This window comes from Bufo gargarizans, chromosome 3, assembly GCF_014858855.1.
Source record: "Bufo gargarizans isolate SCDJY-AF-19 chromosome 3, ASM1485885v1, whole genome shotgun sequence".
Classification (NCBI taxonomy): domain Eukaryota; kingdom Metazoa; phylum Chordata; class Amphibia; order Anura; family Bufonidae; genus Bufo; species Bufo gargarizans.
The window spans coordinates 370,308,503-370,452,681 of NC_058082.1; the positions used below are offsets into that span (position 1 = coordinate 370,308,503).

The 144,179-nt window shown below is 44.1% G+C and overlaps 1 protein-coding gene across 6 annotated transcripts; it reads right to left on the minus strand.

The window, feature by feature from the left end:
• Window positions 1-9,906: 9,906 nt before the first annotated feature.
• AHCYL1 (adenosylhomocysteinase like 1) lies at window positions 9,907-107,118 on the minus strand. Of its 6 annotated transcripts, none has more exons than XM_044288088.1 (17): window positions 106,892-107,115; window positions 60,628-60,736; window positions 56,568-56,696; window positions 56,348-56,448; window positions 52,637-52,739; window positions 47,088-47,182; window positions 46,860-46,966; window positions 42,550-42,666; window positions 37,305-37,368; window positions 31,821-31,909; window positions 29,672-29,742; window positions 29,409-29,503; window positions 24,161-24,259; window positions 21,941-22,009; window positions 12,966-13,044; window positions 12,678-12,798; window positions 9,907-10,871 (listed from the first exon to the last, which is right to left on the minus strand). In XM_044288088.1, exons 1-17 carry the CDS (start codon window positions 106,979-106,981, stop codon window positions 10,865-10,867), a joined length of 1,545 nt encoding a protein of 514 aa, XP_044144023.1. In that variant the 5' UTR covers window positions 106,982-107,115; the 3' UTR covers window positions 9,907-10,864. The 6 variants fall into 6 exon arrangements, with proteins under 6 accessions (XP_044144023.1, XP_044144022.1, XP_044144020.1 ...); XM_044288087.1 differs by having other exon boundaries at window positions 60,628-60,739; XM_044288085.1 differs by having other exon boundaries at window positions 56,568-56,711; window positions 106,892-107,114.
• Between the last annotated feature and the right edge of the window lie 37,061 nt (window positions 107,119-144,179).

Below are 144,179 nucleotides of genomic sequence, written 5' to 3' on the forward strand. Positions count from 1 at the left end.
GTTGTACCGCCTGCCCGTACATGGTCAAAAGTGATAAGTTTGTAGACTCTTGCAGGTGTAGCGAATATAAATTTGTGCATCATATTTCCTTTAAAACGGAAGCGGTCATATACTATGCAGAGTGCCCATGTGACCTTATCTATGTAGGGATGACCACTAGGGCGTTCAAAACTAGAGTGCTTGAAAACATTTGAGACATTAGAGCAGCAGACAAGATTATCAAACAAGAAAAACTTAAGTTGAAACCAATTGCAAAACATTTTCGGGAAGCCCACAAAAGCAACCCTAACGGGATCTCCTTTAGAAGGATAGATCGGGTGAGGTTAGGGGAAGAGACATTAAACAATGCCTCCTCTAAAAAGAGACAAAGTGGATGGTATTGCTCAATACGGTGACCCCTAATGGGCTTAATGAGGCCCTCGGCTTCAAATCCTTTTTATAGGTGTTTTTATTATGTATTGTAGCTTTATTTATGTTTATATATATTTTTTTGTAGCCGTAATCGCCCTTTGAATATTGGAACAATAACTATTCTATGAACAGAATTTATGTGACGATAAGGACGTGCTGAATAGATTGTGAAGTCAGAGCAGAGTTCATTGTTTGGTTATGAGGAAAATTACTACATGAATTTTCAATAAGTATTATTATTTGTGGGATATGGAAATGTGATACTTTTTTTAATTTTTATATTTTATGTGGTGTTATATGAATTTTGGCACTTATTTTAATGTAGTTATTCATATTATTTTGTGATCACCATCATGTTTTTTGGTTGCACTGTCACTATATTGTTAATCACATGTTGTAAATTGTATAACTCATCTTGCACATTTATTAATATTATGTATTTTAATTGATTTACATTATTATTTTTGTGTTTATTGTGAGTACATGTATTTTTATGTACATCATCATGTACACTGAACTAAACTATAAAAGTAACACTTTTGGTTTTGCTCCCATTTTGCATCAGCTGAACTCAAAGATCTGAAACATTTTCTACATACACAAAAGACCCATTACTCTCAAAAATTGTTCACAAATCTGTCTAAATCTGTGTTAGTGAGCATTTCTCCTTTGCAGAGATAATCCATCCCGCCTCACAGGTGTGGAATATCAAGGTGCTGATTAGACAGCATGAATATTGCACAGTTGTGCCTTATACTGCCCACAATAAAAGTCCACTCTGAAACGTGCAATTTAATTACACAGCACAATGCCACATATGTCGCAACGTTTGAGGGAGTGTGCATTTGGCATGCTGACTGCAGGAATGTTTACCAGAGCGGTTTCCCGTACAATGAATGTTCATTTCTCTACCATAATCCGTCTCCAAAGGCGTTTCAGAGAATTTGGCAGTACATCCAACCGGCCTCACAGCCGCAGACCACGTGTAACCAGGACCTCCACATCCAGCATGTTCGCCTCCATGATCGTCTGAGACCAGCCACCCCGTCAGCTGCAGCAATAATCGGTTTGCATAACCAAAGAATTTCTGCACAAACTGTCAGAAACTGTCTCAGGGAAGCTCATCTGCATGCTCGTTATCCTCATCGGGGTCTGGACCTGACTGCAGTTCGTCATAGTAACCGACAGTTTGCGGACGTCAACATTGTGGATCGATTGGCCCATGGTGGCGTCAGTTATGGACAACGAACACAGGTACATTTTATTGATGGCATTTTGAATGTACAGAGATAACGTGATGAGATCCTCAGGCCCCATTGTTGTGCCATTCATCCACGACCATCACCTTATGTTGCAGCATGATAATGCACGACCCCATATTGCAAGGATCTGTACACAATTCCTGGAAGCTGAAAACATCCCAGTTCTTGCATGGTCAGCATACTCACTGGACATGTCACCTATTGAGCATGTTTGGGATGCTCTGGATAGGTGTATACGACAGCATGTTCCTGTTCCTGCCAATATTCTGCAACTTCGCACAGCTATTGAAGAGGAGTGGACCAACATTCCACAGGCCACAATCAATAACCTGATCAACTGTATGCCATGGAGATGTGTTGCAATGCGTGAGGCAAATTGCGCCTCCCAAGTAAGGCAAAACTGTGCACATTTTAGAGTGGTCTTTTATTGTGGGCAGTCTAAGGCACACCTGTGCAATATTCATGCTGTCTAATCAGCACCTTGATATGCCACACCTGTGAGGTGGGATGGATTATCTTGGCAAAGGAGAAGTGCTCACTAACACAGATTTATACAGATTTGTGAACAATATTTGAGAGTAATGGGTCTTTTGTGTATGTAGAAAATGTTTCAGATCTTTGAGTTCAGCTCAGAATGGGAGCAAAACCGAAAGTGTTGCGTTTATATTTTTGTTCAGTGTATTTTATTATAATCATGTATTTATTGCACTTTAGCAGTATTTATGTTTTAGCACCATATCACTTTGAGTGGTGACTAGTGATGGACGAACATCTGCCGGGACGGGTACCATTCATTTTAATGGCAGGCGAACCTGAAAAACCTTCATCCAAGAAATAATTACTAGAAGTGCACAAATAGTCCCACAACATGGACAGTGACATACCAGATGTATTATTCGAATTTGTGATCTCAATTCATTATTTTTTTCAATGTGAAATATCGGCGATATAATTTTTGCGTACACGCATTCGCACACCAGTTGTAATTATTTTTTCCAATACCGTTTGTCACTGTGTGTAGCAGAGGGAACGCAGCAAAACAGCAAACAAATGCTGCAGTACCCAAATGCACTATATAGAAAGTATATTATTGGTATATAACACCTCTGCTTCTATTAGTTTTTTTGGGGGGGTGACTGCTGGTATATCACACCAGTTATAATTATTTTTTCTAATTGCGTTTTTCACTCTGTGTAGCTGCAGTATTGCTGCAGAACCGCTCACCATTGCTGCACAATACAAATCCACTATAATATGCTTTCTATGTTAGAAAGTATATTATAAGTGTATTACACCCCTCTGTACTGCACACCTATCAATAGCACACCTATACCAGTCCTTAAAAGGACTTTTGTGGACCTATTTGATAGCGTTTTTGTCCCTAACAGTCTGTCCCTGCTCTACACAGCAACCTTTTCCTACACTGACAAAAGACTGAATGTAAAATGGAGGCCAGATCAGGTTTATTTATGAGGTAGGGGGTATGTTCATGTGCTGAAACTTTTCAATTGGCTGTCCTGTACCACCTGATGGATGTGTCATGGGTCAAAGTTCTTCACAATGTAAAAGAAAATGGTGGGTGCGAATATCGCCATATGTTCGGCGAATCGCGAACGAGCAAAGTTCCCTGCGAACCGGCCGCCGGGCGAACCGCAAGGCCATCACTAGTGGAGACATACAGTCAGGCCCATAAATATTGGGACAACTACACAATTCAAACATTTTTGGCTCTATACACCACCACAATGGATTATTTGAAATGTGCTTTAACTGCAGACTGTCAGCTTTAATTTGAGGGTATTTACATGCAAATCAGATGAACGGTGCAGGAATTACAACAGTTTGCATATGTGCCTCCCACTTGTTAAGGCACCAAAAGTAAGGGACAGAATAATAATCATAAATCAAACTTTCACTTTTTAATACTTGGTTGCAAATCCTTTGCAGTCAATTACAGCCTGAAGTCTGGAACGCATAGACATCACCAGACACTGGGTTTCATCCCTGGTGATGCTCTGCCAGGCCTCTACTGCAACTGTCTTCAGTTCCTGCTTGTTCTTGGGGCATTTTCCCTTCAGTTTTGTCTTCAGCAAGTGAAATTTCATGCTCAATCAGATTTAGGTCAGGTGATTGACTTGGCCATTGCATAACATTCTACTTCTTTCCCTTAAAAAAACTTTTTGGTTGCTTTTGCAGTATGCTTTGGGTCATTGTCCATTTGCACTGTGAAGCGCCGTCCAATGAGTTCTGAAGCATTTGGCTGAATATGAGCAGATAATATTGCCCGAAACACTTCAGAATTCATCCTGCTGCTTTTGTCAGCAGTCACATCATCAATAAATACAAGAGAACCATTTCCATTGGCAGCCATACATGCCCAAGCCATAACACTACCACCACCATGCTTCACTGATGAGGTGGTATGCTTAGGATCATGAGCAATGTTCCTTTCCTTCTCCATACTCTTCTCTTCCCATCACTCTTCTCCATACTCTTCTCTTCCCATCACTCTGGTACAAGTTGATCTTGGTCTCATCTGTCCATAGGATGTTGTTCCAGAACTGTGAAGGCTTTTTTAGATGTTGTTTGGCAAACTCTGATCTGGCCTTCCTGTTTTTGAGGCTCACCAATGGTTTACATCTTGTGGTGAACCCTCTGTATTCACTCTGGTGAAGTCTTCTCTTTATTGTTGACTTTGACACACATACACCTACCTCCTGGAGAGTGTTCTTGATCTGGCCAACTGTTGTGAAGGGTGTTTTCTTCACCAGGAAAAGAATTCTTCGGTCATCCACCACAGTTGTTTTCCATGGTCTTCCGGGTCTTTTGGTGTTGCTGAGCTCACCGATGCGTTCCTTCTTTTTAAGAATGTTCCAAAAAGTGGTTTTGGCCACGCCTAATGTTTTTGCTATCTCTCTGATGTTTTTTTTTTTTTTTTTTTTTTCAGCCTAATGATGGCTTGCTTCACTGATAGTGACAACTTTGTGGATCTCATCTTGAGAGTTGACTGCAACAGATTCCAAATGCAAATAGCACACTTGAAATGAACTCTGGAACTTTTATCTGCTCGCAATTGGGATAATGATGGAATAACATACACCTGGCCATGGAACAGCTGAGAAGCCAATTGTCCCATTACTTTTGGTCCCTAAGCAAGTGGGAGGCACATATGCAAACTGTTGTAATTCCTACACCGGTCACCTGATTTGGATGTAAATACCCTCAAATGAAAGCTGACAATCTGCAGTTAAAGCACATCTTGTTTGTTTCATTTCAAATCCATTGTGGTGGTGTATAGAGCCAACAATGTTAGAAATGTGTTGATGTCCCAATATTTATGGACCTGGCTGTACATATATATATATATCACTGTGGGTATACTGTATTTTTTTATGTTTGTGTAGCGCTAATACCGTGCAAGATTATATCCCATATTATTCATTTTGTTCCTCTCCTTTTATTTGGTCACCTTCTTTTCTCATATTCTTGTTATCTAATTTCTTGCCTTCTTGGTCTGGTCTTGTAGTGACAGGGAATGGGCGGCGAGTTGTCCGTTTACAAGGTTGCTTGGTTACCTGTCAGCTGTTGAAACGCATTGCCGTGGTGCGCTGCACACCGGGTCACGTGAAGACGGATGGCGTGCGTTCCACCCCTCCTCCTAATGACCCTGGCGTCTCCATAGGTTAGCTGCAGCGCACATCACCAGGTGGGGATGTGCTCTGTAGGATACAACAGCTGATGTAAGTTATTCATTATTACTTGGTGCCCTTTTTGGAATTTAAAAAGGGGCTTTGGGCTACATATCTACCTCCTGATGAACACGCATCGAGGTATTTTTGCTGACTTGTGCTGCTCTGTATACCCCCAATCATGTCCTGTGGTATGTATCGCACATAATATTGTGGCAATTTGTGGCAAATTTTGGTCACATTGTTATTGGCTTCCCTGACCAGGTGGTGGCCTTGGGGGGTTTCTATTCTTCCTTTTACTTTTCTTTTTTATTCTGTTTTCTATGTTTTCTTTCCCCCCCCCCCATTTTCTCTGTCCCATTGCTTATTCCTGGGCTCATGCTATACCATTGTTTTGAGCAATAGTTATTAAGGAGTGTTATTATACACTTCCTAAATGTGAACTTGATATAGGTATCTACCCATACTGGGGGATATACCCATGTATGTAGTAACAGGTATGCCCCCCCCCCCCCTCCAACACCGGATGTTTTCATCAGTGTGCAGGGAGAAGCAGCAACGGCAGTGTGGGGACCAGGAGCGGCACCGAGAGCGGGGTAAGTATATAACTTGTGCGGGGCCCGGCACATGGGGGGGATATTTTAGAAATTGGATAAGCCCTTTTATGAAAAAATAATAAAAAAGTATACTCACCTTACTGATCCTCCACGGCGCCAATTCTCATGCTTCCTGGCCCCTTTCGACACACAAAAAAATGCTCAGCCAATCAGTACCTGCAGCAGTAACCTGTGTCAGCCAATGGTTGAGAGCGGCCAGAGAGCAGTGGGGGACCCGGGCAGTATCAGAGCAGGAGTGTCAGGGAATATGAATATGATATTTTTTTTCTTTAGCCCAGAGTGAGCTGGTTCAAAAGTAATTTGTCCTCTGGACAAATGCGTTAAAGGGGTTGTTTCATGAAACATTCTACATTTTTCAAACCAGCTCCTGGAACTAAATATTTTTGTAATTCCATTTAATTAAAAGTTTAGTACAGCCGATGAGCTATTCAATAAAATGTATTCATAATCATTGCAGCCCAGACCTGGAAAAGTCACAACGGCCTGAGAAGTCATGGTTATTCATGAGCTCCTGCTCCCCCTGCCCACATGCTGATGATTGACCGTTCTGTCCTAGGGAGAAAACTAAGGAGAAGACTGTCAATCATCAGCACGAGCTCATGAATAACCATGACTCTTCTCAGGCAGGTCTGGGCTGCAATGATTATGCTGCTTATTCTCCACAGCCGCTCACTTTTAGTTCATAAATCAGTTTGTCACTACTTTATGCTACATGCACCGTATGCATTTTGTAGTTCACAAACTGCGGATCCTGCTGTGTGCATGCTGCAAGCTCTTTGTAGAAATACCTATTCTTGTCCACAAAATCGGACAAGAATAGGAAATATTCTATATTTTATAATTGGGTCGCATTGGTGCGGACAGCACACGGATGACTTTTTTTTTTGCGGCCCTATAGAAATGAATGGGTCTGCCTGTGATCATAACAAATCCGTAATGTAGGAGGACAGCATAAAGCTGATTGTCTGATCACCTTTAATTAAGGGAAATGAACTAAACATGGAATAACGTTTCTAAACAGCTATTCAACTTCTGTACTTTTCAAAGCATAGCACCTTTATGCTTCATTTTATTACCATAACACTAAAAAACCATATCAATGAAATATAAATAAAATATTCCGATAGAGCCACATTCAATTGCTGTGCTGTGTTAGACAGTGCAGATGCAGATAATGATCAATAACACACACACACACACAAGATGAATCTTAATTTGGGTTTATTTTATATTGCTTACCTGCATGGATCATTGTAGTATTGCATTCATTAGAAATCATTCACATATACATATAAATAAAATAAATCTCTGTGAAGCAGATCAATCTAACATGCCGATAAAAGAATCAATAGATGGCTGTAGGAGTCACACAACTGGAAGGGTTGTGTCAGATTTCAGCCCTTTTAGCAAGTAACAATCACGTACAGCAAAGCAGTATTTGTGAGCTGCTATTCTCGGAGACAGTGTATAGGAGCACCCCGGCTGAGGTCCAAGAAGGCAGTTATCACATGCATAGCATGAGACTTCTTGAGCACCATAAAGCCAAATTGTGCATTCACATTTTAGGAATATGGCATTTGCTGGAGATATCATTAGAAGTTATTGTGTGGAAAAGCAGGCCAAATCCTAGCAAAGAATCACATTCTTCTAAATCTAAAATACGGATCTAAAAGCTCCGCCTGTGGAGGAATAATGGAGCACAAGCCTGAGATATTTTGATTCAAGGATAAAAGCAAAGCTTATGGTGTCCACACTCTGAGCTCACAGTGTTATACACAGTTGTGCGTACAGTGCAAGGGTTATCTAGGAAAACTATTTTCGTCAGAAAGGCAGGTGACCTCCAGTGAGACCTGCAAGGAAATGCCATGTTTCCACTGTACAGTACATTACCAACTTGAAGACACTGATGTGTGTCAACAACAGCAATGACATACAGAGTAGTCACACTGGAGAAAAATGCACATCCTTTTTTGCCTCTTGTATACATTTTTTTTAAACATTTTCCTACAGCTCCCATAAATGTTCCCCTGTATTTTTCATATTTTGTCATGTGTGAAGTCTCTTGACAGCTTCAATGATTGTATACATATACCGTAGAACAAGCAGCTGATCCTTACCCTGGGCTGAAGAACGGCTGTCACTAGGTTTGGAGCCACTAAATTAACCTCATGTGGTTATGCAGCCCAGGTTCTGATGGGTGGCAGACTCATCTCTGGTTAATACATAACTTCTTGTATTCATTTAAAATGTATCTCACCCAATAGATATCTCTGCTATATCACTTTCCCCAAGTACCACAATTTATTAAAACTGCCTTATTCTAAAGTTATTAGCTGACCACTGAACCCTGTGGCGAATCGGTTTTGATATTCAGTTGCTGTAGGTTACGTCCTGCATTGGAGCCTTGTAATGTGGGACGTACAAGCGTAATTGATAAGAACAAGGGTCGTGGTTAGTGTCACATGTCCTGCTGATGTCAGGACACATCTTACTGGCCATGGGCATGATGGGACACACAACAAAGAAGTAGGATTCAAGCATGGGGGATAAGAGCAAACTGCAAATGAGGTAAATTGGAAAAAATAAAATAAATCAAGGAGGAATTGGAGCTAGAGTAATTCATGAAAATACACTTTAGGGCTCATGCCCAAGAACATATTTTTTGTCTACATCTGATCTGCATTTATTGCGGGTTGGATGCGGACCCATTCACTTTAATGAGGCCACAAAAAAATGCGGCCAGCATCCGTATGTCTGTTCCGCGGCCACACAAAAATATAGAACATGTCCTATTCTTGTTCGCTTTAGTGACTAGGATAGGACTATTTAATTATGACCTGGATGCTCTGTTCCGCAAAATGCAAAACAGGCAACGGTTGTGTGCATAAGCCCTTAGAGTGAGAAGTAGTTTATGGCACAACATCTTTAAACAATGCAGAAACGGTTTTCATATGGACAGGTCTGGAATGTTAAACCCAAATCAAACAAACATACTGGTGGTTTAGAAGGCTCGGCTCCCTTTAAAACCAAGGTGATGAAAGAAGAGCATCACTAACCTGGGCAAAACACTTGCTATTTAGCTTTAGAACATTTGGTGGCCAATATTCCTTAAAGGCTATGTACATCTTAGAGGCAATTTGTACTAATTTTGAGGTAAAAATAATTTTTTACATTGGCCTTTATTAAAAATACGGCGTCCTTTTTTCTGTAGAGCTGAGATGCTCTAGTAACACCCTTTGGATTTTCTCTCTTTTCCGTCAGACCAGTAGCAGACGGACTCCTTATCTCTGCTCTTTGATATTATAAGCACTCATAGCTCAGTTCTTATCTTACTAATAAGAATGTGGCTTAAATAAGTGTTTATGAACTCTCAGTAATTTAGGCTACTTTCACACCTGCGTTCGGTGCGGATCCGTCTTGTATCCGCACAGACGGATCCGCACCGATAATGCAAACACTTGTATCTGTTCAGAACGGATCCGTTTGTATTATTCTTTAAAAAAAAGTCCAAGTCAAAACAGATCCGTCCTGACTTACATTGAAAGTCAATGGGGGACGGATCCGTTTTCAATTGCACCATATTGTGTCAGTGAAAACGGATCCGTCCCCATTGACTTACATTGTAAGTCAGGAAGGATCCGTTTGGCTCTGCATCATCAGGTGGACACCAAAACGCTGCAAGCTGCGTTTTGATGTCCTCCTCCAGAGCGGAATGGAGGCGGAACAGAGCCAAACTGATGCATTCTGGACGGATCCTTATCCATTCAGAATGCATTGGGGCAGAACTGATCTGTTTTAGGCCGCTTGTGAGAGCCCTGAAACGGAACTCACAAACGGACCCAGAAACGCCAGTGTGAAAGTAGCCTTAGAGATAAGGTTTTAAAGGGAAAGTACCAGTCACACAACTAGAAAACAGTTAACCCTTTGGGACAGAACAGCACAATATTTTTAATAAAGGCAAATTGAAAAAAAAGTTTTTTTTTTGCTAAAAATGAGTAACATGCAAGAATAAAAAAAATGCCTCCGAAGGAGTACATAGCCTTTAAGTACTCTCAATTCCTTCATGTCCAGCTCTGCTCATACACAAACATAACACTAAATAATGAAAAATAAAAGCGGTACCATAGTGAATTAAGGCAACAAATTTAAGCTCATAGGAAGTATTCTTTGTACTTAAAAAAAAAAAAAAAAGCTTGAAGGTGAAGGATAACGTAGATCTGCTTTGGCCTATCACATATGCAGGCTGGAAATGCATACCACCAAAGCAGCCTCAGGGAACAGTATTATACTTTATAATTATACACTAATTATATTTTGTTCAGAATCATGAAAAGATTATTATATTTTTAAGAGAACTCACCTTTTCGAGGCAAAGTAACAAGAGTAAAAGGAAACCATTCTCTTACTATTTTTGGTGATTTCAATTTCGACAATGGTTCCTTTATAAACCCTAATTTTCCACTTTCAAGGTTGCTGGCAAACTACTGAAGACTAGGCACCAGGGAAGTATATAAAGTGGTGTGATCTGACAGTGAAACGACATTTAATGTGATAGGAGCAGGCAGCTGCATGCATAGTGGAGTCTACCATAATTCTGCAGATTTTCTTTTAAAATAACAACTGTGTTACTGGTTTAATATATTGTAAGATTCAGGTGATGCGTCCCCGTTAAGCTTAAATACTGTCATTGGAATATAAGGATTACATTCCTGGAGTTCTGTATTGTGAATTAATCATGTTTCTTCCCATATACTGTATGGAAGTGGAAACATGTATCCAGGAAACTAACAAGATAGAAATATAGGAACACACAGACAAATGGGGCTGGTGGTTTTCTTCTAAAGCTGTCTTGGGATTTCACAGGCAAGTTGTCCAATTTCAAGTATTAGTATCTACAACAAAATGATACACACAGAAAGTTAAAAGACAGCAATATAAATACACATATCTAGTAAACACCATAAAGCTGGAAGAGACATTTAAGATGCATTCACACGACCGTAGTGTTTCGCGGATACCAGCCGCTTGTGTTCCGCAATTTGTGTCTGCACAAGGCTGCAACTATAATAGAAACTGCATATTCTTGCCCGCAATAGTGGTCAAGAATAGGACATGTTCTATCTTTTTTGCGGAGCCGCGGAACCTGCACCACGGATGCGGACAGCACGTGGTGTGCTGTCCGCATCTTTTGCGGCCCCATTTAAATTAATAGGTCCGCAGATGTGGACTCATTCATACGGCTGTCTTATAGAGATTTTAGCCGGACACTGAATTCACACTACACACACAGCAAGTCTGTTCTATTAAGGCCTCATGCACACGGCTGCGGACCCATTCACTTGAATAGGTCTGAAATCTGGAAGATGCGGTGCGGAACGGAAGCACAGATCGGAACCCCATGGAAGCACTACAGAGTGCTTCCGTGGTGTTTCTCTCCATGCCTCCGCACCGCAAAAAAATAGAACATGTTCTATTTTTTTCGGTGCGGACAGATCACGGACCCATTCAAGTTAAATGGGCCTCGATCCATCCCGGCCGCCGCACAGATGTTGTCCGTGTATTGTGCATGAGGCCTTAATGTTGGGAATCAAAGAATCTCAAGTGAATTTTACCTTGTGGGACTAATAAATACAGTAAAATAACTTTAACTGTAAAAAAAAAGGACAAAAATTACATATTTTACCATAAAAATGTCCACCTCCATAAGCACCCAAACCGCAGGTATCACGTTTTTTAACCCGCAAAGTGAAGGCAGTATAAAAAAACCTCAATGCCAATTCTGCCTCCAAAAAATGGAATACAAAGTGGTCAAAAAGTGGTTTGCAGTTGTTTTTTGTTAAAAAACATTCTACTATGCCAATGTAGTAATCCATAAGAAAACTATGGGTCACAGGAGTTCAGCCATACCTCCCTCCTCTTTCTCACTGACTATGTGTGTCTGTAAGACAAGTGGACAGGCACAACCCCAATTTGTCCTATCTGTAGAAGCGCAAATCCCCTTTTCTAAGCCTCAACCCTAGATGAAGATGACATAACAGGAGATTTAGGCTACTTTCACACTTGCGTTGTTGTTTTCCTGATATTGAGATCCGGCTGTCAATACCGGAAAAAACATTTCTGTTTAGTCCTCATGCTTTCTGAATGGAAAGAGATCTGTTCAGGATGTCTTCCTTACTGGCAGCATACCGTTTTGTGACTGGACACAAAAACGGGGAAAAAAAGGATCCAGCACTAAAAACAATGTAAGTCAACGGTGACTGATTGTTTTTTTTCTTTTGAACCTAAAAACCTGACCCATCATCCACTGACTTTCAACGTATTTTGTGACGGATGCGTTTTTTTCTGTTTTGATTTCACATAACCGCATCTTAATGGAACAGGTGCCCCCTCATGTGCAAAATCAATCCGGATCAGTTTAATTCCAGCATTGAGATCCTCTGCCGGATCTCAATACCGGAATTAACAACGCAAGTGTGAAAGTAGCCTAACCCATTTGTTCTCGGCAGTATGTCTACAAGAATATTGGTGTCAGCATCATGCAGAAATTATTGTAGACTGTCAAACAGTGAGGGCAGCTATACTTAGTATTTAGTGTTCCTTTAAGATATAAGAATACCATATATCAGCAGTAGAGTCTGTATTGTATTATTATAGTCAGATTTAGATTATCTAGGCTATCTTTCATTATAAGATTTTACCTGTAGTAGTTCGGTTTAAATGGTCCATTCTTGTTGAGTCCAAGATATTTGGCTTGGTCATCAGTTAACTCAGTTAAATGAGCATCAAAGGAAGGCAGATGCAAGCTGGCGACATACTCATCTTGAGAAAGGAATATTGAGATGGTTATTAAGTGCTCTTCAGCATTCAAGGTACTTTGGAGGTATTTGTACAATGTGAGAATGTTGGACAGTTTATTGGTAATCCTGTGAATAAACAAGCGCTAAGCTCTCCAGTGTATAAAATGTATCTACTAATATACAGCTTACCCATTTTCTTAGGTAGCAGGTACACATCCTGCTTGTATCTGCCTTCAGGGGCGTTGTACAGTTCAATTAATGCTAATGCCTATGGAGAAGAAAGATATTTTAAAGAGGTTTTCTGGGACTACAATATTAATAGTAGAGGTCCAACTCCCGGCACCCCTGCCGATTAACGCTTTTAAAGGGGGTGCCCCCCTTATTACCCTATGTACCCTTATTTTCACCCAGGCAGCCCCCCCTGAGGCTAGCATCGGAGCATCTCATGCTCTGATGCGCAGGGCACGGGATCTTTTGTTTATCATAACACACTGTGGAAACTGTGGCAGTGCTAAATCCCGCCCATCGGTGCCGGTGATGTCACTGGGCTTCCTGGCAGCCCCATGGAGAGCCCTGGTACGTCACCGGATCTAAAAAAAATGCCTTTGCCCTTCGATTTAGCGCAGGGCAAAAGAGAGCATCGGAGCATGAACTGCTCCGATGCTCAAGTAAGGGGGGCTGCCGGGGTGAAAATTGAGGTATGTCCGGCTTCAGCTATGAACCCAGACAACCTCTTTAAGAGGCTGTAGCCTCCTCACAGCATACCAAGCACAGCGCCGTGCAGTGTATAGTGGCTGCACTTGGTATTTGCACACAGGCCATGTGACCGATGAACATGATGTCACTGGCCTAGGAAGAGGCTGCAGCAGCCTCTACAAATAACTGATCGTCAGGGGGAGTCGGTCCCTCACTGATCTGATATTGATTACTTGTCCTGAGGATAGGTCATCATATGGCACTACCAGAAAAGCGCTTTAACAACACATACAGCATATTGGATTTGGAAGAAATGAAATATGTTTTTTTCAGGACAATTTAATAGGATGTTCCAAATACACCATTTAATCACTATCAGGTTAGTCATAAGATAAGTATCTCCATCCCCTACTATTATCACACTCAATTGAGAACAGCCATGCCCATGCATCTAACAAGGTAGTGAATTGTGGCAGCCCTCCGGCAGAGCAGTATTAAGATATGCAAATGTATACATAAGGCAACATTCATCCCACTCATCTAAAACAGTATCTTTTTGGCCTCTGAGCAGGTACCTTTGTATCCTGTATAGTGATTTGTGATCCTGCCTGAAGAAGGAGCCTTCTGCTCTGAAAGCTTGCAATATGATTTTTGCTGGTTAGCCGAAGGCCAAAGGTACTCAACATCAGTTTTTTTCTGGCTAAAACGGTATTAGGCAATTTTGCTACACATTTTTTCTTACTGTATAGGAACGTGCAGCGTACTGTACTTCCCTATGCAATGGGCCAACGCAATAAAGTATACCACACAATATCTTTTTTTTTTTTTTTAACAGTGTAGCCAATGGATGACATATGACATTGTATATGTGTAGTAGTAGTATAAAATATTTGAATGCTGTGTATGCAGATCCTTATACAAAAGAAGAGAATACCCTGCCCGTGAGCGCTAGTAATCATATACCCTGTAACATGCACCCCATTATTTTTTCTTCAAGTCACTGAAACCTTGCTTTAACAAACTGTGGGGAAAAGTCACTAAGACTGCCATTTTGTAACCTGCAGCTCCTGAACCATCATGACAAAACCTCCAACCTGTACTCAATCTCACTGCACACTAATCTAATACAAACCACCAACCACATCAAACTTTACATTTATGTTGTATATGTATGGTATGAAAATGTATATATACTCCTTGAACGTTTCCAAATTTTTTCACGTTACACCCACAAACCTAAATGTATTTTATTGGGATTTTATGTGATAGACCAAACAAAAAGTAGAAAGTATGTGTGAAGTGAAAATAAAATGATACATTGTTTTCCAAATTTTTAAGAAATAAAACTCTGAAAAGTGTGGGGTGCATTTGTATTCAGCCCCCTGTACTCTGATAGCCCTAAATAAAATCCACTGAGACCAATTGCCTTCAGAAGTAAATAAAGTCCACTTGTGTAATTTATTCTCAGTATATCCCCACTGGGAAACATGATGTGCTATGGGGAAACTTCAGCAGTGACAGGGAAGCTGGTCAGAGTTGATGGAGCTAAATACAGGGCAATCCTGGAGCAAACCAGGTAGGAGCTGCAAAATACTTGGGACTGGGGCAGAGGTTCACCTTCCAGCAGGAGAATGACCCTAAACATACAGCCAGAGCTACAATGGAATGGTTTAGATCAAAGCATATTCATTGTGTTAGAATGGCCCAGTAAAATTCCAGACCTAAATCCCGTTGAGAATCTGTGGTAAGACTTGAAAATAGCTGTTTACAGACCCTTTCCATGCAATCTGACTGAGTTTGAGCTATTTTGAGAAAAAGAATGGGCAAAAAGGTCAGCCTCTAGATGTGCAAAGCTGGTAGAGAGATACCCCAAAAGACTTGCAGCTGTAATTGCAGTGAAAGGTGGTCCTACAAAGCATTGACTCTGAATACAAATGCATGCCACACTTTCCAGATTTTTATTTATTACATTTTGAAAACCATGTATCATTTTCTTTCCACTATACACATGCTTTCTACTTTGAGTTGGTCTATTACATAAAATCCCGATAAAATACATTCAACCACTTCCCGACAGCAGGGCACCCCAGAGAGAAGGCAGGGACCGTTCCTGTGTGTCCCTGCCTTCTAGATCACTGTATACACAGCACTGAAGTAGCACTGTGTATACCGAAAAGAAGCAATGTGCTGTTTCCTGCCCGGCCCGGTGGTCATGTGACTGCCGGGGGAGTGCAGGAGCAGTCGGGTCTTCCATAGAGTCTGTACAGCTCAGTATTAGGCCGAATGCACACGACCTATACGAGTGTATTACTGTAGTGCAGCGGCGTCATAGCAACCAATGACGCCGTGTGCTCCTGCTGTCAGCAGGAATCCAGGCCGGCATACCACGGACTGCTCACGGCCGCGGAACACGGCCGTGTGCATTTGGCCTTATGCTGTACAGGCTCTCTGGGGGGTATAATTCCCCTTTAACTGGGGCGACTGTGTCAGCCCCAGTTACAGGAGAAATCAATAGTGAATTTATTTTTTAAATAAATGAAGTTAACCCTTAGGATACCAGAGGTTTTTTTGTTTTCATTATTTTTCCCTATTTTCCGTGAACCATAACTTTTTTATATTTCCGGTCACATAGCTCTATGAGGGCTTATTTTTTGTGGGACAGTTGAACTTTCTAATGCCACCATTAATTATGGTATAAAATGTAGTTGAAAGCAGTAAAGAATTTCCAAATGGGGTGGAATTGGAAAAAAACCACACCGTTTTACGTGTTTCGTTCCCACAGTGTTTTGTTTACTGCAAAACTGACCCATGCTTTTCATTCTCTGGGTCCCTACGATTACAACGATACCCCATATGTTCAAATATAGGAAAACGTGTGGTGGCTCACCTGTTGTGTCAAATAGTTTAGGTGCTCTGCTAAAAAGGTTTTCCCTGAGAACCCTGTAAAGTCAGAAAATGTGAATGGTTTTGTATAGCAGGCACTCTACCATCCAGAACTGTACTGATATAGTGCACAAAGAGAGGTATAATGAAAGGATGTATATCACAGTAACCAATTAATTAGGTGTATTAACCACTGGAGTAGATAAAACAATGTATAAAATCATAGAAAAAGTTTCATACCGGAAATTTCTAAAAATAATTTATTACAGTAAATAAAATTAAATAAAATACCCAAAGTATAAAATATTCTGGATCAGTTAATCAATAGTTATGATTCAATATGTCCATTTACAGAAATAATAGTTCAGTGACTGTGAAAAAAAATAAAAAAATAAACTAGGGCCAATGTTTGAGAAAAATGAGTGAATAACTAAAGTCCAGTGACTGTGGAAAAATGTATTAAGATAACTCAAAATTGGTAGGAAGAATTATAGAAACATGACTTGAGTCTATAAGTGTAAGGCTACATGCACACGACCGTATGCGTTTTGCGGTACGCAAATTGCGGACTCGCAAAAAAATAAAAAAATAATGGATGCCATCCGTACGCCATTCATGCGGATCCATTGTAACAATGCCTAAAACGTACAAGAATAGGACATGTTCTATTATTTTTTTTTGCAGGGCTACGAAACAGACATACTGACATACTTTTTTGCGGACCCATTAAAATGAATGCCGCATTTCAGGGCTTACATGTACCCTTCCTCAGTGGTACATGAATGCAATCTCTTGTGCTGTCTTTAAATAATAGTTCCTTTCTGGCGGGAATCATCCCGGTGGGGACATTTAGAAAATCCAGAATGGATTAGCTTAAAGGGATTCTGTCACCAAGTTTTGGGCTATAGAAATGCGGACATGCACGGCTAGATCGCCGCTAGCATGTCCGCAATATACCTGTGCTTTTATCTTTAAAAAAAGATTTTAGAGATATGTAAATTAGTCTTGTAGGTACCCAAGGGTCTGTACGAATCTTCCTGGTGCCCAGCCATGCCCGCCTGTGAGGGAGCCCAGCACCGCCTATGTCCTCCGAATCTCCTCCTTTCATCACCGATAGATTGCCGTGATCTCGCAATGCGAGAGCTCGTGCATGCGCAGTGCCGGTATAGTGTTCCTTCCCTGTGCTGGCATCAGCCTCAGGGAAAGAACTGCGCATGCGCAAGCTCGCGCATCGCGAGATTACGGCAGTCTGTCGTTGATGAAAGGAGGAGATTCGGAGGACACAGGAGGTACTGGGCTCCTTCACAGGCGGGCGTGGCTGGGCACCAGGAAGGTTCGTATAGCCCCTTGGGCACCTACAAGACTAATTTACATATCTCTAAAATCCTTTTTTAAAGAAAATAAAAGCACACAGCCCTATAGGACAGGTACATCGCGGACATGCTGGTGGCGATCTAGCCGTGCATGTCCGCATCTCTATTGCCCAAAACTTGGTGACAGAATCCCTTTAATCTCAGATACATAGCGCATGTAATACATGATATATCAAAAATATATATATATATATATATATATATATATATATATACATACACACACACACAAATATAAATATATATATATATATATATATATATATATATAAATATATATATATATATATATATATATATATGAAATAAAAGTTCTTTGGTGGTAGTATATATGTAACAATCTGCATGATACATTTTAACATTCTTTTTAAATATATTATACGTTGTATTGGCTATAAGGCTGATTGGTGACTTTTTGGGATAAGAGAAGCAATGAAAAAATGGCAAATTGTCCATTTTGACCCTTTTTTCCGTTACGCCATTCGCTGTATTGGAAATGTTTTTAAAAATTTTAATAGTATGGGCATTTCGGTCGTGATGATACCCATGATTTTTATATTTATTGTTATTTAGGTATTTATTTTTGAATTATACGGAAAGGGGGGCGATTTAAACGTTAATATTTTTGTTAATTTTTTGTGATCATTTTGAAGCTCATATATGAGCCTATAAATAATGTTTTCTTATCTTTTATTTTGTTCTATCAGGGACTTTTACATTGACATTTAAACCTTAATATGCTTATTTCTTATCCTGGCCTGCCATCTGGTGGCAATAATAAGAATTGCAGCATGAATACTATCAGCCTCATCAGCTAGGCTGAAAGTATTCAGAGCAACTACCGATGCCAAATGGGGCATCGGTAGCAAGCTCGCCCTTCTGGGTTTTTGCGCATTTAGATGTCGTGATCTCACTTTATCACGACATCTAAAGACTTTAATTTCCGCGATCGGCATTATTGCCGGTCACGGTAATTAGCCACAGGTCTATTAGCCGCAGGTCTGTGAAACAGCAGAGGTATGCCAGCCATGGCGTGCGCTGCATGTGCGAGAGGGCGCCATGTTTACACATTGCTCCAGTGCCGTACATGTACGGCGCTGGTAGCGAAGGGGTTAAATGTCCCCCAGAGGTCTTGTATGACCTAATGGGGGACATAAAGTGTTAAATAAATAAAAAATTGTGTTTAAAAAAAATATAACATTTTACATGTAAAAAATATTTTTCCCCAATGAAGCCATTAAAAAAATTGAAAAAGATAAATAAAATAGACATATTTGGTATTGCCGCCTCCATGACGACCGGCTCTATAAGAATATCACATCATCTACCCCATTAGGTAAACTCCGTAAAAATAAATAAATAAACCTTACACCATAATTTTTTTTTAAGTTATCTCACCTCCCAAAAAACAATGTTAAATCAATCAAAAAGTTGTATGTACCCCAAAATGGTAGCAATAAAAACGTCACCTTATCCCACAAAAAAGCCCCCACATAAGACCATAGTCAGAAATATTTTAAAAATATTGTTCTAAGAAAATTGCAACACAAAAACATGTTTTTTTTTCTAAAAATGCTGTATTGTGTAAAACGTAAAAAAGAAAAGACATTTGGTATTGCTACGTCCGTAACAACTGGCTCTAAAAAATATCACATGATCTACCCCATCCAGTGAATGGCGTAAAAAAAAATAAAAGAGTTGTATGTACCACAAAATTGTAGCAATAAAATAGTCACTTCGTCCTGCAAAAAAACAAAATATGGCTCTAAGAAAATGGCAACAGAAAAACATGATTTTTTTTCTAAAAATGTTCTTATTATGTAAAACGTAAAAAAAAAAATACAAAATTGACATATTTGGTACAGAAATATCACATGATCTATCCCATCAAGTGAACGGCGTAAAACAAAAAATTTGAAAAAAAGACACCAAAACTGCTTTTTTTTGTGACTTCACCTCACAAAAAATGACATAAAAAGTGACCAAAAAGCCAAATGTACTAAAAAATGATGCCAATAAAAACAACAGCTTGTCCCGCACAAAATAAGCCCTCACACATCTCAGTCAACAAAAAAAATAAAAAGTTATCGCTCTTAAAAACCATGACAGAAAATTCCATGTTAGAAAATCCAGGTGCCGCTCCTTCCCTTCTCAGGCGTATTGCCAAATAACAGTTTACGACCACAATTGGGGTGTTACTGTATTCAGGAGAAAATGGATAGCAAATTGTGGGGGGATATTCTCTGGTTATCTTTTGTGAAAAAGAATGTTTGGGGCTAAAGCACCATTTTCTTCTAAAAAAGAAATAAATTATTTATTTCATTTTCACAGCCAAGTATTATAAATTCTATGAAACGCCTGTTGGGCCAAGTGCTCACTACACCCCTGAAAAATTCCTTGGGTGGTGTATTTTACAAAATGTGGTGACTTTTTGGGGGTTTTCACAGTGGGGTTACCTCAGGGTCTCTTCAAATGCAACATAGCACCCTAAGACCATTCCAGCAAAATCTCCCCACCAAAAACCATATGGCGCTCCTTGCCTTCAGTTTCATGCAATGTGCCCATACAGCAGTTTATGACCACATATGGGGTGTTTCTGTAAACTGCAGAATCAGGGTAATAAATATTGAGGTTTGTTTTGTTGTTAACCCTTGATGTATTTTTAGGAAAACATTTATTAAAAATGGAAAATCTGCTTAAAAAGTTTGAAATTTCACATCTATTTTGCTTTTATTCCTGTGGAATACTTTAAGGGTTAACAACATTTCTACAACCAATTTTGAATAGTTTGAGGAGTGTAGCTACTGAAGTGGGGTCATTCATGGGTGGTTTCCATTATGTAAGCTCCTCAAAGTCACTTCAGAACTGAACTGGTCCTTCAAAATGTTGATTTTGGAAAATTTCAAAAAAATTAAAAAAACTGCTTCTAAAATTCTAAACCTTCCAACGTCCCAAAAAATAAAATAACATTACCAAAATGATGCCAACATAAAGTAGACATATGGTGAATGTTAAATAATGAGTATTTTATGAGGTATCACTATCTGTCTTAAAGAGGACCTTTCATGGTTTAGTATTAATTGCGATAAACACCTTTACTTGGGTGGCTGATGCTGCCACCCTGCCTGATTTTTTAAAATATCACAATTGCGCTATGCCCCCCCCCCTCCTTGCATTTTTTGCGCTCAGTATGCCAATTCTGAGCATCGGTACAACGAGGAGGAGACGCCAGGGTTTCTCAATGCGCGTCTCCTTCTCCCTGGCTGTGCCACGATCCAATCACAGCAGAGGGCGTCACAGCCAGAGAGAAAAAAATAAAGACTCGCCAAACCATGAAAGGTCCTCTTTAAAAGCAGAGAGATGAAAATGTAGAAAACAGTGATAAAAAAAAAAATATAATTCATTAACTTTTGTATTTTTTTTAAAAAGAATAAATTAAGGTAAAGCATATTGACTCAAATTTACTATTAAACATGAAGTACAATGTGTCATAAGAAAACAATCTCTGAATGGCTTGGATAAGTATAGGCGTTCCAAAGTTATTACCACATAAAATGACATGTCAGATTTGCAAAATTAGGCCTGGTCAGGAAGGGGGCAAATGTCCCAGTCTGGAAGTGGTTACGTTTGTGGGTGTAATGTGAAAAAATGTGGAAAAGTTCAATGGATATGAATACGTTTTCAAGGCACTATATGTGTGTGTGCAGTCATGTGGTCTACGCAATGTTCAAAGTCAGGACTGCTAGATTTGAGGGCTATTCTTTGAAACAAGCTCTCCCTTCTGACTTACATGTGGTGGAGGGAGTCTGAAGTGGAGTACCATGCTCTTTTTCACATTAACTTGTAAGTGGGTCAAAACAAAAAATACAGTCCAGGGCGCCACTGCTCCTTCGCCAATCTCTTGTTCAATTCACAATGTGCCATCATTTTTTTTTACCTTCGCTTTATTTATGATACTATTATGTGTGAAACAACATTCACAATAGAATTATAAAAACCTTACATTCATGTCATTATGTCCTTCATACTACTTTAAGGACCATGCATTCATCGTGCTCCCGATTCTTGTGCACTCGGCTGGCGTCTTTTCCACAAGCATAGTCTGTAGGCCAGCATAGTGCACTCGCCGCAACACTTTGATGGTCACAAACTTTTTTTTCATGTCATTGAGCAAATAAAAGAAACCTATAAAATCAGAGTTTGTCAACTTACCTCTGTAGTTGCAGTTATTGAAAGTACAAATGTTGGAATGGTTGAGCAACTCAGATTGAGCAGACGACCCTGGAGGACACAATATAGTTAGTATATCATGAAACTACTTCCACCACTTCTTCATAGTCCTCTTTGAACTTGATGACCAGTTTGTGTATTATCCCTTTCTACTTTTGTAGTTACCCAGAGAGATTCTCCTGAGTTCTAAGGATCTTAACTCTATAGTTGGTCTTAGGCTACTTTCACACTTGTGGCAGAGTGATCTCCCTGCCGGATCCGGCAAAATGTATGCCAACTGATGGCATTTGTAAGACTGATCAGTATCCTGATCAGTCTTAAAAATTCCTGATCAATCAGAAAAATGCATTGAAATGCCGAATCCGTCTTTCCGGTGTCATCCGGAAAAACGGATCCGGCATTTATTTTTTTCGGTCTGTGTAGACAGATCCGGCTTTCTGGTATTTTGAATGCCTGATCCGGCACTAATACATCCAGGCAAGTCTTAAGTTTTTTCGGCCGGAGATAAAACGTAGCATGCTGGGTTTTATCTTTTGCCTGATCAGTCAAAATGACTGAACTGAAGACATCCTGATGCATCCTGAACGGATTACTCTCCATTCAGAATGCATGGGGATAAAACTGATCAGTTATTTTCCGGCATTGAGCCCTTTGACGGAACTCAGTGCCGGAAAATAAAAATGCAAGTGTGAAAGTATCCTTAATTTTCTCTATGTGTTAGAAACTAAGAGTCGATCTTAGAGACTGTGCACTAAGCACACACATGATATATCACCATTACATACTGTATTCTTATAGAACATGGCCAAAGCATTGTATTGCTCCCTCTCTAAATACACCCACCATTGCTGATACCATTGGTTTTTCAAATCTAATATGTAAAACTAATGTGTTTTGCACCACTGAGGTAGAATGATGTGTTAAATGGTCACTAACTTATTACACAACTTTGCATAAACCGATAGTAAAAGTGACCACAATAAACTTTGTAATGTTTTATTAGAGAGAAATGTCTACCCCGTTATCAGCTGTTTATCTCCCCCCACCAATTGCCTTTCAATTTCAAAAATTCCCCATCCATTTCTGCAGGAGGCTCATAGTACAAGTGTCAATGCAAGTCTATGGAGAGGGGATGGGGAAAGAGTGAGCAGGAGCTGAGGAGACAGGCACAGACAAGCAGACTGCACAGCTATATAGGAAGCCTATAGCTCAGCACAAATGATACATTCACAAAAATACATGTCAGTACTTCTCTTTAATGGTATCAAGGGGCTCCTTAAGAAATAGTTAGGAAGGAGATTTTCCTCCATTTACTGTGTGTGCAGTGGTTGGTAGCTAGTCTTCACCTACCATGTCTAAGGGAAATGCAAACTAGATATTCAGCAAGTACAGAGGAAAACCAGAAACCAGTCATATAATGGCCAGAAATATTCCTCATGTTCACACATTATACTACCGATTAATGCACATTTTGTTGAAAGCTCATGGCCGCTTTAGGCTGCGTTCACACGGGCGAGATTTCCGCGCGGGTGCAATGCAGTAGGTGAACGCATTGCACCTGCACTGAATCCTGACCCATTCATTTCAATGGGGCTGTGCACATGAGCGTTTTTTTTCATGCATCACTTCTGCAATGCTTTAAAATCGCAGCATGCTCTATATTCTGCGTTTTTCACGCAGCCCTGGCTCCATAGAAGTGAATGGGGCTGCGTTAATAACGCATTGCATCTGCAAGCAAGTGCGGATGCAATGCGTTTTTCACTGATGGTTGCTAGGAGATGTTGTTTGTAAACCTTCAGTTTTTTATCACGCGCGTGAAAAACGCATCAAAACGCATTGCACCCGCGCGGAAAAAACTGAACAACTAAACGCAATTGCAGCCAAAACTGCCTGAACTTGCTTGCAAAATGGTGCGAGTTTAACTGAACGCACCCTGAACGCATCCGGACCAAATCTGTCACGCTCGTGTGAACTCAGCCTTAAAGGTGTTGGCAAATAGGCAAATACTTAGCATCAGAATAAAAAGCTTTTCTTATAGAAAACATTAGTGCAAGTGGTGCCAGATAATATCACCTCTTAACAATATTTAAACTATAGCATAGAACATAAATTTCATGGAGTAGTGGGGGTACCAACAGTAGGAAACAGAGTCATAAATGTTATTTGAGAGAAAACCCCTTTAGACTTGGGCAGAGCACTTACCTCAGCCAGCAGAACTATCCTCTTTCCATCTGGCCAGATGACATGATCCACTTGAGATCTGATACGTTCCCATGTGAGCTCTGGAGTGCGTAAGCTGGTCTGAAAAGAAAGTTACAGAGCCCTGTTTTATTACGTTTAATTCTAAGACACTTAAAGGGGTTGTTCAATCTGGACATATATGGTATTATTGACAGGCTATGCCATCATTTTCTGATAAGTGTAGCTCTCGCCTCCCATATAAGTGAATGTCGAGCCACCTCTCGATACATGGTCCTGTTCTCGAGATGGAAGTAGTTCCCAGAGGTGGGACCCACACGTATAATTATGGCATATCCTGAGGATAACATTTCAGTATCTGAAGAATGAAGTTTGTGACTAACCACACTTTCTTATTACATCTGCACCTATAATTCTATAGATTGTCACCATACAATATTAACTGAATATTGAATATTCAGCTCAGTAAGTATGGACTATGCAGACTGAGTATCTGAGCGACACATCCATTGAACTCATGCACTGATGAAGACGGACATGCAGTGCTTCTCAGGGAAGAGGCAACCACAAGCTTAGGGACACTTCAGGAGCAGGCAATGAGGCTTAAAGGGCATCTGGCAGCAGATTTGTACCTATGAAACTGACTGACCTGTTACATGTTTCATATTTGCCCCTATTGCTGAGAAAAAAGATGTTGTAATATATGCAAATGAGCCTCTAAGAGCAATGGGGGCGTTGTCATTACACCTAGAGGCTTTGCTCTCTCTGCCACTGCAGCGTACTCTGCACTTTGCCTTTCGGAGAAGACGGGGCCAGGCGTGATCACGTTCACACTGCCTTGCCCGGTTAAAGTGCAGAGGGTGTGGCAGTTGCAGAGAGAGCAAATCCTCTAGGAGTAATGGCAACGCCCCTGTTGCTCCTAGAGGCTCATTTGCATATATTAAAACTTTGTCTTTCTCAGCAATGCAGGCACATATGAACATGGGACCAGAGGTAGCACTACATTTTTTCCAGAAGAGTAAAAGTACTCCTTTTAGCATTTTTGAAGAGTATGATTTTTACAGTAATTCATATACCGTATTTTTCGCTTTATAAGACGTGCTCCCCTTCCCCCCCAAATGCGGGGTAAAAATGGCAGCACGTCTTAAAAAGCAAATTGAGCAATAGAACATGGAGGGCACACCGCAGGCAGTGCTGTACTGCATAGGCACAACAGCCTGCGATGTACCAGTTACATGTGTTGTAGACAGGGCCGCTATCAGGTGCCCAGTCAGAAGCTTCTTGGTGGAGTGCTACTTAGTGAGTGACACTGCCAGGCTACCCGCTGCTTTCATAGTGAGTACTGCTTACAGATTAGTGATTAGTTTAGCAAAGCAGCACCACTGCTAGAGAATAAACTGATCAGATTTTACATGTGACGGCTGCTCTGACTGGGGCCCAGTGTAATGGGGGCAGATCCCCTCATAAACAGTGCTTCATCCACAGATCCCTCCTCTAACAGTCCGCCATCCACAGATCCCCCCTAACAGTGCGCCATCTGCAGATCCCCCTATAACAGTGTGCCATCCACAGATCCCCCCTAACAGTGTGTCATTCACAGATCCCCCCCTAACAGTGCGCCATCCACAGATCCCCCCTATAAGGCTACTTTCACACTTGCGTTCAGAGCGGATCCGTCTGGGGTCTGCCCAGACGGATCCGCTCATATAATGCAGACAATGGGATCCGTTCAGAACGGATCCGTCTGCATTATATTGTAGAAAAAATTCTAAGTGTGAAAGTAGCTGCAGACGGATCTGTCGAGACTTTACATTCAAAGTCAATGGGGGACGGATCCGTTTGAAAATTGAGCCATATAGTGTCAAATTCAAACGGATCCGTCCCCATTGACTTACATTGTAAGTCTGGACGGATCCGCTTGTCTCCGCACGGCCAGGCGGACAGCTGAACGCTGCAAGCAGCGTTCAGGTGTCCGCCTGCTGAGCGGAGCGGAGCCCAAACGCTGCCAGACTGATGCATTCTGAGCGGATCCGCATCCACTCAGAATGCATTAGGGCAGTACGGATCCGTTCGGGGGCCGCTTGTGAGAGCCTTTAAACGGAACTCGCAAGCGGAGCCGCGAACGCAAGTGTGAAAGTAGCCTAACAGTGCACCATTCACAGATCCCACGTAACAGTGCGCCATCCACAGATCCCAACTAACAGTGCGCCATCCACAGATCCCCCCCCTAACAGTGCGCCATCCACAGATCCCAACTAACAGTGCGCCATCCACAGATCCCCCCCCTAACAGTGCGCCATCCACAGATCCCCTCCTAACAGTGCGCCATCCACAGATCCCCCCCTAACAGTGCGCCATCCACAGATCCCCCCCTAACAGTGCGCCATCCACAGATCCCCCCCTAACAGTGCGCCATCCACAGGTACCCCCCCAACAGTGCGTCATCCACAGGTACCACCCTAACAGTGCGCCATCCACAGATCCCCCCCCAACAGTGCACCATCCACAGATCCCCCCTAACAGTGCACCATCCACAGATCCCCCCTAACAGTGCACCATCCACAGATCCCCCCTAAAAGTGCGTCATCCACAGGTACCCCCCTAACAGTGCGTCATCCACAGGCAGGTACCCCCCTAACAGTGCGTCATCCACAGGTACCCCCAAATCACATTGCATAATGTATCCACCATGAGAATCCAAAACATGTTTGAAAAGCCAAGTGTTGTCATGTAAACGTGGCCAGATTGTCCTAACTATATAGTAATACAGATCACATAAGCCATACAGTCTGATCTACAGCATATACACAGTGGGTTACAGAACCCAATTTCATAACCTTTCCCTCTGAGATCAGAGGGCAAAAAGAACAATTATCACACGTTATAACGTGTTGGAGTAACTTTGGTCCTCCTAGCTATCCGTAGCTCCTACTGTGACGTCACACAGCGCTCCGTGCGAGCGCGAGCGAGCAGATTTTTTAAACCAAGCTGTGCCGCCGACCGGGGCAAGTTCAGTAGAAGCAAAACTAATAGGGTTCAGCCATATCCCCTTCATTTTCATTGTGAGAGCAAGAGAAAAGAAGGCACCGGATACTCCGTTGAAACAGACAATAATTCAGAATCAGGTAATTACCATTCTGAGATTGTACTACTGTATACTGTGTTTGTTGGGCACTTACAAACAGTGAAGGTGGACAGGGAGCGCATTGCGCAGTACCTTAATATATAACATAATTATCACATCGATGGTTTATCTTGCGGTATCACATCCCACATCCAGGAAACAGCAGAACGTGTTGGCATTCACTGTTTCAGCAGCTCCCATTGCTGTACATGAGAGCTACGGAAACAGCGTAGCACAGCAAGCTATACCGATTCTGAGTTAGGGAAGATGCATCGCTTTCTGTGCTACGCTGCTTCCATAGCTCTCATGCACCGCAATGGGAGCTACTGTAACAACGAGAGCCGGCGTGCCCTGCTGTTACGGTCCATTCACACATCCGTTGTTTCTTTCCTGATCTGTTCCGTTTTTTGCGGAACAGATCTGGACCAGATCTGGACCCATTCATTTTCAATGGGTCCTGAAAATAATCGGACAGCACAATGTCTGATTTTTTTTCAGGACCCATTGAAAATGAATGGGTCCAGATCTGGTCCAGATCTGTTCCGCAAAAAAGGGAACAGATCAGGAAAGAAACAACGGATGTGTGAATGGACCCTTACCTGGCCAGGAGGTGATTGGGACTGTGTCTCATCTCGCCTTAGTAACAGCAAGATAAGTGTTCTTACATCTGTGGACTGGATCTGACTTGGCTGTCACCTTTTCTGTGATTGTGTCCACCATGCTTTACCCTATTAATGGCATTTACACAGCAGCATAAACTTCCATAGTACTTTACCTATTAAAGGTTATATCAGTTTATTTAAAAGGGGTGTCCAATAGTAGAAATCCCCCCCCCCCCAATGCCCAAGCCCCAACTATAGGCTATACCAGGGATGCTCAACCTGCGGCCCTCCAGTTGTTGCAAAACTACAACTCCCAGCATGCCCTAATAGTTGTAGGCTGCGCAGGCATGCTGGGAATTGTAGTTTTGCAACAGCTGGAGGGCCGCAGGTTGTGCATCCCTGGACTTTACTTACCCGGTCCCCGTCACCCGTGTCCCTCCGGATTGCTGCACAGCCGCTGCTGCATCTCCTTGCCGCGCGGATAAAAACATCCGGCAAAGAGAGGAGCAGCAAATAGCAGACCACAATGGTGACCAGCCTACCTAGCATCGCTTGGAAATGCAGCGGTAGCCGTGCAGGGATCTGGGGGGACACGGGTGCTGGGACCGTGTAGGTATCATCTATAGGAGGGCCCGGGCATTGTGTGGGAGGTATTTCTACTAATGGATATCCTCAGGATAGGTCATCGGTATTTGAGGTGGGGGGGTTCTGACACCCACTGATCATATACAAAACAAATAGGGAATATACACAGAAATGAGTACAGCTCTGGAACAAGCCACAACTTCACTCCAGTGATCGGGGAGACATAAACAATTGGAAATGAAATTAATGGACTTGGAGCAAGTGGATATTAATCTGTACTGAGTAGTCAATAGTGTTACAGAGTCAGTGAAACAATGTAGCTCACAACCACCCAGATTTCAATCAGACTCTGCTCCTGATAACCCCATCTCGTTACTGGCCAAACTCCACTTCTTACGGTGGTCTCGTAGTGTCTGCGTAGCGATCCCTCAGGGAATTAGCTGTTGATCAGCTGTTTAAAGAGGCCGTGGCACTCCGGGCTCCTCCCAGCATTCCAGAAACAGTGCCGTACATTGTGTATCTGCTGTGCTTGGTATTGCAGCCCAGGAACCGGACATGTGGCTGATGAACATGATGTGACTGGCTCAGGAAGAGGCCATGGCACTCACAGGAGCACTGTGGCCTCTTCATACAGCTGACCGGTGGGGGTGCTGGGAGTCAGACCACTACCAATCAGAGGATGATGACCTATCCAAAGGCTAGGCCATCAATATCAAACTCCCAGAAAACCTCTTCAATCAAAGGCAGTTTTGCTACCAAATCCAATGAAGTCTGTGTTTCTGGAAGACTTTATATGCTCACAATCATAAAGAAAATTTAATCTATGAGTCATCTACAGATCTATATATTTTCTGCACATTACTTTATAAGAATGAACTCATAAAATACAATATTATATGACTACTGTAATTAATGCTAAAAATAATAATACTGTGCTTACAACATCGATCTCCGTATTAGAGTGTCCCATGTTACATACAATGCAACCGTTCTTCATACGGTCAAGATGCTCCCTCATAACCACATTTTTGTTACCTACAGACCAAAGAAAGAAAGATCATCAGGTTAGGTAGAAGAATAATCCCACCTCTCAAAAACTGCCAGCGCAAGTTGTCTAGTTCTTAGTTTAAATGCTGTCTGTCTACAGGTTATGGAATTTCATGGTCTATACCTAAAAATCCCAACTGTCATATACCTGGTTACCTGTACAAGTGATGACCACATCCACTTGTCTTATAACTTCATTCAGTTTCACCACACGAAATCCTTCCATGCTGCATTGGAGAGAGAAGTATAGTACTGAGACCTCAGGCAGTAACAGCCCAAAGGGGTAAAACAATCTACTTACAATCATTAAAGGGGTTGCTGATTTTAGAAAAAAACATTTTCGTTCAGGGATCCTCATTTCTTGGCCAGAGTGAATAGTGGTTACAAAGTGTCTCTCACCCGAGAGACGTGTCATGTCCCGCATTACATACATTTGCTACTGCCAGGTTTAACCGATTACAGCTGATCATTGGTGGTCCTAGCAGGAAGCACTTTGTGATCAGCTTATTGTTAAAGGAACCTTCTAAGTAAGAATTTCTAAAGTGGACAATCAACTCATGTATGTGTACAGGTGACGTATGGAGCAAACTCATGAGCTTAACCCGTTCCATACACAGCTGACACCTGGCTGCAATGACCTGGACTGGTAATAACTACAATCCCAATTAATTTAACCCATCAGATGCCACAATCCAGTGACTTCGGCATCTGAGTGATTAGACCGAGGGAGGGGGCTCCGCTCTGTTCTCCAATCAGATTCCTGCAGTGTCAATCGGTTGCTATGGCAGCCTGGGGCCTCTGAAGACTCCCATGCTGCCATTGCAAACTGTCCATTAATCCCTGCAGACCATGCTATAAATGGTCATGTTATTCAATCCCCCCCCTTTAAAAATTGAATATAAAAAACCTACAAAAATATAAAAAATTCTAATCACCATCGTTCTCAATTTTACATATATAAAAAATTAAAACTAAATATAAAGTGATTAAAAAGCTATATACAGCCTAAATTGTATTGATAAATACTAGAGCTCACCCCACAAAAACAAGCCTTCACTGAGCCCTGTAGACGGGTATCAGTACTCAGCTGCAGTACACTACACTTTGAATGGAGCTGCGCTTACTCTTCAATTAAGGGTCCGTTCACACGACTGTAAGTGTTTTGCGGTCCGCAAATTACGTATCCGCAAAACATGGGTACCAGCCATGTTGCGGAACGCACACAGCCAGCCCTATCATAGAAAAGCCTATTCTTGTCCGCGATATCACACGGTGTGCTGTCCGCATCTTTTGTGGCCCCATTGAAATGAATAGGTCCGCACCCATTCCGCAAAATTGCGGAACGGATGTGGACCCAAAAATATAGTCATGTGAATGGACCCTTAAAGCGCTAGCTCCAGCATCAGAGGCTGCAGCTAACAGCTGATCAATGGGGGTGCAGGGTGTCAAGACTCTCACCAAACGGATATTAATGAACTAGCCTTTAATATACAGTACAACTTGTGCCACAAAAAATAATCCTTCATAAGGCAACACAAACAGAAAAGTAAAGAAGTTATAGCCCTTAGATGGTGTAATAGGAAAAAATAAAACCACAAACACTGTCTCAGTCCTTAAGGGTCCATTCACACATCCGTAGTGTATAGCGGATCCCCAATACTCCCAGCGGCACCCCCACAGAACTGCCTATTCTTGTCCGCAATTGCAGACAAGAATAGAACATGTTCTATTTTTTTTGGGAGCCGCGGACTGGAAGATCGGGGCCACGCCCCGGAAATGCAGATGCGGAGAGCACATAGTGTACTCTCTGCATCCATTGCTGCCCCATCGAGAATGAATGGGTCCGCACCCGTTCCGGATATTGCGGAACGGGTGAGGACCCATTCCACGGACGTGTGAATGGACCCTCAAAGTGTATTCCAATTATTTGCATATCCACAGGCGATAACTATTAGATCAGTGGGGGACTTATCACACACATGCCCAACTGCCTGCTTCGTTCATTTCAGGGTACTTCATGGAATATGGGTCTCCGTGATGGGTGGGGTTTCCAGTAGTAGGAGCCCTACTGATCTAATGGTAATCCCCTATCCAGCAGATGGGGATAACTTTACATAACTGGAATATCCCTTTAAGGATTTAAGGGCTAATAGATAGTATGACATATAAAAAAAATTGTGACGAAAAAATAAAAAAAATATAAACTTTTTTATATATATTACGTGTATGGAAATTAATATGCCAGCATCCAGTCTTCTAAACAGCACAAGTTATTCATATTATTTCAGTGTCCACTACTTCTTACCATGCTTGTAAAGCACAGATAGGGTCAATCTCTGTGACGTGCACAATGGCACCTAGAGCCTTTAGAGCCGCACAACATCCTTTTCCAACCTATACAAAAGAAAATATGCAAAGATACATAGGTTAATATATTACCTGTTAGTCAGGCAATAATTCATTACGACTAGGCAGGATTCACTCAAGGTGTAGTTTTCTGGATGTATTAACCACCTCAGCCCCCATAGCTTAAACCCCCTTAATGACCAGACCACTTTTTACAATTGTGCACTACACTACTTTCACCGTTTATTGCTCGGTCATACAACTTACCACCCAAATTAATTTTACTTCCTTTTCTTCTCACTAATAGAGCTTTCATTTGGTGGTATTTCATTGCTGCTGACATTTTTGCAAAAAAATGACATTTTTCACTTTCTGTTGTAAATTTTTTCAAATAAAACTACATTTCTATATAAATTTTTCTCTAAATGTATTGTTCTACATGTCTTTGATTAAAAAAAAATGCAATAAGTGTATATTTATTGGTTTGGGTATAAGTTATAGCGTTTACAAACTACGGTGCAAAAAAATCAATTTACGCACTTTGACTTTCTGAGCACCTGTCATGTTTCCTGAGGTTCTACAATGCCCAGACAGTACAAACACCCCACAAATGACCTCATTTCGGAAATTAGACACCCTAAGGTATTCGCTGATGGGCATAGTGAGTACATGGAAGTTTTTATTTTTTGTCACAAGTTAGCAGAAAATGATTTTTGTCTTTTTTTTTCTTTTCTTACAAAGTCTCATATTCCACTAACTTGTGACAAAAAATTTAATTTTACATGAACTAACCATACCCCTCATGGAATACCTTGTGGTGTCTTCTTTCCAAAGTGGGGTCACATGTGGGGTATTTATACTGCCCTTGCATTTTAGGGGCCCTAAAGCGTGAGAAGTAGTTTGGAATCCAAATGCGTAAAAATGCCCTGTGAAATCCTAAAAGTACTAATTTCAATTTGCACCTAGGCTGCAAAAAAGTGTCACACATGTGGATATGTAAAAATACACCCTAAGGCCTCATGCACACGACCGTTGTGTGCATCCGTGGCCATTGTGCCGTTTTCCGTTTTTTTTTTCACGGATCCATTGACTTTCAATGGGTCCGTGGAAAAATCGGAAAATGCACCGTTTGGCAGCCGCATCCGTGATCTGTGTTTCCTGGCCGTGAAAAAAATATGACCTGTCCTATTTTTTTCACGGCCAACGGTTCACGAACCCATTCAAGTCAATGGGTCCGTGAAAAAACACGGATGCACACAAGATTGTCATCCGGCGTCCATGTCCGTGATCCGTGTCCGTTTTTTCTATCATTTCAATGGCAAACTTGACTTAGATTTTCTTTTCATTTTTCATGTCCGTGGATCCTCCAAAAATCAAGGAAGACCCACGGACGAAAAAACGGTCACGGATCACGGACCTACGGACCCCGTTTTTGCGGACCTTAAAAAAAAAAGGTCGTGTGCATGAGGCCTAAAACACATTGCCCTACTTCTCCTGAGTATGGAGATACCACATGAGCACATTGCCAGTGTCCGTGTTTTGCAGATCGGCGGATCTTCAAAACACATACGGACGTCTGAATGGAGCCTTACAGGGGGGTGATCAATGACAGGGGGATGATCAGGGAGTCTATATGGGGGTGATCAGGGGTTAATAAGGGGTTAAGTGACAGGGGGAGGGGGTGTAATGTGTGTGTGGTGTTTGGTGCTACTTACTGTGCTGCCTGTGTCCGCTGGTGGTCGATCCAAGCAAAAGGGACCACCAGAGGACCAGGTAGCAGGTATATTAGACGCTGTTATCAAAACAGCATCTAATATACCTTTCTGATGCGATTATTTTAACATCTACAGCTTGCCAGCGAATGATCATCGCTGACAGGCTGTAGTATAACTTCCGAGCAGCGCGTCGCTGTGAATGCAAAATCTCGACTCTCGCGATATGACGCTCCGGCGCGTCAACGAGGAACAACCCGACCGCCAGCAGAACGCATCCCTGCGTTAGGCGGTTAAAGGGGGTTCCTTTAGACCTGTCCTCAGGATAGGCTAATATCAGCTCAATGGGGGTCTGACTCCCAGCTATCATCTGATTATTTCAGGTGCTGGGAGAGGGACCCCATCCCTGATGTGAGAATGATGATCTAGCTAAAAGGATAGGTCTCCAATATTTAGGTCCTGGAAAACCTTTAGAATGCAGTAACTCATATAAGAAAGAAGAATTCTATGCATTCACACAGATGTCATCCGTGTGCTGTCCGCATCACTATGTTCATTCTGTAAATGATAGAAATATGTCCTATTCTACCTTAAAGTCAAGGTGTCTGCAAAATAGATGTGGATGGCACACGGGCGGTATTCGTATTTTGGGTATTCGCAGATCACAAAACAGATATGGTCGTGTGCTTGAGGCCTTTAACCAGGTACTTTTAACCTCATGAACTCGCTTCACGATGTATCATGTGGCTGAAGGCCGTTTCCATATTTCTCCCATGTATCTTGTGCAAGGATTTTACCAATGGTTTGGCAGTATATTATTGAGACTTGCTCCACAATCTGATTCAGCTAATAAATGAATACACCTTGGTCCCAACCAACACCACTGAAGCCAGTCATTGGAGCCAGCGCACAGGTCCGGAGCAGTGGGGAGCAAGGAAGAATGAATTTCTCAGTAGGCGATACAGATGGGGTCAACAGTAAATAGTTTACTTATGCCAGAAACCCCAATTTATCCTCAAGATTTATTTGCCTAAAACTCCCCACAAAGCGAGTGTACATACAGTACCTGCTTAAAGGGGTCATCCATCTCCCCTTCTTTCCCCGATGCATCTCACTGCTTCCGGCGTGTTGTGTGATTGACAGCAGAGGCATTCAGTGCGCTGGTGACATCAATGTGCTGATTGCCTATGCAAGTGCACTCTCGATGTAGCTTGCGCTCTGCATCTCAGTATTGAACTGCTCCGGTGCTACTACACGTGCTCAGGTCCTGTTCCATGAATGAATACTTTGATGCAGAGCAATGGCAGGGCTTGGAGCTGGCGCACATGTGAGAATATCAGCTGTCTAGGCCACCACAGTCAGGAAAGGAAGAGAACACAAAGTGCAAGCGTGGCCACCACTGAAGTATTATTGTGGTGGCTGTCAGGCTACCTTTACATTAGCAGGGTCCGGCAGGGGACCAGCCTGCCGGAACCGTACTAAAGCTAGCCGATGTGTGCAGCCGGACTTCCGTGCCGGCCCCTTTTACTATAATGGGGATGGGCTGGAGGTCTGGCCACAGCATGGAAAGTGATTGTAGTGGGACAACTCCTTTAATACCTCATAGATTGTAAGCTCTTGCGAGCAGGGCCCTCATTCCTCTTGTTCTAATTATTGACTTGTCTGTTGCTATGTTATTTATGACTCTGTACATGAACCCCCTGAATTGTAAAGCGCCGTGGAAAATGTTGGGGCTATATAAATAAAGATTATTATTATTACTGCACATCTTTTGGATGTAAGTAAGGGTACTTTCACACTAGCGGCAGGACGGATCCGACAGGCTGTTCACCCTGTCGGATCCGTCCTGCCGCTATTTTGCCGTGTCGACAGACCGCCGCTCCGTCCCCATTGACTATAATGGGGACGGGGCGGAGCTCCGGCGCAGCACGGCAGTGCATGGCGAAAGCCGCCGGACTAAAAGTACTGCATATCTGACTTTTTAGTCCGGCGGCCTCCCACCGCGAACTGCCGTGCTGCGCCGGAGCTCCGCCCCTTCCCCATTATAGTCAATCCGACAGGCAGGGTGAACAGCCTGTCGGATCCGTCCTGCCGCTGCTAGTGTGAAAGTAGCCTTACCAAGATTTTTTTTTTTTTTTCAAATCGGCAAATTTTAAGAGTCATAACTTTTTCAATTTTTCTTTCTGTTGATACAGCTGTATTAGAGGTTGTTTTTTCGGAGGATTAGCTTGACTTTTTTTATGGGGTACTACAAAAAAAACTGTAATTTTGTCATTTTTATCTCACTATATTAAGACACCTCAATGTGGTACAGGTAGCAGTTTTTAATGGTAGTATTTTAGGTTACATCTGATTTATGGATTTCAATTTTAGCTTTTTTTTTATGGAGAACAAAAAAAAAACAGCAGTTCTGCCAAGATTTTTTTTCAGTGTTTTCTTTTGCTTTCGTTTGCTAGGTGATAAAAACATCAGTTAATTTTTATTCTACAGGTTATGACAGTTGTTATAGTATAAAATATTTGTTTATATGGTGAACTATTGTAAAAAGATAAAATAATCCAAGATTGTTTTTTTAATTAAATTTTTTATTTTTATTTGGGGGGGGGGGGGGTTATTTAAAAAAAAAAATGATTAACATGATTGGAGATCAATACAGAAACAGCAGGTGGCGCTATACTAACATTATTACATTATTCCTGGTATATCTGTGTATATCAGTATTTTTTTATAATTGTACATGCAAAAGTTGGTTATAGATATGGACTGAATTTAACTTTAAACGTGAGAAAACCTCTTTTGCTACTGAAAATAAACATTCAATTAGAGGCTCATTCACAGTCTGAATGAGGAATATTCACTCCTGATGGGCTTGTTAGCATATTTAGGGGATGAATGATCATTTCAGAGTCTACAAAAGGGCAATGTGCTTCTGGAAAGTGGCGATTTTTGCTGCTGCATGAAAGATCTCATCACCCGACAATCGGGCATTTGCATGTTTGTTGCATGTTCACATGAGCACTTATTCCAGATAATCGGCCTGTAAAAGAGCCTTGCACACTAAAGATCATCTACAAAAGCTTGTAAATTACAAAAATCCCAAGAGGACATGCAGCACTGGGTCTTCGCCTAGTAACTAGCTGCAAGTAGTAGTAATAGCATCAAACTGAAAAAAAAAAAATTGCTAAAAAGTTTACACCTTCATGAAACTTCAAAAATAGCAATAAAATGTACCGTAAGTTTTTGGCCAAAAGTTTATAAAATACCCTTGAGAAGTATAAATCTATGGACTGGAAAATCTGTGCATGCCAGGTGGGAAAGACCATGATAACTGAATCATTCTTGGAATACGCCTTAGGGCTTGCTCACACGACCGTGTGAAGCCCGTGCCCGTGCTGTGGACCGCAAATTGCGGTCCGCTAAGCACGGGCACCTGCCGTGTGGCAGCCGCATAGGGATCGCTGCCCCATTCACTTGAATGGGTCCGCTATCCCTCCGTTTCGCAAAAAGATAGAGCAAGCTCTATCTTTTTGCGGTGTGGCAGCACGGAACCTCAGAACGCACTCTGTAGTGCTTCCTTCTGTAGTGTTCCGTTCCGCATCTCCGGATTTGCGGACCCACTGAAATGAATGGGTCCGCATCCGTGATGCGGAATGGCCATGGAACGGGACCAGTGTATTGCGGATCCGCAAATGCGGTCGTGTGAATGAGCCCTTATACTGTACATTACTCACCTCTCCATATCCACACACAACAATCTGCTTGCCACCAAACATAACATCTGTGCTTCTTTTCAGTCTGCAGAAACATAATACAATAGATCAGTAACTACTGAACATGGTTTATGTTTTTCCATAGGTCAGTGGATCTGTTTAAAGATGTCATCTTGTGTCCGACTTCCTAAGCCCACGTGAGGAGTCGGTATCACTTGGAGAAGCCCTGAAAAGCCATACATTTGCTGCTCAATATCTACAGTACACAAATAAAAGAACACGACTCTGCTGTTTGACGTTCCTCAGATGGCTTTTACTTGTTGATCATACCGATATAATTAGTATAGAAACTAAAGAAGTACCACATACCACCAAAACTGCCAGCAGCTATTCAGATCCTCCTGAAAACTATGCTTCATGTTAGCACAGCACATACATTTCACATATTAGAATGAAATGTGAAAAATGTTGAATGCAGATTTGCTGTGGCTTCTGCACAGGATTTGATGTGGATTTCACCCTATGCAGAAGGTGAAATCTGGGGTAAAAACCCACAACGTAAATTCACATGCTGCTGATTTAAATCCACACCGCAGGTTATTTTCTGTAGAGGGTGGATGAGATTTGCTAAAAACTCACTTACTTTGCTGGCACAGCAACACACTGTTTACTGTTGGTAAATCCGTGGCCAAAATCATTAAGTAATGCCATGTATGTGTGTATCCCAAATGTACACAATTGAGACCCATGTTTTACCTGATTCTGGCCGCTGTTTAGAATACTGGGGGACATTTATCAAGCTCGCCTGTTTTTAGGCTTTCAATTACACAGTAGTATTTTCTGTCTGTCTTTTGCCAACTATTTATTAAAAAGCGCACAGCACTTCATAAATTAGACTAAGCGTATTGGCATTAGTCTGACCTCTGGTGGTTCTTTATCAGTAAGACAGGTTCATATTTACTAAGACTGGTCTCATTAGTATGCGCATGAGAATGTGTTGCAAGTGAGCTGAAAACAGGCGCACGTCTCCATGAAAGGGTGACTTTTTAGGCAAAATGTGGCGCAACTCAACACAAACAGTACTTCATAAATTAGGTGTACTGGCATTAGTCTGACCTCTAGTGGTTCTTTATCAGTACGGCAGGTTCATATTCACTAAGACTGGTATAATTAGTATGCGCATAAAAATGTGGTACAGGTGAGCTGAAAATAGGTGCACGTCTCTGTGAAAGGGTGACTTTTTAGGAAAAATGTGGCGCAACTCACCACTCAAAACAGACGTAGAAAAGTACACCAGCCCTGGAGTGAAGTAGAAATTAGACTGTTTTTGCAACTAAATCAGGCGCAAAATAAGGCACACCTACATAAATAGGTTGGAAAATAGGTTCAAAAGTTCGAAAACTTATGAATTAGGGCTCATGCACACGAACGTATTTTCTTTTAGTGTCCATTCCGTTTTTTTGCAGACCATATGCGGAACCATTTACTTCACCGTGTCCGCAAAAAAAAACGGAAGTTACTCAGTGTGCATTCCGTTTCCGTATTCCCATTCCGCAAAAAAATAGAACATGTCCTATGTGTATTGGGGCCTCCAGACAGGGGTGCACCACCAGTGAGGTGATCGCCTCAGGCAGCACCAGGTAGGTGCAAGAGGGGTGCAGCGGAAGGGCCGTGGGCCAAAGGGTTTAGGCTAAGAAATTGGCATTGGGAGGGGGTGCCTTTTCATTTTTCGCGTCAGGCAGCAAAAAGGTTAGTTTCACCCCTGCCTCCAGAGTACCCCCTGACAGACAATGTCTGGGTAAAGGAGGATCAGGCATGTTGAATTTCAAATACCTGATCCTTCTGTTTTCTCGGGAGGTAAGTAGCCATGGGAGGTGTGTGGCCGTTGCTTACTCTCACTTTCCTCATTGACAACACATGCAAGCTCAACGTGCATGATCTAAACGTGCATGTAAATGGAGAAACCTGGAGTAAGGCCCCTTTCACACGGGCAAGATTTCCGCGCGGGTGCAATAAGTGAGGTGAACGCATTGCACCCGCACTGAATCCAGACCCATTCATTTCTATGGGGCTGTGCACATGAGCGGTGTTTTTCATGCATCACTTGTGCATTGCATGAAAATCGCAGCATGTTCTATATTCAGCGTTTTTCACGCAACGCAGGCCCCGCAAGCAAGTACGGAAGCGGTGCGATTTTCATGCACGGTTGCTAGGAGACGATCATTATTATTTTCCCTTATAACATGGTTATAAGGGAAAATAATAGCATTCTTAATACAGAATACATAGTACAATAGGGTTGGAGGGGTTAAAAAATATAAAAAATAATTTAACTCACCTTAATCCAATTGCTCCAGCAGCCCGACTTCTTTTCTGGTCTTCATCTTTGCTGTGCACAGGAAAAGGACCTGTGGTGACGTCACTGCACTCATCACATGGTCTGTCACATGATCCACCACCATGGTAAAAGATCATGTGATGGATCATGTGATGATCGCAGTGCCGTCATCAAAGGTCCTATTCCTCAAAGAAGAAGACAGACGAGAAGCCGGGCTGCGCGATCAAGTGGATTAAGGTAAGTTAAATTATTATTTTTTTAACCCCTCCAGCCCTATTGTACTATGCATTCTGTATTAAGAATGCTATTATTTTCTTTTATAACCATGTTATAAGGGAAAATAATAAACTCTATAGAACACCAAACCCAAACCCAAACTTCTGTGAAGAAGTTTGGGTTTGGGTACCAAACATGCCGATTTTTCTCACGCGAGTGCAAAACACATTACAGTGTTTTGAACTCGCGCAAGGGGCCTAAGAGCTATCAGCCAAATGAATGTGTATGCCCCAATGGTTTCCCATCAACCAATAATACTGACAAAGTACATGACAGCAAAAAGGGATTATTTCCCTTGAAGAGGCTGTCCCAACATTAAGGCTAGGGCTACACGATGACATATGTCACGCAACATATTTTATAATACTAGTCTATGGTGTTGCCCTGCGATGGATATCTGTGCGACTGTCCTGTCTCAGCATGTTGCGGTGCGACACCATAGACTAGCATTATAAAATATGTTGCGTGACATTGCTTCGACACATGTTGCAGTGCAGTTGTACCCTATATGTCGCGCAACACATGTCGTCATGTAGCCCTAGCCTAAATGTTAGTTTAATATAATGGAAAAACAAATTACTTTTCTATTTTACTTTCGGATACAAAAATGCTCCAGTTGTGAGATATTCCCTTCACTTCAGTATAATGGCACCCCCTAGTGTTGAATCTATATAGTAATGTGCATGTCCACCTACTGAGCTACATGCTCTGTTCCATCCTTTAGCTGCCACCAGCCGTGCAAAGGCAGTGATACAGATTGATCTACCGCTGCAAGCTGTGACAGTTAGGCCTCATGCACACGGCCGTGCTGTTTTTTTGCGGTCCGCAAACCGCGGATCCGCAAAAAACAGAAGCCTCCCGTGTTGCCTTCCGCAATTTGCGGAAAGGAACAGGCGCCGGCAATATAAATGCCTATTCTTGTCCGCAAAGTGCGGACAGGTTATATTTTTTTAGCGGGGCCGCGGAATGGAGCCACGGATGCGGACACCACACGGAGTGCTGTCCGCATCTTCTGAGCCACCAAAACGGGGGCTCAGATGCGGACCCAAACAACGGTTGTGTGCATGAGGCCTTACAGGGAGAGAGCTACGGCAGAAAGGACACGCTCCTAAGTTGCCAGCATATCACTGAGCAATGAATGAGGAGATCTCTATATCCGTGTAAGGTACAAGGCTGGTTATAATTTTCTTAGAAAGGGATTATCATGTATTGTTTGATGTCTGTTTTTCATTTTTGCATACATTTTTACTTTAATAATGGAATAACCCTTTTAAAGTGGTTGTCCTAACCTTTTAACACTTTTTTGTTCACCCCGGGGAAGCATCCTTACCTGTTTCCTGCTGCTTTGGTTTAGCACAGCGTTTGCTACTCCACAGTCTCTGCCTATAAAGCTCCGGCATGGATGGGGGTCACGTCTCCTTCTTTAGTGGAAACGTCTCCTCTAAGCAGCATGTCACCGTATCATATTCTGGAAGTTTACAACGTGGACTGCAGGAGCCACAACAAAGAGGCGGGAGCAGGTAAGGGATGCTTCCTACACAGGTCTGGCCAGTGGGTGGTATTGAACAAAAAAAATAAAATTAAAAAGGCTGGACAACCATTGTTAATGTAAAAAATGAAAATCAGACATCATAAAGTACATGACAATCCCTTTCTAACAAATCTAGAACCATCCCTGTACCTCAAATGGACCCAGAGATCTCCGCTGGGGTGGACTGGGAACTTAAGGTGACCCAGAAATCTTTTTTTTTTTTTAAATGTGACCCCATATTGTAGGTGGATCCAAACTGACAGAAGGCAGGGCCAATATGAGTAGGCATGCCAGCAAAACTGTAGTGCAGCAGAAAATAATGCTGTCCCTACCACAGCATTCAATTCTACCACTGTCCTGAGGATGGCAATACAGTTGAATGCAGGAGGGCACTTTTTTTTGCTGGACATGTGCAGATGCTCCCAGCATTAATGTACAGACCAGTGGCCATGAGGAGGGCTCTGAAATTTCCCTGTAGTATCTAGGACTCGTCCGCCCCTAGGTCTCGCCATTTATTGATTCAAGTGCTCTGCTAGATATATTTCAAGAGAACGGAGGGAGGAATGTGGTGGCCAGTTTCCCGGGGTTCGGCCACCGCCAAGTGCTCTGCCCATAGAAATGAATGGCAGCACACCGTGCTTGCGCGGCCACCGCTACCAATTATTTCTATGGGGCGCTGACTCGACTATGTTCGGCGGTCCCATAGAGATGAATGTGAATGGCTGCGCATGTGCAGTACGCCCTTCACAACTTTTAGGGATCTGTTCTCAATGTAAGTGTGGGTCTCAGAAGTGGGACCCGCACCTATCAGACAATGGGGGCATATCCTTCACTTTGAAGAAAAAAAATCTAGTTAGGGTAGTTTCACACTCGCAGTTCTGTCAGAGTTCCGGCATACTTGCCGAGTAGTAGCCGGATCTGGCAGGCATTGTGGTAACATCCAAAGGTTAAAGATATGAGCAGCACTACCAGATACTTTCATCTTTGGAAGAAAATCCAATAAGTGGCTGTTCTCTGCTGGAACTATGCCATGTGTGTGAAAGACGCCTCACATACTAGGATTGTTACTTGAAATTTACTTGGATTGACATCATTTGGACTGACCATCAAAAATTCCTTACCCATCCAGTATTGATTCACGACAGCAGTATAGATTGTCAAATTTCTGTTTGGTGACAGAGTCATTCACGTTCATGGCAGGAACACAAAGCTTACCAGCCTTGGACAACTGATACAAGCTGTAACAATACATAAAGAATATTGTAAAATGTGTACAAAGCATGGGAAAATCATCTTCTTTACAATATTTAAGAGGAATAGAAATTATACAGATACATGAAAAATTGGATGATCCAGTAAGAATGCACTTTTTAAAAGGTCTTTCTGAGTTTTTGGTAATGAACTTGGAGTAGGTTGTCCCTTTTTGTTCAGTTACCAGGACAATAATCTGATCACAGAGTGTTCATGCCAATGGCACACTCTGCGGTCAGCTGTAAACTGTGGGAAACTTTGCATCAAGTGTTCATTTCTTCAGTGCTACTGAAGGTGAAATGAAGCACTACACAATATAATATCTTCTGAAATGGAGTGTACAGAAGTGCTGGGGACTCCAGAGCCAGAGATGCCCCCTGTAGCCCATCAGGCCCCTATCTATGAAGCCACAGATCCCTAATGGACTAGGTGAAAATGGGTTTTCAAAACCATAAATCCCCTTAAAGAAACAAAGATGGTCAAATTGAAGGGGCTTTCTGGGACTTAAAGGCGTTGTCTTACTTCAGCAAGTGGTATTCATTATGTTTAGAAAGTTAATACAAATCACTTACTAATGTATTGTTATTGTCCATATTGCCTCCTTTGCTGGCTTCATTCATTTTTCCATCACATTATACACTGCTTGTTTCCATGGTCATGACCACCCTACAGTCCAGCAGCAGTGGCCGTGCTTGCACATTACAAGAAAAAGCATCGGCTTCTCTGGTGGCTGGGACTTTGGGAGTGCGCATAGGCAGGTGATTTTTCCTACAGTGTTCAAGCACGACCACCAATGCTTGATTGCAGGGTGGTCATAACCATGGAAACGAGCAGTGTATATTGTGATGGAGAAATGAATCCAACCAGCAAAGAAGGCGATATGGACAATCACAATACATTAGCAAGTGCCTTGTATTAACTTTATCTACATAAAAAAAATGCCACTTGTTGAAGTGAGACAATCCCTTTAAAAATCAAGCACCGATCCTAACAATAGGTGCCTAATTGGTGTCTGTCCAACTCTCAGCACTCTCGAGTCAATGAGTCAGCACGCCCCGCCAATAAGCTACAGCCTCTCCCTAGGTCTGTGACGTCATGTCCATTAGTCTGGTGGCTTTTTTGATGCTCTGCCTTATTTAATTAGGGAACCTGTCATGTGGATATTTGATTATAATCTAACTAATTATATACAATCATTAACTACTAAAAAGTGCCTTAGGTGTATTCACTTACTGGTGTAACAGATGGTTACCTCATAATATACACACAAAGATGCCACATGCCGCATGCTAAATAGCTGATTTGAGTCCAAGCGTGATGTCATTGAGTCCAGCGTATATTTAATTCAGAGCTATAGCCACTCCCCTGCCCACCTGCTGCTGATTCATATGGAAAATAACTGTCAATCAGCAGCAGGTAGGCGGGGAGAGTCAGGAGCTCATGAATATTCATGACACATCATTATCAGCTGGAGCTTTTCAATACAAGATGTTGGCAGATTGACTGGGTCAATTAAAGAAAGTGACCCAGCATTTTGCTAAGAGAATCAGTCACTTATTTATGTTGCCCTTAGTTAGGACACCATAAAACTGGTGACAGGTTCCCTTTAAGTGAAAGGGACTGAGCTGGAACACTAAGAAGAGCCGCCATACAATGAAGAATGGGTCCTGTGAGTCAGACTCTCACCAATCAGACATTGATGACCTATCATTAGGGCATAGGTTGAAGAGTTTCCCACAGCAATCAATGATTACAAATATTTTTTCAGACCCTTTAAGAAAATAATTTGTGGCTATAAGTAACTCTCATTCTTTTAGCTTGCACCAATTCTATAACAGCACCCCTATTTATAGACATAAGAAAATCTTTCAAGTATTCATGCTTTGTCCTATGGGTCCAGATAGCATTATAAAACCTAATTTACCACCTGCAGCTGAATTAAATCTAATAATTATATTAAGACATTGACCTCTTATGGACCGGGCCAATTTTTGTGTGTTCTTGTTTATTCCTTTCTACCTTCCAAAAGCCACAACTTTTTAAATGTTGCCTTCACCAACATATGAAGGATTATTTTTTGTGTGACAAGAGCATGCATTTTTAATGGTTCTATTTAATCTACCATATGTTCTATTGGAAAATTGGGGGGGGGGGGGGGGGGGGAAATTAACTTTTTTGGGTGAAATCACAATTCTGCCAAGGATTTTAGGGTTTTGATATTAAGCCATTTACTACACACCAAAAATGTAATGACTTCTTTATTCTGCGGGTGAGTATGATTACAGTGATACCAAATTTGTATAGTTTTTATGTTTTACTACTTTTAATAAAAAAATAATAAATAAAAAAAGTCACTTTTTATATTTCCATCTACAGAGCTGTGTATTAGGGTTTGTTTTTTGTGGAGCCAACTTTAGTTTCTATTGGTATCATTTTGGGGTATAATGAGTTTTTAATAACTTTTTACTCTATTTTTTAGGCGAGACAAGGAAACCAAAAATTGCAAATTGTGCATTTTTATTTATTTTTTCTGTTACTGCATTTGCAACACAGGAAAAATATTTTGATATTGTAATAGTTCTGATAAGGCAATACCTCTATTGTTTATTTTTACATGTAAGATTGAGAAAGGCAGCCCCTAACTCTGTCTAACTACACAGATACCATTGTCACTGTTGATAGTGGCTTCTGAGGGGTTACATGACTCGGATTGGCATCATCGTCAGTCCTGGCGGTGGATGTCTAGTGTATTATACAGCCAGCACCCACCATCTATGGAGCACGTTCAGTTTGAGAGCTCGCTTCATACGTCTAGTGCAAGCTAATGCTGTACATGTACTGTATTTTGCGTTTAGGGCTTAATGTGTGTGTGTATACGCAGGTTAGTAGGCAGAAGGGCAGTAATGTACTGCACAAAAAGACATATACAGCAAAACAGCATGTGGATTTTAACATTTCACCTGAGGATAGGCCATCAATATTAAAACCCCGAAAATATCCTGCAAATTGTTTTTCAATGCCTGCTTTTCCAGAGTTTTTATAATATTCTGTTTACATAGCCGCATGAGGATTTGTTTTTTGTGGGACTAGTTGAACTTTTTAATGGCATCATTTTCTAATTCAAATGCGGTGTAATTAAAAAAAAAAAAAAAACACAATTTCACGGGTTTTGTTTTTACAGCATTCCCTATGCCAGTGATGGCGAACCTTTTACAGACTGAGTGCCCAAACGGCAACATAAACCCACTTATTTATCGCAAAGTGCCAACACAGCAATTTACTTCGAATACTACAGTCCAATATAGAATAACTTCCATGTAATTTATCATTTATTTACAATATCCTGCCTACACTCAATGTGCTGCCTGTGCTGCTGAATGGCAGGAAAAGTCTAAGTACACCATAGACTTTTTCCAGGGTGTGGGTGCCCACAGAAAGGGCTCTGAGTGCCGCCTCTGGCACCCGTGGCATAGGTTCGCCATCACTGCCCTATGCGGTAAAACTGACCTGTTACACTCAGGGAATCTTGGGAATTTTTTTTTCTTTTCTTTTCATAGCTCTTTTCATCTGTAGTTTTTATTGATACCATTTTGGAGTTTGTATGACTTTTTAATCACTTTTTATTCCATTTTTCTGAATGGGAACAAATATTTTTATAATTTTCCTAGAATGGGCCTTTTCAGACAAGGCGATGCACGTGATGTTTAGCTTTTTTTATTGCTTATGTATGTTTTTTTATTTTAGGAAAAGGGTGGTGATTTGAATTTGACATTTTTTTAAAACTTTTTAAGACTTTTTTTTAAGTCACGCTAGGTGACTGACAGGTAATCATTGTATTTTCTTGTATTCTCTATTGCATATCTATGTAGAACATGAATTCAGCATATTCCAATGCAGTGCTGCCACCTACAGGCTTGCATTGGAATATACTAGTAATCGGCCTGTTTTAGCGCTCCCAGATGCTCTAGTCACATTTGATGACTAATGTCTGCGATCGGCATTACCGCCTATTGCAGACATTAACTCTGGGCCTCTGCTGTGTAAAAACAGTAGAAATCCAGTGGTTATGGCACCCACTACACTCACAAGCAGGCGTCATCTTTAAAGATGAGACTTCCACTGCACATTTAAGATGGATGTCAGAAAAGGGTTTACTTGTCAGGAAAAATACTAAACTCACCGATGCACCCCAGTCACGCTCTCCTCCACAATACCACGGATCTTTTTATAAACATTTGGGTATTTCTTGTAGACCCAATGAGTCAAATCTCCTCCATCATCCAGAATCTAAAAAAAAAAAAAAAAAAAAAAAAAAAGAAGCTAAGAATTCTAAGACGTTTAACAATCATTACAGGCAATAAAAACTAAAGGGTGCATTAAGTGAGAGGAGTTCCTAACTCTCAAATACCATGTTTGGCTGCCAACTGTCACCATTCACAGAGCGATCAATACACCACCAAAAATCATCTTCCGATTCTCCTTTCCATGCAAAAACTGCAACACCTAAAACAATATACAGGCTTATTATAGCAAATAGAAGCAAGAATAACACAACAATAGTAAAACAATACATGTTCATGTTGCTTCCTATAAAAACTACTTAAACTGAACGTACTGTATTGTTCACATTTCAGAAAAAATTAATATTCTGGTGCCTCTTTTCTTACAATTCTGCAATGTGCTATTCTTCTATTATCCTCTTTGGATGTGAATACATTGATAACTGGGACTTGTCATTACTCATGTCAACAGTATGCTATGAGAGTGGCCTACAAGTGTGTCGTTTGGCGTTGCGATCGGCGCATGCCCAATACTCAACTATCTTACCTCAGCTTTATTCTATTATCTGCACATGCTCCAATGGTGGCAGACACATGTTTTGTGTTGTCGTCACCAACGTAAGGTCTGGTGACGCCGGACGCACGCCGGGTGGCATCATTCTCGAAGCATGCTCAAAATTCATCAATACACTGAGCATGTGGGGTGTATGCCCCGATGAAAGGTTACATGGCTCTTGGACGTGTGTGCAGTGTATCGTTACGGACGCTATCTACTTAGAGTGGGTATATTTAAGATTTGGCAGGCAGAGGACCAGCTGGCCACAGCATTTATTAAATGCTGGCACTCATCACTGTGCGATTGTGCACGGTTTTTAACTCTCTCCTGATAAACCTGCACATCCTGTGTGGGGAAACGTGCCAGGACTTTATGTAGGGATAGCTGTAGTGAGGGACAGATACCGAGAAGAGGGGCCGCACCTTTCTGGGCAATTACTCCGATTGTAGGCAGGAATGCTTACTACAGACAGAGAGAGTGTCACACTCCCCTCAACAGTTGCCTACCAGTGAATCTGGACAGGATTTTTGTGTTATACCTGTAGTCCCTGGAGTGCATTTATTTGGCCATCTTCAAGGATCTATATCCTGGTGACTGGATTTACAGAATGTGTCCCTAAACATTCTGACACAACAAGTGTCCTGATGCGCAAAAACATAATGACAATGATGGTAACATCTAGTTGTTAATGTTTTCATAATTTACAGGATGAATAACAGAGGAATATTACAATGCAGTTATAAGAAAAGATGCTCCAAAATAGATTTATGTGAAATAAAAGTGTTTACAAAAACAGACATGCCAGTAGAGCTGACTGGTTCTCTTTCGATGATTACTTTATTTTCATACAACTTTGCATAAATCAAAAGTACAGACAAATATAACGTAAGAAACTCTGTAATAGATATTATTGGAGAAAAATGCCTTGTCCCCTTCTCAGCTGTCCCTGTCCACCTTTGGTAAAATAACGTTCTCTGTGAAATTTGTGAAAAATGTGTTTTGTATGATCAATAAGGGCTGCCAGCTCACTGAAGGATCAGATTACAGCTTCCCAAGTCTATGGAGAGGGGAGTGTAAGATGAGGCAGAAAACGTAGAGGAAAAACAGCAGAGACAAAGAGACAGACATGATTCAGCAGCTAATGGTAAGTATTGTATCTAACTCCAAATGCTTTTTTCACATCTATACTGCTCAGGAATTCTATATAATGTCCAAGAGTTAGGAAGCAGAACCTTGTCTACATTTATATTCTATGGGCAGCCAACTTTACAGCTAGTTTCCACCCACGAGCTCAGATGACGACTTAGGGATGGAGCATGCAAAGAAGAAAACTGCTAACAAATGCCAGCTACAAGTCATGTGATGATCAGATCTAGTGACATGATGTATATGCACATGGCAGCTTATTCTGAAAAGTTATCTGAAAGCTAAGTATTCTTTAATACTAAACTAGTACAGTTAAAATTAAAAGGGCACCTGTCAGTAGGTCTGTCCCTATGAAACTGGCTGTCCTGTTGCATGTGCGCTTGGTAGCTGAAGGCATCTGTGTTGGTCCCATGGAAACAGCGCGGAGGACTGAAGCGGCATAGAGCAGGCTAGTATGATTCTGAAGGCATCTGTGTTGGTCCCATGTTCACATGTGCCTGCATTACTGAGAACAATGAAGAGGTTTTTATATATGCAACTGAGCCTCTAGGAGCAACTGCGGCGTTGACATTACTCCTTGAGGCTCAGCTCTCTCTGCAACTGCTGCAGCCTCTGCACTTTAACAGGGCCAGAAAGTGTAAACGTGATCACACCTAGCCCTGACTTCTCCTTAAGTCAAAGTGCACGGGGACGTGGCAGTGCAGAGAACTAAGCCTCTAGGATTAATGGCAACACTCCTAGAGTCTCATTTGTATCTATTAAAACTATTTTTCTCAGGAACGCAGGCACAAATGAACATGGGACCAACACAGATGCCTTCAGATTTATACTAGCCTGCTCTATGCTGCTCCGGTCCTCCGCGCTGTTTCCATCTTCCGGTCCCTGCACTGTTTATATCCAATACTGCATGAGCATAGTCACATGTATGGCACCGCTCCAGCCAATGACTGGCTTCAGCAGTAACATGCTGCTTGTGGCCACATCTTGACTGTAGCCAGTCACTGACTGGAGCAGTGCAAGTGACCGTGCCCATGCACTGCTGGATGTAAACAGTGCAGGGTCCAGAAGATGGAGATAAGTATGAATCTTCCGTTTCAGGGGGGCAAGCTGCGGGCACTTGCTTAAACCTCATCATAACCGGAAAACCCCTTTATGGTCAGAGCAGGGAGCCAAGCAGGTTCTAGTGACAGCTAAGAATCAGGAAAGTTATTTAAAGTGAAACTCTGGACAAACTTTCAGAATTAGTAAAATAAAAGGTACCAGACCGAGTGTGTAAGGTGTTTTCAACACCATATGTCCTTAAAGGGGTTCTGCAGTTTTTTTAAACTGATGATCTATCCTTTGGATAGATCATTAGCATCTGATCAGCGGGGGTCCGACACCTAGGACCCCTGCCGATCAGCTGTTTGAGAAGCAAGCAGCGCTGGCAGTAGCGTCGCTGCCTTTTTGCAGGCCCAGTGACATCAGGACTAGTATCAATGGCCTGGGCAGGGCTAAGCTCCGTTCACTTGAATGGAGCTTAGCCCCGCCCAGGTCAGTTGATACTAGTAGTGACGTCACTGGGCCTGCGGAAAACAGCGAGAAGGTCGTGGCGCTACTGCCAGAGCCGCTGCCTTCTCAAAAAGCTGATCGGCAGAGGTCCCGGGTGTCGGATAGATCATCAGTTTAAAAAAAACTGCTGAACCCCTTTAAATAGAGGTTCAAAGCTGCCCTGAAAAACAGGTAATGTACTACATACACTGCCTAACATAGACATCTTGGCTGCCCAGGTCTACATAAAAATGTACTATATGATCAATGTTAACAAATTATACTACTACTATTAAATTATAATACGTTAAAACAGTTTTTGATTCTGAATTCATAAAACATACAATTATAAAACTGCATACAATAACATTTAATGGTGACACAACCGCATTATAAGGCTGTATACATACTATACTTAGGTCAGCTGAACCCATCATCTTTGGCGGGACCAGCTGATAGTTTAACATGCATGGGAAGTTCCCGATACCTTGTCTCTGGGGAGAAAAGAATCAAGTGCTTTGAATTTTAACAGCCGATTATTTTGTTCTGCTGGATTTCTTCTCTCTCCTCACTGAAAACACAATACACGATTGGCCAAACCAAGCATGTATGTGTATGGGGGAGTAAGAAGAGATAGCGGTTGTCCGAACAATGTAGTCAGTCACTGGCCTCAGCGGTATACAGCACTGTTTTAACCAGACGTGTATTTTTTTGGTTATTTTTTTGCTATCACATTCCCTTCTTTTGGCCTTGTTCCTCATTATCTCTGACAACTCCTTTAAGAACATTACATTTTATTTTTTATCTACTTTTCCAAAATTCTTAAGGATTAAAAAAAATGATATTACATTCACATACTATAAAACGCTATCTATATAAAAAGAAAACTTGCTTAAGACAGTACGGAAAAGCAAACTATGCCCCTAGGAAGAGAATTATGGTGTTCACGTTCTCAGACGTCATGGATAAATTAAAGGAAGGTCAGAGTTTCTGATAAAACCAATAGACTGGAATTTCAAACTACCAAAACATCATTTTTGGAAACAACAGATGGTCGATTAATGCAGATGCTGCTATGCTTAGTTTTTCTACAGAACTTCTGCAAAAAGGTACTTGCACACACTTTGGATCAGAAAGCAAACCAATTGGTATCCCTGCACCTCACATTTTGTAGGCAGCAGGGTAACTCTCTTCACATGTATATACAGTAAGGAAGAAAGTGTAAGGTGGCACATCAGTGCCTAACAGGGGAAATCAAATACCAGGTTTTGAATGAGCTCATGTTGGTGTCACTGCAGATGGAGGTTGTAATACTAGGGTGCTGATTCTTGCTATGCCACAGTCATGCACTTCAAATATTTGCTTAACCCCTTGGATATCAGAGGTTTTTGAGTTTTCATTTTTCTTCCCTATTTTCTTTGAGCCATAACTTTTTTATATTTCTGGTCACATAGCTGTATTATTTTTGTGGGACGGGTTGTATTTTCTAATGCGACCATTAATTATGGCATAAAACGTAGTGGGAAGCGGTAAAAAAAATTCAGTTTACGAGTTTTGTTCCCACAGCGTTTCGTTTAGGGCAAAACTGACCCATGCCCTTCATTCTCTGGGTCAATACGATTACGATACCCCATATGTATAGGTTCTTTATGTCTAAATAGTGTGAAAATAAATGTAAACTTTGATTAAAAAAAATTTACATCACCATATTCTGACCCCATTACTTTTATACTTATGTCTACCGAGCTGTTTAGAGGCTCATTTTTTGCGGAACAATCTGTAGTTTTTATTGATACCATTTTGGAGTGTGTGTGTGTTTGACTTTTCTTTAGGTAAGAGAAGCAATGAAAAAATGGCAAATCGGCCATTTTGACCCTTTTTTCGGTTATGCCATTCGCTACATTGGAGTTTTTTTTTTTCTATTTTAATAGTATAGTAGTTTCTGGTCGTGGTGATACCCATGATGTTTATATTTATTGTTATTTAGGTATTTATTTTTTTATTATATGGAAAGGGGGATGATTTAAACTTTTATATTTTTTATATATATTTAACATTTTTGTGATGATTTTGTGGCTCATATATGAGCTTATAAATTATGTTTTTTAATTTTGGTTTATCAGGGATTTTTAAAATGCCATTTAAACGCGATTTTGCTCATTTCTTATCCTGGTCTGCCGTCTAGTGGCCAAAATAAGAATTGCAGCATGAACATGTTCAGCCTCATCAGCGAGGCTGAAACTGTTCAGCGTACTGGGTTTTTGTGCATTTAGATGCCATGACCTCACTTGGGAGGCGGTCAGGAGAAATGTCAAGATTATTTAGTAATGACTTACACCTTATCCATCATATTTCCAGGTGAGGAAACAGGCAAGAAGAGTTAAATGTATGACAAAGTTCACTGTATTTTATGGCTATTGAAAGTCAAAGAAATCGGTCACTTACCGGACTCTGCCAAAGCGGCAGCAACTGCATTTTGACTCGAGTAGATATTACAAGCAGACCAGCGACACTGGGCCCCCAGTGCACACAAAGTCTCAATAAGAACCTAAAATTATTCCAAAAGAAAGTATAACTGACCAAAAGGCGGCAATTAATATTGCCCAGGATTGAGAAAAACTATTAGAAATGTATACAAATGTAAAAAAAAAATACAGACATGCATACAAGAGGTTAAACTACAGCCCTCGAAAATCACCTGTATACCCCCAGTAGAAACAACTGATGAAACAAAAAAACAAAATGAAAATTTTAAAGGGAGTCTGTCACCAAAATGTCACCTTCTTCGCTGCTGACACAGTGCTGTAGCACAAATAAACATGAAATGAAATGGTGTTCATAAACAGGAAAAAATTTGGTTTTATTGATATGCAAATGAGGGGTCGCAAAGTGCCCAGGGGCGGAGTTTGGGCAGCAAGTCTGCGTACATAACTTCTTCCTAACCTCTCGTCTGGCCAGCCCTGTAATCCCTGGAGATGCCATGCTAGGCCCGGGCATGCGCACTGTTCTGACCACTGTGAGCATCTGCATCGCTCCCAGCAGTGCGCATGCACCAGTTAACAACACCCTGCTTGGCAATAAACTACGCACGCACGGGATCTCTGCCACTCAACAGCATGATGCAGGGATCACAGGGCGGGCCAGAAAAGGGATTATGGCTGAGTTATGCAAGCAGACGGCAGAGCAGCCTTGGCACTTACTGCCCAAACGCCGTTCCTGGGCACTTGCGATGCCCCATTTGCATATAAATAAAACCATGTTTTTTCCTGTTTATGAACATCAGAAGAAAAGAACAAAGGTACCATTTAAATCATTGTTAGTTGTGCTACAGCACTATGTAAGCAGCACAGAAGGTGACATTTTGGCGACAGACTCCCTTTAAATAACAAGAGGAGTAATGTAAGTGAAAAACTAGACGATAACCTATGACTGATGGCTGTGTGTTGTAAGCATGAGAACTAGGACAAGGCGAGGACAGACTGGGGGAGCGCTCCTGTCATGAATACAGTGGACTCCGAGTGCTGTTTGGTAGGTGCCATTAGCCAAATAGGACAGTATGGCCTTAATAGAAGGGTAGACCTGAGCACCATCAGGGGATCAGTGAGGCAAGTGTAACCAACTTCATTTTTATTTTTTTTAAACCATTTGCAGCCCACTGACACCTTTTCAAATGGCTGGAAAACCCCCTTTAAACAGGGAAGCATAGCAAGGTGACAGATCCACTTTAAATGGGCCGTCCCATGAAAAATAATCTACATTTCTAAAAAAAACTGGATCTGGATACTTTTGTAATTGCATGTAATTTTTGTACTTCTTTATTAACTCCTTCCCGACTTTCGCCATACATGTCAGGTCTTTAATCTAGGTACTCAGGTGTTAACGCCAATCACAGACATTTATCTGTCAGATGCCGTGGTCAATTGTGACTACAGCATCTAAGCAGCTTTTCCATGGAAATGCTGCGAGATGCAGCCGTTCGGAAGGCTCGTGGCTCCCACAGCAATAATCTCCCATAGGCTCCAATGGTAATTCATGATTGCAGGTGAAGTTTTTTTTTCAAAATGTAAACATACTAATCCTTTATGGTGAATAATGTAATGGAAAAAAAATCAAAATGGTTGATTTGCCGCTTTTTCTTCGCATCATGGTATCAATAAAAACTACAGATAGCCCAGCCAAAAATATGCTATCACACAGTTCTGTAGGCGTAACTATAAAAAAGATATGGGGTCAGAATATGGTGATGCAAAGTAAAAAGCATTGTGGCATTATTGTAATCATACTGACACTGAGAATAAAGGGAACAGGTCCGTTTTACATAGGGAACGTCATAAAAATGAAACCCATAAAACTATGGTGGAATTGCGTTGTTTTGTTTACATTCCATCCCATTTGGCAGCGTTGAATACCAGGCACTACAGTAGTTCTGTCTGGCCCTATTCACTATAATGGCGAAGGGCGGCCGGACGAAAACTGCTGCGCCCAGTGGTATTTGTCTAGCCCCCCCTCTGCATATTTTCCAGGTTGCGGCTGGATCTCTGCCAGCCCCTTTTTAGTGCATGGGGCCAGAAGGAACCTTGGCAGCGAACAGTAGCTCCTGGTATTTACGGATCCAGAACAACGTACCAAATCTGTTTTAACACAAATGTGAAAAAAGCCTAACAAGACAGGCTGTCAGATCACTAAATGATCTGACTGCATGCATCCCAACAAAGTTTATGTAGAAGGTAGGGGGAGAACAAGTCAGCAGACCTTCCATCTCAATCTCAAGACCGATAATGATAAAGGCTTATATTTGCCATTTTGCAAGTTGTGTGAAAAGTTAGAGACCATTTAAAGGGATTCTGTCACCTCTTTTCACCCTATAGAGATGCGGACATGCACGGCTAGATCGCCACTAGCATGTCCGCAATATACCTGTCACATATCTCTGAGTGTTTTTATTGAGAGTAAAAAAAGATTTTATATTTATGTAAATCAGCCTGGTAAGGAGCCCAAGGGGCTGCACTAACCGTTCTGGAGCCCAGCCACGTCCCCTGTGAAGGAGCCCAGCACAGTCTGTAACCAGGAATCTCCTCCTTGCTCACAATGTCAGATCACCGTAATCTCGCGGTGCGCGAGCTCGCGCATGCGCAGTGTCGGCATAGTGTTCCTTCTGCTGGCATCAGCCTCAGGGAAGGAATCAGGTGATCTGACTTAATGAGCAAGGAGGAGATTGCTAGTTATAGGCGGTGCTGGGCTCCTTCACAGGGGGGTGTGGCTGGGCTCCAGGACGGTTCGTACAGCCCCTTGGGCTCCTTACCAGGCTGATTTACATATATATAATTCATTTTTTAACTGAAATAAAACCACTCAAGAGATATGGGACAGGTATATTGCGGACATGATAGCGGCGATCTAGCCGTGCATGTCCGCATCTCTATAGGGTAAAAAGAGGTGACACAATCCCTTTAAGGCTACTTTCACACTGGCGTTTTGGCTTTCAGTTTGTGAGAGCCCTGAACGGATCAGTTTTGCCCTAATGCATTCTGAATGGATAAGGATCCGCTCAGAATGCATCAGTTTGCCTCTGATCAGTCATCATTCTGCTCTGAAGGCGGACACCAAAACGCTGCCTGCAGCGCTTTGCTGTCCGCCTGATGAAGTGGAGCCAAACGGGTCTATCCTGGAACACAATGTAAGTCAATGGGGATGGATCCGTTTTCTCTGACACAAAAGAAAACGGATCCGTCCCCCATTGACTTTCAATGGTGTTCAAGACGGATCCGTCATGGTTATAGAAGACTTAATACAACCGGGTCTGTTAATGACGGATGCATGCGGTTGTATTATTGTGACGGAAGCGTTTTTGCAGATCCATGATGGATCCACAAAAACGCTAGTGTGAAAGTAGCCTAAAGTGTGACTGTCACCAAAATGCGCTTTTCCAGCAGTCCCAGTGGTCTAATAGGCGATAAATGTTGTTTGTGGGTCAATCCCTCCAATGAGTAATTTACGAGCGCATTCTGCAAGTGGCTCTCTAAAGTGTTTGGACATGGTTTGTGAACTTGTTTTAAACTGTTTTCAAAACTACATAAAAATAATAGTAATGAACGCCATTATGCTTCTTCCAGTAAGCAATAAAACCACTTCAAGTGTTGATTTCAATGTACTAACCCCGGTCTGTGCTGTGATGTGCGTGCATCCAACTATCTTGGCTCCGGCTAGTGGTTTCTCCCCCTGGGCCCTTTTTCTCAGAGAGATCAGAGCTGTCATTTCTGTATTACAGAGGAGAAATATATGAAAGATGATGTAGAACTAATGGCAAACTTCGTTCTCCTTAAACCAAGGTTTCCATGCGTAGACATCAGCCTTCTGCTTGGACATCAATAGTCACCTTGCTCGGCAATCTCAATCTCTCTCCGTCCAAACTCAGCCTGCTTAATGTTCTTGACACAGAAGTCACTGCTGCCCTTTGAGGTGGTTTGTTGCTTGTCACGAGGAGACATCTCATCATCGGAACTGTCTGTGTAGGAGGCAACTAACAGAAGAAGAGCTCAAATACATATAGCCACAGGCATTACAGAGCATTATAATAATAGAAAAAAACATTAAAACAAGGTCTGCATTGATCACTGTTGGCCTACATTTGTATCGTCACCTGAAGCATGGTTGGAGAGCTACGTGGTATAAGACATTTCTGGAGAATTCAGCTCTAGAGCCTAGAGTGGTTAATTCAGCTCTGGAATACACTCACCTAAAGAATTATTAGGAACACCTGTTCTATTTCTCATTAATGCGATTATCTAGTCAACCAATCACATGGCAGTTGCTTCAATGCATGTATGGTTGTGGTCCTGGTCAAGACAATCTCCTGAACTCCAAACTGAATGTCAGAATGGGAAAGAAAGGTGATTTAAGCAATTTTGAGCATGGCATGGTTGTTGGTGCCAGACGGGACGGTCTGAGTATTTCACAATCTGCTCAGTTACTGGGATTTTCACGCACAACCATTTCTAGGGTTTACAAAGAATGGTGTGAAAAGGGAAAAACATCCAGTCTGCGGCAGTCCTGTGGGCGAAAATGCCTTGTTTATGCTAGAGGTCAGAGGAGAATGGGCCGACTGATTCAAGCTGATAGAAGAGCAACGTTGACTGAAATAACCACTCGTTACAACCGAGGTATGCAGCAAAGCATTTGTGAAGCCACAACACGCACAACCTTGAGGCGGATGGGCTACAACAGCAGAAGACTGCACCGGGTACCACTCATCTCCACTACAAATAGGAAAAAGAGGCTACAATTTGCACGAGCTCACCAAAATTGGACTGTTAAAGACTGGAAAAATGGTTTCTTGAACATGACAATGAGTTCACTGTACTAAAATGGCCCCCATAGTCACCAGATCTCAACCCAATAGAGCATCTTTGGGATGTGGTGGAACGGGAGCTTCGTGCCCTGGATGTGCATCCCTCAAATCTCCATCAACTGCAAGATGCTATCCTATCAATATGGCCCAAAATTTCTAAAGAATGCTATCAGCACCTTGTTGAATCAATGCCACGTAGAATTAAGGCAGTTCTGAAGGCAAAAGGGGGTCCAACACCGTATTAGTATGGTGTTCCTAATAATTCTTTAGGTGAGTGTATGTATGTATATATATATATATATAAAGAAGGACGTATATATATATGTGTATGTATATTCCGCGATCACTCAAAAACGCAACCATTGATTTCAACAAAACTCTGTATACATATCCCTTGCTACCTGGAAAGAAATCTTGTGGGGGTCTTACGCCCCTACACAGCAGCTGCATGGAGTTTGTATGCTCCAACAGTTTTCACTAAACACACATTGCTCTGCAACTCAAAAACTCATCGATCAGTTTCTACTAAACTTGTTACACATATCACTTACTATCTGGGAAAGAATACTTCACACAAGGAGGTTACTGTTAAGGGGGCCGGGGTGCTGTAGAGGTCACTGTTATGGGGGATACTGTCGATATTTTTTAACGACACACACAAACATGAAATGAAACATGAAATATACCGATGCAAAGCCGGGTCCTTCTGCTGGTCTGATATAAGCTGTTACATGGGCTCAGTATAAAGAGAGGTTTAGCAACTTATTTATCAACTTTGGATATGAATTACTTGTCTCTGACTTGTAGTAACCTTCCTGTCACCACGCAGACTTCACATGCTTTACAGCTAATGATCTGTCTGATACCTTGCACGTACAGGCTTAGCACATAACCGCACCCTCAAGATGTTTTCTCCTATGCAGCCTTTCCTCATTTCACCTTTGCATTTATGTAAAGGTTTTTTAGCACTTCCTTAATGTGAAAATGTTACCTATAATTTTCCTGCCAGCTAAAACTAGATAGCGACACATATCATATTTTTATTTTCTGACTGTAGTTTTTTTCTTTTTCTATTTCACGAACATGATTATCTTGCCTGAGCTGTGGTTAACAGGATTTAGAGATATGCATTATAGCAATCACCATGACTGGTGGGGTCTCCTTGACTTCTAAGGGAAACATTTCTAGAAATGCTCTGTGATTTGTGAAAAGGTCAGAAGGGAGTAGATAAGCTGTGATATCACCTGTTATGAATAGCAAATCCTATGTTATCTATTTATAGGTGATATCTGTCATTCTAATCCTGTCTGTGATGATAAGGCTATAACAGACCAAGAAGTGGTGCCTATTATTAGGCTTTAAATATAGATAGGGGCATGAAAAACTAAAAATATCACCAAAAACGAATTAAAAAATGTTAACATATTTTTTACATCATTTTTGTATGGTAAACTTTAATTTTTTTTATTTTTTGGTGAGTTTTAAATTTTTCCATGTCAGTAATAATAGGTCATGATTTTCTTTATCACCACAGGCAGAATTACAATGAAAAAGTAACACCTCTGTATAGATAACACAGAATCCGCCATTCACAATGCGTGATATCACAGCTTATCTACTCCCTCCTGACCTTAACACAGGTCACACAGCATGCCTAGAAAACTCTCCCATATAAGTCAATGGGGTTCACTCCTGTCCACTGTGTATGAGCCATGGGGCTGTTCTCAAAAGACGAAGTCTTAACATATCTAAAATTGCGGGATTATATAAAAAAAAAAAAAATATTTATATAGTGACATGGAAAAATTTAAAAACTCACCAAAAATTTATAAATAACTATGTTTAACATAAAAACGTGATTTAAATAAAAAGGTAATTTTCTGATGACACACTCCCTTTAAGGCCTCTTTCACACTACAGTATGTTGCATTCAGTGTTTTGCGTTCCGTTTTTCACGGATCCGTTGTTCCGTTTTTTGCTTCCGTTGTGGTTCCGTTTCCGTTCCGTTGTTCCGTTCCGTTTTTCCGTATGGCAAATACAGTATACAGTAATTTCATATTAAAAATTGGGCTGGGCATAACATTTTCAATTGATGGTTCCGCAAAAAACGGAACGGATACGGAAGACATACGGATGCATTTCCGTATGTGTTCCGTTTTTTTTGCGGCCCCATTGACTTGAATGGAGCCACGGACTGTGATTCTCGGCCAAATATAGGACATGTTCTATCTTTTCAACGGAACGGAAAAACGGAAATACGGAAACGGAATGCATACGGAACACATTCCGTTTTTTTGCGGAACCATTGAAATGAATGGTTCCGTATACGGACCGTATACGGAACGCAAAAAACGGACCGTATACGGAACGCAAAAAACTGTAGTGTGAAAGAGGCCTAAAGCGGTTCCTCAGGTTCACATTTAGACACGCCAGTAGTCGCTGGTGGTGGTCAGAGTGTGGAAACAGACTTCAGAACAATAATTAGAAGCTCCACTGGCTCGTTTTCAGCTTGACTGGAGTTTGTGGTCGCTTAGATGGATTGCTGGTAAAGTGCCTTAGGCTACTTTCACACTAGCGTTTTTTGCGGATCCGTCATGAATCTGCAAAAACGCTTCCGTTACAATAATAAAACTGCATGCATCTGTCATGAATGGATCTGGTTGTATTATGTCTTCTATAGCCATGACGGATTCGTCTTGAACACCACTGAAAGTCAATGGGGGACAGATCCGTTTATACTGTGCCAGATTGTGTCTGAGAACACGAATCCGTCCTGGCACACAATGCAAGTCAATGGGGACAGATCCATTTGGATCTGCTTCGTCAGGAGGACAGCAAAATGCTGCAAGCAGCGTTTTGGTGTCCGCCTCCAAAGCGGAATGGAGACTGAACGGAGGCAAACTGATGCATTCTGAGCGGATCCTTTTCCATTCAAAATAAATTAGGGCAAAACTGATCCATTTGGGACCGCTTTTGAGAGCGCTAAACGGATCTCACAAACGGAAATCCAAAACGCCAGTGTGAAAGTAGTGTTATTTGCAGGTGACACACAGCACTGTTTTACGTACGTTACATATATATTACATACCAGAACTATAGCTGTCAGTGGACGACTGAGAGATTGAGCGCGACAGAGACCTGCGTCCAGTCTTTGTTGGAAACTTGGTAAACTCCTGCATGTCATCCGCAAACTGAATCTGCTTCAGGGAAGAGAAAAAACATAGAAAATGATTAGGCTATGTTCACATCACAGTGAAAAACGGAAGTGTGGACGAGGACTAAGGAGACAAAAAGAATACTTTCTTAACATTCATTAGTAGGCCTCATGCACATGACCGTTGTGTGCATCCGTGGCCGTTGTGCCGTTTTTTTTCATAGACCCATTGACTTTCAATGAGTCCGTGGAAAAATCGGAAAATGCACCATTTGGCAGCCGCATCCGTGATCCGTGTTTCCTGGCCGTGAAAAAAATATGACCTGTCCTATTTTTTTCACGGCCAACGGTTCACGGACCCATTCAAGTCAATGGGTCCGTGAAAAATCACGGATGCACACAAGATTGGCATCCGTGTCTGTGATCCGTGTCCGTTTTTTCCTATCATTTCAATGGCAAACTTGACTTAGATTTTTTTTTTCTTTTTTCATGTCCGTGGATCCTCCAAAAAACAAGGAAGACCCACGGATGAAAAAACGGTCACGGATCACGGACCTACGGACCCCCTTTTTGCGGACCTTAAAAAAAAACGGTCGTGTGCATGAGGCCGTATAATGGGGTTTTCTTAGCGCATGTTAATTGTACAGTGCAGATGCAGAGAGAATAGACTCTTATGGGGTCATTTAAAACCGGCTTTTTAGACGCGTATTGATACCCCTTGCGCTGGTGCATGACGCACCTAAGTTATGTAGAGGCACTGGCACACATAACTTTGGCACATCCACCGCCGGCCTAAATCTACGCCAGCTCCCTTGCTGGTGTAGATTTAGATAACTTTCTATGCCTAAAACAGGCGTAGAAAATGATAAATGGCCGGGCCGCCCCGCCCCTTCCCCACCCATGCCACACACCCTTTTTCCCCTGGCTTGAGCGGGGAAGTCGCAGATTCGGCCGCAAATCCCCTGTGCGACCGAATCTGCTACAGATATATGCCAAAAATGGGCATATATCTAATAATAAATGACCCCCTTAGTGCCTATTCAGACGAGCGATATTACAGACTTTTTTACAACAGACTCCTCACGGATGGCGGCTGTGTACTCTCCGTTGTTAACACATTCATTGGGGGATATTTATGGCTTTTTACCCATCTTAGGGGGAGTTCACAACACCGTTATTTTTCCGTTCTTCTGATCCGTCAGAAGAACAGAAAAGTTAAGAAAAAAAAGCAGATCCTGTAAAAAACAAAAAACAAACGATCCTGTGCATCAGTTATGCACATCTGGCATACGTTTGAGCCATTTTTTTAAAACTTTTTTTTATCCCATCTCTAAAAAGGGATCTCAGACGGAAATGGCTCAAACGGATGGCAAATGTGTATAACTGATGCACAGGATCCTTTTTTTTACAGGATGTTTTTCTTTTTCTTTATTGTTCTGTAATAACGGTGATGTGAACTCCCCCTTAGTTTTCCCTGCTGCACTGCCATAGGGTAGGGCTAATTTATGACTAGGCCAGGCTTGGCACGGCACCTGGCACGCCCCAGCTCCACCCCCATTCCGCCCATTTCAACTATAATTACGTCAGACAAACCTAATAAATGACCCCCACTGACTTAAATGCAAGAAAATTGGATCAAAACAGAGCATGCTGCAATTGTCTATGCACACACCAATGGCAAATTGTCTTATTTCTCCAATGCAGTTTTTAGCGCACCTCAGGCTGAAGACACAACTACTGGGGCTGTATGTCTGGGACTGATGTTTGGAACACTGCAGCTTTTTAACCTATTAAACTAAACCATAGCTGCAGTTTTTGTAGTGCACCAACCTGCTAATAGCTACTGAACATACCTTCACTCGCAGGGCCTCACAGTGCGGAGGTAGATGCAGGCGAGCGTATTCTGTGTGTAAAGTGCAAAACCCTGTGCTCTCAGAGCGCTAGCCTTTGCAGCCTGGCATCACTCAAGGCGTCTGAGGGGCTTTTACTATGGCGAGCAATGACAGACCAGGCTACTGCTCTACGTGTGACAAGCAGCCTTTGATCCAAATAGGACGCTGACCCATAACATATAGAAGCAGGATCTATGTATCTAAGGGCTCATTCAGGCAGCTGTATGCTGTCCGCAAAAATGCGGATCCATTTTTTTGTTCAGTTCAGCATGTCCGCAATAAAACACATTGCATTCTGAAAATGTGTGGACCCATAGACTTCAATGGGGCCACGTCCTGATTTTCACTGATAAGTATAGGACATGTTTTATTTGTTTTGTGGAGCCCGTAGAATGGAAGAAAAGGGCCCCATAGAAGTGAATGGGTCTGCATCTAATCCGCAAAAAAATAAATAAAAAAGGATCTGCATTTCTGCTGACAGCATATGCCCGTCCAAATGAGCCCTAAGATCGCTGCCAGGCACCCAAGACTACCAGAATGTTTATGCTGGATACTTGGGATACATGTGGTTTGCCTTAAGGTTTTGTGTCACTGGTCTAGACTTGAACTATTTAGGAAGATAAGACGATATAAGCCTAACAATCAGAAGATCTGAAAAGACGTCCCAGTAAAATGACGATGGAAATGAACGGCTTTTCTTCTGGACAGCATTTGTTAGGGAACATGACCAGTCTAGGGAATGCAGGAGGAGACCAGTCTGGTCTAGCAAGAAGAGGAAGACTGCGGGGAGGAAAAATCTGTAAATGCAACTCCGATGGTGTCATAAACCTATGAAATGTCTGCATATGACACAAGTACAATTCCTCTGGATGTGAAAGTTCTGGAGAAATAAGAGCTGTTCTGCGATACACGTGCTGTCGCATCGGCAATGCAGTACAGGAATCAACACACTGTACACAAGTGGGGGGAGGCTGAGGATTACCAGCGCATAATCCTCCCCCGCTGCAATGCTTAGCAAATTCTAAAAATATTAAATATATCCAAAGCAGCTTAAAGAGGTTCCAGAGTTAAACCAGCATCCATCAGAGATCTGAACAATGGGGGGAGCAGCACGGAGTCTTACGGATTACAGCACAGGCACTCAGAAGGCAAACGTGGGGGAAGGGTGCTCCGAGAACGAAAACGCTACTTTACTAGGTAAATGATAGGCAGACAAGAAGGTATAGATATGTAGGCCACAGGTATCAAGAGATCAGCCTCAAAACAGAAGTGAAGAATTCAGCTTCCGAAAAGGACTAATGAAAGAAAGACACACACATTATAAATATATATATATTCTTTACAGTAAATACTAAGGGATTGGGGCACACCTCAGAGTCACCGAGTTCAGTAGTTTCATTGAATCCATTGTATGAAATCCAGCACCGAGCCACGCAGTCTGCCTTTACAAACATTTGTAATAGAATGGGTCATTGTATCTCGGTGAACTCAAGCGTGGTGCAGTAATAGGATGCCACCGATGTAGTCAGGTCATAACATTTCTTTCCTTATCACCATTCCACAATCAACTGTGAGCGGTATTACTGCAATGTGGAAGCATTTAGGAAACACAGCAATGCAACATGAAGTGCAGACCCAGTAATATACAGATTGGGGTCACCAAGTACTCAGGTACATAGTGCAGAAAAGTTGCCAATAACTCAGCTTACTCAATAACTACAGAGCTCCAACCCTCCTCTAGCATTTACACCAGCACAAAAACTGTGTGCCGGGAGCTCTATGGTATGAGGTTCCAAGCCCGACATCACCAAGCACAATGCCAGGCGTCCACTGCCACTGGATTCTGGAACGTGTTCTGTGGAGTGAACTGATAGTGAGAAACTGGGCTGGGGGGAGGAAACGTGTAATAAATATATACAAGAAGGTGCAAATAGGTGTAGTCAAGAACACAGAGTTGGCGTATGTATTAGGGCTGCAACGATTACTCAATTGAATCGAGTAATTCGACCCAAATTTTTTTTTTTGCATGGAGGATTTGTTTGTGTCATGTGACCACGGAGCGGGAGTGAAGTGCTTGCTATGACTTACCGCTCCTTAGTCACCCGCTGGCCCATACCGCGCTGCACTGTCAGGCCTGACCCAACGCTGTGCGACGTTAGGACTACAGTGCAGTGCAGAGAGAAGAAGACGGAGGAGTTGTGGAGCAGAGCCCCTACAGGAAAGGTAAGTACTGCCACTCCATGTCCACAACCCCACTGCAAAAAACAGCAAAGTAGGAGTGGGGATGCTCTCATGAGCACACTACAGAGATCTGGGGTGACATGGTGTGGGCAAGGAGGATCCGGGCGGCCGGGGACTGCAGGCGATGCGCACTTGCGAGCTTCATTACTGCTGAGCTCAGTGCTTCCAGAGCCCGGACAGAATCTATGAAAAGCATCCTGACTGGGCGGTGGGATTGCGAACGAGCGATACTAACACTCCGCAGACAATGGGACGATTAGCAAGGAGCTAAAGAGTCTAAAGAAGGGCACAGTCAGCATGGAGAGGGCATAAACACAGAGGTGTGAGCTGCAGGCTCAGCAATAATAGGAATGGAAACTACTATAGGGAGCCCCCCATAAATCAGTACACAGGGGTATAGTCCTCATCACAGGCGGAGAGTGCCTTCATGAACAGAATGACGGAACTACAGTAAAGACTAACACATGTCAGGGGGGGGTCACCGCTTCTTCTCTGTAATACATGTCACCGAGTCATGCTCTATGGCTTAATGACTTACCTCCTGCTGTCTGGCGCACTCTGGATCGCTGCCGCCTGGTTCATCACTCAGACTGGCTCTTAGGGGGGGCAAGCTGATGACACTTAGGGGGGCAAGCTGATGGCACTGGGGTGGGGGAGCGCTGAAGGCACTAGGGGAACAGAGCTGATGGCACTGGGGGATAATTGAGCTGATGGCATTTGGGGGAACTGATGCACTTGGGCTGATCACACAGAGGGAACGAAGGGTGTTGGGGACTGATGGCAGGGGGTCTGATGAGTTTTTATGAAGAAAAAAGTCTATTTATTCATTTTTTCTTTATTTGAGTACTCGATTAATCATAAAAATAATCAATAAAATCCTTGATTACTAAAATAATCGTTTACTGCAGCCCCAGCATGTATATTCACTAAATTAAGCACATCGTCCGACTGTGTGCACCTGGAGAAGTCTTTCGACAACTTTTCCGCCTGGAAATTGCATACTTGTTTGTGAATGTGCCGTGGCTAACCTTCGCCACACCCTCTAGTGGCAAGAACAGCATAAAAAACCTTGTTGCAACAAAATGTTGTCACGCGGGCATTTAGAAAGTTGCAAAACGAGGTCTGCGACTTTTTGTATGCCACAACTAGCGTAGCGCTGTAAGTAAATGATCCCCAATGTGTGATGATCACAATATTCATTGTAAGGGCTACGGTGGAGTATTATCAAGACTGGCGCTATCTGTACCGGTCGTGATATACCCTGCGCTGCTGGAGGATGTGCTTATTTTCTGTATAGGCGCATGGTTCATCATATATTATGCGCATCCTCTGGTAGTCCCTGCACCTATACAGAAATCTACAGCAGCAAAGAGATGTAAATTTCTGTCTTTAAATTGCACCAGAAAACTGGTGAAAATGAACATAGGTTTGTCACGGCTGCTGATCATGACCCTTCCCCACCTTGTTTTGTAAAAATGGTGAAAGTAGTGTAAAAACACCACCAGTAAAAATAATGTTCTCGCAATAGCATCTAAAAAAAGTCGCAAACACAAGACTAAGATTCCAGACATCTGCCCGGCTGTTTTACTTGTCTCCCCGACATGTTTATTGCAGCGTGACCAGGCTTTTGTGGACTAAGGAATTATCTACCAGTCTGATGAACGAGTCTGGGTTTCGTGAATAAGTAAAACAATAAGTACGGGAACCGCGCTATATATTGGTAACAAAGGTTTTATTGTACTCACAAATTCAAAGTTGTTAACATGCACATAGGAATGCCCGACCCGGGTTTCGCAATAAGCTTCTTCAGGGGCTGTGACCCATTTGTGGACGTGTGAATGAAGCCTAAGAGGGATGCAGTAGTTGCTAAAACAGACATGCCAGGAGAGGTTACAGGTCCTATTTAACCGCCTCCGGACCGCCTAACGCAGGATCGCGAGACGTGAGATGGCCATTTAACACCTTATATTTATAAATATAAGGTGTTGAATGGCTTTTCTGCTCCTCTGCTGATTCTTTTCGTCGGTTGGTCTCAGCAGAGGAGCACAGTTTACAGTGAGTACACCAAACACCACACTTAGCCCCCAGATCACCCACCATCACCCCAATTAACCCCTTGACCGCCTCTGTCAATCACCTAGTGAAAGGGAAAAAAGTGATCAGTGTAAACTGTCACTTTTTTTTTTCACTGGTATTGACTGGTTTTTGGATAGTTTAGGCCCCTTGGTTAGGTAGTTAGCGTCGGTTAGCGCCCAGCCCACCGCACCGCAGTCCCTTATTCGCTGATTAGCGTATCGCTAATCAGCATTTGTACTTTTATAGTATCTGGAAGTGATCAAAACTGATCACAGTCAGATCTATAAGAGTATTAGTGTCACCTTAGGCTACTTTCACACTAGCGTTCGGGGCTCCGCTTGTGAGTTCCGTTTGAAGGCTCTCACAAGCGGCCCCGAACGGATCCGTACAGCCCCAATGCATTCTGAGTGGATGCGGATCCTCTCAGAATGCATCAGTTTGGCACCGTTTGGCCTCCGCTCCGCTCAGCAGGCAGACACCCGAACGCAGCTTGCAGCGTTTTCGTGTCCGCCTGGCCGTGTGGAGCCAAACGGATCCGTCAGACTTACAATGCAAGTCAATGGGGACGGATCCGTTTGACGTTGACACAATATGGTGCAATTTCAAACGGATCCGTCCCCCATTGACTTTCAATGTAAAGTCAGGAGTCCCTATTAATATACCATCAGATAGGAGTTTTCTCCGATCCGATGGTATATTTTAACTTGAAGCGTCCCCATCACCATGGGAACGCCTCTATGTTAGAATATACCATCGGATTTGAGTTACATCATAAAACTCAGATCCGGCAGTATATTCTAACACAGAGGCGTTCCCATGGTGATGGGGGAACCCATGGTGATTAGAATATACTGAGAACTGTGTACATGACTGCATCTGCCAGGCAGCAGTCATGTACACAGTTCTCAGTATATTCTAACTTGAAGCGTCCCCATCACCATGGGAACGCTTCTGTGTTTAGAATATACTGTCGGATCTGAGTTTTCCGAAGTGAAAAATCAGATCTGAAATAAACAGTTATGCAAACGGATCCGTTCTGAACGGATGCAAGCGTTTGCATTATAGGAGCGGATCCGTCTGTGCAGACACCAGACGGATCCGCTCCTAACGCAAGTGTGAAAGTAGCCTTAGTTCGCCCTCCACCCAAAACGCAGTTTTTTTTTTGATCACTGCACAATCACTTTACAAGTGCTGCGATTGATAAAAAATATCAAAACTGATTCATTTATTTTTATCAATCGCAGCGGCCTCCGGTACTTCGCTAGCCTCCCATTTGTAAGACAGGCTTGCTTTTTTTCTTGGGTAGTCTCAAGGAATACCCCCTAAATTAGTAGTTCAAATGTCAAACAAGGGGTATTCTTCTGAAGAGGCCTACAGGCTTCTGACCCAGTCGGATGAGGAATGGGAACCCTCATCTGACGAATCCAGCGGGTCAGAATATGAACCTGTAGAAAGCAGTGGCAGTCTGACCCAAAGTTCGGACAAGGATGTTGAGGACCCTGATACCAACAGGCGTACCCGGCCCTGTGTTGCTACACCACAGGTTGCGCAGGATCCGCTTCAAGGGCAGCAGAGTGGGGCTGGTGCTGTCGGATTACGTGGTGAGGCATACACTAGCAGCGCAGCCCACCCAGGACCTAGTACCAGCACTGCCGTACAACATGGTGAAGTGGCGAGCACCAGAAGGGCAGTTGAAGCTGGTACAGTGGCACGTGCAATAGTTACCCCGTCGCAGCCACCGCACAGACAGGCCTCTAGAGCCCCTAGAGTCCCTGAGGTGCTGGCAAACCCTGATTGGCAGTCCCCAACCTTAGCCGCACCATTAGTTCCCCCTTTGACCGCCCAGTCTGGAGTTTGGGTTGAGACAGCTCAGATCGGTTTGGCACTGGGATTTTTTTTGCTGTTCTTGACTGCGGAGCTCTTGGACATAGTCGTGTCAGAAACAAATCGGTATGCCACTCAATTTATAGCCGCCAACCCGGGAAGCTATTATGCCCAGCCTTTCCGGTGGAAACCCGTCCAAGTTTCCGAATTCCTCAACATGGGTCTAACCAAAAAGCATGAATTGCGGTCATATTGGTCCACGAACCCAATTCATCACATGCCCATGTTCTCTGCTGCCATGTCCAGGGCACGATTTGAGGCCATCCTGCGTTTCCTGCACTTTAGCGACAACACCACCTCCCGTCCCAGAGGCCACCCAGCTTTTGACCGGCTCCACATAATTCGGCCCCTCATAGACCACTTCAACAACAAATTTGCAGATTTGTATACCCCTGAGCAAAATATCTGTATATAATAGTTTTGTTCTCTACAGCAGTGATCCCCAACCTTTTTTGCACCAAGGACCAGTTTCATGTAAGACAATTTTTCCAAGGACCGGGTAGAGTGGAGGGGTTCTGGGGTGGGGCTTAGGGGGTGGGCGGGGTTTATGGGGGTGCTGGTCGGCGCTGACTGATTTACGCGCACGACAAAACACAAGGTGCATATTAAGATATATAACACTATATAACAGTTACATTTATTATTTAAATGTGACTCCCAAAAAAAAGTATTGCAACTCCAATTCGATACCATGAAGGAAAAAAATACTCACACATTAACCACATGTTGCATGGGGTTAACGTGTGAGTATTTTTATTTTTTACTTTTTGCAAAGTATCAATTGCCCATTATGTGAGGAGGTACTTGATGGGGTCACTTGCTATTAATGTGAAGCAAATAAAAGTCTAAATTGATAAAGCCTTGTGCCTCATATTAATAGTAACACCAGCAAGTACTTCCTGACATAATGGACATTGAGCAGCATGGGGTTAATGTGTAGGCTGGTGTTGGGTACCACAGTATGATAAAGGTTACTGGCTATTAATGTGAGGCACATGGAGTCTAAATCGATGAAACCATGTGCCACATATTAATAGCAACCTCGTCAAGTACCCCGCTTAACATAATGGACAACATGGGGTTAATGGCATCAGGTACATGCTGTTAATATGAGGCACATTGTTTTATCAATTTGGACCTGCATGTGCCTCACATTAATAGTAAGAAACCTCATTATGTGTACCTCATATTAATGGTTAACCCAATGTTGCCCATTATTTGATGATGTGCTTGGGGGCCACATACTTTTAATCTGAGCTACATGGGGTACTAATGTAATAGCACCATGTACCTCAGATTAATAATAGGTCACCCCATCTGTGGGACAGTGTGTGGTTACCTGCGCTTTCCCGATCACTAATGGCTGGGGACTGGTCTGAGAACACAAGAGTCAGGAGGAGGAGGAGGCTGCCGCTGCTGCCGTTTGCCGAGCACACTAGCTGAGACGGTGCAGCGGTAAACCCTCCCCCGTCATGCCTCCTACTTTAATATTAGACATCAGAGTTTACCAAACAGACATCTTGGGTTCCTCATTTTTCTATTATCTTCATCCTCCCACCCTGCTGCCCCAACAATATTATCCTGCTGATGCCCCCAGTACTGTGCCCGCTGTGCTCCCCAAATACTATACTACAAAAATTATATTGCCATACAGGTTAGTCCCTCCATAGTCATAATGATACCGCTCCCCAAGAGTGCCCCCTCCATAATTTGCCCAGTATAGTGCCAGCTATTTTCCCCAGTAATAATAATGCCCATATAGTTCCCCCAGTAATAATAATGACTCCATGGTGCCCCAGTATTTTAAATGCACCCTTAGTGACCCCGATAATAAAAATAACCCCTGTGGTGCTCGAGTAATAATAATGCTTCCACAGTGTTCTGAGTTATCATACCACCTATTGTGCCCTAGTAATATTAATGCCCCCCATTGTGTCTCTGGCAATAATAATGTCCCCACTGTGCCCCCCAGTAATATTCCCCCACCGCTCCCAGTAATGTCTCTATAATGCCCACAGTAATGACCCCCAACTGCCCCTGGTAATCTTCATGCCCCCAGTAATGTCCCTATAGTGTCAACAGTAATTTCGCTTCACTGCCCCCAGTAATGTCCCCATAGTGCCCACAGTATTGTGCACCTGGTAATCTCCCTATAGTGCCCATAGTAACTTTCTCCACTGCCCCTAGTAATCTCCTTCCAATGCACCCAGTAATCTCCCTATAGTGCCCATAGTAACTTTCCAAACTGCCCCCTAGTATTGTCCCTCCAATGCACCCACAGGCTGTCATCAGAGGGTTACTAGCACTGGCGGCGGGCCCTTTCACTTACATGAAGCCCGCCCCGCTGGTCACCAGCAGCCTCTTGCTGAATCTCCCGGGCGGCTCGACATCACCACTCATAGTTATGAGGTAAGAACTACCACAGGGCCGGAGTAGAAGGACATACTGCTGCGTCCCGTCCAATCACCGCCAGCTGATTGGACACGCGGCGTGATGTCACAGCCCGTCCCATTGCCTCTGCAGATGTGGTGGCTGTAGCTGCGAATGTCGCCGGGCAGGGTATAGGAGGAGATGCTGGGTCTGCTACTGACTTTGTTGCTGCGATGTTCGGGGCAGTGGTAGTTTGATTCGGGGCCCTGGCCCCAGATAAAAAGCCCTAGCGACGCCCCTGATTTAGACATATTCATTGGTGGCAGTGGTGCGGCGCCTCAGAGCCCGCTCATTGTATTGGGCTCTGCAGCGGCCGCGTCATGGGAGGGAGGGATTCCCTCTCTCCGTCTCCACTAATGTTGGCAAGATGAACGCGTCGGCCGCGCATGCGCCTGGCGTCTGCGCTCCTCTTTCTTCTGCGGCCCGGCAACATATCTCCCAAGGCCCGGTCCTGGGCCGCGGCCCGGCGGTTGGGGACCGCTGCTCTACAGTAAGGCTGGGAGAACAGGATCCTTCCTCAAATTTCAGGAAGAGATCATCGAGAACCTCCTGTATCCAGGAGGTTCTGTGGCCCCATACACCAGTGTAGTGAGCCGTCTACACGAGCAACATTTCCCCAATGCCGTTGCTGGTACCTCAACCCAAGCGTCACCCCGAAAAATATGTTGTGTCTGTAGCAGGAGTGGAATAAGGCGTAACACCCGCTATTTCTGTCCTGACTGCCCTGACCATCCTGCCCTATGCTTAGGGGAGTGTTTCCGGAAGTACCACACACAGATGCAATCCCTATGCTAAGTGTATCTACAGGACAGGCACACAGGGCTCTCCTTTCACCTGGGACAAAGTGCATAATGTACTTCGCCACATCTTTGGGCGATTTGCGCTTTGCACAAAAAACAAAAAAATCACCAGTAAGCAAAAAAGTTAAAGTTCTGTTCAAAAAGTTAAAGTTTATATGTTCCGTTCAAATGTTATTATAAAGTTAATAAATTTATTGCGTTGCGGCCTGTTTTTTTCTTCTTTTCTTTTACCTTCCAGGTGGACCAACCAATCGACTAGCTGCAGCACTGATGTGCATTCTGACAGAAGCATTGCGCTGCTGTCAGATTACACAAAAGTCAGTGTATGCGGCGCTGCAAGACGAGATTTCTCCTCTGCAGTAAAAGATACGTTTGCCGAGGCATATGAGCTGCGGGGGCTGCGGTGTTCATATGTTTGGCAAACACTTTGTATATAAAAAATAAATAAAAATCCCGGCAATGAAAATCACATCGATTGATGTGAATGGAGAAATCGGGTTTGCCAGGGTAGACGAGCTAAGTGGGTATGGATGTTGGGCGGAGCTCCTATGTCCTGGCAGACGCCTTTCCCCTCCTTTTTTTTTTTGGCAGAGATTTTTTCATCCACATTGATCGATGCGAATGAATAAATCTGTGCCATTCATTTTTTCTGAACGGAAAAAAAAAATATCTCATTACCTGTATGCTCAATATAAGGAGAATAGCAGAAACTCCTAATGCTGGCCATACATGTAATGATTGCGGAGACCCTCAAATGCCAGAGCAGTACAAACACCCCACAAATGACCCTATTTTGGAAAGAAGACACTCCAAGGTATTCGCTGAGGTGCATATTGAGTCCATGAAAGATTGACATTTTTGTCCCAAGTTAACGGAAAGGGAGACTTTGTGAGAAAAAAATAAAATAAAAAAACAATTTCCGCTAACTTGTGCCAAATTTTTTCTTTTTCTATGAACTCGCCATGCCCCTCATTGAATACCTTGGGGTGTCTTCGTTCCAAAATGGGGTCACATGTGGGGTATTTATAGTGCCCTGGCATTTTAGTTGCCCTAAAGCGTGAGAAGAAGTCTGGGATCCAAATGTCTAAAAATGCCCTCCTAAAAGGAATGTGGGCCCCTTTGCACATCTAGGCTGCAAAAAAGTGTCACACATGTGGTATCGCTGTACTCAGGAGAAGTAGGGTAATGTGTTTTGGGTGAGATAAATATCTTGGTCAAATACCAACTTTGTATAAAAAAAAGGGAAAAGTTGTCTTTTGCCGAGATATTTTTCTCACCCAGCATGGGTATATGTAAAAAGACACCCCAAAACACATTGCCCAACTTCTCCTGAGTACGGCGATACCACATGTGTGACACTTTTTTGCAGCCTAGGTGGGCAAAGGGGCCCACATTCCAAAGAGCACCTTTAGGATTTCACAGGGCATTTTTTACACATTTTGATTTCAAACTACTTTGCACGCATTTCGGCCCCTAAAATGCCAAGGCAGTATAACTACCCCACAAGTGACCCCATTTTGGAAAGAAGACACCCCAAGGTATTTCGTGATGGGCATAGTGAGTTCATGGAAGTTTTAATTTTTTGTCACAAGTTAGTGGAATATGAGACTTTGTAAGGTAAAAAAAAAATAATAAAAAATTATCATTTTCCGCTAACTTGTGACAAAAAATAAAAAGTTCTATGAACTCACTATGCCCATCAGCGAATACCTTAGGGTGTCTACTTTCCGAAATGGGGTTATTTGTGGGGGTTTTCTACTGTCTGGGCATTGTAGAACCTCAGGAAACATGACAGGTGCTCAGAAAGTCAGAGCTGCTTCAAAAAGTGGAAATTCCCATTTTTGTACCATAGTTTGTAAACGCTATAACTTTTACCCAAACCATTTTTTTTTTACCCAAACATTTTTTTTTATTAAAGACATGTAGCACAATAAATGTAGCGAAAAATTTATATATACATGTCGTTTTAAAAAAAATAATTACAACTGAAAGTGAAAAATTTCATTTTTTTGCAAAAATTTCATTAAATTTCGATTAATAACAAAAAAAGTAAAAAGGTCAGCAGCAATGAAATACCACCAAATGAAAGCTCTATTAGTGAGAAGAAAAGGAGGTAAAATTCATTCGGGTGGTAAGTTGCATGACCGAGCAATAAAAGTAAAGTAGTGCAGAATTGTAAAAAGTGGTCTGGTCATTAAGGGTGTTTAAGCTAGGGGGGTTGAGGTGGTTAACCCCGTAAGGACTCAGCCCTATTTCACCTTAAAGACTTGGCCATTTTTTTGCAAATCTGACCAGTGTCACTTTAAGTGGTGATAACTTTAGCGCTTGGTTCACACCTGAGCGTTCGCGATGGAGCACTCTGTATGCGCGATTGTACCGGCGTTTGCAATCTCACATACAGAGACAAGTGAACGCCCATTGTGGCGCGTTCCCGAAAGTCTATGTACGGGAACGTGCGACAAGACGCCCCAAAGAAGCTCATGTACTTGTTGGGGCGTCAGGCGTTTTACAGCGCGATCGTACGCGCTGTAAAACGCCCAGGTGAGAACCATTCCCATAGGGAACCATTGGTTTCTCCTTGTTGAGCGTTTTACAGCGCGTAGGAACGCGCTGTAAAACGCTCAGGTGTGAACCCAGCCTAAAACGCTTTGACTTACCCAGGCCATTCTGAGATTGTTTTTTCGTCACATATTGTACTTCATGACACTGGTAAAATGAAGTAAAAAAAATATATTTTTTTTCCATAAAAAAATAACTAATTTACTAAAAATTAGCAAATTTCAAAGTTTCAGTTTCTCTACTTCTGTAATGCATAGTAATACCCCCCAAAATTGTGATGACTTTACATTCCCCATATGTCTACTTCATGTTTGAATTATTTTGGGAATTATATTTTATTTTTTGGGAATGTTACAAGGCTTAGAAGTTTAGAAGCAAATCTTGAAATTTTTCTGAAATTTACAAAAACCCAATTTTTAGGGACCACTACAGCTCTGAAGTCACTTCGCGAGGCTTACATAATAGAAACCACCCAAAAATGACCCCATTCTATAAACTACACCCCTCAAGGTATTCAAAACTGATTTTACAAACTTTGTTAACCCTTTAGGTGTTGCACAAGAGTTATTGGCAAATAGGGATGAAATTTGAGAATTTCATTTTTTTGCCTAATTTTCCATTTTAACCCATTTTTTCCACTAACAAAGCAAGGGTTAACAGCCAAACAAGACTGTATCTTTATTGCCCTAACTCTGCCGTTTACAGAAACGCCCCATATGTGGCCATAAACTACTGTACAGCCACACAGCGGGGCGTAGAGTGAAAGGTGCGCCGTTTGGTTTTTGGAAGGCAGATTTTGCTGGACTGGTTTATTTACACCATGTCCCATTTGAAGCCCCCTGATGCACCCCTAGAGTAGAAACCCCATAAAAGTGACCCTATCTAAGAAACTACACCCCTCAATGTATTCAAAACTGATTTTACAAACTTTGTTAACCCTTTAGGTGTTGCACAAGATTTAATGGAAAATAGAGATACAATTTCAAAATTTCACTTTTTTGGCAGATTTTCCATTTTAATATTTTTTTTCCAGTTACAAAGCAAGGGTTAACAGCCAAACAAAACTCATCGTTTACGGCCCTGATTCTGTAGTTTAAACTGTGTGTGGTCGTAAACTGGAATGCCGTACGGTTTTTGGAAGGCAGATTTTGCTGGACTGTTTTTTTGACACCATGTCCCATTTGAAGCCCCCCTGATGCACCCCTAGAGTAGAAACTCCAAAAAAGTGACCCCATTTTAGAAACTATGGGATAGGGTGGCAGTTTTGTTGGTACTAGTTTAGGTTTAGTTTAGTTTAGATATTATTCTTGGTTGCTCTATATTACACTTTTTGTGCGGCTAGTTTTTTGGCACAGTTTTTTTTTTTGTTGCTATTTACAACATTCATCTGAAAGGTTAGATCATGTGGTAATTTTATAGAGCAGGTTGTCACGGACGCGGCGATACCTAATACGTATACATTTTTTTTTATTTATGTAAGTTTTACACAATGATTTCATTTTTAAAAACAAAAAAAAGTTTTAGTGTCTCCATAGCCTAAGAGCCATAGTTTTTTCAGTTTTTGGGCGATTATCTTAAGTAGGGTCTCATTTTTTGCGGGATGAGATTACTCTTTGATTGGTACTTTTGGGGTGCATATGACTTTTTGATTGCTTGCTATTACACTTTTTGTGACGTAAGATGACAAAAAATAGCTTTTTTTACACCGTTTTTATTTTAATTTTTTTACGGTGTTCATCTGAGGGGTTAGCTCATGTGATATTTTTATAGAGCCGGTCGATATGGACGCGGCGATACCTAATATGTATACTTTTTTTTTAATGTAAGTTTTACACAATGATTTCATTTTTGAAACCAAAAAAAAATCATGTTTTAGTATTTCCATAGTCTAAGAGCCATAGTTTTTTCAGTTTTTGGGCGATTATCTTGGGTAGAGTATGATTTTTGCGGGATGAGATGACGGTTTGATTGTTGCAATTTTGGCGTACATTCAACTTTTTTGATCACTTTTATTACCTTTATTGGGAAGTAAGGTGGGCAAAATTTCTATTTCATCATAGTTTTTTATTTTTAATTTTTATGGCGTTCACCGTTCGGGTGAAGTAACATGACCGTTTTATAGATCAGATCGTTACGGACGCAGCGATACCAAACATGTGTAGGGAATTTAATTTTTTTTGTCATTTTTAATCAGTGATAAATGTGTTTTTTGATTTTTACTTTTTTTAACTTTTTTTTTTTTACCCAGACCCACTTGGTTCTTGAAGATCCAGTGGGTCTGATGTCAGTATGATACAGTACAGTACAATATATATTGTACTGTACTGTATTTTACATACACTTTGTCTGAACAGATCTATGCCTTTAGCACAGATCTGTTCAGCACATGGACAGCAGGATGCCTGAGAAGGCGTCCTGTTGCCATGGGAACCTTCCCCGTCTGCTCAGTTGTAGCCAGAACTGCCAACGATTATTCAAGGGGAGGCACCGCCCGCAACACCCCCCCTATAAAACCATTCAGGGGTGCAGGGGGGGTGGAAAAAAAATGTATATGGGGCATTTTGAAGTTTGATCCCCGCGGCCAGGGACCGCGGGGATCAGAATCAGCAAAAAGCGCAGCAAACCGCAGGTTTGAATTGACCTGCGGTTTGCTGCGATCGCCGATACAGGGGGGTCATATGTAGAGTCGCTCAAGTCCTTCTGTCTCTTCATGTAATCTCAAACAGATTATATGTGGGGGGGAGGGGGGGGTCATCCCTTCCAAAACTTTTTACACCATTGGGACTCAGGTATATCCATCTACTGTTTGGAGTTGTCTACATGGCAGAATTGTGGCCAGTCCTTTAACATGGAAACAAGGCCAAGTGACTCAACTATAGATGAAAACATAGAAACTGTGGTGCAGAAAAATGGCAGCAGTTAGTTCACAGAAAGGCTGGAGGGTGGTACAACAATAAATGTCTGCGGTCAACAGTGACGCATGGTGGAGGTTCCTTGCAAGTTTGCGGCTGCATTTCAACAAATTGAGTTGTTGATTTGGTCAGGATTAAAGGGGTTGTCCACCCCCTCACCCCTCAATCAGCTGTTTGAAGAGAACTTGAATAGGAGTTACCGATCCCATTGAAGTGAATGAGTTGTAATTACACCTGCTCATCGCTGCAATGTCAACAGCGAGCAAGTGAGGTGAAGTCAGAGCTTATGCAAGCGCTGCATTCTCTTCAAACAGCTGATTGACGAGGGTACCTGGAGTCGGCCCCCCACCAATCTGATATCGATGACCTATCCTGAGGATAGGTCATCAATACTACAAAAGCGGAAAACCCCTAGAATTTGGCCGATGTCATGGAGAACTGTCTTCCATGTAAAGAAGAAAAAGGAGTCCTGAAAGTGATGATATAGCCCCACAGAGCCCTGATCACAACATCATCGAGTCTATCTGGGATTACATGAAGAGATTAAAGTATTTGAGCAAGCCTACATCCACAGAAGATCTGTGGTTAGTTTTCTAAGGCTAGCTGCACACTAGTAATAGATATACGGCAAGCTTTTCTAGCATGGACCGACGGAGAACCGGCCTTATTCTGGCAAATATGTCGACAATTGGCAGTAAGAAAACTGCTTTTTTCACAGTCTTTTCATGAAGTTCTGTGCCCTTTTTTCCTCTGAACATACCTTTTGCTCATTGTGGCCAAAGAGTTCTATTTTAACCTGATCACTCCACAGGACTGGTTTTAAAGTGCATCAGGCTTGTTTAGATGTTATTTTGCGAACATCTGATGCAGAATTTTTTGTTAAGGATGCAGGAGAGGTTTTCTTCTGATGACTGTTTCATGAAAGGCAAACTTGTGCAGTAGTCGCTAAACAGCAGAACAATGTACCACATCTCCAGCGTCTTATTTGCCTTTCTACCAATCCTACGAGCAACTGTGTCTGAAATTTTTCTTCCAGACCTTCTAATGACCTCCACTGTTGTTATTAACTGTTATTTCTTAATTACATTTCAAACTGATGAAATTGCAACGTGAAACTACTTAACCACCTCCCGACCGCCGTACGCGTATATGCGTCCGGGAGGTGGTTGCTTTACTCCTCCTGGACGCATATACGCGTCTTCTCGCGAGACGCGAGATTTCCTGTGAACGCGCGCGCACAGGCGCGCGCGCTCACAGGAACAGAAGGTAAGCGAGTGGATCTCCAGCCTGCCAGCGGCGATCGCTCGCTGGCAGGCTGGAGATCCGAATTTTTTAACCCCTAACAGGTATATTAGACGCTGTTTTCATAACAGCGTCTAATATACCTCCTACCTGGTCCTCTGGTGGTCCCTTTTGTTAGGATCGACCACCAGAGGACTCAGGTAGGTCAGTACAGTCCCACCAAACACCACACTACACTACACTACACCCCCCCCCGGTCACTTATTAACCCCTTATAAACCCCTGATCACCCCATATAAACTCCCTGATCACCCCCCTGTCATTGATCACCGCCCTGTCATTGATCACCCCCCTGTCTGGCTCCGTTCAGACGTCCGCATGATTTTTACGTATCCGATCCATGTATCCATGGATCCGTAAAAATCATGCGGACGTCTGAATGGAGCCTTACAGGGGGGTGATCAATGACAGGCGGGTGATCACCCATATACACTCCCTGATCACCCCCTGTCATTGATCACCGCCCTGTCAGGCTCCATTCAGACGTCCGCATGATTTTTACGGATCCGATCCATGTATCCATGGATCCGTAAAAATCATGCGGACGTCTGAATGGAGCCTTACAGGGGGGTGATCAATGACAGGCGGGTGATCACCCATATACACTCCCTGATCACCCCCTGTCATTGATCACCGCCCTGTCAGGCTCTATTCAGACGTCCGCATAATTTTTACGGATCCGATCCATGTATCCATGGATCCGTAAAAATCATGCGGACGTCTGAATGGAGCCTTACAGGGGGGTGATCAATGACAGGCGGGTGATCACCCATATACACTCCCTGATCACCCCCTGTCATTGATCACCCCCCTGTCATTGATCACCCCCCTGTCATTGATCACCCCCCTGTCAGGCTCCATTCAGACGTCCGCATGATTTTTACGGATCCGATCCATGTATCCATGGATCCGTAAAAATCATGCGGACGTCTGAATGGAGCCTTACAGGGGGGTGATCAGTGACAGGGGGGTGATCACCCTGATCACCCCCTGTCATTGATAACCCCCCTGTAAGGCTCCATTCAGACGTCCGCATGCGTTCTGTGGATCCGATCCATGTATCCATGGATCCGTAAAAAATCATGCGGATGTCTGAATGGAGCCTTACAGGGGGGGTGATCAGTGACAGGGGGGTGATCACCCTGATTACCCTGATCACCCCCTGTCATTGATAACCCCCCTGTAAGGCTCCATTCAGACGTCCGCATGCGTTCTGTGGATCCGATCCATGTATCCATGGATCCGTAAAAATCATGCGGATGTCTGAATGGAGCCTTACAGGGGGGGTGATCAGTGACAGGGGGGTGATCACCCTGATTACCCTGATCACCCCCTGTCATTGATAACCCCCCTGTAAGGCTCCATTCAGACGTCCGCATGCGTTCTGTGGATCCGATCCATGTATCCATGGATCCGTAAAAAATCATGCGGATGTCTGAATGGAGCCTTACAGGGGGGGTGATCAGTGACAGGGGGGTGATCACCCTGATTACCCTGATCACCCCCTGTCATTGATAACCCCCCTGTAAGGCTCCATTCAGACGTCCGCATGCGTTCTGTGGATCCGATCCATGTATCCATGGATCCGTAAAAATCATGCGGACGTCTGAATGGAGCCTTACAAGGGGGGTGATCAATGACAGGGGGGTGATCAGGGAGTCTATATGGGTGTTCACCCCCCTGTCATTGATCACCCCCCTGTCATTGATCACTCCCCCCCTGGTAAGGCTCCATTCAGCCATTTTTTTTGGCACAAGTTAGCGGACATTTTTTGTTTGTTTTTGTTTTTTCTTACAAAGTCTCATATTCCACTAACTTGTGTCAAAAAATAAAATCTCACATGGACGCACCATACCCCTCACGGAATCCAAATGCGTAAACATTTTTAGACATTTATATTCCAGACTTCTCACGCTTTAGGGCCCCTAAAAAGCCAGGGCAGTATAAATACCCCACATGTGACCCCATTTCGGAAAGAAGACACCCCAAGGTATTCCGTGAGGGGCATATTGAGTCCATGAAAGATTGAAATTTTTGTCCTAAGTTAGCGGAAAGTGAGACTTTGTGAGAAAAAAAACAAAAAAAATCAATATCCGCTAACTTATGCAAAAAAAAAAAAAATTCTAGGAACTCGCGATGCCCCTCATTGAATACCTCGGGGTGTCTTCTTTCCAAAGTGGGGTCACATGTGGGGTATTTATACTGCCCTGGCTTTTTAGGGGCCCGAAAGTGTGAGAAGAAGTCTGGGATCCAAATGTCTAAAAATGCCCTCCTAAAAGGAATTTGGGCCCCTTTGCGCATCTAGGCTGCAAAAAAGTGTCACACATGTGGTATCGCCGTACTCAGGAGAAGTTGGGGAATGTGTTTTGGGGTGTCATTTTACATATACCCATGCTGGGTGAGAAAAATATCTTGGTCAAATGCCAACTTTGTATAAAAAAATGGGAAAAGTTGTCTTTTGCCAAGATATTTCTCTCACCCAGCATGGGTATATGTAAAATGACCCCCCAAAACACATTGCCCAACTTCTCCTGAGTACGGCGATACCAGATGTGTGACACTTTTTTGCAGCCAAGGTGGGCAAAGGGGCACCTTTCGGATTTCGCAGGCCATTTTTTACACATTTTGATTTCAAGGTACTTCTTACACATTTGGGCCCCTAAATTGCCAGGGCAGTATAACTACGCCACAAGTGACCCCATTTTGGAAAGAAGACACCCCAAGGTATTCCGTGGGGGGCACGGCGAGTTCCTAGAATTTTTATTTTTTGTCACAATTTAGCGGAAAATGATGATTTTTCTTTTTTTTTCTTTTTTCCTTACAAAGTCTCATATTCCACTAACTTGCGCCAAAAATTTAAAATTCTAGGAACTCGCCATGCCCCTCACGGAATACCTTGGGGTGTCTTCTTTCCAAAATGGGGTCACTTGTGGGGTAGTTATACTGCCCTGGCAATTTAGGGGCCCAAATGTGTGAGAAGAACTTTGCAATCAAAATGTGTAAAAAATGCCCTGCAAAATCCGAAAGGTGCACTTTGGAATATGTGCCCCTTTGCCCACCTTGGCAGCAAAAAAGTGTGACACATCTGGTATCGCCGTACTCAGGAGAAGTTGGGCAATGTGTTTTGGGGTGTCATTTTACATATACCCATGCTGGGTGAGAAAAATATCTTGGTCAAATGCCAACTTTGTATAAAAAAATTGGAAAAGTTGTCTTTTGCCAAGATATTTCTCTCACCCAGCATGGGTATATGTAAAATGACAGCCCAAAACACATTCCCCAACTTCTCCTGAGTACGGCGATACCAGATGTGTGACACTTTTTTGATGCCAAGGTGGGCAAAGGGGCACATATTCCAAAGTGCACCTTTCGGATTTCACCGGTCATTTTTTACAGATTTTGATTGCAAAGTACTTCTCACACATTTGGGCCCCTAAATTGCCAGGGCAGTATAACTACGCCACAAGTGACCCCATTTTGGAAAGAAGACACCCCAAGGTATTCCGTGAGGGGCATGGCGAGTTCCTAGAATTTTTTATTTTTTGTCGCAAGTTAGTGGAATATGAGACTTTGTAAGGAAAAAAGAGAAAAAAAAAAAATCATCATCATTTTCCGCTAACTTGTGACAAAAAATAAAAAATTCTAGGAACTCGCAGTGCCCCTCACGGAATACCTTAGGGTGTCTTCTTTCCAAAATGGGGTCACTTGTGGCGTAGTTATACTGCCCTGGCAATTTAGGGGCCCAAATGTGTGAGAAGAACTTTGCAATCAAAATGTGTAAAAAATGCCCTGCAAAATCCGAAAGGTGCACTTTGGAATATGTGCCCCTTTGCCCACCTTGGCAGCAAAAAAGTGTGACACATCTGGTATCGCCGTACTCAGGAGAAGTTGGGGAATGTGTTTTGGAGTGTCATTTTACATATACCCATGCTGGGTGAGAAAAATATCTTGGTCAAATGCCAACTTTGTATAAAAAAATGGGAAAAGTTGTCTTTTGCCAAGATATTTCTCTCACCCAGCATGGGTATATGTAAAATGACACCCCAAAACACATTCCCCAACTTCTCCTGAGTACGGCGATACCACATGTGTGACACTTTTTTTGCTGCCAAGGTGGGCAAAGGGGCACATATTCCAAAGTGCACCTTTCGGATTTCACCGGTCATTTCTTACACATTTTGATTGCAAAGTTCTTCTCACACATTTGGGCCCCTAAATTGCCAGGGCAGTATAACTACGCCACAAGTGACCCCATTTTGGAAAGAAGACACCCCAAGGTATTCTGTGAGGGGCATGGTGAGTTCCTAGAATTTTTTATTTTTTGTCGCAAGTTAGTGGAATATGAGACTTTGTAAGAAAAAAAATAAATAAAATAAATCATCATCATTTTCCGCTAACTTGTGACAAAAAATAAAAAGTTCTATGAACTCACTATGCCCATCAGCGAATACCTTAGGGTGTCTACTTTCCGAAATGGGGTCATTTGTGGGGGTTTTCTACTGTCTGGGCATTGTAGAACCTCAGGAAACATGACAGGTGCTCAGAAAATCAGAGCCGTTTCAAAAAGCGGAAATTCACATTTTTGTACCATAGTTTGTAAATACTATAACTTTTACCCAAACCATTTTTTTTTGCCCAAACATTTTTTTTTTTATCAAAGACATGTAGAACTATAAATTTAGCGAAAAATTTATATATGGATGTCGTTTTTTTTGCAAAATTTCACAGCTGAAAGTGAAAAATTTCATTTTTTTGCAAATAAATCGTTACATTTTGATTAATAACAAAAAAAGTAAAAATGTCAGCAGCAATAAAATACTACCAAATGAAAGCTCCATTAGTGAGAAGAAAAGGAGGTAAAATTCATTTGGGTGGTAAGTTGCATGACCGAGCGATAAACGGTGAAAGGAGTGTAGTGCCGAAGTGTAAAAAGTGGCCTGGTCATGAAGGGGGTTTCACCTAGCGGGGCTGAAGTGGTTAAAAAGCACAAGCTAAAGCTTTTACCAAGGCCCTCACAGTTCCCTGAACTGAACATAAATAAAAATCTGTGGATAGACCTCAAAAGAGCAGTACATGCAAGACGGCCCAGGAATCTCACAGAACTGGAAGACTTTTGCAAGGAAGAATGGACGAAAATCCCTCATGCAGGGTTCCCAAACTTTTGCTTTGGGTCCTTATGCTTAAGATACAAAGGAAATGGGCCATTGTTTACTTTTGGAGATGATTAAAACTTGCTAAACTGTTCAAAGGAACAGTAATTTTGACCAGGGATGCCAAAATTTTAGCATGCTACATATATCTACAAAAGCCCCGGGGCTGTCCATTTAGAAAGCCTATTAGAGCAAGCCTGTCAGTACTCTCTGAGCCAGACATGGGTGATCTCTCTGTTCAGGAAGCACTATATTACAAAAGCTGTTACATAAAGGCTTTAAATCTGGTTGAACTCTGTTACTAGCGGTGTCCCGTGTCATCACTGCCAGCAGGAAAAGCATTTGCAGGCTCTGAGGGGACGCTGGAATGCTCCACGTCACCATTTATAAACAGAGGCTTAATTAAAATAGCTTATTGTCCTCGGTGACCTTCCGCATACACCGGCTCCACTCTGTATAAGGCCTCTTTCACACTACAGTATTTTGCGTTCCGTATACGGTCCGTTTTTTGCGTTCCGTATACGGTCCGTATACGGAACCATTCATTTCAATGGTTCCGCAAAAAAACGGAATGTGTTCCGTATGCATTCCGTTTCCGTATTTCCGTTTTTCCGTTCCGTTGAAAAGATAGAACATGTCCTATATTTGGCCGCAAATCACAGTCCGTGGCTCCATTCAAGTCAATGGGTCCGCAAAAAAAACGGAACACATACGGAAATGCATCCGTATGTCTTCCGTATCCGTTCCGTTTTTTGCGGAACCATCTATTGAAAATGTTATGCCCAGCCCAATTTTTAATATGAAATTACTGTATACTGTATTTGCCATACGGAAAAACGGAACGGAACAACGGAACGGAAACGGAACCACAACGGAAGCAAAAAACGGAACAACGGATCCGTGAAAAACGGAACGCAAAACACTGAATTCAACATACTGTAGTGTGAAAGAGGCCTTACAGAGGTTTGCTATTTGTGATCTTTCCTCTACTACTGCTGCACAATATGGACTATAATTTTATAGATTTCCTAAATTTCCTAAACTGTGGGTAAATACAATGTAGGCAGGGGAATAACACAGATTTGCCCCATGCATTTACAAAACGGTGCTTAGTTCCGTAAGGATGGGTGGCCAATCTTAGAAATTGCATCTGTGTATACCTCTATGCCCAACTTCGTCTAGAGGAGGCCCAACAGGGTACTAAATAGGGTACTTTTCCTTTCATTCTAATATTTTAATCACGTACATATACGTGTCCATGATCAGGAAAATTACTTAGTGGAATTTGGAATAATTATTGTAAAGGCATCAGCTATTTCATATACACAAAATACCTAGGAAAAGCAATGTGGAGGTCCCTTTGCGTGTTGCCTCACTGGCCTACTTTCGTAGACAATGATGGAAGCCACACCACTACCCCCTGCTTGGGCACAGGAACCACTTGGCACCTTGTGCTTTCTAGCACCCACATCATTCTGTACAGCGCCTCCATGTGTGAGCTGAATGCAGCAGGAGCAGCTGGCCACAGGTTGCTCTCTGCTACACTGCTGAGTGCAGGGCACAGGGTACAGTGAAGTGAGCTTGGATCAGATGACTTACTTCTCCTCCTTCCCCGCTTGGTAGCGCCCACATGACAATGTACATTCCTGTACAGCGATTCAAGGTGAGTGAGTAGATGTGGTGAGTTTAAGAGAAGCTACTCTCTCAGCGAGTGGGTGGCATGGCATCGTTCCATGGATATGACCACCCTGCAAACTAGCTGCAGTGGCCGTGCTTGGACTCTATAGGAAAAAGCAGCAGCCTACGTGCCCTCCCGAGGTCTAGGCCATCAGAGATGCAAGCACTTTTTACTATAGTGTGCAAGGATGGCCACCACTGATGGATTGCAGGGTGGTCATAACCCCTGGATACGAGCAGCGTATAATGTGGTGGAAAAATGAATCCAGGAAGCAATATGGAGAATACAAATATTATAGCAAGTGCTTTGTATTAGCTTTCAATACATGATACATGCCATTTTCTGAAGTTAGACAACCCCTTTAACTCATCGTGATATTCTGTAACAAAAGCCATTGAAAAGCAATTGAAGGTGTTAGCTTAACACAACTAGTTTAGTTAACGCATCTAGTTAAGCATTTGTGTTAACTGTACTACATCTGTATTATTATAATTTTTTTTAGACATATATACAGTACACTGAACGGCCCCTTTATTAAAGACACCTGCCTTTGACGATTGTTTCAGTGGACATTCAAGAGTTCTGAGCGACTTTGAACAAGACATGGTCGTCAGTGCTGGACTAGGTGCCAGTATTTCAAACTATGACAATGTCATGAAGTTTGCTCATGTATTGGTGTCGACATTACAGTGAGAATGGTGTGATCGCGGAAAAACACAGAGGATGGGAGCCTGTGGGCATAAACAACTTATCAAAGAAAAAGGTCAGAGGAGGATATCAAGAATCGTTCTGATGAACAGGTGGTGCACAGTCAGCAAAACTGCACATGAATACAATGCTGGTGCAATTTGTCCGAACACACAACTCGTCATCCCATAACACGCATGGGTATAACAGCACATGCCCATTTTAAGTGCCACTGTCTAAGGGAAAAAGAAAGGCAAGAGTCCAGCAAGCAAAAGAGTGCAAAAAAACTGATCACTGTGCTGCGGAAAAACATCCTGGTCAGATGAATCAATCAGCATTTGGTACAAGACGCATGAATCGATGGACCCCTCCTGTCAGGTGTCAACAGTTCAAGCTGATGCAGTAATTGTGTGGAGTCAGTTTTCACTTTCGTGCCCAGGCAATTTTTTGCAAATCTGACATGTGTCAATTTATGTGATAATAACTCTGGAATGCTTTTATTTATCCAAGCCATTCTGAGACTGTTTTCTCGTGATACATTGTGCTTCACGTTAGTGGTAAATTTGAGTCAATATGTTTCACCTTTATTTATAAAATAATCAAAATTTTACAAAAGATTTGGAAAAATGTGTAATTTTCAAAATTTTAAATTTATAAAATAGTTATTACTTTACATTCCCCATATGTCTACTTTACCTTGGTATTATTTTGCAAATGTCATTTGATTGTTTTTTTTTTTATCTTAGACGGCTTAAAATTTTATGAGACAAAAGAAAAATAATGGCCTGCTCATAGTCAATTTGCATACACTTTGCTAATATGCATTTATTAATTATAAAATTATTCAAAACACATTCACAGTCCCTTTAGGTATTAAAATGCAGAGCTCTCACGCAAAACCTCAAGATATGGCCTTGTGATTTCACTGGAACAATTTTTGTACAGACTCTGAAGTACCCCTACAGTGGAAACCCAAAAGTGACCCCATTTCGGAAACTACACCCCCTAAGGAATTGTTATAGGGGTGCAGTGAGCACCTTGGCCCAACAGGCATTTCATAGAATTTACAAAACCTTGGCTGTGAAAAGGAAAAATTAAATTTCTCCAGGAACATGGCAGCAAGTTTTCCTTGCTTCCCTGGTCTTCAGAGTCCCCAGATCTCAGTTCTATAGAGAGTGCCTTCTCCTAACTTGCGACAATTGTAAGGCGCTATCCGGTCCGAAAATGCTGTATAATTTGCAGGCACCATTAATTGATTCAACTGCTCTTCTAGATTTTCTTCAGGCGTGTTCTTTCTGAGGGGGTGTCCTTTTTCTGCAGGTCACTCTCTGAAACTTTCATAGCTGCTAACAGTAGATACAGCTGGTGGCAATTGAAGGATGGAACTGAGCAAATGCAACCACTTAAGTAGGCGGACATTGCTATACAGATTAAACAACAGGGGGTGCCATTATAATCATGTAATGAGAATATCTTACAACTGCAGCATTTCTGCAACAAAAAGTACCGTATTTTTCAGACTATTAGACACTTTTTCTTCTCACTCTTGTGCGACCGACCATCTTCTGGTGCTGGGCTCAGGATGCGTCCCAGGTGCATTGCGGCAAACCCCCGCGAGTAGGTACCCAATTGCAGTCAGTTTTGACTGTGATTGCATTCCGTTGTTCAGTTTTTATCGCGCGGGTGCAATGCATTTTGCTCACGCGTGATAAAAAACTGAATGTGGTACCCAGACCCGAACTTCTTCACTGAAGTTCAGGTTTGGGTTCAAGGTTGTGTAGATGCAAATATTTTCCCTTATAACATGGTTATAATGGAAAATAATAGCATTCTTTAAGGCCTATTTCACACTTGCGTTGTCCGGATCCAGCGTGTACTCCACTTGCCAGAATTACACGCCGGATCCGGAAAAACGCAAGTGTACTGAAAGCATCTGAAGACGGATCCGTCTTCAAAATGCTTTCAGTGTTACTATGGCATCCAGGATGCTATTAAAGTCCTGGTTGCCATAGTAGGAGCGGGGAGCGGTATACTTACAGTCCGCGTGGCTTCCGGGGCGCTCCAGAGTGACGTCAGAGCGCCCCATGCGCATGGATGACGTGCCATGCGATCACGTGATCCATGCGCCGCACGGACGGTAAGTATACCGTCCGGGAGCCGCACGGACGGTAAGTATGCTGCTCCCCCGCTCCCCACTACACTTTACCATGGCTGCCAGGACTTTAGCGTCCCGGCAGCCATGGTAACCATTCAGAAAAAGCTAAACGTCGGATCCGGCAATGCGCCGAAACGACGTTTAGCTTAAGGCCTGATCCGGATCAATGCCTTTCAATGGGCATTAATTCCGGATCCGGCCTTGCGGCAAGTCTTCAGGATTTTTGGCCGGAGCAAAAAGCGCAGCATGCTGCGGTATTTTCTCCGGCCAAAAAACGTTCCATTCCGGAACTGAAGACATCCTGATGCATCCTGAACGGATTTCACTCCATTCAGAATGCATTAGGATAAAACTGATCAGGATTCTTCCGGCATAGAGCCCCGATGACGGAACTCTATGCCGGATCCGGACAACGCAAGTGTGAAAGGGCCCTAATACAGAATGCTTAGTAGAAGGTCAATTGAGGGTTAAAACATTTAAAAAAATATTTACTCACCTCCTCCAATTGATCGCGTAGCTGCCGGTCTCCTGTTCTTTCTTCAGGACCTGTGGTGACGTCACTGAGCTCATCACATGGTACATCACCACGGTGATGGGCCATGTGATGTGACGTCACCACAGGTCCTTTAGCCGGCAGCTCATGATTAAAGAAGTAAGAAGAGACCGGCAACTACACGATCAAGAGGAGGAGGTGAGTCAATTAGTATTATTTTTTTAACCCTCAATTGACCTTCTACTAAGCATTCTGTATTAAAGAATGCTATTATTTTCTCTTATAACCATGTTAGGGAAAATAATACAGTGAATAGACTGTCATCTTAGCAACCATGCGTAAATAAAAAAATCGCACCGCATCCACACTTGCTTGCGGATGCTTGCGATTTTCATGCAGCCCCATTCACTTCTATGGGGCCTGCCTTGCATGATAAACGCACAATATAGACTAGAGCATGCTGCGATTTTCACACAACGCACAAGTGATGCGTGAAAATCACCGCTCATGTGCACAGCCCCATAGAAGTGAATGGGCTCCGGATTCAGTGCGGGTGCAATATGTTCACCTCACGCACTGCACCCGAGCGGGAAATCTCGCCCGTGTGAACCCAGCCTAACAGTCCTAATGCTGGCATTAGAAGCAGGAGACTGAGTTCCATTACTAGCAGACAGGTCCTGGCAGGGCAGTTCTGAGGACACAGCATGTACTATGATAAATACTGTGGCATGCAATGTCATGAGGCACTGTGGGTGGCACAGCCATGGGGCACTGATACTGGCATAGTCAGGCGGTATTATGGCTGCTTATGTGATAAAACCACCATTACTGAAACAAAATGTGGATAGTAAGATGACACAAAAGGAGCATGCTCATTAACTGTATCACTAAAAGCATGTCATCAAAACAACTTTTATTATGCAATTATGATAGAAGGTCACTACAAGACTACCACATAAAACAATTGTGTAAAAAATGTAAAATATGAGCCCACAAACAATAAGTGCCAAAAGGGATGTGTAATATCAATAGATACTAGAAAGCAAGAAAAATTAGAGGGGGGGGGGGGGAATAGGTCTGTCCCTACAACTACCCAAGTAACACCCTGCTGGTAGGTAGACTATGCCCCAGAACCTTCTCCTAACGCACCCTGGATAACCCTATGCAGTTCTGATGCGTTTCTCCGAGGCAGGTTCTTCAGGGGACCAATAACCAAAGGAAGTTTTATCAGACAATCAGTGTCCTACTAGTAAAAATAGGTAAAATGTCCTTAGAAAATGCCTGGTAATTAAAGGGGTTGTGTCACTTCAGGAAATGACATTTATCGTGTAGAGAAAGTTAATACAAGGCACTTACTAATGTACTGTCATTGTTCATTTTGCCTCCCTTGCTGGCTGGATTCATTTTTCTATCACATTATAAGATTCCAGAGGTGACGATCACCCTGCAGTGCAGACATGAGGTGATGCACATTCGTGCCTATGTGAGGTCCCACTGTCCTGTGCCTTTTCTTATAGTGTGAAAGCACGGCCACCGTTGCTGGATTGCAGGGTGGTCATAACCATGGAAACGATCCCTTTATGATGTGATGGAAAAATAAATCCAGCCAGCAAAGGAGACAATATGGATAATAACAGTACATTAGTGTGTGCCTTGTATGAACCTTGTCTACATAATAAATGCTATTTGCTGAAGTGACATAACCCCTTTAATAATAGTATACTGCTACATACATTATCAGTAATTTTCTTGGCAGCAGATAAAGCTAGAACACCAGCATAAGTACATGAACCATAATCAAACAGACACCGGAGTCTTAACTGATATGGAGTAGCAATGCTGGCTCCAGATGGAGCTACTCACTCAGTCCTCAGACCAGTCTGGTAGATACCAGACGCTGGCAGGAATCCATCATGTAGGAAACGCATTTGTTTTCTTGCTTTCTAGTATCTATGGATATTACATTGCCTCTTTAGCATCTCTTATTTCTTCAAAAGTCCTTTGTGGGCCCATATTTGAAATTTTTTCCAACAACTGTGTTCTTTGGTAATGTGATGAGTAACTGCGGCTGGCATAGTCTGGGAGGCAGTGTGGCTGGCATAGTCAGGAGGAACTGTGGTTAGTAATGTGATGAGATGCTGTGGTTGGTAATGCGATGAGGCAGTGTGGATGGCATAGTCAGGGGGAACTGTGGTTGGTAATGCGATGAGGCACTGAGGATGGCATATTCAGGGGGAACTGTGGTTGGTAATGCTTTGAGGCAGCGTAGATGGCATAGTCAGGGGGAATTGTAGTTGGCAATGAAATCAGGCAGCGTAGATGGCATAGTCAGGGGGAATTGTGGTTGGTAATGAAATGAGGCAACGTAGATGGCATAGTCAGGGGGAATTGTGGTTGGTAATGAAATGAGGCAGCGTCGATGGCATAGTCAGAGGGAATTGTGGTTGGCAATGAAATGAGGCAGCGTAGATGGCATAGTCAGGGGGAATTGTGGTTGGCAATGAAATGAGGCAGCGCAGATGGCATAGTCAGGGGGAATTGTGGTTGGTAATGAAATGAGGCAGCGTAGATGGCATAGTCAGGGGGAATTGTGGTTGGTAATGTGATGAGGCACTGTAGATAGCATATTCAGGGGGACCTGTGGTTGGTAATGCTTTGAGGCAGCGTAGATGGCATAGTCAGGGGGAATTGTAGTTGGCAATGAAATGAGGCAGCGTAGATGGCATAGTCAGGGGGAATTGTGGTTGGTAATGAAATGAGGCAACGTAGATGGCATAGTCAGGGGGAATTGTGGTTGGTAATGAAATGAGGCAGCGTCGATGGCATAGTCAGAGGGAATTGTGGTTGGCAATGAAATGAGGCAGCGTAGATGGCATAGTCAGGGGGAATTGTGGTTGGTAATGAAATGAGGCAGCGTAGATGGCATAGTCAGGGGGAATTGTGGTTGGTAATGAAATGAGGCAGCGTAGATGGCATAGTCAGGGGGAATTGTGGTTGGTAATGAAATGAGGCAGCGTAGATGGCATAGTCAGGGGGAATTGTGGTTGGCAATGAAATGAGGCAGCGTAGATGGCATAGTCAGGGGGAATTGTGGTTGGTAATGAAATGAGGCAGCGTAGATGGCATAGTCAGGGGGAATTGTGGTTGGTAATGAAATGAGGCAGCGTAGATGGCATAGTCAGGGGGAATTGTGGTTGGTAATGAAATGAGGCAGCGTAGATGGCATAGTCAGGGGGAATTGTGGTTGGTAATGAAATGAGGCAGCGTAGATGGCATAGTCAGGGGGAATTGTGGTTGGTAATGCGATGAGGCAGCGTAGATGGCATAGTCAGGGGGAATTGTGGTTGGTAATGCGATGAGGCAGCGTAGATGGCATAGTCAGGGGGAATTGTGGTTGGTAATGCGATGAGGCACTGTGGATGGCATAGTCAGGGGGAATTGTAGTTGGCAATGAAATCAGGCAGCGTAGATGGCATAGTCAGGGGGAATTGTGGTTGGTAATGAAATGAGGCAACGTAGATGGCATAGTCAGGGGGAATTGTGGTTGGTAATGAAATGAGGCAGCGTCGATGGCATAGTCAGAGGGAATTGTGGTTGGTAATGCGATGAGGCAGCGTAGATGGCATAGTCAGGGGGAATTGTGGTTGGTAATGCGATGAGGCAGCGTAGATGGCATAGTCAGGGGGAATTGTGGTTGGTAATGCGATGAGGCACTGTGGATGGCATAGTCAGGGGGAACTGTGGCTGTCAATGTCATGAGCCATTGGCTTTTGTACTGCGTTTGTACAGTATCACACATGGCACACATTAACACAGTAAAAACTGTATTTTCAATTTTTATGCTTCTAAGGTTACATTCACACAATGGTAGTGTTTTGCGGATTCGCAAAACATGACCCAGCCCACGTGCGTTCTGCAATTTGCAGACCGCACATGGCCACCACTGATAGAAAATGCCTGTTCTTGTCCGCAATTGGGATGGCACAGCTTCAGTGCATAATGACATGTTCCTCAAGGCTGCATCCATATAACATAAGAAGAGAGCTGGTACCATAAAATACCCAATAAAATAAATCTTTATTTGACATAAAAACATGGACAAAAATACATATATATAGAGACCACACAGGGTACTTCCAGAGAGCAGTCCACAATTAATGCTATATTCTCAAAAAACAAATCATGTGGTATTTTACATTTACCGTGTGAGATACTGCACATAATAAATATCTGTGTCAGCATGCAATATATAAGCTTTTTCTGATCATAAATGCAGTTATCTCTCACCTTAAATGCAAATAGCGTCACTGTAACTGGGGTATCAATAGTATTTGTATTCAGAGGCTGGTGCCATGTATAGTTCACAGCATGTTGCATGAAATCTGTTATCTACGCACCAAGACTGGTCTAGACTCCTCTCTTACCCCAATATCCAGTGATTCAAATGCGGCCCGTCTCTGTCAAGCGATCCTCGACGCACGTTTTGCTTATTGCTTCATCAGGAGGATTACAATCCTCCTGATGAAGCAATCTTTTTTGTGGGGCCATGGAACAGAAGTACGGATTGGACAACACACAGTGTGCTGTGCGCATCTATTGTGGCCCATTTGAAATAAATGGCACCCCATCCGATCTGCAAAATTGCGGAATGGATGCAGACCCAGAAATACAGTGGTGTGAACGGGCTCTAATCTGTTATGATCAGTTTGCATGAGTTCAGTCAGAGATCAGATATTTTTGAAGGGAGAAAATGTACTCCATGCAGGACCTTTTCTCCTGTCAAAAACAACTATCTGACAGAAGTGACACAAAAAGGGGAGATTTATCAAACTGGTGTAAAGTAAAACTGGCTTAGTTGCCCATAGCAACCAATCAGATTCATGCCTTTCATTTTTCAGAACTCTTTTGGAAAATGAAAGTTGGAATCTGATTGGTTGCTACGGCCAACTAAGCCAGTCCTACTTTACACTAGTTTGATAAATCTCCCCCCCAAACTGATCACAGCTGATGCTCAAAATAACAGATCAGTTATTTTAATGGCTAACTGATGCCAACTGAGCATAGGCTGCGCTCACATCTTGTCAGCTGGACAAAAAAACGCTTGCTTGGTTTTTGTCTGGCCCACACCCGCCATTTGGGCTGGAAATTGAACAGATCACCGCTTCACTGCAGTCAATGTGTAGCCAGCAACGCTGGATCCTGCAAGATCTGGCAGACTACTCTGTGCCAGAACAGCCTGCCGGATCTCTAAACCTCCAGAGACGTGAACGCAGCCATAACTGATGCTCAAACGAAAGGATCGTTTTTTGTTTTTTTTGTTCTCTTCAGACAGGTCAGAAGAATGGAAAGGTAAATGGTGATGTAAACCCCGGCCTTACCTACTGAAAAGAACAAAAAAAGGAGACTAAAGGCCCCTTTATGCCAGTCAAACATTGGGCAAATTATTGCTAACAAGCGCTGGTACGAACAGTGTAAAGGGTCCTTAAAGGGGTACTACACTTTTTCCTTACTGATGATCTATTCTTTGGATAGTTCATCAGCATCGGATTGGCGGGGGGTCCAACACCGAGGACTTCCGCCGATCAGCTGTTTGAGAAGACAGCAGTGCTCACAGTAGCAGGCCAGTCATGACACGACTATTTCACTGGTCTGGGCACGGCTCAGTCCTATTGAAGGATAGACCGTCAGTAAGGAAAAAGTATAGAACCCCTTTGAAGGGAATCTGTCACCAGATTTCTGCTGCCCTCACTTTTAAATCCCAACAGCTCCAGCGCATGCCAATGAGTCCTCATATTCATCAGCTCACGGCTCTCCCCACCCACCTGCCTCTGATTGACAGTTTGAATTAGGGCTTCAACGATTACTCGAATAAATCGACAAAAAAATCCTTGATGCAAGATTTGGGACCACGGAGTGTGAGTGAAGCGCTTGCTATTACTCACCGCTCCGTGGTCACCCGCTGGCCCGCACCGTGCTGCACTGGATCCTGACACATCGTAAGAGCACACTATGACCTGACACTGTGGGACGTCAGGAGGACAGTGCAGTGCGCAAAGAAGAAGCGGATGGATGAGTTGTGACGTGCCTGTGGTGCCCCTACAGGAGAGGTTAGTATTAAACTGGCACTGGGGACTGATGGCTAGGAGCCAAGATGGTTGCACTGGGGGAGCTGTGGGCACAGAGGACCGATGGCATTGGGGGTGATGGCACTGGGGGAGCTGATGGCACAGAGGATTGGATGGCACTGTGGGCAGCTGATGGCACAAAGGACTGATGGCACTGAGGACTGATGGCATGGGGTCTGATGAGTTTTATAAAGGAAAACATTATTTAAATTTTTTTCTTTTCTTATTACAGTACTCAATTAATCGATAGAATACTTTATTACTAAACTAATCGATAACTGCAGCCCTAATATAAATCAGCAGCAGGTGGGCAGGGAGAGCCAGGGGCTCATGAATATGGGGACTCATTATGCGCTGGAGCTGTTTAGCACAAGATGCATTGTGCTAGGGAGATCTGTCACTAGTTTATATTGCCCTTAGTTAGGACACCATAAAACTGGTGACAGATTCCCTTAAAGGGGTTGTCTCACTTCAGTAAGTGGCATGTATCATGTAGAGAAAGTTAATACAAGATACTTACTAATGTATGGCCTCTTTCACACTTGCGTTGTCCGGATCTGGCATGTACTCCACTTGCCGGAATTACACGCCGGATCCGGAAAAACGCAAGTGTACTGAAAGCATTTGAAGACGGATCCGTCTTCAAAATGCTTTCAGTGTTACTATGGCAGCCAGGACACTATTACAGTCCTGGTTGCCATAGTAGGAGCGGGGAGCGGTATACTTACAGTCCGCGCGGCTCCCGGGGCACTCCAGAGTGACGTCAGAGCGCCCCATGCGCATGGATGACGTGCCATGCAATCACGTCATACATGCGCGTGGGGCGCCCTGACGTCACTCTGGAGCTCCCCGGGAGCCGCACGGACGGTAAGTATGCTGCTCCCCCGCTCCCCGCTACACTTTACCATGGCTGCCAGGACTTTAGCGTCCCGGCAGCCATGGTAACCATTCAGAAAAAGCTAAACGTCGGATCCGGCAATGCGCCGAAACGACGTTTAGCTTAAGGCCGGATCCGGATCAATGCCTTTCAATGGGCATTAATTCCAGATCCGGCCTTGCGGCAAGTCTTCAGGATTTTTGGCCGGAACAAAAAGCGCAGCATGCTGCTTAGTAGAAGGTCAATTGAGGGTTAAAAAATTATTATTATTTTTACTCACCTCCTCCAATTGATCGCGTAGCTGCCGGTCTCCTGTTCTTTCTTCAGGACCTGTGGTGACGTCACTGAGCTCATCACATGGTCCATCACCACGGTGATGGGCCATGTGATGTGACGTCACCACAGGTCCTTTAGCTGGCAGCTCATGCAGGTGTGAAAGAGCCCTATTGCTAATATCCATATCACCTCCTTTGCTGGCTGGATTCATTTTTCCATCACATTATACACTGCTCATTTCCATGGTTACAGACCACCCTGCAATCCATCAGTGGTGGTCGTACTTGCACAATATAGGAACAAGTGTCAGCCTCTCTGGTGGCCAGGACCAAGGGAGGCTAGCGCACATAGGCTACTGCTTTTTCCTATATCGTGGAAGCACGACCACCACTGATGGATTGCAGGGTGGTCTGTAACCATGGAAACAAGCAGTGTATAATGTGATAGAAAAATGAATCCAGCCAAAAAGGAGGCGATAACGGTGATAACAATACATTAGTAAGTGCCTTGTATTAACGTTCTCTGTCTACATGATACATGCCACTTACCGAAGTCAGACAACCCCTTTAAGGTTACCTGCACACTAATGAAGATTCCAAAACAGAAATTACATGACTATTTTCGTGCTGATTTTTTCTGTGCACTTCCGTACCAAATCCACAAGTGTTACTTCGGCTTTTGTTGTGGATCTGATGAGGATTTACGGCAGATAGAGTCACAAACTGCACGTTTGCAGCTTCTTAAATGCCACTGGCGTAAAAATCTTTCTATGCCAGCCTTGTCATTTACTGAAAAGGGGGCGTAGTGAGGGCAGGGCCAGTGGACATTTACCATATTTTATGGCAGTTTTCTGGCATAAAAGAACATTGAAATCTACACCAGCCAGGGGCAGGCATGGATATCAGTACAGGCGCATGGACTGCAGCTCTGAACCTGGACAACCCCTTTAACCACCTCCGGACCGCCTAACGCAGATGTGCGGTCCGGAGGTGGCAGCGCTGCACAGAGTCACGCATATACGCGTCATCTCGCGAGACGCGCTTTGCTGGCCCGCGCATGCGCAGTTCGGGCCGGCATTTCGTACAGGAGTATTTCGTCAGCAACCTGCCAGCCAATGATCGCGGCTGGCAGGTTGCTGATTTTTAAAAAATCCAATCAGAGAGCCAGATAACAGATCATATTTGTAAATATGATCTGTTTTATGGCTGCCCTGCTCCTCTGCTGGTTCTTTTCGTCGGTTGGATCCAGCAGAGGAGCAGGCTTCACAGTGAGTACACCAAACACTACACTTTAGCCCCAGATCACCCCCCTGAACCCCAATTAACCCTTTGATCACCCCTTTGACCGCCCCTGTCAATCACAAGTGAAAAGAAAAAAGTGATCAGTGCAAACTGTCACTTTTTTTTTCACTGGTATTGACCGTTAGGTTTCAGTATAGTTTAGGCCCCTTGGTTAGGTAGTTTAGGGATCGGTTAGCGCCCAGCCCACCGCACCGCAGTCCGTTATTCGCTGATTAGCGTATCGCTAATCAGCATTTATACTTTTATAGTATCTGGAAGTGATCAAAACTGATCAGTCAGATCTATAATAGTATTAGTGTCACTTTAGTTCGCCCTCCACCCAAAACGCAGTGTTTGCCCGATCAGGCCTGATCGCTCGCCCACAAGTGCGTTCGCCCACACCCGCCCCACCGCAGTGAAAAAAAATAATTTTTTTTTGATCGCTCCACATTCACTTTACACGCAGTGCGGCGATAAAAAAAATCTGTTTTGATATTTTTTATCAACCGCAGCGGCCTCCGGTACTTCGCTAGCCTCCCCTTTGTAAGACAGGCTTGCTTTTTTTTCTTGGGTAGTCTCAGGGAATACCCCTAAATTTAGTTGCCCACATGTCAAACAGGGGGTATTCCTCTGAAGAGGCCTACAGGCTTCTGACCCAGTCGGTTGAGGAGTGGGAACCCTCATCTGATGAATCCAGCGGGTCAGAATACGAACCTGTAGAAAGCAGTGGCTCTCTGACCCAAAGTTCGGACGAGGAGGCTGATAGCAACAGGCATACCCGGCCCCGTGTCGCTAGACCGCAGGTTGCGCAGGATCCGCTTCAAGAGCAGCAGAGTGGGGCTGGTGCTGTCGGATTACGTGGTGAGGCATACACCAGCAGCCCAGCCCTTCCTGGACCTAGTACCAGCACTGCCGTACAACCTGGTGAAGTAGCGAGCACCAGAAGGGCAGTTGAAGCTGGTACGGTGGCACGTGCAGTAGTGACCCCGTCGCAGCCACCGCAAAGACGTGCCCGTAGAGCCCCTAGAGTCCCTGAGGTGCTGGCAAACCCTGATTGGCAGTCCCCAACTTCAGCCGCACCTGTAGTTTTCCCTTTCACCGCCCAGTCTGGAGTTCGGGTTGAGACAGCTCAGATCGGTTCGGCCCTGGGATTTTTTGAGCTGTTCTTGACTGCGGAGCTCTTAGACTTAGTTGTGGCAGAAACAAATCGGTATGCCACACAATTTATAACCGCTAACCCGGGAAGCTATTATGCCCAGCCTTTCCGGTGGAAACCAGTCCAAGTTTCCGAAATTAAAACTTTTCTGGGCCTCCTCCTCAACATGGGCCTGACAAAAAAGCATGAATTGCGGTCATATTGGTCCACGAACCCGATTCATCACATGCCCATGTTCTCTGCTGCTATGTCCAGGACACGATTTGAGACCATCCTGCGTTTCCTGCACTTTAGTGACAACACCGCCTCCCGTCCCAGAGGCCACCCTGCTTTTGACCGGCTCCACAAAATTCGGCCCCTCATAGACCATTTCAACCTGAAATTTGCAGATTTGTATACCCCAGAGCAAAACATCTGCATAGACGAGTCCCTGATACATTTTACCGGGCGCCTTGGCTTCAAACAATACATCCCAAGCAAGCGCGCCCGGTATGGGGTCAAATTGTATAAGCTCTGTGAAAGGGCCACAGGCTATACCCACAAATTTCGGATCTATGAGGGAAAAGATCAGACCCTGGAGCTGGTCGGTTGCCCTGACTACCTGGGGAGCAGTGGGAAGACAGTTTGGGACTTGGTGTCACCCTTATTCGGCAAGGGGTACCATCTTTATGTGGACAATTTTTACACAAGTGTGGCCCTCTTTAGGCATTTGTTTCTAGAACGGATTGGCGCCTGTGGTACCGCGCGAACGAGTCGCGCGGGCCTTCCCCAACGGCTCGTTACCACCCGTCTTGCAAGGGGGCAGAGGGCCGCACTGTGTAACGAAGAACTGCTCGCGGTGAAATGGAGAGACAAGCGTGACGTTTACATGCTCTCCTCCATTCACACAGACACGACAATACAAATTGAGCGAGCAACCCGTGTCATTGAAAAGCCCCTCTCAGTCCACGACTATAACCTTCACATGGGAGGGGTGGACTTCAATGACCAGATGTTGTCTCCGTATTTAGTTTCCCGCAGAACCAGACGCTGGTATAAGAAGGTGTCTGTATATTTAATTCAATTGGCTCTGTACAATAGTTTTGTTCTCTACAGTAAGGCTGGGAGAACTGGATCCTTCCTCAAATTTCAGGAAGAGATCATCGAGAACCTCCTGTACCCAGGAGGTTCCGTGGCCCCATCCACCAGTGTAGTTAGCCGTCTACACGAGCGACATTTCCCCAATGTCGTTCCTGGTACCTCAACCCAACCGTCACCCCGAAAAAGATGTCGTGTCTGTAGCAGGAGTGGAATAAGGCGTGACACCCGCTATTTCTGTCCTGACTGTCCTGACCACCCTGCCCTATGCTTTGGAGAGTGTTTCCGGAAGTACCACTCACAGGTACACTATTAGCATAGGGATCATCTCACCAGGACAGGCACACAGGGCTATTAGGGCCCATTCACTCACACAGCTGCTGCAAACGTCTCCTTTCACCTGGGACAAAGTGCATAACATATCTTTGGGCGATTTGCGCTTTGCACATTGACCCATGGGGAAGGAGAGGTTTGTTCTATAAAGGTAAAAAAAAAAAAAAAACACCAGTAAGCAAAAAAGTTAATGTTCAGTTAAAAAAGTTAAAGTTTATATGTTCTGTTGCAAAGTTAATAAAATTATTGCGTTGCGGCCTGGTTTTTTCTTTTTTTTCTTGTTTTTTTACCTTCCAGGTGGACCAACCGATCGATTAGCTGCAGCACTGATGTGCATTCTGACAGAAGCATTGCGCTGCTGTCAGATTACACGCAAGTCAGTGTATGCGGTGCTGCAAGACGATATTTCTACTTTGCAGTAACAGATACGTTTGCCGATGCATACGAGCTGAGGAGGAGGCGGCGTTCCTATGCTTTGGCAAACACTTTGTATATATATATAAAAAAAAAAAAAAATCCCGGCAATGATTTATTCATCCACATCGATTGATGTGAATGGAGAAATCTGGTTTGCCAGGGCATACGAGCTAAGTGGGTATGGATGTTGGGCGGAGCTCCTATGTCCTGGCAGACGCCTTTCCCCTCCATTTTTTTTTTTTTGGCAGAGATTTTTTCATCCACATTGATCGATGTGAATGAAGAAATCTGTGCCGTTCATTTTTTTCTTTCAGCCCAGAGGCTGAACGGAAAAAAAAATCTCATTACCTGTATGCTCAATATAAGGAGAATAGCAGAAACTCCTAATGCTGGCCATACATGTAATGATTGCGGAGACCCTCAAATGCCAGGGCAGTACAAACACCCCACAACTGACCCCATTTTGGAAAGAAGACACCCCAAGGTATTTGCTGAGGGGCATATTGAGTCCATGAAAGATTGAAATTTTTGTCCTAAGTTAGCGGAAAGTGAGACTTTGTGAGGAAAAAAAAAAAAAATCAATTTCCGCTAACTTATGCGAAAAAAATAAAATTCTATGAACTTGCCAGGCCCCTCATTGGATACCTTGGGGTGTCTTCTTTCCAAAGTGGGGTCACATGTGGGGTATTTATATTGCCCTGGCTTTTTAGGGGCCCTAAAGCGTGAGAAGAAGTCTGGGATCCAAATGTCTAAAAATGCCCTCCTAAAAGGAATTTGGGCACTTTTGCAGCCTAGATGCGCAAAAGTGTCACACATCTGGTATCGCTGTACTCAGGAGAAGCTGGGGAATGTGTTTTGGGGTGTCATTTTACATATACCCATGCTGGGTGAGATAAATATCTTGATCAAATGCCAACTTTGTATAAAAAAATTGGAAAAGTTGTCTTTTGCCAGGATATTTCTCTCACCCAGCATGGGTATATGTAAAATGACACCCCAAAACACATTCCCCAACTTCTCCTGAGTACGGCGATACCAGATGTGTGACACTTTTTTGATGCCAAGGTGGGCAAAGGGGCACATATTCCAAAGTGCACCTTTCGGATTTCACCGGTCATTTTTTACAGATTTTGATTGCAAAGTACTTCTCACACATATGGGCCCCTAAATTGCCAGGGCAGTATAACTACGCCACAAGTGGCCCCATTTTGGAAAGAAGACACCCCAAGGTATTCCGTGAGGGGCATGGCGAGTTCCTACAATTTTTTATTTTTTGTCGCAAGTTAGTGGAATATGAGACTTTGTAAGGAAAAAAGAGAAGAAAAAAAAAATCATCATTTTCCGCTAACTTGTGACAAAAAAAAAAAATTCGAGGAACTCGCAGTGCCCCTCACGGAATACCTTGGGGTGTCTTCTTTCCAAAATGGGGTCACTTGTGGCGTAGTTATACTTCCTTAGCAATTTAGGGGCCCAAATGTGTGAGAAGTACCTTGCAATCAAAATGTGTAAAAAATGGCCTGCAAAATCCGAAAGGTGCACTTTGGAATATGTGCCCCTTTGCCCACCTTGGCATCAAAAAAGTGTCACACATCTGGTATCGCCGTACTCAGGAGAAGTTGGGGAATGTGTTTTGGGGTGTCATTTTACATATACCCATGCTGGGTGAGAGAAATATCCTGGCAAAAGACAACTTTTCCAATTTTTTTATACAAAGTTGGCATTTGATCAAGATATTTATCTCACCCAGCATGGGTATATGTAAAATGACACCCCAAAACACATTCCCCAACTTCTCCTGAGTACGGCGATACCAGATGTGTCACACTTTTTTGCTGCCAAGGTGGGCAAAGGGGCACATATTCCAAAGTGCACCTTTCGGATTTTGCAGGGCATTTTTTACACATTTTGATTGCAAACTGCTTCTCACACATTTGGGCCCCTAAATTGCCAGGGCAGTATAACTACCCCACAAGTGAACCCATTTTGGAAAGAAGACACCCCAAGGTATTCTGTGAGGGGCATGGTGAGTTCCTAGAATTTTTTATTTTTTGTCGCAAGTTAGTGGAATATGAGACTTTGTAAGAAAAAAAAAAAAAAAAAAAATCATCATCATTTTCCGCTAACTTGTGACAAAAAATAAAAAGTTCTATGAACTCACTATGCCCATCAGCGAATACCTTAGGGTGTCTACTTTCCCAAATGCGGTCATTTGTGGGGGTTTTCTACTGTTTGGGCATTGTAGAACCTCAGGAATCATGACAGGTGCTCAGAAAATCAGAGCTGTTTCAAAAAGCGGAAATTCACATTTTTGTACCATAGTGTGTAAACGCTATAACTTTTACCCAAACCATTTTTTTTTTTTTGCCCAAACATTTTTTTTTTATCAAAGACATGTAGAACTATAAATTTGGCGAAAAATTTATATATGGATGTCGTTTTTTTTGCAAAATTCTACAGCTGAAAGTGAAAAATGTCATTTTTTTGCAAAAAAATCGTTACATTTTGATTAATAACAAAAAAAGTAAAAATGTCAGCAGCAATAAAATACCACCAAATGAAAGCTCTATTAGTGAGAAGAAAAGGAGGTAGAATTCATTTGGGTGGTAAGTTGCATGACCGAGCGATAAACGGTGAAAGGAGTGTAGTGCCGAAGTGTAAAAAGTGCTCTGGTCATGAAGGGGGTTTCAGCTAGCGGGGCTGAAGTGGTTAAAGGGAACCTGTCACCAGGATTTTGCGCATAGAGCTGGGGACATGGGCTGCTAGATGGCCGCTAGCACATCTGCAGTACCCAGGTCCCATAGCTCTCTGCGCTTTTATTGTGTTAAAAAACTTTTGATTGATATGCAAATGAACCCGATATGTGTCCTGTAGCCGGAGATGAGTCAAGCGGAAAGGAGCCCAGCACCGCCCCGCGTCCTCCGAATCTCCTCCTTGCTGGCTGACGTCATAGAGCTGGAGCGCCGAAATCTCGCGATGCGCGAGCTAGCGCATGCGTAGTTCGTTCCCTGTGCTGATGCCAGTACAGGGAATGAACATGATGCCGACACTGCGCATGCGCTAGCTCGCGCATCGCAAGATTTCAGCACTCCAGCTCTGGGACGTCAGCCAGCAAGGAGGAGATTCGGAGGACGAGGGGCGGTGCTGGGCTCCTTTCCGCTTGACTCATCTCCGGCTACAGGACACATATCAGGTTCATTTGCATATCAATCAAAAGTTTTTTAACACAATAAAAGCGCAGAGAGCTATGGGACCTGGGTACTGCAGATGTGCTAGTGGCCATCTAGCAGCCCATGTCCCCAGCTCTATGCGCAAAATCATGGTGACAGGTTCCCTTTAAGGACTTTCTTCTCTGTCACATGCGGTGGCAGCAGCTCGTCACATGAGACAATCAAGCACCTACAGCTTCCAGGAGCTCTTGTTACAGCGAACCCTCCATCATGTTTGACTGGCATGTTGCAGCTGAGCTCATTACACTGTTTTCAAATGTACTTTTATTAAAAATGACCAGAAAGCCGTTTTCCAGAAATCAGTTTGAATCTGAGCCTGACCTGAGCTCAGTGATGGACGTCATGTCACCGATGCATATAGCTGGATTCCCAGAGTCACCGCCACTAGCCCACCCATCTCACTGAAATATTATACTAGGTTGCTGATGTCATCGCTTGCGCTTCTGAAATTTGGCGTCTGCACACCGAACACTGTTCTTCCTCCTCGCGGCTAGCAGCCATTTTGGCAGTGTTTAATGTGCAGGAACAAGATTTCAGAAGCACAGGCAATGACATCTTTAATCTATTGGTGTGTCCATCAGAGTGAGGTGGGCAGACTAGCAGCTGTGAATCCAGGTGATATCCCATATTTTTCAGACTATAAGATGCACCTAGGATTTGGAGGAGGAAAATAAGAAAAATATATTCTTCCTCATATCCCTATTCTTCCCACACCCCATTCTTCACCAGACATCAGATCAGAAAGCCATTCTTCATCAGATCAGACAGCCATTCTTCACCAGACATCAGATCAGACCGCCATTCCTCATCAGACATCAGACCCCCAATCTTCATCAGACATCAGACAGCCATTCTTCATCAGATCTCAGATCAGACAGCCATTCTTCATCAGATCTCAGATCAGACAGCCATTCTTCATCAGATCTCAGATCAGACAGCCATTCTTCATCAGATCTCAGATCAGACAGCCATTCTTCATCAGATCTCAGATCAGACAGCCATTCTTCATCAGATCTCAGATCAGACAGCCATTCTTCATCAGATCTCAGATCAGACAGCCATTCTTCATCAGATCTCAGATCAGCCATTCTTCATCAGATCTCAGATCAGACAGCCATTCTTCATCAGATCTCAGATCAGACAGCCATTCTTCATCAGATCTCAGATCAGACAGCCATTCTTCATCAGATCTCAGATCAGACAGCCATTCTTCATCAGATCTCAGATCAGACAGCCATTCTTCATCAGATCTCAGATCAGACAGCCATTCTTCATCAGATCTCAGATCAGACAGCCATTCTTCATCAGATCTCAGATCAGACAGCCATTCTTCATCAGACATCAGATCAGACAGCCATTCTTTATCAGACCCCAAAGCACCACCAGCCTCAGATCAGATCCCGCATCAGCCTCAGATCGGATCCCGCATCAGCCTCAGATCGGATCCCGCATCAGCCTCAGATCGGATCCCGCATCAGCCTCAGATCGGATCCCGCATCAACCTTTAGATCGGATCCCGCATCAGCCTCAGATCGGATCCCGCATCAGCCTCAGATCGGATCCCGCATCAGCCTCAGATCGGATCCCGCATCAGCCTCAGATCGGATTAAAAAATTAATAAACTTACCTCGCTCCGGGCAGCGCTGCCACTCACCACTCCCTGGTCTTCCAGTCCACACTGCACTGTGACCTGGCGTTGCATAACATCAGTCATAGTGCGCACCTACATGCACTACATCCTGAAACTGTACGCCTTCAGGACACAGTGCAGAGCGTGGCCCGAGGAAGACCAGGGAGGATAAGACGAGTACAACCGAGCAGCGCTTCCCTCACCGCTCCTCCTGCACATTCACCTTTCTCTCACTTTTGTTGGGTCTGAAAAATACAGTATACGTCCCGGTAACTCCAGGTGCTACACTGAGCCCAGATGAGGCCCAAATTCAATCTTTCCATGAATTTAGAAGAAGGGATGAATGAATGGTGAGAGATCCCTACGCCATCACTGAGGGGAGCAGAGGAGCTATTGAGCATGTTAGTCCACCACCGCAGGAGAAGGTGGACCACAAGGATAAACAGCAGGAGTGGAGTCAGAGCACCGGATTAGAATGGCGGGGGGCAGGTAGGTACGACTATCTTTCAATAGCCGAGGCAGCCTGCAGGCATCAATGAAAATGTAGGTATTTGCAGACAACCCCTTATAGTCTGCATTCACACGACCGTGTGACGCTGCATCCGTTTTGCAGAACACAGACATTATTGTGTGAACCCTGCACCGCTGTGCGGACCCATTGACTTCAAGGGGTCTGCGATCCTCAAGATGCAGCCAAAGACAGAAGATATCCTATCTTTTGCAGCGTGCAGGCACAGACCTGGAAGCCCTCCCGTGTGCTTCTGTGCCGCAAATATAGATCATCAATGTTACAGAAGCGGAGAACCTCTTTAAAGCAAGCCAACACTAAGAGCGGATCCAGATCGTGTACCCCGGATCACGGGTACAGTCACACATAGCGAATATGATGCCGACCTGCCACAGCAGAAGTGCATGCAGAAAATCTGCAGCTTTTTTTAATGCAGTGCAGATTTTAACATGACCATGAAATCCGCAAATTGATCTCTGATGCGAATTACAGATCCACATCATACTGCGGATTCCTGCAAGGCAAAAAGTGAAATCTGCAGCAAAAACTGCTTTATTTGGTGTGGATTTCGGACAGGTGGCCTGCAGATTATCCGAATACTCCTATACTTCTTCTCCCTGTAGATCGGGCAGTAAACTGTACACCAAGCCTGCATACATTGCATTGTGCCCGGCTGCACCATACCACGGTGGGTGGGCACACACCACAATTTTCCACATTTCCCCATCTGTCCCATAGTATAACATAGTCTCATTATACTAATTAGGGCTACAGTGCTGCTGTAATTGCCAGTAATTATGCACTCACTAATTAATTGCCCCCCACCTCATGCACTGCAAATGGCGGCTGCAGGGGAATACAGTAGTAGAAGCTACCGGGCATTTATCAATTCTCATGTTCCCCAGCTAATCTATATAACATGGAGAAGGGAACGGAACAAAACGACCCCCAGAACCCGGCGGACAGGTGAGAATGATGCGCACACACTCGTCAGGTCCAGTGGGTGTGGCAAGAGAACAAGTGACGTCATTACCTTCTTCGGGGTCTTGCTGACAGCAGCGATGAAGGAGAATCTGTTGGACGCTTCTGCTTCGTCAGGTGCCATCGCGTCTGGGGTCGACATCTTGATTGCGTGTACCGTACGGTTCCTCAATGAACTACAGTAGGTGAAGCGTCTCACTACCGGGATAAGTGACAGGAGCACCGAGAAGAATGGACGTCACGGCTGCGTATTACCTCATCGCGTCAGAGACTGGCAAGCAGAGCTACGCGCTTGGTGTGGGCAACGCGCTGGTGGAAATGGCCGCTAGAGGGCGCCTGTAAGACGTGGCTGTTACTTCCTGGCGTACAGCTCTGCAGTGGCGGTAAATTGCGTCACTGGAACCTGCTAATATAGTGACAAGTGACTTATTACTAGTCTACTTCCATATTACATTCTACATCTTTTCTCATACCTTGCATAAAGGGTGCCGGTTGGTTTATGATATCTATAGTACTGCTCCATTATCCCCTGGTAAGTATCTTCACATGTAACACAAGTCCCACATTTTGTAAAGCCCAAGGAGGGACAATAGCTGTAAGTTCTTTTTACACCAAGCCTCCCAAGTGTCCCTCTTATGGAGAAACAGTCCGTATTTTCCACTTTTCTCTTTTTGATCTTAGGTATAGATTTGCATAGTCACATTTGCAATGTGGCTGGTTCCTGTCTATATATTAGACCCTGCCTTGTATATTATTTCATTTATTTGGATTTTAGATTTTTTTTATAGTAAGATAATTTTTTAGCTATTGTGTCCTAAGAAAAATATTGAAGTGTATTACCAGGGTCGTAGCTAAAGGCTCATGGGACCTGGTGCAAGAGTTCAGCTTGGGCCAATCAGACCCTACATGCCCCAAATCAGACCGTTTAGACCCCCAATCAGACCTCAGTTCAGGCTATAAAAATAAATAAACAAACTTACCTCTCCTGCTTTGCCGCTCCTCTCCCGGTCAGGCTGTCTTCCCGACTCTCATCTCTTCCCCGGGCCCGCGCTGCTGTCACCTGACCTCCTGCAGCCAAGACACAGCAGCACGGGCCCGGGGAAGAGCGAGCAGGAAGAGGGGTAAGTACTTTACAGCGCTCGCAGTGCTTCTCTCCCCCTCCTCCTGCAAACTAGTGAGCGCTTCCATAATAGAAGCGCTCACTAGTAGTGTTGAGCGAACTTGTGTTTTAAGTTATGGTCCGTGGTAGCGGAATCCATAACGCGATTCTTCGATAACCCGAACTTAAAACACAAGTTCGCTCAACACTACTCACTAGTATTCCCTTTATAAGATGCATTGCATCTTATTAAGGGAAATATACAGCGCCACTAGGGGGGCCTGGTCGCAGCTGTGACCCCTATAGTTACATCAGTGTGTATTAATAAGGGTGGGTTCACATCATGTTTAGTGCCTCCTTTTGACGTATGTGTTACAAAAACGGGATACAATAGCGCAGCACACAACGTTCTTGTATCCTGCACAGTCCGGTAAAAAAAAAGTATACAGTGTTTACTATGGTGAACGGATGCCTCTGTGTGGCATCAATCTGAGGCATCCGTTTAACATATACGTTAAAATGACGGGGAAAAACGTGATGTGAACCCACCCTAAGCAGGAAAAATGGACTCCCACACAATGAACCATAAGTGTCCCTCTTTGACTGTCCAAAAGGTTAGGAGGTATGCCAATGACTACCTTTAACACCTGCCCAATCCAGCTCAGTCCACTCTGTGCCCCTACATGGTAGTCATACCCCCTCGCAGTAATGATGGCCCCCCTCAGCGTAATGATGCCCCTTATTGTCCCCACACAGTAGTTACGCACGCATACTGACCTCATGCAATAGTGAACCTCCTGTAGTTTTATTGAAATAAAAAAGTAGTACTAACCTAGCCCCGTTCCCCTCAAGAATGTCACATCAGCAGCATTGATGTAATTGTGCCTGCTGAGCAGGAGAGCACACAGGCCAGGGATCATCCCCCTGTACACCCTCCTCTTCAGCACAGTAGGCGCGATGATGTCACTGCATCACGTCTGCTGCTGAGGAGAGCATCGGCCGAGGAATGGTGTTGGATGGAGCTGACTGCTTCACCAGTTTATTCATCTGTATTTGTGTCCAAGAGATGCAGATACAGTTGAAATCGGGACATTCCACAGCCCTCTAGGGACCACCACCGATCCCCAGAAGTGTCCCACTGGATCTGAGGCGTCTGGGTGGTATGAAAACTGCTTCAGAAAAACAGAGTTTGCTGCAGTACCACAATGCGGTAAGTGGCCTTGCAGTTTTTACAGGTGACACATGTAAAATAAACAACCTTACCTGTAAAAATCTACATGGTCAGCTACCACATCGTGGTACAGCGGCAAAACTGCTTGTGTTTTAACCATTCTTGCCAACTTTTCAGCTCTGGCACACAGCCATTGACAGACCATTTTTCTCTAGCCACGCCCGTTCTGTAATAGGCCCCAATCTTTGTGGAGAATCATGCCATTTTCATTACCCTCCCTGCCCCTTCAATATAGGTTTGGGCACCATGGCTGAGTTCATCATTAGGGCTGCTTTCTAGGATAAGTGGGCCCGTTATGCCCCATCTGGAAATCTAGAAGCCTCCCAAACATTCTGGTTTGGTTTGGTTTTAAAGGATAACTGTCACATTTAGACCCTAATTTAAATTTTCATATATGTAGTTACTAATAGCATGATATTCCAGAATCAGTTACTATTAGACTGACTTACCCCATATTTAACCCCTTAAGGACCAGGCTCATTTTCACCTTAAGGACCAGGCCATTTTTTGCAAATCTGACCAGTGTCACTTTAAGTGCTCATAACTTTAAAACGCTTCGACTTACCCAGGCCGTTCTGAGATTGTTTTTTCGTCACATATTGTACTTCATGACACTGCTAAAATTGGGTCAAAAAAGTTAATTTTTTTGCATAAAAAAATAAATTTTTTACCAAAAATTTTGAAAAATTAGCAAATTTCAAAGTTTCAGTTTCTCTACTTCTGTAATACATAGTAATACCCCCAAAAATTGTGATGACTTTACATTCCCCATATGTCTACTTCATGTTTGTAGCATTTTGGGAATGATATTTTATTTTTTGGGGATGTTACAAGGCTTAGAAGTTTAGAAGCAAATTTTGAAATTTTTGAGAAATCTTCAAAATCCCACTTTTTATGGACCAGTTCAGGTTTGAAGTCATATTGTGAGGCTTAGATAATAGAAACCTCCCAAAAATGACCCCATTCTAGAAACTACACCCCTCAAGGTATTCAAAACTGTTTTTTCAAACTTTATTAACCCTTTAGGTCTTCCACAAGAGTTAATGGCAGATGGAGAAACAATTTTGAAATTTCTATTTTTTGGAAAATTTTCCAATATAATCAATTTTTTCCAGGAGTAAAACAAGGGTTAACTGCCAAACAACACTCAAAATGGGTTGCCCTGATTCTGTAGTTTGCAGAAACACCCCATATGTGGTCGTAAACTACTGTTTGGCCGAACGGTAGCACATAGGAGGGGAACACCATATGGGTTTTGGAAGGCAGATTTTGCAGGACTGGTTTTGTTTATACCATGTCCCATTTGAAGCCCCCTGTTGCACCCCTAGAATAGAAATTTCAAAAAAGTGACTCCATCTAAGAAAGTACACCCCTCAAGGTATTCAAAACTGGGTTTACAAACTTTGTTAACCCTTTAGGTGTTCCACAAGAGTTAATGGCAGATGGAGAAACAATTTTGAAATTTCTATTTTTTGGAAAATTTTCCAATATAATCAGTTTTTTCCAGGAGTAAAACAAGGGTTAACTGCCAAACAACACTCAAAATGGGTTGCCCTGATTCTGTAGTTTGCAGAAACACCCCATATGTGGTGGTAAACTACTATTTGGCTAAACGGCAGGACATAGAAGAAGGGGAACGTCATATGGTTTTTGGAAGGCAGATTTTGCTGGACTGGTTTATTTACACCATGTACCCTTTCAAGCCCCCTGATGCCCCCCTAGAGTAGAAACTCCATAAAAGTGACCCCATCTAGGAAACTACGGGATAAGGTGGTTGTTGTTTTGGGACTATTTTTGGGGTAAATTAGATTTTTGGTTGCTCTATATTACTCTTTTTTGAGGCAATGTAACAAAAAAATTAAATTCTAAAATTGTTTCTACATTCGCTATTTAGTTTTGTGGAACACCTAAAGGGTTAACATAGTTTGTAAAGTAACTTTTGAATACCTTGAGGGGTGTAGTTTCTTAGATGGGGTCACTTTTTTGGAGTTTCTAGTCTAGGCTACATCAGGGGGGGCTTCTAATGGGACATGGTGTAAAAAAAAAACTGTCCATCAAAATCTGCCTTCCAGAAACCGTATGGAGTTCCCTTCGTTCTATGCCCTGCCGTGCGGCTATATAGCCATTTACGACCACATATGGGGTGTTTCTGCAAACTACAGAATTGGGGCAATAAATGTTTAGTTTTGTTTGGCTGTTAACCCTTGCTTTATTACCGGCAAAATGGATTTAAATTTAAATTTTGCCCAAAAATAGGTGTTTTGGCACCGTTTTTATTTTATATTTTTAACACCGTTCATCCGAGGCGTTTGGTAAAAAGTTATTTTTATAGCGACGACTTTTACGCACGCGACGATGCCCAATATGTATGGCTCTCAGACTTTGGAGACACTAAGCAGGCATCCTAAAACTGTGGCCCTCCAGATGTTGTAAAACTACAATTCCCACCATGCCCTGATGATGGCTGTAGGTTGTCTGGGCATGCTGGGAGTTATGGTTTTACAACATCTGGAGGGCCGCAGTTTGAGGATGCCTGCACTAAAACTAATATTTTTTGGGGAAAGAAAAATTGTTTTCGTGTCTCCAAAGTCTGAGAGCCATAGTGTTTTATGTTCTCTAGTGGACTGTTGGGGATTATAAAAATTTAGTACTCCATGGAAGTGTGATACTCCCTGAAGCAATCGATAATGCAGAGGCCCGGATGATCGGGGCACGTGTCACATTGAGTGGTGGTGTCCTTCCGTATCCCCCTCTTGTGACACACTCTGCACTTTTTTTGGGTTCGTCCCTTCTTTCCAGTATGGGGGACCACACCTGGAAAGTGTTGGCCAGGGACGATCCGGGCGCCTCCAGTTCCCGAGGTACTCCGGCCTGCTCTTTCCCGGTCCGAAAAGATCAGGTCCTTGAGGACTGCCTCATAGAATTGGAGGAATGTCCCTGTGCTGCCAGCGCTTCGGGATAGTACAAAAGAGTTGTACATGGCAACCTGCACCAAGTAGACCGCAACTTTTTTGTACCATGCCCGGGTTTTGCGCATGGCGTTATATGGCGTGAGGACTTGATCAGAGAGATCAACTCCTCCCATATACCGATTGTAGTCGACGATACAATCGGGCTTGAGGACCGTTGCCGCGGTACCTCGCACAGGGACTGGGGTGGTGCTGTTACCGTGGATTGTGGACAGCATAAGGACATCCCTCTTGTCCTTATACCTGACCAGCAACAGGTTTCCACTGGTAAGTGCACGGGTCTCACCCCTGGGGATAGGTACCTGGAGGGGGTAGGCAGGGAGGCCGCGTTGATTTTTCCGCACGGTCCCACAAGCGAACGTGGATCTGGCGGCAAGGGACCTGAACAAGGGAATGCTGGTATAAAAGTTATCCACGTACAAGTGGTAACCACTATCCAGCAGTGGGTACATAAGGTCCCACACGAGTTTCCCGCTAACACCCAGAGTGGGGGGACATTCTGGGGGTTGAATACGGGAATCTCGCCCCTCGTACACACGAAATTTGTAAGTGTACCCTGAGGTACTCTCACAAATTTTGTATAGCTTCACGCCATACCTCGCCCGCTTTGTGGGAATGTATTGGCGGAAACTGAGTCTCCCCTTGAACGCAACGAGAGACTCATCAACCGCGACCTCCCTTCCAGGTACGTAGGCCTGCTGAAATGTGGCCCCAAAGTGATCGATGACCGGCCGTATCTTATACAGCCGGTCATAGGCAGGATCACCTCGGGGTGGACATGCTGCATTATCGGAATAATGCAGACATTTCCGGATGGCCTCAAACCGGTGACGTATCATGACCATACTGTACAGTGGGGTCTGGTACAGGACGTCCCCACTCCAGTATTGCCTGACACTGGGTTTTTGGACTAGACCCATATGCAGCACGAGGCCCCAAAATGTCCTCATCTCGGCTGCACTGACCGGCGTCCAGCCACCGGGTCTAGCCAAAACTGAGCCTGGGTTTTGAGCGACGAACTGTTGGGCGTACAGATTCGTCTGCTCCACCATCAAATTCACCAGTGGGTTACTGAAAAAAAAACTAAAAAAGTCTATTTCAGTAAACCCCACTGTGGGAATCTGGATTCCAGGATTGCCAGCGAAATCCGGAATCTCAGGCTCAAAGTCCACTGGGGGACACCAGCTAAGTTCATCGGCAGGGGGCTCCGGTGAACTTATTTGGTGGGCCGGGAAACCAGTACGAACCCCAGGGCGGCTCGTACTAGGGTGGGCCACAGGATCCCTAGCATGTGTGGCCCCTGGCTCCGCCTGGCGGCGTCTCCGCTGCCTTGGTGGCTCATCGTCATCCGATGATGATGAGGAGGATGCGGATGACAAAAGGAACGTGGGGTCATCCTCATCCTCACTGGGGCTCTCAGAGTCGGAGGCAATCTGGGCATATGCCTCCTCGGCCGAGAACACCCGGCGGGCCATGGGTGTGTGTGCGTGTGTATGTGCGTGCGTGTAAACCTTTATTCTATGTGCGTGTGTGTGGGGGCACGGGTGTTCACGTACTAAAAAGTCCAGGCAAAAAAAATGGGCAAGTGTTAGGAAAAAAAAAAATAAAAAAGTTCAAACTTGCTGATCAGCGGTTCAACGCTGATCAGCGGTCGGTGGGGTGGTGGGGCGGGCGATGCGCTAACAGTGGACGGACGCTAAAAAGTGCCGGCCAGTCAGCGCACGCAAAAAAAAAAAAAAGTGGTGGTGGGGGAAGGGTCTGTTGGTGGGTGGTGGGGGGGACGCGGGGGGGGCAAGTGGCAGGGGGGGTCTGGGGTCTGAAAGTTGAAACAAAAAGTTTGGAATAAATGTGCTTTTTTTTTTTTTTTTTTTTTTTCTAACTTTTCCCTTCTATCCCTGCCTAAAGGTGCCTCTCCCTCACTGACCCTAACCTACCTGGGTGGCGATGGGTGCAGGAGGGTGATGGATGCCGATTTAGGGGGACACAGGAGCTGGTGCTGGACGATGCTGCACGGTCAGGGTGCTGGACAGGAAGAGGAGGGGAGAGAGGAGCGCAGGAAGTTTGAATCTCGCGCCTCTCTCCCCTGCACCAATCAGCACCCTGGACAGCGGCGTTCAGCACCAGGGCCAGCACCGCCTCCTCAAATCCTCGGACTGCGATTGGTGGTGTAAAATTACGCCACCGATCGCAGTCTTTTTCCGGTTCATCGGGTCACAGGACACCCGAATGGACCGGAAACGCAGAAAACCGCAGGTCTGAATTGACCTGCGGTTTTCTGCGATCGCCGATACGGGGGGGTCCAATGACCCCCCCCCCCCCTGCGTTGTTACGGGATGCCGGCTGAATGATTTCAGCCGAAATCCCGTTTCGATTAACCCCCGCGGCGCCGGAATTCAGATTTTAAGTCAGGACGTACCGGTACGTCCTCGGTCCTTAAGGACTCGGGAAATAGGGCGTACCGGTACGTCCTCGGTCCTTAAGGGGTTAATAAGATTCAGCCCTTAGCAACCAGTCTGCATAAAACTGCAATTTCACTATTCAGTTAAGGCCTCATGCACACGACCGTTGAATTAAACTGGGACTCCGATCGGAACTTTCCGCTGCCACCAATGATGGGGGGGGGGGGGGGGCGCACACTGGCCACCAATGAGTTAATACAATAGAGGGGGGGCTGCACACTTGCCACCAATTAGTTAATACAATAGAGGGAGGGTGGGCCGGGGGAGGCCGCATACTGGCCACCAATGAGTTAATACAATAGAGCTTCGGTTGAAATGCTTTTATTTTTGCATTAATTAGATAGACCTGTGGCATGTCTATCTAATTAATGCAAAAATAAAAGCATTTCAACCGAAGCTCTATTGCTGTGATCTTTAATCAACTCTAACTGGGGTGGGAACCCTTTTCACAGCTTGACCAATACGGAGTGCAACAAAGCTCCTATAAAGTTAATACAATAGAGGGAGGGGAGGTCGCATACTGTCCACCAATGAGTTAATACAATAGAGGGAGGGGGGTCCGCACACTGGCCACCAATGAGTTAATACAATAGAGAAAGGGAGGGGGGCCCCCTGTTGCCTGGCAGCCCCTGATCTCTTACAGGGGCCAATGATACGCACAATTAACCCCTGAGGTGTGTCACCTGAGGGGTTAATTGTGTGGATCACAGCCCCCTGTAAGAGATCGGGTGCTGCCAGGCAGCAGGGGGCAGTCATGTACACAGTTCGTAGTATATCCTAACTTGAAGCGTCCCCATCACTATGGGAACGCCTCTGTGTTAGAATATACTGTCGGATATGAGTTTTCACGATGTAACTCAAATCCGATGGTATATTCTAACATAGAGGCGTTCCCATGGTGATGGGGACGCTTCAAGTTAAAATATACCATCGGATTGGAGAAAAATCTGATCCGATGGTATAATAGGGACTCCTGACTTTACATTGAAAGTCAATGGGGGACGGATCCGTTTGCAATTGCACTATAATGTGTAAACGTCAAACGGATCCGTCCCCATTGACTTGCATTGCAGGTCAGGACGGATCTGTTTGGGTCCGCACGGCCAGGCGGTCACCAAAACGATTTTTTCTTCAAGTCCGTGGATTCTCCAAAAATCAAGAAAGACCCACGGAAGAAAAAAACGGATCACAGACCCCGTTTTTGCGGACCTTAAAAAAAAACGGTCGTGTGCAGGAGGCCTTAGATAGTCTCCACTGTCCTCACCCTGAGGCTAATCCTGCCTGCCCTCACTATCCAGTAACAATAGCCCCCCAAAAGTGTCAGTAACCAGAGCCCTCCCCCCTAAAGGGTTGTTGGGTATCTAAAGCATGCTTTATATAAATATTTTTGAAAAAAATTAACGGATCAAAAGAAAAATTATGCAAACAATATTGACCCGAGAGATGGACATGAACATCTGAAAAAGAGTTCAATCGAGAATCTGATTATTTGGTGCAATCAGTAAAACAAGGTACAAGCGTCTATGCAAAAATAGAAATGGTTTATTATACAATAGTTGAAAATACAATCAAAAATGTATCAACATAAATTTCAATAATATACAATAATATGCAGTACCCAGAATTCACCGCTATATGATACCAACAAAACACTACTCAACCAACACAAGAATATTATGCAATAGAGCTTTAAATTTGTAAGATATACAATCAATGGATCATGCGGAAAACTCAATCAAGAAGATGACAGATACGAGCCCTTGCTCCGCCAAAAAATGATGACCAATCTCTCAGCTAATGGTAGTATTGCAACAAAACTTATCAATTATTAGCTTGATATAAAACTAGGGAATACAAAGATTCCCAACAGAGAGTTTTTCCAATATTGTCCCCTTTAGGCCTCATGCACATGACAGTATTTTTTCACGGTCCGCAAAAACGGGGTCCGTAGGTCCGTGATCCGTGACCGTTTTTTCGTCCGTGGGTCTTCCTTGATTTTTGGAGGATCCACGTACATGAAAAAAAAGCCGCACACTGGCCACCAATGTTGTTAATGCTATAGAGGGCGGGGGGGCCGATGGGGGGCGCACACTGTGCCACCAACGAATTATTACACTACAGGGAGGAAGGGGGGGGGGGGGCGGGGGGCGCACACTGTGCCACCAACGAATTATTACAATAGAGGGAGGAAGGGGGGGGGCGCACACTGTGCCACCAACAAATTATTACAATAGAGGGAGGGAGGGGGGGGCCGCACTGGCCACCAATGATATTCAAACTGGGGAGGGGGGGTGGGGGTCTGCCCCCTGCTGCCTGGCAGCCCTGATCTCTTACAGGGGGATATGATAGTATAATTAACCCCTTCAGGTGCCGCACCTGAAGGGGTTAATTATGCTGATCACGGCCCCCTGTAAGAGATCGGGTGCTGCCAGGCAGCAGTCTTGTACACAGTTTGTAGTGTATTCTAACTAGAAGCGTCCCCATCACCATGGTAACGCCTCTGTGTTAGAATATACTGTCGGATATGAGTTTTCACGAAGTGAAAACTTAGATCTGAAAAAGCTTTTATGCAGACGGATCTTTGGATCCGTCTGTATGAAAGTAACCTACGGACACGGATCACGGACACGGATGCCAATCTTGTGTGCATCCGTGTTCTTTCACGGACCCATTGACTTGAATGGGTCCGTGAACCGTTGTCCGTCAAAAAAATAGGACAGGTCATATTTTTTTGACGGACAGGATACACGGATCACGGTCTCGGCTGCAAAACGGTGCATTTTCCGATTTTTCCACGGACCCATTGAAAGTCAATGGGTCCGCGAAAAAAAAACGGCACAACGGCCACGGATGCACACAACGGTCGTGTGCATGAGGCCTTATTCAGTTATATGCATCGTAACTGAAATCGGAGAAAATACTGATGTAGCAACTAACGTTACACGTCCGCAAATGAGCGGGTATCTGGCTAAGTATCAAGCCAATTAATTTAGATCAATACTACATAAAAACAAAATATACATTACCCAAGGGTCAAGTGATGTGCAGAGTTTTGGGGCAGTCAGCTCTCAAGAGTTTTTCCCGATAAGGCCGAATGCATATGGCCGTTTTTCACGGCCGTGAGCGGTCCGTGGAACCACGGGCTGGATTCCTGCTGAGAGCAGGAGCGCACGTCGTCATTGGTTGCTATGACGCCGTGCGCTCCCTGCTGCCGTCACAGTACAGTAATACACTGGTATAGATCATACCAGTGTATTACTGTATTGCGGCGGCAGCAGGGAGCGCACGGCGTCATGGCAACCAATGACGCCGTGCGCTCGTGCTCTCAGCAGGAATCCCGCCAGTGGTTCCACGGACCGCTCACGGCCGTGTGTATTCGGCCTAATCCAAATGATTCTCCAGAGATCTATAATCCAAATGTTTTTTTTTCCTATCGCCCATGACAGCACCACCAGAGAAAGGAGGATCCGCCCCCCGAGACAGGAAACCTGCAGAATAAAAAGGGCGGACACTCTCCTCCCCTTCAGTGTGGTTTCCTGTCTCTGGTGGGAAGCCTGCAGCATGGATGCTTCGGATCCCTCTCCCTGGTGGCGCTCCGCTACTGACCTGCGGTCCCTGGGAAATTGGCGGCATCGACACGCGCTGGGGGTCCGTGCAGAGGCACAGCTGAGCTCCGGAGGGAGTATTCAGTGTGCTGGAGCTGGAAGCTGGCGCCTTTGTGGAGGTGCCACGAAGACCAACGCCGGCTGCCTGGGGGAGGAAGAGGAGGGGCTTCGGCAGTGAGTGCCGGATAGCGCTCCTGCCGTCATGTGACCGGCGCAGGCGTCGGCGGTGACGTCATCAGTATGCGCCCTATGAGAGGAGCGCGATTTTCCACTTGCCGGCGTCCGTTTGCGACCTGGCTGAGCCTGCATCATGGAGGAGGACAAGCCATCTGAGGAGCTTGCTGTCCCTCCTGATTCGGTACCTCTGAAGGGGTGAGTGGGGTCTTTTATGACCTAGATTCCTTTTTACTAATTGGCATTACTGTCTATTTACAGGTTAAGCCTAAAAAAGTGGTGACCAAAAAGAAAAATAGAGAGTGTGCTCTGTGCAAAGTGGGGTTGCCCTCAGAGTGGGATAAAAAATTGTGCCAGACCTGTATAGACAGAACAGTTGCGGAAGAATCTCCTTCCTTTTATAAGTGTCTGCAGGCGTTAGTGCGGTCAGAGGTTAACTCCTCTTTAACTGCTAAGAAGGATCAGAGGCCGGTTCGTAAAGAGACCCGGCGTAATCCCATTGTTTCAGAAGGAGAGGAAGATTTGCCTTCGTCAGTGATTGATTTTTCGGACGTCTCAGAGCAGTCCTCTCCTGATGAGGAAGAAGGTCAGGGGCGGAGACCATGTTTCCCTGTGGAAGATACGGAAAAGCTGTTAAGAGCCGTTCGTTCTACTATGGGCATAGAAGAGACCCGGGAGCTCCGTTCCTTTCAGGACATTATGTTTGAAGGGTTAGAAGCCAGACAACATGGTACTTTTCCAGTACACAAAAATGTAGCTGCGTTGATTAGAGGCGAGTGGAAGAAACCAAATAAGAGAGTATTTATCTCCAAGAACCTCAAACGCAAATACCCCTTTAAAGAAGAGGACTCTGCCTCCTGGGATAGGGCTCCCCGCATTGACGTAGCCATCTCCAAGGTCTCTAGGAAGACGGCCTTGCCTTTTGAGGATATGGGTATATTAAAAGACCCTCTAGATAAAAAAGCAGACGCCTTTCTTAAAGGTGCTTGGGAGGCATCTACCTCATCCTTTAGGCCCAGTATAGCCTCCACCTGTACGGCCCGTTCTTTAATTGTTTGGCTATCCGAATTAGAAGCTCAGCTTAAAAACAGAAGTCCCCGTGAGGAGATACTGGCCTCCCTCCCTACAATTAAAAAAGCAGCTGATTTTTTAGCGGACGCATGTGCCGACTCAGTCAGACTGGCCGCTAAGTCAGCAGCCTTATCCAACTCTGCTCGGAGAGCTCTGTGGATAAAGAATTGGAGTGGCGATACTGCCTCCAAGACTAAGCTTTGCGGAGTTCCATGTGAGGGGGAGTACCTCCTTGGTCCTAGTTTGGACGACCTCCTGGATAAGGCGGCTGACAGGAAGAGAAAGTTTCCCGGTTTTCAGAGCTCCTTTCCCAGTAAAAACAGGTTTAGCCGCTCCTTTCGTCCCTTTAAAAGTAACCAGGAACAGGATAGAAGACCTAGGGAAGACCGGTTTAGGGGTCAAAGAAAGAGCAGAAACTTTTTCTTTAACCAGCCCTCCTCAGACAAATAGAAGCCTGACCAGCAATGACGCCAGCATTCCGGTAGGGGGCAGACTGAAGGCTTTCGCTTGGGAGTGGAGGAAAATTTCCTTGAGCCCTTGGGTACTCGATACCATTTCCAGAGGCCTAAATCTGGAATTCCTTCAGTCTCCTCCTGCCAGATTTCTACCCACCGTAGTTCCGGGTTCCGTGCAGGGAAGATCCATCATGGAAGAAGAGGTGGTGAAACTAGTAGGAAAGTCCGTTTTAATCCCGGTGTTAGAAGAGGAAAGAGGGAAAGGGTTCTATTCCCCGCTTTTTCTGGTCAAGAAACCAGACGGTTCCTGGAGAACCATCATAAATCTAAAGAAACTAAATCTCTTTCTTCAGCCGAAGAAATTCAGGATGGAGACGATAAAATCAGCAATCAATCTCTTATACCCTCAGTGCTTTATGGCGGTTCTCGACCTAAAGGATGCGTATTACCACGTTCCCATTGCTGTAGAACATCAAAAGTTCCTAAGGGTAGCACTATTTTTGGATGGTCATCTGCAACATTTTCAGTACCAGGCGCTCCCCTTCGGGCTTTCCATGGCTCCGAGAGTCTTCACAAAGTTGGTAGCAGAGATGGCGGCCCACATAAGGGAAAGAGACATCCTTTTCATCCCTTACTTAGACGATTTCTTAATCGTAGCTCAGTCAGAAGAGGCTTGCAGTCTTGCTGTTCTAGAGGTTCGTTCCATCCTAGGCAAACTGGGTTGGATGATAAACGAGGAGAAGTCAAGATCCCGTCCGCTAAAAAAACAGGTGTTCCTGGACCTAATTTTGGACTCCTCTCTCCAGAAATGCTTTTTACCTGTGGAGAAGATACAGACCGTTCAGAGCAAGGTTGCGAGTCTAACCCAGAGACCAGTGACTTCCATAAGGAAAGCCATGTCAGTCCTGGGCTCCCTCACGTCCTGTATCCCTGCAGTGAGGTGGGCACAGCTTCTTTCCAGGACCTTACAGTGGGAGATTCTGGCCAGTTGGGGGAAGAGCAGGTCACTGGATGCCAGTCTAGAAGTCTCCTCCCAGACTATCCAGGAACTAGCCTGGTGGCTAGTAAAAAGAAATCTATCACACGGGACCCCTTGGAAGATCGAGAATTTAGTTTGTCTGACTACGGACGCAAGCCCTTGGGGGCTCACATTCAAGGTTCTTCCTATCAGGGCCGTTGGAATTCCCTTCAGAAAATTCAATCCTCAAATCTAAAGGAACTGATGCCAGTGGGCTTAGCTATGAGGAGTTTGTGCCGGCATACATAATTCCTCTGGGTAGCCATCTTATATGCTTCTGGCATATGTAAAAAAAACTGAACTCTCATCTTCCTGAAGCCTGGGTCGCCTATGATATAGATGGACACTTTTATTACCACTACTCTTTGAGGCCATCTATAAAAAGGTCATAAAGGCTATACCAGGCCCAGCTCATCCTGTTCTTTAAGATAAGATCAGCTCGCTGTCAAGCCTGGCTGGAGCGTGACGTCATTAATTTCCAGGTCTGGTTTGAGGAGAGCTAATAGCCCTTAATTAGCTCTGGGCATAAAACCAGTACACTTTCATATTTCATTTATGAATCAACTTATGCCCTTTCTGACACCAGATCCAGGCTCTATAGAGTATTGTGGTTAATTGGGTATCAAATATGACTAGAGGATGTGATTTCCGTAGCTGACCTATGGGTGGTAGAAGAACTACAGGTCCCAGCATTACCGTGTGTGGTCTTATTCTGTAGGTAAATAAATAAGGATCGCAAATATGTATTCTGTATAAAAATATGCCGATGTATCAAGGAGATACGGGCTTAAGTATAATCCTCATTGTAGGAACTGAACTGGGGTCATAAAACACTTGGGGGCCATCCCTAGGCTTCACAGTCACTCTGCTGCCATTGGCTGACAGGAGTAAGTCTCCTGCCCATGGTAGAGTTCATAAAAATCCATGCACAAGGACAGAGGACAGAGACCCATGGAACATCACCAGACACTTAATTGGACATTGACGGCATATCCCTGTATCAGAAGAACTTTGAGGGTCTCCCCTGATACATACTGAAAAGGGGTTTGCAAGGATTCAAAAAGGACATATGAATGACCATCTGAAACCCTCCAGAGAAACTAAGTATTCTTTCATCTTTTTCCCTTTCATTTGAACTGTCGTGATTATTTATATTGTTATTATTATGCTGTAGATTTATAGTAATTTTCATTAGATTTGTATGCACTGCTTTTTACCGCTTATTAAAGATTATAAAATCTAAATAGCCAAGTCTTCCATATTCTAAGCTGCTGAACAATGTACCTTGCCTTTGAAGAGACGTTACCAGGTAGTTAGTTAAATTGCATTTAGGAATTGTAGCTGGGGGTGATTGACTGCGGTTGGTCAGTAAGTGATATCCGGTTCATCCACTGATCTGTGTGATAGTGAATGACCCGGATAGTCGCCTCGTGGACCGGGAACCCACGTGGTGGCAGTTACCGATGTGTAGTGGGGGGTGTTAGCCGAATGGTAATACCCCGGTCACGTGAGGTCTCTGTGTGTGCGCAGACTCCGTCACAGACCACTACGTCACAGCTGTGGGATCCGGAGCAATCGGATCCATAGTTCGTGACATTTTCTGGTGGCAGCTTACGGGATTCTGTATGCTTAGAATATTAGTGCATGAAGTTATGTCCATAACTCTGTACTAAAGGATTGAAAAATTCTGGAAGACGAAGCACAGTGCATTAGTTTTGATAGAATAATAATTCACGACAGTACCCTCCCCTCTCTCTTGTTTTCTGTCCTATCTTTTATTTGGCAATAATGTCCGAATCCGTGAATTATGATGTCCTGAGCGTGGCTGATATCACAGCTCTGTGTGAGCACAAAGGCATCCAAGTATATGGGAAAAATAAGACGGTCCTCATCCAGGAGTTATGTGCACGGAGGAGTCAAGAGTCATCCATGCAGGATTCAGAGAATGGAGGAGACTCTGGGGCCCCTGAGCCAGGTGACCCCTTCCAGAATGAGGATGATGAACTGGGAGGAGGACAGCCTGCTGGGGCTTGCAGTCCTCTAGCTGGACATAACTCTGTCTCTATGCCATCCCAAAATGGTCTGGACCAACTAATGCTCAGTAACCCGGACTTATATTTTCGGCTGCTGGAGGCACGTCGTGCAGAGCGCAAGGCTGAGCTCGAGGCTGCAGAGCGCAAGGCTGAGCTCGAGGCTGCAGAGCGCAAGGCTGAGCTCGAGGCTGCAGAGCGCAAGGCTGAGCTCGAGGCTGCAGAGCGCAAGGCTGAGCTCGAGGCTGCAGAGCGCAAGGCTGAGCTCGAGGCTGCAGAGCGCAAGGCTGAGCTCGAGGCTGCAGAGCGCAAGGCTGAGCTCGAGGCTGCAGAGCGCAAGGCTGAGCTCGAGGCTGCAGAGCGCAAGGCTGAGCTCGAGGCTGCAGAACGGGAAGCTGTCCGCAGGCATGAACTGGACCTGGCCCGAGTACAGCTTCAGGGGTCCGACCGGCATGCCACATCCACAGGCCCATCCCTGATGGTCAAGCCAAAACTGCCTGTGATGGAGTCTGAGAACTGTGACATTGATCTTTTCCTGCATGCTTTTGAAACCTCATGCCAGCAGTACCAGGTACCAGAGCCACAGTGGGCGGGACATCTAATGTCCGCACTGAAGGGCAAAGCTATGGAGGCCCTGGTCGGACTACCATTAGCAGAGCGTACCAGTTACGCGGTCATCAAAAAGGCTATTCTGGTCAAGTACCAGCTGACTCCAGAGACTTACCGTTTACGGTTCCGGTCCCTGCGGAGAGGGCCCGGAGATACTTTTATGGACCATCTGGGCAAGTTGCAGACCACCTTCCAACAGTGGTCTAATCCCCCTCACAGAGGACACCAAGCAGTCCCTGGCGGATCTGATGGTCCGAGAACAGTTTGTCTCCAATTGCCCCACAGATGTGCAAAAATATGTATGTGAGCATGAGCCGAAGAGTGCGCGAGAGGCGGCTGAGGTAGCCGATGAATAATTCGCCATGCCCAGCACTCGGGCCTTCAAAGACACTCTGTCCCGTCTGGGAGGAACCTCTTCATCTGCTTCTTCCTCCTGGCCAGCTTTGTCAGTTCCTGTCCAGCGACCCTTTCACAGGCCTGCACAAAGACCGGAAGGAGTCAAGCCAGCACCGACAGACGCGCGCAAGTGCTATGCGTGCGGCAAGCCAGGACACCTCAGCCACTCGTGCCCGGAGAAGAAGACAGCACCCCCTGGCAAGCTTGCCCGCAACCCATCATCTGTGCTGTTAGTGAATGGAGCGGCAAGACACACCGCAGACAACCTACAGTCGGTTACTGTGGGCAACCGGTGCACCACAGGCTTCCGCGATACAGGAGCCGAAGTCACACTAGTTCGGCCTGAACTAGTGGATGACGCAGACCTTATTCCCGGAAAAAGCCTCACCATCATGGGAGTTGGGGGGGGTGAGCCCTAATGTTCCCCTAGCTCGTGTTTTCCTTGATTGGGGGGCTGGGAGTGGAGTAAGGGAGGTGGGAGTCTCTGCGGAGATCCCCCCAAATGTTTTATTAAGCACTGACCTAGGACGATTGGTCTCGTGCTACGTGCCCCCTGGAAGCACACAGGACTCACCTGTCCCTATGGAGGTCCCTGGACATACCGAGGTACTGTGCAAGGATGTTTGCGTAACATCAGATAACCTTGGGGATGGACCTCGGGAGGTGGGAGGTGGGGTGTGTGGGAGCAGTTCTCCTATGACAGGAGATGTAGAGGGGATGGCGGGTGTATGTACACAGGTAGCGGACATGTGTTTAACTGATTCAAGTTGTGCAAATGTTAAATGTGATGACATTATTGTGCCTGTGTTGCCCGTCACTCGCAGGGCTGCAAAAGCCGCAGCGGAACGCTCCATTGGGGAAGAGCAAGTGGAAGTGTCCTCTTCCACCGGTTCGGACCCCGTGGACTTAACCGCGTCAAAGCCTCAGCCACTGTCCCTGTTCGCCACAGGACAGCTGGCTGGGATTTGTAGTGCCGCCTTTGAGCAGGCCCTGCGAGATGACCCTACCTTGGAGCAGCTAAGAGGGTTAGCTGCCAGCCCTCCCACTGAGGGAGACAAATACCGAGTGTGTTGGGACAATGGGAAACTGTATAAGGAGGACATCTCCCACAGTGACAGTAGGGTGGGGCTTCTCAAGAGGCAGCTCATTGTACCTGTGCAGTTCAGGGAACAATTACTGCAAGTGGCTCATGAGATCCCCTTAGCTGGTCACCTGGGAATAACCAAAACAAAGTCCCGGGTGATGCAGAATTTTTTCTGGCCTGGCCTCGGGGCAGATGTCGCCAAGTACTGCAGGTCCTGCGACACCTGTCAGCGAGTTGGCAAAGCAGGAGACCGTCACCGAGCTCCATTGAATCCCTTACCAATAATTGATGAACCCTTCAGGAGGGTGGCCGTGGACATCATTGGTCCACTGGCCATCCCCAGCAGTTCGGGTAAACGGTTCATATTAACCCTGGTGGATTACGTGACGCGCTACCCGAAAGCAGTGGCGTTATCCTCCATTAGGGCGGACAAGGTTGCAGACGCCCTGCTGGGGATCTTCACGAGAGTGGGGTTCCCAGCTGAGCTTCTCAGCGACCAAGGACCTCAGTTCATGTCTGAACTAATGCAGGGGCTCTGTAGGAAAATACAGGTGAACCATATCGTAGCCAGCCCTTACCACCCACAAACAAACGGCCTCTGTGAGTGCTTCAACGGGACGTTGAAGCAGATGCTGAAGACGTTCGTGGAGGCGCAAGGGAAGGACTGGGAACGATATCTACCACACCTGCTATTTGCCTACAGAGAGGTTCCCCAGGAGTCAACCGGGTTTTCGCCCTTCGAACTCCTGTATGGTCGACGAGTAAGAGGTCCCCTAGACCTAATCAGAGAGTCTTGGGAAGGCAAGGTTGCCGGAACTGAAGTCTCTGTAGTAGACTATGTCCTCAGGTTCCGAGACAAAATGGAGTCGCTGGTAGGTCTGGTACAGGAGAATATGGTGCAGGCCCAAAGCAAACAGAAGCAGTGGTATAACCGCACTGCCCGAGAGAGAATCTACCAGGAGGGGCAGAAGGTCTATGTCCTGCTGCCAATGCGGCAAAACAAACTGCAAGCTGCATGGGAAGGGCCGTACCCCATTGTCAAATGTCTGAGTAAGGTAAATTATGTGGTGGGCCTTGGAGAGGGAGGTAGGAGACAGAAGACGTTTCATGTCAACATGCTCAAGGAGCATCACGAGAGAACGCCACATGTTATGCCGGTTTGCAGCCTGCCCGAAAGGGAGGAGGCCGACCCCCTACTAGATCTGCTAGCTGACACTCGAGAGTTGGAGGTGGACTTAACCCTCAACTTTCATCCCAGCAGAGATCTCAGCTCTTAGAAGTGTTGACGGCTCACCGTGACACTTTTACAGGGAAACCCGGGAGAACTCACCTTTCAGTCCATCATGTGGACACAGGTACACATGCTCCCACAAAGCAGTCCGCCTACCATGTCTCACTGGAGGTCCAGGCAGACCTCAGGAGAGAGATCGAGGAGATGAAGCAGCTCGGGGTCATTCAGAAATCCCACAGCGCTTGGGCCTCACCGGTGGTTCTGGTCCCGAAGAAAGATCAGACAACCAGGTTCTGTGTGGATTATCGGAAACTGAATGCCATCACAACCTCGGATGCTTACCCCATGCCCAGGATTGATGAACTGTTTGATAAGTTGGCAGGAGCCAGCTACCTGACAATCATGGACCTGAGCAGGGGGTATTGGCAGATTCCCCTGACCTCGGAGGCTCAGGAGAAGTCGGCCTTCATCACCCCTTTCGGCTTATACGAATTTACTGTAATGCCGTTTGGGATGAAGAATGCGCCAGCCACCTTTCAAAGGCTTGTGAATGACTTACTGGAAGGACTAGAAGAATGTGCTGTCGCCTATTTAGACGACATTGCCGTGTATAGCCCCACGTGGAAGGAGCATCTGGTGCACCTGTCACAAGTACTGGACAAACTTGCTGCGGCTGGACTAACTGTTAAGCCTAGCAAGTGCCAGCTGGGCATGAATGAGGTCACTTACTTAGGCCACAGAGTAGGAGGAGGCACACTGAGGCCTGAAATAGAGAAGGTGAAAGCCATTACGAGATGGCCAACACCTCTCACCAAGAAGCAGGTCATGTCTTTCTTGGGAACGGCCGGGTACTATAGGAAGTTCATCCTGAACTATAGCGCCCTGGCCAAGCCTCTGACAGACTTGACCAAGAAGAAGCTGCCCAGGATGGTGTCATGGACGCCGGAATGCGAGCAAGGCTTCCAGGCCCTGAAGGATGCACTAGCCAGTGCTCCTGTGCTTCAGGCCCCAGATTTCACTCGGAAGTTTGTGGTCCACACGGATGCTTCCGCCTTTGGTCTGGGTGCAGTCCTGAGTCAGGTGAACCAGGCCGGGGAGGAGCATCCTGTACTATACCTGAGCCGTAAGTTACTGGCCAGGGAGACCAGCTACTCCACAATAGAGAAGGAGTGTTTAGCTATTGTGTGGTCCCTGCAAAAGCTACAACACTACCTGTATGGACGCAATTTCACAGTGGTCACTGATCACAATCCCCTCAGCTGGTTGGCACGTCTCGCAGGAGACAATGCGAAACTGCTGAGATGGAGCCTGATTTTGCAGCAGTACAACTTCACCGATCAGCACAGAAAAGGTAGTTTACATGGAAATGCCGACGGGTTGTCGCGGCAGGGAGAATCGGCCGGAGACGGCTGGGTTGCTGTGGAATAGGCTTGTGGCCATTTCCCCAGGCAACCTTTTAAAAGAGGGAGGTGTGCCGGCATACATACATAATTCCTCTGGGTAGCCATCTTATATGCTTCTGGCATATGTAAAAAAAACTGTGAACTCTCATCTTCCTGAAGCCTGGGTCGCCTATGATATAGATGGACACTTTTATTACCACTACTCTTTGAGGCCATCTATAAAAAGGTCATAAAGGCTATACCAGGCCCAGCTCATCCTGTTCTTTAAGATAAGATCAGCTCGCTGTCAAGCCTGGCTGGAGCGTGACGTCATTAATTTCCAGGTCTGGTTTGAGGAGAGCTAATAGCCCTTAATTAGCTCTGGGCATAAAACCAGTCCACTTTCATATTTCATTTATGAATCAACTTATGCCCTTTCTGACACCAGATCCAGGCTCTATAGAGTATTGTGGTTAATTGGGTATCAAATATGACTGGAGGATGTGATTCCGTAGCTGACCTATGGGTGGTAGAAGAACTACAGGTCCCAGCATTACTGTGTGTGGTCTCATTCTGTAGGTAAATAAATAAGGATCGCAAATATGTATTCTGTATAAAAATATGCCGATGTATCAAGGAGATACGGGCTTAAGTATAATCCTCATTGTAGGAACTGAACTTTGATGGGGTCATAAAACACTTGGGGGCCATCCCTAGGCTTCACAGTCACTCTGCTGCCATTGGCTGACAGGAGTAAGTCTCCTGCCCATGGTAGAGTTCATAAAAATCCATGCACAAGGACAGAGGACAGAGACCCATGGAACATCACCAGACACTTAATTGGACATTGACGGCATATCCCTGTATCAGAAGAACTTTGAGGGTCTCCCCTGATACATACTGAAAAGGGGTTTGCAAGGATTCAAAAAGGACATATGAATGACCATCTGAAACCCTCCAGAGAAACTAAGTATTCTTTCATCTTTTTCCCTTTCATTTGAACTGTCGTGATTATTTATATTGTTATTATTATGCTGTAGATTTATAGTCATTTTCATTAGATTTCTATGCACTGCTTTTTACCGCTTATTAAAGATTATAAAATCTAAATAGCCAAGTCTTCCATATTCTAAGCTGCTGAACAACGTACCTTGCCTTTGAAGAGACGTTACCAGGTAGTTAGTTAAATTGCATTTAGGAATTGTAGCTGGGGGTGATTGACTGCGGTTGGTCAGTAAGTGATATCCGGTTCATCCACTGATCTGTGTGATAGTGAATGACCCGGATAGTCGCCTCGTGGACCGGGAGCCCACGTGGTGGCAGTTACCGATGTGTAGTGGGGGGTGTTAGCCGAATGGTAATACCCCGGTCACGTGAGGTCTCTGTGTGTGCGCAGACTCCGTCACAGACCACTACGTCACAGCTGTGGGATCCGGAGCAATCGGATCCATAGTTCGTGACAGAGTTCACTTCCAGAAATAAAAGGAAGGAATTTAAGAGTTCTTTCAGACAACAGGACAGTAGTGTCCTATTTAAACAGGCAGGGAGGAACAAGATGCAAAACCCTAATGAAAGAAGCCTTCTCTATTCTGGAGTTAGCAGAGAGAACATGTCCCTCGATTTCAGCCGTTCACATAAAGGGTGTGGAGAACAAACAAGCCGATTTCCTGAGCCTCATACCCTGTCTCAGGGGGAGTGGTCTTTGGACCCGGTAGTCTTCCAGAAGATTGTAGATCTTTGGGGCCTTCCGGAAATCGACTTGTTTGCTACCCATTCAAACAAAAAAGTTCCCAAGTTCTTTTCTCTAGACCTGTCCGGGTCCCCTTGTGGGATGGATGCTCTGTCCCAGGAGTGGAAGTTTCATCTAGCTTACGCCTTCCCCCCTTTTTCCCTGATTCCCCGGGTTCTGAGGAAGATTCGGGAAGAAAAGGCCAGGGTTATCCTGATAGCACCCTTTTGGCCCAGGAGAGCCTGGTTCACGGGACTCAGAACCATGTCAGTGTCCGATCATTGGGTTCTCCCTTCGGTCAAGGGGCTTCTAAGCCAGGGGCCGGTGTTACATCCAGCTGTGGAGAACCTACACTTAACGGCCTGGAATTTGAGAGGTGGTTGCTGAACAAGGAAGGGTTTTCTGACGCCCTAGTCTCTACCCTGTTAAAGAGTAAAAAAGAGGTCACTGTTGGAATTTATAGCAGGATTTGGCATAAATTTCTTGACTTCGCCCAGATCCAGTTAGGGAGCCTCCCGGCGGTAGCCCCTTTACATACTATCCTGGAGTTTCTCCAGAAGGGGCTAGAACTGGGTCTAGCGGTCAGCACTCTAAGAGTTCAGGTCTCAGCTCTTTCTGCCTTGTTCAATCTAAACCTAGCAGGGAATCCGTGGGTTTCCAGATTTTTTAGGGCTGTGGATAGAACCTCCCTAGTGTCAGTTCCTAAGCCTCCTCCGTGGAGTTTAGAGGTAGTGCTGAAAGCCTTATCAGTATCCCCCTTTGAGCCTATTGAGTCCTCCTCTATCAAGCATCTGACCTTAAAACTAGCCTTGTTAATAGCCTTAACCTCCGCCCGCAGGATTAGTGAAATTCAGGCCATCTCCATAAATCCTCCGTATACTTTGATACTAGATGACAAAGTTATCATTCGCCCTGACCCGGCTTTCCTCCCGAAAGTCGTCTCTAAATTTCACCGTTCTCAGGAGATTGTTCTTCCTACCCTTTTTCAGAATCCTTCTACTAAGGAGGAAGAGTCTCTCCATTGTCTTGATGTCAGAAGAGCTCTCTTAGCATATCTATCGGCCACATCTACCTGGCGGAAGTCTTCTTCACTGTTTCTGCAGTATCAGGGAGTGAATAAGGGTTCGGCTGCCTCTAAAAATTCCATCGCCCGATGGATTGTTGCTGCTATTTCCTTATCCTATCTATCCTCTGGTCTGTCCCCTCCTGTTGGGTTAAGGGCTCACTCAACCAGAGCAGTGGCGGCATCTTGGGCAGAGAGGTCTGCGGTTCCAATTGAGAGAATTTGCAAGGCTGCCACTTGGTCTTCACCCTCTACCTTCTTTAAACACTATAGGTTGGACTTGAACCTTTCGGGGGATGCTTCCTTTGGTGAAGGGGTCCTTCTTTCTACATCCCACCCTTAAGAGCTCCTCTAGTAAGTCTCTGGTGGTGCTGTCATGGGCGATAGGAAAAAATGGTATTACTTAGCGGTAATTTTATTTTACGGAGCCCATGACAGCACCACGGCTTTCCCTCCCTATGTGTCCTTTTTTGCACGGGTGATATAAAATAAAAAATAAAAAAAAGGTGATATGTATATATAAAAAAAAAAAATGTTCATTTACACGTCTAATATATATTGGCGGCCTTCCTCCGGTACTTGGAAAACTCACTGAAGGGGAGAAGAGTGTCCGCCCTTTTTATTCTGCAGGTTTCCTGTCTCGGGGGGGCGGATCCTCCTCTCTCTGGTGGTGCTGTCATGGGCTCCGTAAAATAAAATTACCGGTAAGTAATACAATTTTTTCTCTTTTTTTCTTTTTTCTTTCTGGTATCTGGTTTCTTAACCCAAAACTTATCAGATGAACACGCCCTCCGAGTTTGGAACTTTCCAATCATTGTTGGATGGGTGTGTGCATTGATAAGGAGCATGATGTTATAATACTACCCATAATGCACTTTTGCTACTGATGTAGTATTAACTGCTCATATCTAGGTGGCACAGTTGTATAAGCAATAAGCATCATACCATTAAGGATTAACTCATACATGCCTGATATTTTCAATACTTCACACCTCTGACATCTGGAGGCCTTGTCTCAGGGCCCGGGGACAAACTTTGATACATGAATATATACTTTGAGGAACATCTAAACAATTCTCATATTGTGGAATTCATGTTCAGATAGGAAAAACAATGAAGCCTCAGAATCTGCAGGTGTGGTATATCTTCTAACCATCTAAATGTATAATATATTGTTACAATAACACTAGCTTTTGAACAGCACAGTAATCTTCTCATGGACTTACTTTGGCCTACATGAAAATCCATACAAAACAGTGAATATAAATCAACATTGCTCTTAAAGGCAATGAATACCCATTATAACTAAAATACGTAGATATAACTGTTTACACTTATGAAAAAGCACAACAGGGTTAATCTCCTGCAGCACAAAGGGGTCCTCTTACCACATGTTGCTTTCATTTATACACTGAGCAGATGGCAGATCTCCTTTCCCTGGTGTGCGCTGCTTCCACACTGCATTCTCCAGCTCTGCTGAGTGAGGGAGCGTCTGCCAAGCGCAGGGACAGGGAGAAGTGCATACAGCCCAGGCACTGTTATCAGCTGCTGGGGAAGACCTGGCTTTAATCATTTACTTACAGTCCCTGGCTGTCAGTAATGGGAGCCTGCACGCTGCGTGCTCCGTCCTTCAACAGATAGACGGACCATGCCTAGCAACCCTATTTTAAGCACAGGTAAAAGTAGGCAGTACAGGGAACAAAAATGTGGAATTAAGGGGTAATCGAATACGCAGTGAAAAGTTGAAATAGGGCCACCAAGGTGATATTATTCACCACAATCCAATACCCCCCCCCCCCCCCCCAAAAAAAAAATAAAAAAATACAACAGTTATTCTTTAATGATATGGTGAATATATCCATACACTGTTACCAGATTCTATGTAATTCACTCAAAAGTCTCTAAGCTGAACAATACTGGACTACTGGAGTGGTGGTGTCCCCCTTTTTCCTTAGTTATTGCTCACTTATGTCAGCAGCTATTTATTACCTACTCTTACCGCAGCGGGTGCAGAACCACCGTGTGAATCAACAGATTTAAATTTGTGCCACTGCCAAGGGTTTTATCCTTGCAATCTCTTGGTTTTCACATTTTAGCCCCTCCAAAGGGATCTAGACTTCGCTGCTGGGGAACCACGAGGCCGCTACCTCCTGGAGTAGTTTCTGTATGGTTTACAGCTGACTATGAGGGTCAGAGACACTGGTGCAGAGAACCAAGAGGTTTGGCAACATTGTAGTCAGGGACAGGCCAAGGTCAGGGCTGGCAGAGTAGGCGCTATACGGAAAACAGTTCAAGATCAGTGTGGAGGTCAGGCAGAATATAGGAAACTGCAGGAAGCTGGTACACGGGCAAACAGAAACAGCAAATCTTTTCAAGTTACTAGCTAGCAAGCAAGGTAACCTTTTGCTTAGGTACCCCAAGTTTGCCTGCCATTGGCTGGTGAGAATTTGGGCACACTTTTTTGCACTAGAGTCATTTTTATTTATTTCATATTCATTGTACTCCCACAAACCATCTGTAAAATGCATTGAGAGGACTCCTGTGCTCAAGCACATACTGGAGGGGGCTCAAAGAGGAGTCCTCTCAATGAATTTTACTGCTGGTATGTTGGAGCACAGTGTCAGAATGCAAGTGAGTATGGAGATAAAAATGATAAAACTCACTTACATTGTACGCTGATTATTCTGGTTTGGCGGTTGTTTCGAAACGGATGGATTCCCTTTAAGCTTAGACAGACTGTCCAGACCTGAACCAGGTTTATCACTGGGGTCCAGGCTGGAGATAAATATGGTGAAGGGATAGACAATTCTCTGAATCTATAAGAACTACATGATGCCTTACTTTGAGACAGAATTTTACTCCAAAATTGTGGTTCAATTTTGGCACAAAATGGCACATCTTAGGCCTTGCCCTCTTTCTCATGAAACACCATGGGACACATGTCAGAAAATAACAGTAGAAACCCTAGATTAGTAAAACCCCATTAGTCAAAAAAACACATTGTGTGTCCTGCCTTTTATATTTCCCATTGACCCTCAGCTAACATCTGGAGCTGGTGTTTTTACACCAAAAACGGATCAAAAAGTCCTTAACGGAAAATGCAGCACATGTAAGGCATTTACATGCAGGGAATGTACAGGTCCTTCTAAAAAAAAATAGCATATTGTGATAAAGTTCATTATTTTCTGTAATGTACTGATAAGCATTAGACTTTCATATATTTTAGATTCATTACACACAACTGAAGTAGTTCAAGCCTTTTATTGTTTTAATATTGATGATTTTGGCATACAGCTCATGAAAACCCAAAATTCCTATCTAAAAAAATTTGCATATTTCGCCCGACCAATAAAAGAAAAGTGTTTTTAATACAAAAAAAGTCAACCTTCAAATAATTATGTTCAGTTATGCACTCAATACTTGGTCGGGAATCCTTTTGCAGAAATGACTGCTTCAATGCGGCGTGGCATGGAGGCAATCAGCCTGTGGCACTGCTGAGGTGTTATGGAGGCCCAGGATGCTTCGATAGCGGCCTTAAGCTCATCCAGAGTGTTGGGTCTTGCGTCTCTCAACTTTCTCTTCCCAATATCCCACAGATTCTCTATGGGGTTCAGGTCAGGAGAGTTGGCAGGCCAATTGAGCACAGTAATACCATGGTCAGTAAACCATTTACCAGTGGTTTTGGCACTGTGATCAGGTGCCAGGTCGTGCTGAAAAATGAAATCTTCATCTCCATAAAGCTTTTCAGCAGATAGAAGCATGAAGTGCTCCAAAATCTCCTGATAGCTAGCTGCCTTGACCCTGCCCTTGATAAAACACAGTGGACCAACACCAGCAGCTGACATGGCACCCCAGACCATCACTGACTGTGGGTACTTGACACTGGACTTCAGGCATTTTGGCATTTCCCTCTCCCCAGGCTTCCTCCAGACTCTGGCACCTTGATTTCCGAATGACATGCAAAATTTGCTTTCATCCCAAAAAAGTACTTTGGACCACTGAGCAACAGTCCAGTGCTGCTTCTCTGTAGCCCAGGTCAGGCGCTTCTGCAGCTGTTTCTGGTTCAAAAGTGGCTTGACCTGGGGAATGCGGCACCTGTAGCCCATTTCCTGCACACGCCTGTACACGGTGGCTCTGGATGTTTCTACTCCAGACTCAGTCCACTGCTTCCGCAGGTCCCCCAAGGTCTGGAATCAGTCCTTCTCCACAATCTTCCTCAGGGTCCGGTCACCTCTTCTCGTTGTGCAGCGTTTTCTGCCACACTTTTTCCTTCCCACAGACTTCCCACTGAGGTGCCTTGATACAGCACTCTGGGAACAGCCTATTCGTTCAGAAATTTCTTTCTGTGTCTTACCCTCTTGCTTGAGGGTGTCAATGATGGCCTTCTGGACAGCAGTCAGGTCGGCAGTCTTACCCATCATTGCGGTTTTGAGTAATGAACCAGGCTGGGAGTTTTTAAAAGCCTCAGGAATCTTTTGCAGGTGTTTGGAGTTAATTAGTTGATTCAGATGATTAGGTTAATAGCTCATTTAGAGAACCTTTTCATGATATGCTAATTTTTTTAGATAGGAATTTGGGGTTTTCATGAGCTGTATGCCAAAATCATCAATATTAAAACAATAAAAGGCTTGAACTACTTCAGTTGTGTGTAATGAATCTAAAATATATGAAAGTCTAATGTTTATCAGTACATTACAGAAAATAATGAACTTTATCACAATATGCTAATTTTTTTAGAAGGACCTGTATATTGGGCTCATGAGCTGAGCTTGCCGCATGCAGAGCATACAGCAAATACCTGGCTGCAATGACAGGGATCATCATGCACCAGGATTATGGGCCCTCTCATCAGCCCATGCTAAACTTAAACCCCATGGCGATTTGACTGGGTTTGTGGCATCTGAGCGCGGTACGGATATATTGAGCGCTCAGATCCAAGCCATCTGGGGATGTGGGGGTTCTGTTTAGTATAATAGGAGTTATGTATTTTTGTGTCTTGCTAGTAACATGTGCTCAATGGAGTCTTGCCTCTATCCTGAGAGATAATTGCATTACTCCCCAATTGTATCCAGGATAGAGGACTCTGAAACTAGTTTGGGCCAGAAAGCCATGCTGGCAGTAGTTTTTAAAAATACTTTCACTAACTTTTGAACCCCTGGTCTAATTTGTGCCATTTCTGGATATGTTAAATGTCTATGTTTTATGCAATAGCTGCACAGTTAAATATTCTTATGTCTTTTATTGTCTTTTGCTACCAAGTGGCTAATGAAGTTTTGCCTCTGCCCTTGGAGATAAATTGGATTACTTCCCAATTGTCTCCAAGACAGAAGACATCGTGTACAACTGTGTATTCTCCTGCCTGTGATAATTACATTAACCCATTGTGTAATGTAATTGTATCACAGGCAGAGGGGAGGATTTTGTGTGGGAGTGTCTGAGTGTATTGTACGTGTTTACTGGTTGTTTTACAAAACCCTGTGGGTGGTACTAATGTGTGTGTGTGTGTGTATATAAGAACAATAAACACACAGCTCTGGCTCTCCACTGCTTTACCCTCAACACAGAGCTTGGTCTCGTTCTTGGGGGGATTCACTGTATGCTGTTAGAGACTGATTGCTAGGAGTGTAAGCTGCTTGGGTGCGTTTCCTATTAGTCTGCTAGCAGCTATTCGTGAGGTTCCGTTCGGGAGTTTGGAGCACTATGCTGTATTCTGTTCGGGGGTTTGGAGCATTCCCTTGTATGCCGTTCGGGAGTTTGGTGTTCTGTAAGTAGCTGTGCCTGTAGCTCTGGAAGGGGAAGATCGCCTAAACGGTTTTAACCCCTTTTATGCCCTGGGTGCCGTAACAGACGAGATTCGCTGGCCTGCTGAACCAGCTAAAACTGGCAGCCCGGTAAGACATCATCCTTGGGAGGTAAAAGACGATTGCTCCTTTTTCTTATCTATACACCACTTTTAGTCAGAAACAATCTTTTATTGCACCAGGGTGAGGGTCTAACTTATTATGTTCTGGGGCTGCGCTTTGTCTGAAAAAGCACTCTTGTGTATCTCCTAGGTCAGGGAGGCTCGGAAATCGGCGGAATCTTCACAGCGGGTCAAAAAATAATCCATCTGTAAAAAGGGTTTGCCGTCTGGATATAAGAACCCCCTCTGTTCAAGGTGTTTGGAAAAGATTGTTTCTGAAGCATCTCCTTCCCTGTTGGATAACATTAGACACATTATAAAGGAGGAAGTAGTGCGGTTGATCAAAAATTAGCTTCCACGTCTCAGAGATCCTCTACTTCCATGACCGAGATGTCCGCTTCCTTTGAGACCGACGGTCAGGAAGATGAATTGGATGAAGGGGAACTTCCCTCCAGGTCTGAGTCGGATTCCTCAGAGGATGAGTCTGGGAGGCTGCTTTGTTCCATAGAGGACACTGACGCATTATTAAAAACTATTAGAGCGACCGTAAACTTAGAAGCATCCAAACAACCCAGGACGGTGCAGGACCTTATGTTCAAGGGTATAGGAGAAAAAAGGAAGAGTCTTTCCCCTCACAACAATATTGCCGGATTAATAAATAAGGAATGGGTCGACCTAGAAAAAAGACCTGGTGTTTCTAGAGTCCTAAAAAGAAAATACCCTTTTGCAGAGGAAGATACAACTTTTTGGGATAAGTATCCAAAAGTAGTCGCCCCACTTGCAAAAATTACAAAAAAGTCAGCGTTACCCTTTGAAGATTTAGGTCTGCTGAAAGACCCTATGGACAAAAAGGGTGAGGCGCTACTCAAAAAATCCTGGGAAGCTTCCATGTCTATCCTAAGGCCTAGTGTAGCTTCCACTTACACGGCCAGATCAATGTTAATTTGGATAAGCCAGTTAGAGGAACACTTTGTGGCAGGGACCCCCAGAGAAGATATTGAGGCCTCCTTGCCGATGCTTAAGCAGGCGGCAAAGTTTTTAGCGGATGCCTTGGTAGACACTGTTAAACTGGCAGCCAGATCAGCGGCCCTCTCAAATGCCACCAGAAGAGCAGCGTGGCTTAGGTCATGGGCGGGTGATGCTGGGTCTAAAAATAAGTTGTGCGGCATCCCCTGTGAAGGAGATTGTTCAGGTTCGGTCCTGGATGACATCTTAGAAAAGGCCACTGATAAAAAGAAGGGTTTTTCCTCAGACCCGAGAAATTTTTGTCGAAGACTAAACTTTCCTTCATCATCAAGAGGCAGGCAGGATTAGAAAAAGTGATTTCTCATCCCAGTTGGGAAGGGGAAGAGGAAAAGGGTTTTTATTCAACCCCTCAGATTCTTCCCAGAAATCATCAAAACAATGACGCCTGAGGCAGAGTAGGAGGAAGGTTAAAGGATTTCGTGCAGGCCTGGAGAAATATTTCCAGCTCTCCGTGGGTGCTGGACGTAATTTCGGCAGGCCTAAGACTAGAATTTTCCTCTCTACCCCAGGATGTTTTCCAGATTACCGAAAAAATCTGATCGGTCCAGTCCTAGACCAGGTGAAGGTCTTATTGCAGAAAGAAGCCATAGTTCCAGTCCCCCTGGGGGAAGAAGTAACTGGATTTTATTCTCCTATATTCCTCGTAAAAAAGCCAAACAGCCCTTACAGAGCCATTATAAATCTAAAAAGGCTGAACATCATCTGCTTTACAAGCGTTTCAAGATGGAGAGTATAAAATCCACTATCAGTCTGTTAAAAAGAAACATCTTTATAGCAACTCTAGATCTCATCGATGCCTATTGCCACATTCCAATTTGCAGAGATCACCAAAAATACCTCAGATTTGCAGTTCGGTCAGAGACGGCAGTACATCACTTCCAGTTCCAAGTCCTCCCATTTGGCCTTACGTCAGCACCAAGAGTCTTTTCCAAGGTAATGGCAGATGCGGTAGCGGACCTACATCTGAAGGGAATATTAGTTGTCCCTTATTTAGACGACTTCCTTATTGCCGCAAAATCAGATTTGCTCAGCGGAGATGTCTTGAAAGAGGGCGAGCGGTGCCTGAACCGGAAAATATTTCTTCAGATATCAAAAAAGTGGTTTCTTCCAGAAGTAGATCTATTCGCAACGCGACTAAACAGACAGAAAAATTTGGTTCTCTTTCCTACACAGACCACCCATTTATAGTCGACGCTCTCTCCCAGCCATGGCCGGGCAAGAACTTGTATGCCTTTCCTCCATTTGCGCTAATCCCCAAGGTTCTACAAAAAGTGTTGCTGGGAAGCCACAGGTTGCTTCTGATTGCACCTTATTGGCCCAGGAGATCATGGTCCCCACTACTACGGAAGATGTCAGCAGGGGACTTTTATCTACTATCGGATGTTCCGGATCTCCTTAACCAGGGACCAGTTTGGCATCCCAGGGCAACTCGACTTCAGCTAGCAGCGTGGAACCTGAACGGGAATTATTAAGAGAAAAAGGCCTCTCTGATGCAGTATTTTCCACGACTCTCTATAGCCGCAAAAGTATGACCTCAAATAACAGAATCTGGCAGTCATTTTTAAAATTTACAGATGGTGATATCAGGGGCCCCTTTATGATCGCTAAGGTTCTGGTTCGGGTCTACAAAAGGGTCTTAGAGTTAGCACAATTAAAGTCCAGATATCTGCTCTAAGTGCCTTTCTGGACATTAAACTGGCAGAAGCGGACCTCATCAAAAGATTTGTGAAAGTGGCCCGGCGAAAACAACCCATGGTTAGGCCCACTGTTCCCCCTTGGGATTTAAACCTGGTATTCTCTGCCTTAACAGACAGTCCCTTTGAGCCCTTACAGGAGATATCTTTAAAATTGCTGACTTTCAAAACAGTTTTTCTGATAGCTATTACCACGGCTAGACGGGTGGGGGAAATGCAAGCCTTTTCGTGCAGACCTCCTTATCTAACCATCAGAGATGATAGAATAGTATTAAAGCACTCTCCTTTTTTGCCCAAGGTGGTCTCTAAGTTCCACTGTCTACAGGAAGTGTCTCTTCCATCCTTTGAGTCTCCATCTGGCAGTCAGGAACAGACGAGCTGGTCAGGAGTGCACGACTGAGGAGGCAGCCACACCCCCAGCACAAACTGCAGAGAAAAAAAAAAGGGGGTCAGTCAGCACATCCCAAAGCGCAGTTTGTGCTGGAGGTGTGGCTGCCTCCTCAGTCGTGCACTCCTGACCAGCTCGTCTGTGCCACAGGTTAATTTTAATTAGTGTTAGTATATAGCTTCGCCCGCTCCCCCTCACTCACTGAAGCCATCTTTCACCAGGAGAGAGATAGTGTGTGGACTCTCATTGCAGTCCTTGGTGACCATGTGGCACCAGGGGTGGTGTGGAGTGGGCCCGGCGTGCATGCTGGTAACTGCTTTCCCTGGATATAATGGAGGCCATTTTGGCACCGAAAATGACAGAAATTCAGGCGGATCCAGCATGTAAGTGGAACCTGCACTTTCTGAATTATATGATGGCCACTATGGCACATAACAGGTATATTTAGTGTTAGGAACCAGTCTAACTAGAGATTGCCTTGACGTTCGGCAGACGGGCTCAAATAATTGTGTACAAAACGATTTGCCAAGTATCTCTAACTTATTAGTTCAGCATTTGATATTATGATGCAATTTTGTACTTTATTTGGTTTTCAGTGAGCTGTTGCATTGCTTGTTTTGTTTAACATAAATATTAATATGTTGCATCCTTTCCAGAGTTTCTTGGTTATTTACTGGAGCAGGTAAGGGGAAGGGACTATTTAAAGATCTCCATGTTGTTTCCTGTCCCTGGGGAGGCGGGGTATCTTCCTGTTACGTGCCGCTGTGGGGGCTAGAGGAGAAACCAATTACCGGTAAGTAATTGAAATCATCCCTTCTTAGACAATGGGGGCATATCGCTAGGGATATGCCCCTATTGTCTGATAGGTGCGAGTCCCACCTCTGGGACCCGCACCTACAAGGAGAACGGAGCCGGAGAGAGTTGTGGCTGGAGGACCCTGGGTTTCCTGGGGTTTGTCTACCACCAGGCGTAGCATGCACTGCCACCTCTTCCATACATTTCTATGGGGCTGACGGAAATAGCCGGCTATTTTCGGTGGCTCCATAGAAATGAATGGAGGGTGGTTGCGCATGCGCAGTGCACCCTCCTCAACTTTCTTCGCTCCGTTCTCCTTGTAGGTGCGGGTCCCAGAGGTGGAGTATATTAGGAAACACTTTTTTTTACCCCACCTCCCACTATATAGTGGAAAGTACTTATATAGTGGCTAACCCCTTTAAGGTTTTAACAGAATGTCTGCCACTATCCTAACTATTTGCTCGCAACATCCAACCCTCTTTTACTGATTCTCCTTGGCTCGCAGTAGCTAATTGAAGGGCCAGATGCTAATCAGATGGTTACCGCTCTCTGTCCAGTGACCTGCCCTTCACAGTTTACTGAGACCAGCTCCTATCCACCATGAACAGGATCTTGCATGAGCCACTCCATTATGAGAATGCAACCATTGATATCCAGTTTGTCAGCTGTCCTGTCAGCCTACCAGCAGGTGTTTGAAGAGCAGGGTCAGGCTTTATCTGTAGCATACTGTAGATGACATGGGACTTTATAAAATGTTGGCTTGGAATATTAGTGGTGGGGGTGGGGTGGCGGATGTCTGTCCAAATAAATAGACAAACTTGCATGCTGATATTTATGGTCTGCTAGGTCACCAGGAATGACATTTTGAGAAAGGGAACATACTGTATTTGCCCAGTTCCTCATTTGGGTCCTACATTTCTGAGACCCCTCTAGTCTGCTGCATCCCATGAGAGTTGACTATCTTAAATGGACTCTGAAGAGCTAGGTTAATCTGTGGTTGTACTATGCTGATAAACCTAATGGAAGATACAGTTGTGTTCAAAATAATAGCAGTGTGTTTAGTCAAAAGTGACTAGAGCTCAAAATCTTTCTAATAGATTTCCTTTATATACACACAAATTCATTGGGTACACTACACATTCTATTCCAAATCAAAACATGAAGTAAAATATATCAAATTTGTGTTGTTCCTCAATTTTTTTTTGAAGAAAAGTGAATATTAGACTGGTCAAAAAAATTTCAGTGTTTTTGTATTCTTTACAAACTCAAACATTCACTATATAAACTGAAAAATGTTTGCATATTTTGCTTTCCTTTGAATCACTTAAGTAATATTTAGTTGTATAACCACTGTTTTTGAGAACGGCTGTACATCTGTGTTGCATGGAGTCAACCAACTTCTGGCACCTGTGAACAGGTACTCCATCCCAGGATGATTGGACTACATTCCACAGTTCTTCTCTATTTCTTGGTTTTTCCTCAGAAACTATATTTTTGATGTCACCCCACAAGTTTTCTATTGGATTAAGATATGGGAATTGGGCTGGCCACTCCATAACATCAATCTTGTTGGTCTGGAACCAAGATGTTGCACGTTTACTGGTGCGTTTGGGGTCGTTGTCTTGTTGGAACACCCATTTCATGGGCAGCATGACCTCTTCAAGTATTCTGATGTATTCAAACTGATCCATGATCCCTGGTATGCGATAAATAGGCCCAACACCGTAGTATGAGAAACATCCCAATATCATGATGCTTGCACCACCATGCTTCACTGTCTTCACAGTATACTGTGGCTTGAATTTAGTGTTTGGGGGTCGTCTATCAAACTGTCTCCGGCCACTAGACCCAAAAAGAACAATCATACTTTCATCAGAACACAAAATCTTTAGGCCAGTCAGTGTGCTCTTTGGCAAATTGTAACCTCAGCATATGTCTTTTTTTGAACAGTGGGTCTTTGCGGGGGGCTTCTTGCGAATAGCTTTGCGTTACATAGGCGTCTTCTAATTGTAACAGTACTCGCAGGTAACTTTAGACGTTCTTTGATCTTCCTGGAGCTGATTGTTGGCTGAGTCCTTGCCATTTTGGCTATTCTTCTATCCATTTGAATGATAGTTTTTCACTTTCTTCCACGTCTTTTTGTTTTTTAGCATTTTAGCTGAGCAGCCTATCATTTTCTGCATTTCTTTTATATGTTTCCCCCTCTCCAATCAACTTTTTAATCAAGGTACGCTGTTCTTCTGAACAATGTCTGGAACAACCCATTTTCCTCAGAATTTGAGAAATGCACTGTAACCAGTATGTACAACATTTGCTGCCTTCCTTCCTTAAATAAGGGCAATAATTGCCATCTGTTTTTCAAAGAATGAATGACCTCACTCATTGAACTCCACACTGCTATTATTTAGAACATGCCCCTTTCAATTAGTGATTCAATTACACTGAATCAGCAGCATGCCAACGGTTGGGTCTGTTGGATTCCTATTACTCTACTACACCTGCTAGTAAATTATTTTCCGTGTAGAAATATAATTTCTACCAAAAACAGTGATTGATCAGGTTAGTGATGTCTGACTGCTATTATTTTTTTATACTTTTCAGAATAACTGTTTCAGGCCATTATATGACTTTGTTTCCGGCATTTTTTTTAGCAGTTATTCCCCTTGCAATCTGTCTGTAATGTCTCTTGCACACAAATGTTTTGCATCCGTTCTGTGCATTGCACAGAACGGATGCACAGGCATTACCCTGAGGAAGCTACACGGGAAACACTCGTCGGGGTTTAGAACCACAGTGGTCAGTATTTTTTATTACAATCAGTGTTTCTTGATATCTACATGTTATTTATGGCACTTGGCACTTAATTGTGATACTTCATTTATTTTATATTCATTCTCTCCTATGTATTATTTGCTCTCCACGTGGAGTTTATTACATGCATTATATTGTGTGTTTTTCACACCTACTTACTCTCAAGGGTAATATAGGATTGTTATGAATATCAGTTACCAAGGAGTCTGTCTGTTTGATATGTGACTTATTGTCTGTGGTTCTTTGTCTTTCCTGTGTGTACATGCCGCCACTATTTTTTATTCATGTATTGTCCTATACGTATTAAATAAAGTATTTATTTTTATTTATTATATGCTGTGCTTTGTGATTTGGTGCGGTTCTTTGCTTACAAAAAGTAGCAATCTGGACTTCTTATCTGCAGTACCACTCATATATTACTGCAGATAGCACTCCAGAATTGTGGTGATAGAGTCCCTTTTAAAGGGCCATTCACAGGTCAGCTGGTTGGTGCTTAGCCATAAGCTGAGCATATATGATTATTTAAACATGCTCATGATTTTGGATTGATTTGAACTACTTCCTATGTCTACTCATCTGTCCAAAGAACATTATTCCAGAAGTCCTGGTCTTTGTCAACTTTATCTCTGGCAAATGTCAGTCTGGCCTCGATGTTTCTCTTGGAAAGCAAAGGTTTCCTCCTTGCACACCTCCCATGCAAGTTAAACTTGTACAGTCTCTTTCTGATTGTAGAGGCATGTACTTCTACATCAACAGTAGCCAGAGCCTGCTGTAGTTCTCGAGATGACACTTTAGGGTTTTTGGAGACCTCTTTTAGCATCTTGCGGTCTGCTCTTGGGGTGAACTTGCTGGGGCGACCAGTCCTGGGCATGTTGGCAGTTGTTTTGAAAGCCCTCCACTTGTAGACTATCTTCCGGACAGTGGAATGGCTGATTTCAAAATCTTTTGAGATCTTTTTAAATCCCTTCCCAGACTCATAGGCTGCTACAATCTTTTTTCTGAAGTCCTCTGACAGCTCTTTTGCTCTCACCATGGTGCTCACTCTCACTTCAACAGTCAGGAGCACACCAAACTAAATGTCTGAGGTTTAAATAGGGCAAGCCTCATTCAACATGCAGA

Excerpts from the sequence above, each read along its gene's own strand:
- AHCYL1 (XM_044288083.1), bottom strand. The coding sequence starts at position 106,981 with ATGTCGACCCCAGACGCGATGGCACCTGACGAAGCAGAAGCGTCCAAC. Across the intron at positions 56,449-56,567 it reads GATTGAGATTGCCGAGCAAG|AAATGACAGCTCTGATCTCT; the intron begins GTGACTATTGAT and ends TCTGTAATACAG. Across the intron at positions 29,504-29,671 it reads TGTGGTCATCACTTGTACAG|GTAACAAAAATGTGGTTATG; the intron begins GTAACCAGGTAT and ends TTTGGTCTGTAG.